At 39.9% G+C, this 134177-nt stretch overlaps 6 protein-coding genes across 6 annotated transcripts; 4 read left to right on the top strand and 2 right to left on the bottom strand.

The window, feature by feature from the left end:
* The first annotated feature begins 9548 nt into the window (after positions 1-9548).
* On the top strand, positions 9549-29997 carry LOC118816842 (chitin synthase chs-2-like). Its single transcript, XM_036583435.1, is given in 18 exon segments — positions 9549-9580; positions 10352-10493; positions 12570-13618; positions 14182-14274; positions 14354-14506; positions 16878-17052; positions 18010-18065; positions 18136-18371; positions 20386-20586; positions 21171-21455; positions 23287-23475; positions 25332-25758; positions 25853-25875; positions 26687-26751; positions 29206-29316; positions 29463-29674; positions 29788-29887; positions 29986-29997. Coding segments are annotated over 18 exon segments (3561 nt in total).
* A 21817-nt stretch (positions 29998-51814) lies between these two features.
* On the top strand, positions 51815-55816 carry LOC118816841. The gene is made up of 5 exons (XM_036583434.1): positions 51815-51852; positions 52636-52777; positions 53564-53746; positions 55189-55731; positions 55790-55816. The coding sequence occupies exons 1-5, from the start codon at positions 51821-51823 to the stop codon at positions 55814-55816; spliced, it is 927 nt and encodes a 308-aa protein (XP_036439327.1). The 5' UTR covers positions 51815-51820.
* Positions 55817-55825: 9 nt separating this feature from the next.
* On the top strand, positions 55826-69916 carry LOC118816908 (chitin synthase chs-2-like). The gene is made up of 16 exons (XM_036583512.1): positions 55826-56237; positions 56787-56879; positions 56959-57111; positions 57672-57846; positions 58441-58545; positions 58661-58802; positions 60728-60928; positions 61914-62198; positions 64229-64417; positions 67168-67594; positions 67692-67714; positions 68514-68578; positions 68940-69050; positions 69197-69414; positions 69528-69627; positions 69726-69916. Exons 1-16 carry the CDS (start codon positions 55963-55965, stop codon positions 69735-69737), a joined length of 2574 nt encoding a protein of 857 aa, XP_036439405.1. The 5' UTR covers positions 55826-55962; the 3' UTR covers positions 69738-69916.
* A 6462-nt stretch (positions 69917-76378) lies between these two features.
* Positions 76379-100252, top strand: chs1 (chitin synthase 1). Its single transcript, XM_036583271.1, has 19 exons — positions 76379-76518; positions 79087-79222; positions 81675-81860; positions 82810-83879; positions 84824-84919; positions 85324-85488; positions 85693-85840; positions 86537-86602; positions 86723-86957; positions 87691-87891; positions 89044-89328; positions 91870-92049; positions 93755-94286; positions 94395-94522; positions 95759-96102; positions 97798-97908; positions 98000-98217; positions 98337-98403; positions 99309-100252. Exons 1-19 carry the CDS (start codon positions 76472-76474, stop codon positions 99375-99377), a joined length of 4284 nt encoding a protein of 1427 aa, XP_036439164.1. The 5' UTR covers positions 76379-76471; the 3' UTR covers positions 99378-100252.
* A 4386-nt stretch (positions 100253-104638) lies between these two features.
* Positions 104639-114278, bottom strand: mpc1 (mitochondrial pyruvate carrier 1). The gene is made up of 5 exons (XM_036583270.1): positions 114073-114278; positions 112583-112586; positions 108249-108345; positions 106526-106658; positions 104639-105107 (listed from the first exon to the last, which is right to left on the bottom strand). The coding sequence occupies exons 1-5, from the start codon at positions 114141-114143 to the stop codon at positions 105083-105085; spliced, it is 330 nt and encodes a 109-aa protein (XP_036439163.1). The 5' UTR covers positions 114144-114278; the 3' UTR covers positions 104639-105082.
* A 2951-nt stretch (positions 114279-117229) lies between these two features.
* LOC118816907 (sulfotransferase 6B1-like) lies at positions 117230-128150 on the bottom strand. The gene is made up of 7 exons (XM_036583511.1): positions 127869-128150; positions 124362-124474; positions 122530-122619; positions 121991-122117; positions 120521-120615; positions 120294-120450; positions 117230-117631 (listed from the first exon to the last, which is right to left on the bottom strand). Exons 1-7 carry the CDS (start codon positions 128146-128148, stop codon positions 117504-117506), a joined length of 990 nt encoding a protein of 329 aa, XP_036439404.1. The 5' UTR covers positions 128149-128150; the 3' UTR covers positions 117230-117503.
* Positions 128151-134177: the final 6027 nt, after the last annotated feature.

The raw sequence follows: 134177 nt of genomic DNA, 5'->3' as shown, positions 1-134177 counted from the left end.
GTTGCGCTACAGCTACAACATAAACAGAACATGACCTGCTCAGCAGATAGTTAATAGGCTAATAGGCCAATAGGCTTCTCCAGTTGAATTCAGAGACTGTCTGTTGAGCTCCTCATCAAAGAAGTCACTTTAAAAAATATAACAATAAGTACAGTAATTTTATTTACTATTTTCTCATGTTTGTATTTGTTTACTCAAGATCTTGAGCTGTTTATGCCATTATCTTGACATAAACAAAACAAACTTATCATGAGAAAACAGTGTTTGTTAACTTGTGATAATGACAGAAATAGCTCAAGATCTTGCAAAAACAAAATAGAATCCAGCAAAGGAGAAAAAAAATTGGATTCCTGACCAGGTAAACTGTGGCCAGGGTTTCCATGTGTTTTGAGTATCATGGCCTCACATTTCAGGAAAACATTTTGATTTTGTGATCTCAAATTATGTGTATATTTTGAGAAAACTTGAAAATATATTCCATTGTCTTCAGAAGACAATGACAATTTTATTATGTTATGAGAATGGCATATGAAGTGATATTGCCTTTTTATATGAGGACCAGTGAACCCACCCATGTCTTTGAGTTCTTACATGTATTGTTGATGACAAATAAAATAGTAAAATACTGGTAAATCAAAAAAAACAACAACAAAAAAAGTTTTCTTCTGGTACTGTTTTGCCTTGTTGTGTGTACTTCTTTGCCATTAATTGGTAATCCAATGGCATCACAGTCGCATGGCCACCATTTCGGTGGACAACATCACGTTTATTCAGTAGTGCTTTGACATTTTGTAATGAGATCAAGCTATAAACGATCCAGCAAAGGCAGTAAAATAATTTTTTTTTAATAACTTTTTAAATCTCACTTTTAACGCGTATTAACTGATATATTTGAGTGTATTACCTTGATTTTATTTGATTTGTTGCTGTAGTGATAGCTGAAATCTAAACAGCTGATATTTCCTGCTGCGTTTCTGGCGCCGTCCCAAACCGCATACGAGCACACTAAATAGAGTGTAAAAATAGCGCATATACCATCAGGAGTGCCCTCATTAGTGTAGTGGGTGAAGTACAGAAGTGTGTGGTTTGGGATGCAACGTTAGATCAGCCAGAGATTCATCTCAGTACCTTTAGTAAGGGAACATAACTGTGCCATAATCCACTGAAATCATATTTTCTAAGCTGTACTGACTCCACACACCCCGTCTCGTCTCCAGGCTTTTATTTTATTGTTCTGTTTTAAAACATTTGGTTATGAAAAGGTACAAATATGAACTTTTCACCTGGAAAAACATATTTAAGGTGCACAATTGGACCTTTAAACCACTGTTGTACCTTTGAGGGAACAGTTAAATTGTTTGTACCTTGATGAATGAAAAATGTACCTGCACAGAACCTTTATTTCTGAAGGTGTAGTAGTTTTTCTGAACTGATAAACCTGAGCTCCAAAGACCATCATGGTGAGAATAAGAAAACCATCAAATGCATCCAAACTAAATGTTTTAGCGTGAGATTATTCTTTGACACAAAAATAATATTATGCTTTGAAAACTATAGAAAAATGAAGACTTAATCCTCTATTGCACGATGTTGCCTCAGGGCAACAAACTCATTTTCCTCACTCTATTATAACATTAAACATATGTAAAGATAAAAATAGGATAAACAATAAAAGGAAGAGTTTGAATAAGTCAATAAAAAGCATGTACTTGGTCATATTATGTCTTAGTGGGCACTTTTAAGCTTCTTTTTAACATTCAGTGTAATTTTTTTTGTTATGAGAATTTGCAGAAATATGTTTGTTGCCTAGAAGCAACAATGTGCGACAGTGGAATGGATTTAGCCAGTCATGAGCCAGGTCTCACCATTTCTGGGAACACGGCTTCATATCATCTCTTTCTATTGTCACACAATGTTGCCTCAAGGCAACATGCCCCAAAAGGACCCCTGCACATATGCATTTTTTTCAGTGGTTTTGAATGTAATAATCAGGTCCATTTTATGCCAGAAAAGTGAATCAAATATTTTTTTTAAATTGCTCTCATAATGCATGCAGTAGAGGGTTAATTAACAGAAACCAATTAAACTGCTCAAAATACTGGGAAGCTTTTTGGCTAAGAGACTCTTCAGTCAGCAGGACTTATACAAATTCACCGATCTTAACTCAATTTCCTTAAGTTACTAAAGCATCTTACAAGAAGTAGCACTAGATTTGCATTAGTAAGTTTAACAGATGAGCAAAGTAAAAAAAAAAAAAGGTTTAAAAAATTGCAGTATAAAATGAAAAAAGAAATAGTGGAATTTATAGAAATATTGAAATAATGAAAACATTGATTTTATTTAGTAGAAATGACATGAGTTTATTGACAGCTATATTTTGATTTGAATCCCAAAGTTAAGGAATGCTATCTAACTAATATGAAGTAGATACAGAACTGTGTCCAGATGTGGGTTGGGTTGGTTGGCACATGGTCATCTTGCATAAGTGTGTGGCTATTGTTACAAATGTCATCGCTGCTGGAACAAAACCGTGCATTTCCAACATGGTAACTTTACAGAACAAGGCAAAAACACTTAACTTTTAATGTACATCAGTATAACCAGACTTTTTTTCCAAGTAATTTGGACCATTTTCGTTTTTATACCTAGTGTAAAAAACAGCTGGCAAGTTTTAAAAATTAAAAATTAAAAATGGAAATATAAAGTTTAGTTCAGAGTGTCTTGTTTTGTATTAAATGCTGTATACATACCAATTAATATCAAATAACATCAAATAACACAACTAGAATGTATTAATAATAATTGTACTCAAATTTTTAAACTAGTTGTTTTTGTCTCAGGAGGAAAATAACACAACTTTGACCTCAAACTGCTTATGTGAGAAATATCAAATACAAATACAAAACTTTAAGTATTATTTTATGAAGGGTTTCTCTACTTTCACTCAAGTACAGAGGTTTTTTACCTTGTCTACCAAAGTTCAGTATAAGCCACTGATAAAACAAATTAAACATTCCTGACATTTAATTGATTCAAAAATATTATTTTGCCATTTAGTATTCATATTCATGGTTTGGGTTATATTAAGAGCTCTGATTATTTAATTGTTGCTCACTTTCTTGAAGTCATAGTTCTTTCAATGTTGTGCCAACCATCCCTATAACATGTTCCAACCAACTCCATGTTGGGGCTGGTTGGCACAAGTGCCCAACATGCATTAAGTCATGAAAGCTTTAATTCCGGGAGATATTTTCTGACAGTGAAATTGTCTGTTTTTAGCTTAGATATTTAACTTATATTTAAAGGTAGTTAACATAATGTATGGGATATTCCAGGGATATTTGGCAGAGAATGCTAACTGCCAGTCAACCCCTTTAAATGCTCTCCCCTAAATGTTTATGAATTAATATTATTATTATCTGGGTAAATCAAATTTGACCTGATAGCAGAGTAAGGATGTGCTTGCCTAACACGCTCCAGGACTCCATTTCCCAGAATCCCAATCCTCATGACGTCACCCCTTCCACCAATCACAGGCCTCTGCCTCATTCTCAGTCACCCGACTACTAATTCAACACACCTGTATCCGTTTGTCTTAGACTTTAAAAGGATCCTGGTTTATTCTCCTCTTTGTGAGGTATTTCCACTCTACTGGTTTACGGAGCATTTCTCTTCTGATTTCATGACCTGTGTACTGAACCCATTGCCTGTTTTTCGATTGTTACTCTTTTAGATTTGCCCTTTTGCTCTGGTTGCCTGTGTTTTTGTATTTTCTGTTTTTTTTACTTTTGCCTGTCTTTGGATACTGATTTTGGATTTGCCTTGACTCTGTTCTCTCATCAAACCAACTTTCGTTTTTAAGATCTGCGAGCGTCTTTCTGTGCTTGTTCAGCGTTACAGAATACCTCGCTACAACCAAAGATGGCGGATGTGAAAGAACTCCACAGCACCATCAGCAATGAAGGCCAGTTGTTGGCACAACATAATCGGCTGTTTGAGTCGATGTCTGGGACTGTGGGTAAGCTTACTCATCAGCAATTGGAACAACACAATCAGCTTCTGCAGATCTCCTCAGATATTAAATCCCTTTCCTCCCAGTTAAGTCAGTTAGTGCTAACCCATCTCTTTGAAAAGCAGAGCTTTAGGGCTGTTTTTGATCATCCCAATAAAGGATGCTCCCAAGGTGAATTGTTATCGCATATCCAGGGTTCACGTTCTGTAGCGGGTTACTCCCTGGAGTTCTGAACTTTAGCAGCCGGAAGTGGCTGGAGTGAACCCGCTCTCATAGTGACTTTTCATAAGAAATTCTGTCTGAACTTGCTTGTAAGGATGACGGACTGTCTTTGGACGATCTCATTGCCCTCGCTTTTCGTTTGGATCAGTTAAAACAGAGTTCCAAACCTACCACCTTGCTACACTCCACACTACACAGCGGACCTTTTCTTCACCCAAACCAGTGAAACCTGATGTCCCTGTTGCTGAGCCTATGCAGGTGGACAATTCCCGTCTATCCAAGGAGGAGCGCTTACATAGGCTATATAGGGGTCTGTGCTTGTACTGCGGAGAAGTGGGTCATGTGTTACGTGATTGTCGCCTCCGCCCGAACAGACCTCAGGCGCCTCTCCCAGGAAATGTGGTGAGTGGTCATCAAACTACTAATTAGTAAATCCTTTCTGATTCCTGTTACCTCGTTCTGCCAAGATTCTTCTATTGTCGTTTCATCCAGGCTAATCTGATGAACCAGTTGGGGATTGAGAAAGAACCGCTGCCCACACCTTTGCGACTGTCAGCCGTGGATGGGGGACCCATTGGATTAGGGAGAGTGACTCATAAAACACGTCTAGTGAAAATGAATGTTAGTGCTCTCCATGTTGAGGATATCTGTTTTTTTCTTACTTGAAACCACTGACTATGCTGTAATTTTAGGTCTCTCCTGGCTGAAGACACATGATCCTAAAATCTCCTGGTCCCGCAAGGAGATCCTGTCATGGTCCCCATATTGTTTTGAAAACTGTTTACAAACCCCTACTATTTGTGCTAACTCCACGTTCGTGGAGAGTCCAGCTGTGCACACGCAGTTTAATATTCCCCCTGAATATGCTGATCTGGCTGAGGTCTTTGACAAGGTTAATGCTACAAAATAGCCCCCTCATAGAGAATATGACTGTTCTGTTGAACTATTAGACAACGAATTACCTCCCAATTCTCATATTTATCCCCTCAATCAGGCAGTGGAGGTTGCCATGGAGGAGTACGTGCAGGAGGCCTTGGATCAAGAATTCATTCGTCCATCCACATATCCGGCAGCTGCAGGGTTCTTTGTGCAGAAGAAAGATGGAGGACTTCGTCCGTGCATAGACTGTGGGGGGTTGAATAACATCACCAAAGCCTATCCTTTCGTGCCAGTTGCTCTGGAGCAGTTACGTGGGGCTAAGGTTTTCACTAAACTTGACTTACGTAGTGCCTACAATTTGATTAGGATTAAAGAAGGTGATGAATGGAAGACTGCGTTTCTCACCACTAGGGGGCACTGTGAGTACCTTGTTATGCCTTTTGGGCTCCGAAACGCCCCCTCAGTGTTCCAATCATTCATTAATGATGTGCTCCGGGATATGTTGGGGAGTTTTGTCATCGCCTATATTGATGACATTTTGATTTACTCACCTGACCTTCCTACCCATGTTAAACAGGTTCGCCAGGTCCTGTCCCGTTTGTCGGATAACCAATTGTTTGTGAAAGGGGAGAAATGTGAATTTCATTTGTCTGAGACCCCTTTCCTAGGCTATGTCATAAGTGCTGATGGTGTTTTCATGGATGATAAAGTGTCTGCAGTGGTTAACTGGCCTGTGACTACTACTGTGAAGGAGCGGCAACGATTTCTTGGTTTTGCTATCTTTTACCGCAGGTTCATCCTCTCACTGCTTTGTTGAAGGGGGGGAGCTAAAAGATTGATGTGGAATAACCAGGCTGAGATTGCTTTTCAGTGCCTTAAGGACACGTTGACCTCAGCTCCCCTGCTAAAACACCCTGATCCCTCTAAACCTTTCATTGTTGAAGTTGATGCTTCTAATGTGGGGGTTGGAGCTGTCCTGTCTCAACACCTTGGTGAACCTGCTGAACTGTATCCTGTTACTTTCCCACAAGTTGTCACCGGCAGAACAGAATTATGGTATAGGAGACCGTGAATTGCTGGCTATGAAATTAGCCTTTGAAGAATGGCGGCATTGGCTGGAGGATGCTCAGCATCCGTTTCTGGTTTTGACTGATCATAAAAACCTTGAATATCTGTGTTCCGTAAAATGACTAAACTCACGACAAGCTTGTTGGTCTCTGTTCTTCTCGAGATTTCAGTTTACCATCACTTATCGTCCGGGTTCACGTAATACAAAAGCTGATGCGTTATCTCGTATCTTTGACAATGAGGGTATAGAGTCTGGTGCACCAGAAACAGTCTTAGAACCCAAACTAATACTCGCGCCTGTTCATTGGGAAACAGATTCGGAAATCGGCGAACATAATAATCGCAATATGCCGCCCTCCTTGTGTCCCAGGGACAAGAAATTCGTGCCCGGTGCATTTCGTGACCGTCTCATTACCTGGGCCCTCTCTTCCCTTACCTCGGGCCACCAGGGAGAAACCCGCACTCACCAGTTGCTGTCGTCGAAATGTTGGTGGGAGAGCATGGTCGCTGATATCCATCGGTTTGTAGCATCGTGTTCGACCTGCTTTCAATGTAACACTTCCTGCACGCTACCTGTTGGCAAACTAATGCCATTACCCATACCTTCTCCTCCCTGGTCTCATATCGCAGTAGATTTTGTCACTGACTTGTCTATATCAGAAGGTTACACTGTTGTTTTGACAATGGTTGACCGATTTTCCAAAGGTGTACACTTCATTCCTTTCTCTCACCTACCTAATGCTCTAGAAACTACTGAATGCCTGTTTAATCATGTATTTCGTCTGTTTGGTATCCCAGAGGATATCGTGTCTGATAGAGGCACTCAGTTCACATCACAAGTTTGGAGAACGTTCATGGAAAGATTAGGAATCTCAGTTAGTTTGACATCTGGTTACCATCCCCAATCTAATGGTCAATGTGAGAGAGCAAACCAGGAACTAGGCAAATTAAGACTTTATTGTCATAACAACCAACATGACTGGCACAGATACTTACCATGGGCAGAGAGAGCTCAGAACTCTCTCACTAGTTCCACTACTAATCTGACTCCGTTCCAGTGTATGTATGGTTATCAGCCCCCTCTTATGCCATGGACAGCCACTCCCTCTGAAGTTCCTGCTGTTGAGTCCTGGATGTCTTGCAGTGAACAGGCATGGGAGGAGACCCATCAGCGGATCGAAGCGGTACTCCGGAGACAGAAACGGCAAGCTGATCGGCGACGTGGTGACACCCCTTCCTACTCCTACTCCCAGTAGAATAACCAGTACAGTTTTTATGAAGACCCAAATAGTTAATTTAAACCAAATATTCTACAGAATGCAGATGTAATACTTATACATGCAGATCAGAGCAACTCTAAGTGACAGGAATTGAAGAATGGAATGGAGACATAGTGCCATTGTAATCTGAATGATATTGATCTCGAAGTACCAAAAACTTATCAAAAAATACATGACATTATTGATCCTATCCACCGATTTTTCAAACATTCTGCATAATTAAACCAAAAAATGTAAACAAAGCTGTACAGAATGCCTTAAAGTTAAATTTCCTCATTTTAGAGAAACTTACAGAGTCAGATTTTCATAGTGTAAGTTTATACCGTTCAACATGGCGGAGCAGAAACTGGAATGCAGAGGAGACGAAGTTTATGCTCTGATCTTTAAAAGATGGCAGTGGGATGGATGTCCAGCTTATGTGTCTCAGAACACGACGTCTTCCTCTCGGCCTTCTTTAATAAGGACATGTGAAGGACGTTTTCCTGAGTCTGACATTGTTTTAAAGCAATTAAAAACACAAGCACTGCTCACTGCTGCTCGTCTCACTCTGACTGGACTCACGTGATGCTCGTTGTCATGGTAACGTCTACACTAAGCGGTTCTCTACGCATGTGCATCATTTTGGATCGGATTACTTGTAGTGAGCATGTAAACATGTAGTGCACATGAGATTTTAATCAGATTGTTGAGTAGAGTGAGAATTTAAACACCTCAGTCTTCATCTATAATCGGAATGTATTTAATAAGATTGGCAAAAATCTTTGCATGTAAACACAGCCAATGTAGAAAGAGCACAGTTGTTGCTAATGTGGTAGTTTCCTACTCAGGGGCGAAGCCACAGATATCACAGGCCTACCAAATCAGAAATAAGAATTAAGAATTGAGGAGTGAAAGTTGTATTATGTTTCCTCTTCATAGCATACCAACAGCATGAGGAAGTTTGGTGTTAGCTTGCTAATTGATGGCATGTAACATAATTATGAAACCATCATGCGTTAGGCTGTATTGCGTTTGGTTAATTGTACATACCTTCCTGTTTGATGGGGTTTAGTAGAGACAGATTTTTATAACGTACACTTGCTGAGCACTTCATTAGATACCTTGTTTCTACACTCACTGTCCGTTTTATCAGTTCCACTGACCGTATAGTTTCACTCTGTAGTTCTGCAGTTACAGACTGTAGTTCATCTGTTTCTCTGCATACTCTGTTACTCTTTTCTTCAATGGTCAGGACCCCCACAGAGCAGGTACTATTTGGGTGGTGGGTCATTCTCAGCACTGCAGTAACACTGATGTGGTGGGTGTGTTGCGCTGGTGCGAGTTTTTAAACACTGTTTTCCCATCATTATCATTCCATATAAACACACTAATGTAGGTTCATCGGTGGTTTTCTATAGTAAATAAAATGTCTATATTGGTGACCCCTGGTTCCTTTCACCACCACTGTAAAGAAATCTGAACCATTTCACACCAAACCACTCTGAAACACTCTGTTTACAGTCTCAATGATTGAATGGCATTACCTTTAAAAAACACAGTTTATTGTTTTCACGGTGTTTTAATAAAGCATAAGATATCATGATAGTAATTGCGAGTGCACATTATTCTACAACATTTGTCAGACCATTTTCTACCTAGATTTATAGGGAGAATAACCACAATGCTCAAAACAACAACTGTAATGTTTTAATGAAAGGTTTTAATCATTTTCAGTTAAGAAACGAATGTCGTCTCAGTGTTACAGCCAGGCTCAGACATTGGCTGCTATTCACAAAGCAAGAGATCTCAGAGCTAAGAGCCCATCAGCAGTTTCGTGTAAATGTTGATTGTCATCTGTGACACTGAGAGAATTCAGTCCATTATAATGCAGATATGACTGTCATATAAAACTTAATTATACCCTTAGATGCATATCATTATGGACCAAACTTTTATGAGGTGAATCTTCACAAAAGAATATCTGTCTCCTCACCAAACAAAACACATACCTGTATGTAAAGTCCCAAATAGCTCATTATATATGGGTAAACACCTGCTATATATTTTTGATTCGCTGCGTTGCCTTGTCACTTTGACACAGCGCAAGCATGCATGACAAGGAGATGCAGAAGGAGCTCAGGTAGGCTTCTGTTTCAGTCTTTGCTTGTGTTGATTTTGCCATAACTTGTTTAATGATGATCAAAAGCCGCATCTTGCGTTGTCAGAAGTTATGTAATTTTTAAAAAATCTATTTGTTTATTAGGTAATGTAGAACAGTGTTGTGAATTGTATATTTCATAAATATAATCATAAACAGAAATCTCACCTTTTTTTCAAAATGTTTGCATAACTAAGTTATGGAGATGTAAACAATATAATTCAGAGTGGTTTGGTGTGAAATGGTTCAGATTTCTTTACAGTGGTGGTGATAGGAACCAGGGGTCATCATGACTACAACACAAATATAGACATTTTATTTGCTATGAAAACCACCAGTGAACCTAAACTTCTCTTCTGAGTGTTTATATGTAAAGTTGATGATGGTAAATCTGGAAAAAAAAGTTTTTTAAGAACTAGTTTCTCCGAATGATCCTTCACAAAGAATGGAGTTTTATCATAAAAACAATGTTATCAGGCAATGTATTCATAACCATTTTATGTAATAGCTTTCTGTAAGGGAGCTTTTAGAGGTGGACATCTGGTTCCTATCACCTCCACTGTGAACAATTCTGACTGTAAGTTTCTCTGGAACGGAGCATTTCACACAAAACCACTCTGAACGACTCTTTTTGCGTTGTTGCCTTTTAATGATGCAGAAATCTTGAAAACATTTGGTGGATTTCCCACTTAAACATAGATGTGGCTAGACTACAGTTTAAAACGGTTAAGAACTCCGTGTGGTGTCTTGTAGGCGCAGGCAAGCCTGGGATGTTGCTAAGGAGGTGCCCATCATTCAGGATGAGCAGAAAGTTCGGAAGAGCTTGAGTATCATCCAGTTCGTCACCTGTACCTTTGTAGGAATCTTAGTATTTGCACTGGCCTTCTTCAGCAAAGTGAGTCTTTAAGCATGTTTATGATAATGCTGACCACATGTTAAAGTCACCGATCAGTGATAACATTATGTCCACCTCCTTGTTTCTACACTCAGGACCCCCACAGAGCAGGTCAAATTTGGGTGATGGGTCATTCTCAGCACTGCAGTAACACTGACGTGGTGGTGGTGTGTTAGTGTGTGTTGTGCTGGTATGAGTGGATCAGACACAGCAGTGCTGCTGGAGTTTTTAAACACTGTCCACTCACTGTCCACTCTACTAGACACTCCTACCTTTTCAGTCCACCTTGTGATGTGAAGTCAGAGACAATAGCTCATCTGCTGCTGTACAGTTTGTGTTGGTCATCCTCTAGTCCTTAATCAGTGGTCACAGGACACTGTTGGCTGGATATTTTTGGTTGGTGGACTATTCTCAGTCCAGCACTGACACTGAGGTGTTTAAAAACTCCAGTTGTACTGCTGTGTTTGATCCACTTGTACCAGCACAACACACGCTAACACACCACCACCACATCAGTGTCACTGCAGTGCTGAGAATGATCCACCACCCAAATAATACCTGCCCTGTGGTGGTCCTGACCACTGAAGAACAGGGTAACAAAGTATGCAGAGAAACAGATGGACTACAGTCTGTAATTGTAGAACTACTGAGTGAAACTTTATGGTTAGTGGAGCTGATAAAGTGGACAGTGAGTGTAGAAATAAGGAGGTGATTTTAATGTTATGGCTCACTGTAGTATATGCATTGCTTAAAGGACTATACCAATGGTAATATGTATCTTTACATTTATTTATCATTTCTCATCTCTCTGATTATAGACATCCCTGTTGTTACTAATAAGCCTCTCCAACAAAGCCTCAAAAACCATAAACAACAAACCATATGCCCTGCTTTTCATCGGGTGCCTTTTAATTGCTCCAAGTGTTTTAACACTGATGAAGAGCGTATGGAAGATTACGTTTAAGGACTCAAAAACGGCATCGAAACAAACTCTCATATGGGTGAGTAGCAAATTTTTTCAGCAGGAGTGAGTTATTTTAAGTTGGTGCACCCATCTAAGAGCTGGTCCTATGGATGGGAGACCGTCAGTTAGATCCCAGTGATCCCGCAGCCAACCGTGGCTGGGAGACCAAAAGAGCATAATTAGCCTCGCTCCGTCTAGATGAGTAGCATGCTGAGTCAACGCTTTCCTCCTGTTTATTTTATTTTTACAGCTTCTTATTATTTAATATGATTATTAATATCATTATCACTGCTTTTGAAAAAAAAAACTTGCATCTCCACAATGCTAACTTTGCAGGAGAAGGACAAAACATACTTTACTTTTGATGCAAGTCAATGGAACCAGACGTTTTTCCAAGTTATTTTGTGCCATTTATTTTGGTCCATTCAGCATGAAATTTACACAAAATGTAAAGGATAATAAACATTTTTTAATTATGTCAGAACCTGCAAAATGCTAAAAATGGAGATAGAAGGTTTTGTTCTGACAGCAGTGATACATTTGTGTGAAGTTGCACAGAACTAGCACATTAGAATCATGTACTACGCATACACACCCATCACACTCGGGACTCTGCAGTAAACATTGACCACTAACATTCATTTATACCACCTCCTGCTCAGTTGCACAGCATTATGTTGCTCTTTCACTTTGCACATTTTGCACATTGCACTTTACTTCCAACAATGCCATGTGTACATTGCACATTTCATATCTTCATTGTGTTTATAGTGTATATTTCATAGATGGATATTTTGTTGGATATATTTTCTGTGATATTGTTCTTCTATTTGACTACTGTTCTTATTACCTTATTGCTTTATGTGAGCGGGCAGTTATCCAAGCATTTTACTGTTGGTTGTTCCGTGTATGACTATGTATGTGACAAATAAAACTTTGAAACTTGTTACACACGTATATGCCACTATACTGATTTTTTATTTTTGGCATCAATGCCAAACTTGGGTAACTACTGAGTGAAACTGGCAATGATTACATAGTCTCAGTTGCCTGTTTGGCAAGTGGTCCATGTTTCTAATTACTTATCCCTGTGTCTGACCTTCTCTCTGCAGGTTGTCTTGGTGGAATCTTTGGTTGCTCTGGGCTCAGCTGTCCTCACCCTGGTCTGCATGCCGAATTTCGACATTCTGACTAACGTGATGCTTCTGAGCGGCATTGCCACATCATCGGCTGTCCTGCAGGTGGTTGCAAATATGGTTGCGCATGGAAGGAGGCAATTTATAGGAACCTCTTCGCTCTCTGTAGTCCTCCTGATCGCCGGCTTCACCTTCTTCGCCGTAAACTACCTTAGAGAGGGGAGCAGAAGGCAGGAGATGGCTCTGTTTGTGGGGTTGGCAATAGGAAGCACTTTCCTGGTCTCTCTGAGCTGGTGGGAGAACTACGCCATGCTTTTCCAGATTACCTTCTTCAAGAACACCATCCGGGACATCAAAAGGTCACGGAATCTGGTCGGCATCGTGTCCAGTGTGGTGCGAATTGCCGTGATCTCCAGCGTCCTGGGAGCATTTGTGAAGCTCTCAAAACAGGAATGGTCATCAGTCCTGTTGATCGATTCATCCACCAAGACTGTGGTCCTGAGTCTCTTCGCAATCCAGGTCCTGTCGTCAGCCCTGTGCCGCTGGGTGGCTGTGTTGGCCTGCAAAATGCACGCGGTCCGCCGCAGTTTCGTCCTTCCACTGATCTTTGTATCTCCGGCTGCCCTGGCTGCCTTCATTCTGGCCGTCTGGATACCCTATCTGCAGTTTAATGATGGTGATCCTTCCAATGGCACATTTGCCGAATACTGTAGCGTCTTTGTTCAGGTCAACGGATCAGGGCTAGGCATCATGAAGCAGATGGTGACAGATTTGACCCTCAGAGTCTGCGGCCAGACTGTCTACTCGGAGGGATCGGTGGTGGGCTACGCTCTGCTGGGCAGCTCCTTGGTCAGCTGGTGGGTTGGACTGGTGCTCTGCACACTCTACATCTGGTTCCTGGGCACGAATCGCATTGAGAGGACAAAAGATCTGTTTGTGCGCAGCCTGTACGAGGCAGCGTTCATTGACCAGTCTATGCTGCTCAACACCAGGTTTGAGGTGGTGCACCAACTAAGGCATAACAGGTACTGTATTTAGGCCGTGTTCACATTACCGGGTTGAAGTGGAAGAAATCCTATTTTTTGCCCTAATGTGACTCAGATCTGATCTTTTCAAATCTGACCTGAGCCACTTTCATATGTGGTCCTAGATCGGACACGTATCTAGTATGTGAGCAAAATATCGGATTCGAGCAATGAGGCTTGTAATATGAACGTAGCCTTAGATGTGGGTGCCTAAAAGCTGAATTATATTTCTGCATTTGTGCAGACGTAATTTTAACTTGAATACATATCGCGTTTAACCCGAATGTACAAAAATCGAAGCAAAAACTTAGAAAGAGAAGCTCTGAAAGTTGCTCAGTCATGGAATTATAGGTGATGATTAATTGCCAAATATATAATATATAACATAAACAGACCTACTGTTCTGAAATACTTTGGGCATGTAAATGATATGGCAGTGGGTCTGTGTCATATTTGTATATTGATGTTCTTAATTATGTATCGCACTTTGGTAAAATGTTTTAAATGTGCTTTATAAATAAATTTGCTGACATTATTTATTTATGGCCTTGTCTTTTCAACAGTAAAGAGAAGGAGAAGATGGCCATCTACCTCTGCGCAACCATGTGGCATGAGACCTATGACGAAATGATGAAGATGATCATCTCGATGTTCCGGTAATAATAACACAGGGGAGATTGTTGTTGTGTTCAAAACACAAAGAACCAGAGGTCAGAGGTTTTCTTTGTCTTCCAGGCTGGATAAATTTAGACCGAAGAAAAACCAATTCAGTGATGTTGCCTTCGAGTCTCATATCTACTTCGACGATGCCTTCAAACAAAAAGATGGCGAGCGGCACGTAAACGAGTATGCAGAGACTCTGGCGGAGGTCATCAGAGAGGTTTATATGTAAGTGCTCAGGACATTATGTAGATGTCTTAAAGTGTACAACCAAATGGTTCCGTCAAAGAATAGGTTGGTTTGAAATGCCTATATGGTTATAGATAAACCTGACTTGGATTTCTGTGCAGTGGTGATGAGATCATGAGATCAGGATATCTGTAACACAAATATGGTCTTTTTATTTATCATCAAGAACCACCAGTGAACCCAGAGAGTTTTTGGTGTATTTTTTGTTTATACAGGATGGCAAAATCTTGAAAATATAAGTTTTCTTTGTGGACTATTTTTCCTCAAACACAACGTTCACTCTCTTCCATGAACAGATTTAAAAAATAAAAACATTTTAGGCCCAAACCTGTAAAAACTCTAATCTCAAAACTATCATAAAGCAATCAGGCAACATGTTTATGACCATTTTCATCTAATAATTTTCTGACTCGGTAAGTTTCTCTAGAACGGAGCATTTCCCACCAAACCACTCTGAATGGCTGTTTACATCTTAACCTTTTAATTATGCAGAAATACTGATTTTTTTTTAACATACCAGCAAAATGTCACATATGCCAATGTGGCCTGGATGGATACTTAATTAAATTTTCCAATAAATAAATAAGTAAATAAATAAATAGCAGTAATCCCCTGAAATCAAGACTTAAATTTAAATATAAGGCTGCATGTCATTAAACATAAACAGATTTTTTGGAAGGAATTATAATGTGCTGCTATTGCATAGGAAGTAACGATAAATCATAGACCTTTATTTTAGAGTAGCATTACATTTATGTTTTTTTTATTTTTAATAGTAATGTGGTATCACAGTGCTCGGTACAATACTTGATACAAAATAATATGCAAATAAGAGCAAGTAACATGCAAATAAGAGCAAGTAAAATGCAAATAAAACCAAGTAAAATTCAGTGTTATACCTGGTGTTAGCTCATTTAAAATTTAAATTCAAATAAAGAATTGAAAGTATGTAAAGTTGCAGGGCAGCTCTTGAGCAGTAAACAGTGCTGCATGTGCTACCTGTAACAGTTTTACTTTGTGTGCTCAGGACATTATGTACATGCCTTAAAGTGTACAACCAAATGGTTCAGTGGCAGGAATAGATCAACGCATGAGTTATAATAGAATTAAAGGGATACACCCCATTCTGGAATTTGAAAGAGAGATTTCATTGTTAAAGGGAAATTCCACCAATTTTTCAAAACTTTTGCAAAATGTAAAACAAGTCAAAGAATAGGTTGGTTAGAAATGCTTGGTTATAGATAAACCTGACTTGGATTTCTGTGCAGTGGTGATGAGATCATGAGATCAGGATGTCTGTAACACAAATATGGTCTTTTTATTTATCATCCAGAACCACCAGTGAACCCAGTGACTTTTTGGTATATTTTTTGTTTATATAGGATGGCAAAATCTGAAAATATAAGTTTTCTTTGGGGACTATTTTTCCTCAAACACAACGTTCACTCTCTTCCTTGAACAGATTTAAAAAAATAAAAACATTTTAGGCCCAAACCTGTAAAAACTCTAATCTCAAAACGGTCATAAAGCAGTCAGGCAACATGTTTATGACCATTTTCATCTAATAATTTTCTGACACTGTAAGTTTCTCTAGAACAGAGCATTTCCCACCAAACCACTCTGAACGACTCTGTTTGCATTGTTGCCTTTTAATGATGCAGAAATCTTGAAAACATTTGGTGGATTTCCCACTTAAACATAGATGTGGCTAGACTAATTTTCTGACTCGGTAAGTTTCTCTAGAACGGAGCATTTCCCACCAAACCACTCTGAATGGCTGTTTACATCTTAACCTTTTAATTATGCAGAAATACTGATTTTTTTTTAACATACCAGCAAAACGTCACATATGCCAACGTGGCTTGGATGGATACTTAATTAAATTTTCCAATAAATAAATAAGTAAATAAATAAATAGCAGTAATCCCCTGAAATCAAGACTTAAATGTAAATAAATTTAAATTTAAATAAATTTAAAGGCTGCATGTCATTAAACATAAACAGATTTTTTGGAAGGAATTATAATGTACTGCTGTTGTATAGGAAACAATGATAAATCATAGACCTTTTATTTTAGAGTAGCATTACAATTATACTGTTTTTTTATTTTTAATAGTAATGTGGTATCACAGTGCTCGATACAATACTTGATACAAAATAATATGCAAATAAGAGCAAGTAAAATGCAAATAAAACCAAGTAAAATTCAGTGTTATACCTGGTGTTAGCTCATTTAAAATTTAAATTTAAATGAAGAACTGAAAGTATGTAAAGTTGCAGGGCAGCTCTTGAGCAGTAAACAGTGCTGCATGTGCTACCTGTAACAGTTTTACTTTGTGTCCACATACAGCATATTCAGTGACGAGGGCAAAGGCAGTTTCAGGGAGAGAAAACCTCTCCCTGAGCAGAAGCTCATCCAGACGCCGTACGGCTGTCGCCTGCAGTACACGCTTCCCCATGGGAACACGCTGATTGTTCATTTTAAGGATAAGCACCGAATTCGCCACAAAAAGAGATGGTCTCAGGTGAGCTCATGTAGTTGCCTTCGCCAACACTGAACACTAGGGGCAGTACAGTCACTAAAGATCCTAAAGACCTGCATTACTGTGAAAAAGTCTTAGGCCACTCAGGTGAGACCACCTACGAGTGTTAGGTCACCAGGAGCAGGGCTGCGTACTGTTGCTAACAAAAATCAGCTTGATTATAGATGTTAAAAGAGACGCTTTAAAAAAAAAAGATGGTTCTTCAAGGGTTCTTTAGTAAAGGCAGTGGTTCTATGTAGAACCTTACAGAACACATTCTCCATCAATCTGAAGAATGATTTCACCATACTACATGCCATTTAAGCATGAAATGGTTCTATACAGAACTCATGGTTCTAAACAGTGAGCGTCCTACAGCGGTCATCTCTGGAGCGAGATTTACTGGTATTGAGATTTCTGATGATGTATTTTGAAGGTGGGTGGAAACTACAGCTGTTTTGGGTTGGATTTTAATGGGTGGGCTGATTTTTGTTTATTTATTTATTTATTTATTCCACAAGCTATCAGTTCCAAAAGGAAAAGTCAGCTAGCTGACATTACTGTTACCAGCTGAAAGCTAATGTTAGCAAGCGATCTAGATACCTTCACTCAGTTTGGCTTGTTTTCCATGAAAGGGTAAAACAAAAAAATTGCCTTTGGCATAAATTTAGTTTGCCAAAAGATGCAATAAGAGTGGCTAGCAGTCAAGATAATTCTAATAATGTTTCTATGATATATTTCCAAAATGCATGCTGGGTATTGTAGTGAGAGAACGTTGCTGAAGAACAACATAAAAGTGATACAAAATCGTGAATTGAGCCGATGAGGCTGAGGGATGTGAAGATGAGCTACAGAATACTGCATAACACACCACATAGTTTTAAAGCCCCTTTAAGTCTTTTTTTTGTCATGACGTTTCCTTATAGGCGTTTGATTTACACTCTGGTTTTCCCCCTACAGATTATGTACCTGTACTACCTGCTAGGATGGAAACTGAATAGGCCACACTTTCAGATGTATGAGGAAGGGGAGGAGGAATTAGCAAGCGTTGTACAGCGCCTGAGGGTACGGGCAGCTTTACTTCAGGAAATCGGCGCACAGTGCACATCACTGCATAAATCACTTTCATAAGCCTGAACTTTGTGACTGATTGTGCTAGATCTTTATGTCTTCTGTCCAGAAAGCCAAAGAGAACACCTACATTCTGGCACTAGATGGCGACACTGATTTCCAGCCTTCTGCTGTCATGCTCCTGGTGGACCGACTCAGGATGTACCCGGAGGTGGGCGCCGCCTCTGGCAGGATTCACCCCACTGGCACTGGTAAGAGACATACTGTGTTAAGCATGAGCAACCATATAAACTTTTTAAGACTGTACAAAGGTCTCATGCCACACTTGCTACTTTAAGCTGCACTTAATGCCGACACAGGCATTCAATTATAATTGAACAGCCTGTAGTCTCCATAGAAAAGCGTTGCCAGCTGGATGCTCTGGAGCAGCCACACACGAACTTAAGGTCAGAGCTGGTTTATGAGGAGCCTGGTCTCTTCCTATTTCCCCCGTTATATCAAAAACAGGACTGCTGAACAGCAGAGGGCGCCCGCGAGGGAGTCCTCAATGAATGGGAGTCCTCAATGAATGGGAGTAAATGGAGCTAAACAGCTAAAAACGATCTAATCACTCGCCCAGAACTTTCCTTTAATTGTAGGAAGTAGATGGATGTATTTCACTAAAAAGCGAAGAAAACATACCGGTTTGTTTCCTTTTTTCTACATGAAACGTATTTCAAGCAGCAGGGCACTAACATTGCTGCTACTGAGTGCTGATTGGTTGGCGAGCGGAGCAGCTCATTGGCTGTTTGCGCTCACCGACATCATGGACGTACATGAGGCGCTGTTTTAAACTCCTTTAACTTGAGTTTAAAAGCTCTTAAAAATATAACAGTGGTGTTAAAATGTTTTATGCTGTTCTGTGTTCAGGAAACGAATGTAGTCTTTTACATTAAAAATGTTTAATCATTTATAAACTATGATTTTGTTCATATACTATATTAAACCATTCATTTTGGACTCGCTTGGGAGCGCCCTCTAGCGTTTGAGAAACCCTGAAGACATTACAGAGTGGTAATTCTCCTCTCTACAAGTTCTCTGCCTAAGGTCACAATGCTCACTGCCAAGCGTGACCTAGAGGGGCATAAAGCCCCCCAGCTTTGGTCTGTGGAGCTGCATTCTCTGGAGTGATGGAGCTCCATCCAGTACCTTTGGGATGAGTTGGAGTGATCCAGAACTGACCATCCAACATCAGTACCTGACCTCACTAATGCTCAATCAAATCCTCACAGCAATGCAGCAATGTCCTCCTATATCTAAGCCTTCTCAGAAGAGCTGTTACTGCAGCAAATGAGGCATAAAGTTAGCTTAACCCTTAGCAAATATCATCTTGAGGCAGCCCAGTCTTTGTAGCTGCCGTCCGGTACCTGGTTCAGCTAATCAGTCCTTTGTTAAATTAAATCAGGTGTGCTGGATGGAATTTAACAAATCCATGCAATGGCTGGAATGCATTGAGTAGAAGGGGAAGCAAAGCTGTTCTTCTGACTACCTAAGTTCTTTATACTGACTGTGCTTGGTGTAGTGTAGTGGATAATGCCGCTGCCATCCACAGAGCAGACTGGGGATAGATTGGCCACACAATGCTATACCAATAAGAGTCCTTGGGCAAGACTCCCAAAGCCCCCATCTGTAACGTGACGACACTGTGCGTCGCTCTGGGTAAGTGTGCATAAATACACAGTCGAGTCATATTATTATGACCCCCAGCTAATATCCAGAGTAACCGCCGTGTGCAGCACGGACAGCAGCTAGACGGGCTGGGTGTGACTCAATAAGGTCCTGGTAGGTTGTCACATGGAGCCATGCTGACTACAGTGTATCCCACAGCTGCTGGAGGGGGCGTGGGGGAGGATCCATGAATGATCGAGGTGGTCCCACAGATGCTCAATTTGGTTCAAGTCTGGGGAATTAGGGGGCCAGGGTAGTACTCTGAAGTCTTGATCATGCTCTTCCCACCAATGTCGGACATTTTTAACCATGTGACGTGTCGCATTGTCTTGCTGGAAGATCCCATCTGCCCCAGGGAAGACGATCAACATGTATGGGTGTACATGATCTGCAAGGATGGATTCAGAGTCCCTTCCACATGGATGAGTGGGCCCAGAGAATACCACAAAAACATTCCCCAGACCAGAATGCTGCCACACCACCTTGTGGACATGAAGTGGTCATTATAATGTGACTCGACTGTGTATAAATGTAATACTTGTTTTACTCGTGCTGCAGGGCCGATGGTGTGGTATCAGAAGTTCGAGTATGCTGTCGGTCACTGGCTCCAGAAGACGGCGGAGCACGTGTTCGGGTGTGTGCTGTGCAGTCCCGGCTGCTTCAGCCTGTTCCGGGCTGCAGCGCTCATGGATGACAACGTGATGAAGAGATACACAACCAAACCGACTGAGGCTGCACACTACGTACAGTATGACCAGGGTAAGCATGGAAGCTTACCTGCGTAAACCTTTTGAGCAGGTAGTGTTGGTGCAGGTAGTCTTGTAGTGTATACTGTAATAATATTTATTAGTATTTTATAATTTTTATGGGTATTTTATTTAGTATCTCATTCAGTTGCAAATTTAAGAAGGCTAACATAATTTTTGCTCAAAACACACCCCTGAATCTTACATCCAAAGATATTATGCATTTTCATGTAATATTTAAGTTTAATTACATTATTAAACAAGCAATTATGTAAGTAGTTACACAAAAAAATTACATTTACGTTTGATTTACATTCAGTATAAACAGGTTTGAGTTTGTACTTCCAATTTTTTTTGTTTTTCTCGTCCGAAAAAAACAACAAAATGTGGCAAAAATGTAAAGGATGCATAACTTTTCATCCTGTTAAAATCATAGTTCAATATCTCCTCTTATACTGAGTGCGGTCAACTGTAAATTTAGCTTTTGACACAGTTGTGCTGTGAGTGATTATTATACGATTATAAAATGCTTTTGTTAACTGACCCTCTGAGGGAGCCTGTTTGTTCGTTTGCACGCTGACTGTTCACTCTGTGAAGGTGAGGACCGCTGGCTGTGCACGCTGCTCCTGCAGCAGGGCTGGAGAGTGGAGTACAACGCGGCGTCGGACTCCTACACCAACGCTCCTCAGGAGTTCAAGGAGTTCTACAACCAGAGACGCCGCTGGGGTCCATCTACCATGGCCAACACTCTGGACCTCCTGTCCAGCGGCGGCCTGACCGCCGAGAAGAACAAGTCCATATCCAGACTCTACATGCTGTACCAGACCATCACCATGGCTGCCTCCATTCTGGCCCCGGCTACGGTCTGCCTCATGATTGCAGGTGAGAATACTGGACTTCATCATTGTCATTTGGAAGCCGTAAGTGATGGCCTGATATTATGTTGGCTTTACTTCAACTAACTGGCCTTATAAGCTATTATAATTTTTGACGTGCACATGCACCAAAACCATTACATTAGGTGGTTTGTAAGTGCGGCAGCAAACTGTCACTTGCCATATCTGTGGTTGCTTTATTCAGTAATAACTTACACACCATAGACTGAAAAACTGTGACCAGAAGATATTTTATTATGATGTTTTCTTCAACATTTCATAATAAATGATAAGCAATGTATTGGCTGACACTTTACTTGGAGAGCCCACTGTAGATGCTTTGTTAATGCTTCTGATTAGATTTTTTCCCTCACCTTAACTCTGGTCCTACACCTAGCCCTGGTACTAATCCTGACCCTAATACTGTTCCCAATCTCAGCACATGTTTTCTTAATGATTGTAATCTTCGTTTTGTGAAATGTACAGAATTAATTTTTTCCACAATAATTCAGAATCCCCACAGGGGGCGCTCAAGTAACATTTTTGTGCAGTATTTAAAGCGCTCCACAAAATATTTGAATGGCACATTCAACAATAATGTTGCAGCACATTCATTATTATTTAAAAATTATATATACTATATATATATATATACTCTGGTCCTACACCTAGCCCTGGTACTAATCCTGACCCTAATACTGTTCCTAGTCTCAGCACATGTGTTCTTAATGATTGTAATCTTCGTTTTGTGAAATGTACAGAATTAATTTTCTCCACAATAATTCAGAATCCCCACAGGGGGCGCTCAAGTAACATTTTTGTGCAGTATTTAAAGCGCTCCACAAAATATTTGAATGGCACATTCAACAATAATGTTGCAGCACATTCATTATTATTAAAAAATTATAAATATATATATATATATATATATATATATATATATATATATATGAGTATCATTTCAATAGTAGCAGTATACACTCATAATTTATTTGTTAGTATTAGTATCAAAATTTTATTAATATTTTATTTTATTTAATATCTTATTCAGTGGCAAATTTAAAAATGGTTAATATAATTTTTGCTCAATGTAACATCATAATTAAATAATTAGTTATGCAAAGAATTACATTTACACTTGATTACAATTCAGTTTCAACAGGTTGATTCTGCACTTCCAACATTTTCAGTTTGTTTCAATATTGTGTTAATAATTCTCAAAAAGTAATCTGCCTCAAGATTTGATCACCTCTTTTCAAATCTGAGGCATTCTACTCATTATATTACATATAATATAGTCAACTTGGTTATGAGCTTCATTTTTTTTTTCCAACTTTTCCTCATTTTTTATAGCTTCTTACAACAAAATGCACAAAACTGGAGTCATATTAATGAAAACATTGAACCCAAATTGTTAAATAGTAATAGAAATAAAGGTATATTTACAATGTTATGAGCAACTTGTGGCCAGAGGCTTATTTTACTCATTTTATATGACAAGTTTGTCAAATGAGGAACCACAAAAGCAATCTGCAGTGGTGAATGCGGTCCCAGCTCTTCAAACATACATGAAAACATAGATATGGACAAAGAACATGTTGCAGAGTTTATCCAAAGTTGTAGACTTTTGCAATAATAACATTCATTTCCACAGATGAGAAAATCTTGGAAGTGTGTATAAGCACTAAGCACAAGGGCCGCAAACCGGCTTTGGATAATGTACAAAAAGCTAACTAACCAGATTATCTGAAATATTTATAATATATAAATCTAATGTATATGCAAATTTGTAATGTGCTTGTTGATACAATGTCTTTTGTCTTGTTTATGTTTTATAGGAAGCTTTAAATTCGTCCTGAAGATAGATGCCAATTTCGCCCTTGTGCTGGCCATTGTTCCTCCTGTTATCTACATGATCATCTGCTTCTACCTGGGCCACACGAAATCGGACACACAAATCACCATCGCCGCCATCATGAGCGTTATCTACGCTTTTCTGATGACTGCAACTCTGCTGTCTATTATAGGTGGGTTTTTGTTGTGAACTAGTGTAATACTGTAACAGCGTTCATGCTGTTTGTATGTTGTGTGATGTAATGGTGCGTTTGGATTGGAGTAATCGTGCACATCCTCGGCCTCCTAGGTGTAAATGTGTTAAAGCAGTAGTTCATATAGTTTTTAATGGAATATTTTAGACCCTGGACCAAAGTAGGACACTGTTTTTCACTGTAAGCTTAAATGCATCTGCAGTACATAAAATCCAAATGTAGATATCAAAACATTTAAACACATTTGACTGATTTAATAGCAATTATGAACTGAAGTGGCTTATTATCTTTAAAAACAAGAGATGAAGAGAGGACTTTAGCACGGTCCCCGCTCTCAGTAACCACGTACCACTTTTTATTACATCATCTCTCCACTGATTGGGGGTGGCCAGTGCCACCTTGCCATGAAGCCACTCTTCTGACCACCGGAGTGAAATAAAGTGAAACGGTCAGCTATCATCCAAGAATCTGTCACCACAGAAAAATTCTACCACTTTGTTTGAACAGTTTTATGGTGAAAATCTGCCATTAGGACAGTTACCAATCAGTTATGATTGGACGCTACACTCGATAATCAATGCATCTCACAGGCCAGCGAACGCTGCTCAAAACCTCAATGTTCTTCCTTTTCTTTTGGCTTAACGAAGCAGTTAATATTGGCTTTCTACATCAGGGAAACATTCCAAGCACCTAAATCTGTGGGTCACAGTATTTTTGTTACACATTGTGATACTCTAACATTAACGTTACTGTAACTGAAGATTTTAACAGTGTTCAGCAGGGAGTAGAAATAAATCAGGGAACAGAACATTCCGTAACGTAAAGAAAAAACAGGATAAAATCACTTTCAGTTTTTCTAAAAGTTAAAAATGTCATTAACCTGTTATTAATACTGGTATTTTGTTGATGTTAATATAACCACAGTAATAATTTGCCCAGTACACTTCAGCAGTGCTGCCCTGTGAGCTACATTATATGAAGTTCACACTTAATAGACATGGTCCTTCAACGGTTCTTTAGTAAAGAAAATGGTTCCATGTATGACCATGAACACTCAAATAACCCTTTGTATGTTTATAGGGTTCTAAACATTGAAAATGGGGACCTCAGACCCCAACACCACTCAAGGGTTAAGTGCTTCACATGGAGAAAAAACAGTAAATAATTCTCAAAAAAATAAAACAACTATAAAAATAAATAATTGATAACTGTACAGTAAGTGAAACTAAGAACTTAAGCTCAGAAAATAAACTTTTAAAAATAGAAAATACAGTAAATAATTATTTATAAAGTGTCCAGTAATACAAGACATATAAAAACTAGACTAAAACTGAAGTGAAAAGAAACTTTTACATTTGATAACTGTGGATCCCCCTTCTTTCGTGTTTTCTTCTTGGAACAGAAATTAATCCTGGATCTGATGATCTTAGATGTAGCTGTGGAGCATGTTCATGTACTAGTTCACTAAAATCTAATTTACACAGTTTCCCGCTTACCTCAGATGCAGTCGTTCAACCAAGATGGGCAGTCCTGCAGCCCAAAATCCGTTTGCTGAAGAAAAAAGGAAACTTTTCTAGGGAAATACAGTGAAATACATCCTTCTACTTTTCAAAATTAAAGGAAAGTTCTGGGCGAGTGATTAGAAACTATCTTCATGTTTTGTTTTTAATTGTTTATCTACATTCACACCCATTCATTGAGGACTTGCTCGCAGGTGTTTTCCAGTCATGTGTTTGATATAATGAGGGAAATAGGAAGGGGCCAGATTCCTCATAAACCAGCTCTGGTATTGACAAGAAGTTAAAGAATATAGTTGTTTATCTGTGTTTGTTCAGGGGACATGGTGGATCAGAACACCTTCATGATACCAAGTGGCTTGTTTTTCATCGGCATCACGGCCATGTACGTCTTCACCGCTCTTCTTCATCCTCACGAGTTCCACCTCATCATCTACGGCCTCCTCTACGTCATCTGCATTCCCAGCGGCTACCTCCTGTTGATCATCTACTCCATGGTCAACATGAACAACGTGTCCTGGGGCACTCGGGAGTCCGGCGCTCAGGCCGTCGCGGCGCCCACCAAGACGAACCAGAAGAACGTCAAGTGCCAGAAGCTGCTGAAGGTCTGCGGCTACAGCCTGCAGATTCAGGTCAGCGAAGAAGTGAAGGTGGTGAGCACTGTACCTCTGAACAACGTCTCGCAGGTCACAGGTGGAAGTGCCCCTGAAGCAGCTACTGAAGTGCCCACCCAGCAGGAAGAAAAGTACATTTCTATAGCTAACCTGTTTTTCCATATCTTTTCTGCTGCAATGCTATGGTTTAAGAGAAAAATAACGTATACCGTCTTGCTTTTTCAGAGGAACACCTGTCATTACGAACTGTGAGTATCTCTCTCTCTCTCTCTCTCTCTCTCTCTCTCTCTCTCTCTCTTTTGGCTTAAACTCTTTGGTTTAATGCATTTAATAAGGACAGACATTCCACAAATGAACACTTAGTAATTATGGATGACAATATTGTAGTTGAACTTTTTCTAACCCCAAGGATGATTATTTCTGGCCAAACATATAACTGTAGTATAAATATATAAATATATATTTTTTTAAAGAAGAATTCCGCTGATTTTTTTCAACATTTCTACATAATTCAGTATTTGACTTAAATACTGTCATAAATATAGTCATCTGTGATTTCTTTTTACAGTGGTGGTGATAGGAACCAAAGGTCCCAGTGTCTATAATGCAAATAGAGGCATTTTATTTACTATCCAAAACCACCAGCAAACCTACACGTGCCTTCTGAGTCTTTATATAACGTTAATGATGATAAAATAGTTGTAAATCTCAAAAATAACTCTTTTTCTGTGGTACTGTTTTACCTTATAACACCCTGCATCTACACCCCCACCATGAATGCACTTTAAAAATACATTTTAGTCCAAAATCTTCTCTCAAATACAGTGTTTTGGGCGTCAGGCAGCCTTTTCATAACCATCACATGTAGTAACTTTCTGTGAGGGAGCTTTTAGAGGTGGACATCTGGTTCCTGTCACCACCACTGTGAATGGTTCCGACTCTAGAACGGAGAGTTTCACACCAAATCACTCTGTTTACATCTTAACCACTTAATTATGCTGAAATTTGTAGAATTGCTCTTTAAGCATGTATAACCACCAATTTTTAAAATAAAAATAGGCTTCATCACACAGCTGAAGGAAAGCTCTGGTGAACTGCCCCTCAAGGAGGACTGTCTTAATGAGGTGGGTTTTTAAATATGCATGCATATTAGTTATCTGATGAGGGACAACATACTGTCGAGAGTTAAAGGCTGCCTACTGGTGTAACAACACCAGTCTAACTAGCAGTATAAGTTTTATACAGCAAACAGGATTTGGTTAGATTTAATGGGTTAACTACAAGATAACAGTTCTCTTGTCCCTAGAGTGATGAAAAAATGTGATTTTAAATCATTTCTGTCCTGATAACAATCTCAGTGTCTTCCAAAATGATGCTGACCTGACCCACAGGACTCATTTATTCAAGTGCTTCTGTCATTTTGGACATTCCTTTATGGGAGTTCAATAAAACAGTTCAGCAAAATGGGTTACTTTAAAAAAGCACTTAGTGGTGGGTGATATTGCACGCATATATCACCACAATACTTAAAGATATTGTCATGATACACAACATGCTTTATGATATTAAATTTTTCTGACGTTTGACAAGTTGGAACAAACAGAATGAGCCAGTAAACCACACTTACCCTCAAAATACTATCGAAAACTACAAATATAATTTTTTTTTTTAACATTATTTTTTATTTGTGGGTCTATGCAGATACAAGATTACAGACACTTGTATACATTCCACATTTTACATCATAACATGAACTAAAACAATATTAGAAAAAAAGGAATGAATAAATATATATTCATATAGTAATGATTAGGTCAGGAAGTACTGGTACCTTGTACATTATTTGACTATTAATTATCTTGGGAAGAAAACAAACAGATACAGAATACAAATAGGATCATGTTACTGTACCTATAGATATTGAGATTGTAGTTATTTAAGCTAAAGAGTAACAAGAGGAGGGGGGTGCTAGTTAGTGGGGAGGCATTTCAGCTTCTCGAAATATGCAGTCATGGGATCTCAAGTTCTATGGAATGTTACAGACGCCTTTCTAGATGAAAACGTAATCTTTTCTAATTTAAGGAGGAACATAAGATTGCAGAGCCACTGTGAGATCTTTGGTGGATACAGTGATTTCCAATTAATCAATATCTTCCTCCTTGCTAGAAGGGAAGCAAAGGCCAAGGCCCCCTTAATCCTATTTGGAATTGTTTGAATCTGTGTTAACCATCCCAAATAACCCAAATAAACATAATTCAAAACTTGGCACAATATGTAGATCAAATACTTCTGATAAACAGTAATTGCCAATCTTGACAAAAAATCTTGACTAAAATAATCATTTTTACTGAACATTTCACAAACCACACAGAACTAAACAGGACTATTTACATCTCTTTGAAATGAAACATGCAAGAACAACGGTCACTGTTCTTTAGATACTGTTGATATCAACGATATCAATGATATGCTCAAAAAAGCATACAGATACAGCTACAAACCATCACTATTACAGCTAAACCTTCAGTTAATAATAAAAGTCAAAACTCTGTCCAATTGGACACATTTCCACAATTTAACCAGTTTGTTGGTTTGTTGACTTAACAACAAAATATGAATACTAGTACTACAGTACAGCAGAGATTAAAAACAATAACAATGATGGTTATATTAAACAAAAATTAACAAAAAATTACAAGCTTTTTTTTTATTTCACAGGAATCATTAGGCCTTTTCTGAAGGGTAATCCTCAGTCGTGACATAAAGCGACAAAATTAATCACGAAAACAATAAATTCTGTGATATGGCCCACCTGTTTGGGCTTCAATGCTGGAAAGCAACATCTGCTCACAGACCAATCGGGACTGAGTATTTTGACAATGCTATCAAACAGGGGTGTCAAACTCAACCACTAAAAGGGCCATATTAAAAAATCTTAATAGTTCTGTGGGCCAGAGAACACGTTTTTATTTCATTTTAAATTAACATTGTACTATAAACCAAACTGACCATTGTTTATTCAAAATACACCAAATTGTCAACAACAAAATATAGGCACATGTGGTAGACCTTGAAATAAGACATGAATACTTGAAATATTCAAAATTTAAACATCCCCAGGAGCTCAGTCTTTAAAACCTACCTATTTGCTTAAACTAGACACCTGCCATCCTTTCTTTACTACAAGTTCATTAATACCTGGGCTCAGTTTCTGAGCTGCTGAGCTTACATTAAGTGTTTATGTTGGTTGAACTGCAGCTGAAATGCAGCTAGTGTGTTTGGTGATATCACTGGTGTGAAATTATATAGAACTGTGCAGAATTGTGGTGTAACCGCCATCCCATAGACTGTTACTGGGGGAATATTGCGTTGCAGTGCATGCTGGGGACTGCAGTGCAGCGTGTTGTGAAATAGATTAATATTAATAGAAAATTTAAACACTTTTGCTGGCCGGATAGGATTGTTTCATGGGCCTGATCTGCCCCGCGGGCCTTGTGTTTGACAGCTGTAGAATAACAGAATTTGTTTTGAAACATGAATGGCTTGCGAATAAAGTACCATTTTCTATTCCATTTTAGGAGGAAGAACAGTTTTGGGAGGACCTGATTGAGCAGTACCTGAAACCTCTAGATAGTGACAAAGCAAAGGAGGAGAAAATAAAAGTCGAACTGAAAGACCTGCGCAACAAGGTTAGTGTGTGTTAACAATCAGTTAATAAAAACAGGTCTGCGTTTAGACAGCGTAGATTCCTTTGGCTGTTCAGATCCCACATGCAATACAATGGAAAATGCTAATTAAACGTGCACCAGCGTAACTGCGTATGTCTCATTTTCAGACAACATTTGTGTTCTTCATCTGTAACGCCTTGTGGCTCGTTGCAACCTTCTTCCTGCAAGCCATTGGCACCACAGTGTGCATTAACATCCCGAAACTCTCTGTCAATGGAACTGATACCGGGAGGATCTTCATTGATCCCATTGGCCTGATGTTCCTCATTGGCTTTGCAGGCCTTCTGATCATCCAGTTTTTTGCTATGCTGTGGCACAGGTACCTGAACCATGACTGAACAGGTTTTGAATCATGTTCAGCATTATTAAGTACTTGTATATTGTGTCGTTAAGTACTAAACTGACTTGATTTGTGTATTTTTTTCTTTCCAGAATCCAAACTTTGATCCACTTCATTGCTTATAATGGGACTGAGGCTGTCGTTAACAGGAGAGCAATGAGACAAAATCAGAACATGCCTCTAGATATAAATGTAATGAATCTCCTTTATTTTCACTGTTAGCCTAAGTTGAATTTCAGTACTGTGACATTTAGTGAATGTTTGGTGACAATTTCCGTTCGTTTTTTCAGAACTTTCTGTAGAAAAATCATGGATTGATTGAAAGGTGCCAAGTGGATGTCCCAGAGGAGGAAAAACGTGACGGGGAACGTCTCTACGATGCGGCAAACCTAACATTTATTGTATTAATCACTAAATAGCTCTGAACAAATTAAGATAGAAAGGATTGTTACCAGTACAGACACATAACTTCATGGATATGTAGTGTCTGTGCTATTGCACTTTTCCGTTCAGCATTGTTTACTGTTGTTTTTTCCTTCCTGTCTGTCTTTATTTATCAATATTATTATTGTTAAAACTTTTCTTTCTTTCTATCAGTATATGAAATCATCATTCTTTGAAACTGCCCTGAATATAAACACTATTAAAGTTTCAAAATGTGCCTTTAACTGCCTGGTTCCTGTTTTTTAATTAATTGTTTTTGTGATGTCACAAAAATCCACACATTTACAAACATCTGCGTATTCAGCCAGAATGGCAGTTTGAAGTTAGGAGTGTTTTGTAACGTGACAGAACCACTCAGATGGTCGCAGATAAAAAGAACAAAAAAGGTTTTACTGTTTGAATCATCAATCAAAATCGTTGTCAAGAAACAGGCACAGGTCAAATCCAGAAAAGGCAGCAAGTGAAGACACACAAACATAACAGCAGGCAAACACAATCCAAAAGAGGTCAGGCAAAAAGGGGTCAAAACCAGAAAACACAACACAGGAAATAAATGCTCAGTAGCTCTAGAAAGAAGCAATACCTCGCACTGAACTGTTCTAAAAGCCTGGGCTTTATACTAAAGCTAATGAGAGCTCAACAGGTGTAACAGATCAGTACTCAGGAGAGAGATCTGTGATAGGAGCATGGTGGAAGGTCAGGAGTCATGTGATCTCCCAGAGGATTCTGGGAGATGGAGTCCAAGGAAACCTCTGAGCCATAGGGATGCGTGACATGTTTCAGTTTTGAATGAGGCACAATACAGGTCACCCAATCAGAACTGAGCTCATTTGCGTATGTCTTAAAGGCACAGTAACAACAGTCATTATTTTTGTGATGTCACAAAAACCCACACATTTACAAACATCTGCGTATTCAGCCAAACCAGCAGTTACAAGTTATAAGGAGTGTTTCAGTTTGGGCTGATTTTAGAATGAGGCACAATACAGGTCAGCCAATCCAAACTGAGCTCATTTGCATATATCAGTCTTGAAGGCACAGTAACAACAGTCATTGTTTTATTGTGATGTCACAAAAACCCACACATTCACAGACATTTCCCTTTACCTCTGAGGTTGTGCATCATTTGGTACCACTTTAAAATAGGACTACCCTTATAAAACGTTAATGAATGGTTTAAAATAAGTTTAAAGGTTATTAATGAGGTCTTAAAGACCTTAAAAGCATTAATAAGCATTTACAACACATAAATAAAAAGGGCAACAGTGACCTGTTGTTTGCCTAATAGTGAACCCACATTCATTCACACTATGAAAGCCCAGATTTTCTTACTTTGTTTTACTTTGGCTTCTTCATCAGTCAGCATCAAAACTATCAGCTTTATCACATTCATGTCCATCAACTCAACTCATTATAACTGCTTATTGCTGATTGATTGAGTGTTTATGACCTAATTAATAACCATTAACAAACTAATTTTGAACTATTCATTAAACCTTTATAAAGGTAGTCTTATTTTAGAGTGGTCCACGTCGTTTTATAGTTGATGTCATACCCAAAGAAACTCCAGCTCTCCAGCTAATTTTTCTACAAGAAAAATTAATTGCATTTTATCTGTTATGCATGAAAAAATGCCCCAGAACCAGTAAGTTTTGTCCTGTGTAAATGTCCCCCTGAGTCTTTGGATCATTTTAATTTCGAGGTTTTTAAGTAGTTGAACAGGGTTCGACTCCCCTTTCAGGAAATCTTTTTCCAGGATAATTCCTACAACTTCCATAACACCTCAGCACTTTAAAATTCCAGGACCTTCAATCAGTGGCTTCATTTTTTGCTAAATTAAGTGGATAGGTAGCTAAACCACAATGTACTGTAGTGAAGATTCAGCTTCAGAACCTAACCTCGGTTACTGTGTCATACTTGCACATACGCACACGTAACTTTAATTTTTCTTTCAACCATGCACATATAACTGTACTTCTTTACTTTTTTTTTACTATTGTTTGTAGTGTATTTCTACTTATTCTGTGTGTTTCATTTTTTTTTATATTTCTTTTTATATTTCGTTCCTTCATTCACCAAATTATAGGAACAACAAAGTAAGAATTTCATTGTACAGTGCATCACTCTTCAATCTTGAATCTTGAATCGTGTCGCAGAACTGCCTACTGCCAAAACACGTCACTAGCAGCGCACCTTTCCCAAACAAAAAAAAAAACAAAAACAAAAGTGTGCTTATGTTAAGGGTGATCTGAACTAGTCTTTCTTTGTGTACAAGCATTTTGATTGGATAAAAAGAAACAGTTTAAACATGACATGAGCAGCGCTAGTAGCCTGTTACTGAAGTAATGTTCTTTTTAATTTGAGGGTCCCATTTCGTATGGACGATTTCAACCACTACCCCTTTCTAACTCATTTCCAAGGAGCAAGGTGACACACAAAAACAAGGGGTAGAGATAAAAATAAGATGTGGGATTGGGCCTAAGTGTAAATGACCAACTTAAGTCTGGAAGTGAAGCATGGAGCTGAAATCATTCTTCCCAGTGGGCCATGTGTACAGTTATTTATGTTTCATATTTGACCAGCATTGGACTATTCTGTAGTAAACAATGTACTAAACGAGACACAATCCAAATTATGTTGTCATATTTTATTGTTTATCTGCCCAGACTGTCTATGCATTACAGAGGGGCTGCATTACAGAAACAAAAAGAATTTTCTGTAGTACAACCTCCAACTCCTATCTCTTTAGATGGGAAGAGACCTTTAACTCTCATGTTTCGAAAACAGGTTTGAAATCACTAGTAAATCTGAGAAAAACAGCCTAAATAGGTTGTAGTTTTTTTTCAGCTTGTTTTGGCTGCTGTGCATGCATGTATCTTCAAAAAGAGAAGAAATTTTTCCCACTTACGGCTTTATCAGCAAGCTGATTGGTTCATTTACTGTCTTACAAGCTTTTCCATTCTTTATTCAACCAGTAAACTGGTCTCCTTCTCCTTTATAATGTCTCTGGTAGAGTCCAGCAAAGTTGCTTAGGGCTCAGTGCACTGCCGGCCCGTAGCCCTCCCAGTCTACCAAGTACTGGACGCCACCCCGCACACGGCGGGAGTCCAGGAGGCGGCAGGCCGTGTAAGCCGGGGAGCCAGCAACAAGGAGGGAAGCACCGGCCTTCCACCATGCCCTCCGGCAAAGCTGCAAAAAACTGCTCTGCAGCAGGAACCCCAACCTCGCGCTCCTCCTCAATGAACATGGGCAGAGAAAACCCAAACTGGCATTCAAAGGGTGACATGCCCAGGGACGAATGCCGGAGAGTGTTATGGGCACATTCCGCCCAGGGTAGATACTCCGCCCAAGAGGAGGGGTTGGCGGAGGTCAAGGCGAGTCCAGGCAAGTTCTTTATTGACCCTCTCAGTTTGGCCATTGGACTCTGGGTGGAAGCCGGAGGACAGGCTCACAGAGGCTCCCATGAGCCGGCAGAAGGCCTTCCAAAAATGGCAAGCGAACTGGGGACCCCGGTCAGTCACCAGATCACTAGGCTTCCCATGAGCCCTGACCACGTGCTGTAACAGGAGCTCCGCTGTCTCCTTGGCAGGTGGAAGCTTGGGCAGTGCCACAAACTTACATGCCTTGGAGAAGTGGTCCACAAGGACCAGGATGACCGTGTTGCCTTTGGAGGGGGGGTAGGCCTGTGACAAAGTCCAGGGAGACGTGAGACCATGGACGTGCAGGGATGGGCAGCGGGTGGAGGAGACCTTGGGGCCATGACCAGGGTGCCTTGCAATGTGCACACGTCTCGCAATAAAGGCACGGACGTCTCTCTCCATGCTAGGCCATCAAAATCACCTACACAAAAAGTCCAGGGTCCTAGCCACCCCTGGGTGACCTGAAAATGGGGAGGCATGTCCTGATAGCAGCACTCGTTGCCGCACGGCAGTAGGCACGTACAGCTTACCGGGGGGACCGCCTCCAGGATCGGGCTCCTGCCATAAGGCCTCCCTGATGGCAGCCTCCAGCTCCCAACGGAGTTTGGCCAAGATCCGAGGAACGGGAATAATGGGTTCCGGGGAGGGGTCGGGCCCCAGAGGTGCCCACTGTCTGGACAGAGCATCAGGCTTGGTGTTCTTAGAGTCTGGCCTATAAGACAGCAGAAAATCAAAGCGGCTAAAAAACAGCGCCCAAAGCGTCGGAAGAAGTTGGCAAACCCCAGGAAACATTGGACCAACTGGAGGGAGGTAGGATGGGGCCAGTCCATCACTGCTCTGATCTTGGCCGGGTCCATGCGGAGGTTGCCCTTGGACACCACAAAGCCCAAAAAGGACACCGTAGACATGGAACACTGACTTCTCCAGCTTCACGTATAGGCAGTTCTCCAGCAAAAGTTGCAGGATCCGCCTGACATGCCCAACATGTTCCTCAAGGGACCGGCTGTAAATGAGTATGTCATCGAGGTAGACATACGCATAAAGACACAGGGCTTCTCTGAGGACTTCATTTATGAAGCGCTGGTAACTAGATTCAAGATGGCGCCGAGTATGGCTGCCGTGTTGCGAGCTCCCGCTTACTTTTGCAGTTTTTTGTTGTTTTTGTGTTTGTTTTTAACTCTTTTTGCACTAAATGTTACTGGTTTTATCACCTACGACCGACAAACACTTCTGGAAATCAGATCGTCGATCACTCACCGGAAACCGGACTTTGAGTTCCATAACGCCGATCCTTTGTTTACTAACACTGGAGAGGCGCCACTCATCTGGGCCGCCCGGCCACGCACCCGTCGAAGACGCCGGAAAAGAGGCAAGAGAGCCGGCGTGCTCGTCAGACTCAGACGCCGTGCCCATCGGCCGCCTCTTCCCACCATATTACTGGCTAACGTGCAGTCCTTGGAAAACAAGTTGTGTGAGCTTCATGCACGGGTCGCCTTCCAGCGAGAGATCCGGGACTGCAGCGTTCTCTGCCTCACAGAAACGTGGTTATCCGATGAGGTCCCTGATAATGCCATCGAACCCGCCGGGTTCTCTCTGCACCGCGCCGATAGAACCAAGCAGCTCTCCGGGAAAAGCAAAGGAGGAGGTGTATGTTTTCTGATCAATAACGCTTGGTGTGATCGGAGGAATGTACATTTCATCGAGTCTTTCTGCTCGCCGGATTTGGAATATCTCATCGTGTTTTGCCGGCCGGCGTGGCTGCCCCGTGAGATAATGGGACTCTGTTTGGCCGCGGTGTACATCCCCCCACAGGCGGACTCGGACCTCGCGCTCGGGAAGCTACACGAGGCTATCAGCAAGCACATGACCGCGCGCCCGGAGGCTGCACTTATTGTTGCGGGGGACTTTAATCGGAATAACCTGCGAACCTACTGTCCGACATTATTCCAGCACGTAACATGTTTCGCTCGGAAAGACAGGATTTTAGACCATGTTTACTCCAGCATCCGGAACTGTTACAAATCCCTCCCCCGACCCCCGTTCGGCAAATCAGATCACTCTTCCATCCTGCTCCTGCCCACCTATAGGCAGAAGCTGAAACGGGGGCCGGTCACTACCAGGGAGGTGCGCCGCTGGTCTGACCAATCAGACGCTATGCTGCAGGATTGTTTTGATCATGTGGACTGGGAAATGTTCCGTGATTCGTCGGGCAGCGTGGACGAGTACGCAGACACAGTCACCGCCTTCATACGCAAGTGTGTTGATGACGTAGTGCCCTGCAGACAAGTCCGCGTTTACCCCAATCAGAAGCCCTGGCTGAACTGTGAGGTTCGCTCCGCCCTCAGCGCACGCAGCGCTGCATTCAGAGCGGGAAATACGGAGGAGTACAAGCAATCCAACTACGCTCTCCGTAAATCCATCAGAGCAGCTAAACGTGCGTACAGAATGAAAGTGGAAGCACAGTTCAACACAGCCAACACACGAAGCTTATGGCAGGGGTTAAATACAATCTCTGACTATAAAACTGCCTCTCGCACTCTGCCCAGTACCAGCGCTGATCTGCCGGACGAGCTTAATAACTTCTACGCTCGCTTCGACGGAATTCCCGCAGCACCACTGGAGAGCGCCCCGCCCACCGCTGATCCCAGCGCCCCCTCCGTCTCCGTAGCTGATGTGTGCAAAGCCTTCAAGAGGGTGAACCCACGCAAGTCAGCAGGACCAGATGGCATTCCCGGGAGAGTGCTTAAAGCCTGCTACAGGGAACTAGCAGGAGTTTTTGCAGACATCTATAACACCTCACTGTCTCTCTCGGTCGTGCCAGCTAGTTTCAAACTAGCCACCATTGTGCCAGTTCCAAAGACAGCTAGTATTACCTGTCTGAACGACTGGCGACCTGTTGCCCTGACCTCCATCGTAAGCAAATGCTTTGAGAGGCTGGTCAGAGATATCATCTGTTCCTCACTGCCTGCCACCCTGGACCCACTGCAATTTGCATATAGGTGGAATAGATCCACCGACGATGCAATCGCCCTGACCCTGCACACTGCCCTCTCCCACCTGGAAAAGAAGGACACGTATGTGAGAATGCTGTTTGTAGACTACAGTTCAGCATTCAACACAATCGTTCCTTCGAGGCTCGACTGCAAGCTCCGGGATCTGGGTCTGAACAGCACACTGTGCAGCTGGATCCTGAACTTCCTGACGGACCGACGGCAGGTGGTAAGGATGGGAAGTATCACATCCTCCTCTTTGACCCTCAACATCGGAGCCCCCCAGGGTTGTGTGCTCAGCCCGCTCCTGTACTCCCTGTACACCCATGACTGCACTGCTAGACACAGCTCCAACGTCATCATAAAGTTTGCTGACGACACAACAGTTGTGGGCCTGATCTCCAACAACGATGAATCGGCCTACAGAGAGGAGGTTAAAATCCTGGAAAACTGGTGCCAGGAGAATAACCTCTCTCTAAACGTCAGTAAGACCAAGGAGCTGATCGTGGACTTCAGGAAGCAGGAGACAGTACACCCATCGATTTCCATCAATGGGACTGCGGTAGAGAGGGTCAGCAGCTTTAAGTTTCTCGGTGTTCACATCAGCGAGGACCTGACATGGGCAGTGCACACCTCACAGGTGGTGAAGAAGGCCCACCAGCGCCTCTACTTCCTCAGAAGGCTGAGGAGGTTTGGCCTGAACCCCAGCATCCTTAAGACCTTCTACACCTGCACTGTGGAAAGCATCCTGACGGGCAGCATCACCACCTGGTACGGGAACTGTACTGTTCGTGAGAGGAAATCTCTGCAGAGGGTGGTGCGGACAGCACAGTCCATCACCGGGGTTCAGCTCCCTAACCTATTGGATTTATACACCAGTCGCTGCCTGAGGAAATCCAGAAGGATTATGAAGGACCCCTCCCATCCTAGTCACTGTCTGTTCTCTCAGCTGCCGAGTGGTAGGAGGCTCAGAAGCTTAAAAGCCAGAACCAGTCGGCTCAAAGACAGCTTCTTCCCCCATGCAACCAGGCTATTGAACAGCCAGTAATCACTGCTCTGCCCAGCCCAACCCTTCCCATTACACGTACGTGCACCCACTGTACTCCCGCACTTTACTTGCATAGCTGGACTTTGAATACCTATCCAAAGACAATACTCTCCCCCTGCGCTTCCACTTAACTTCCTGTACCTTGCACTTTACTAAATACTCTGCCACCTACTGTACCATCTTCTACGTCCACACCTAGTGTGATTACTTGCACATCTACATAGCATTGTAATATCCATTACTATATATAGTATATAGTTGATTACACTCACTCTACATTCCCAGTGCAATATTATATGTCTCGGTGCAATATTATTATTTTTAAGTTATTGTGTAAGATTATATGTACATATTTTAGTTAAATTGGTTTTATCTATTCTTCTATCCTATCTATAGTTTTGTTTATCTATGTGTAAATACTGTTCTCTGCATAATTTGTGGAACTCGCACTCAAGTTTTTCACTCACCTGTGTCCCTGTACTCTTGTGATGTGACAATAAATCTGATTTGATTTGATTTGATTTGATTTGATTTTGATTTGATTTGGTAGACTCCCGGGATGTTCATTAGCCTGAAGGGCATTACCCGGTACTCATAATGGCCAGTGGGGGTGATGAACGCCATCTTCCATTCATCCTTCTGCTGAATGCAGATGAGGTTGTAGGCATTGCGCAAGTCCAGCTTAGTGAATACTGTGGCTTGCCACAGTGCCTCAAACGCTGTTGACATAAGGGGCAGGGGGTAGCGGTCTTTTACAGTGATGGCGTTAAGACCATGGTAGTGGTCTCTTCTTCCGACGAAGAAGAAGCCTGCTCCTGCAGGAGAGGAGTATGGGCGTATGTTGCCCAGCTCCAATGCTTCGCGAATGTATTCATCCATCGCAGCACGTTCTGGGGACGAGAGCACAAACAACTGGCCACGGGGTGGTGTGGCGCCTGGGAGCAGGTTGACGGCGCAGTTGAACTCCCTGTGGGGTGGTAGAACCTGGGGCTTCTCTTTACTGATGACCTCCTTGAGGTCCCAGTAGTCTCTGGGGACCCCTGAAAGGTCCGGCATAGTGGGATCCTTGAGGGAAGGCATCCCTCAGAGGGGGCCAGGGTAAACCAGGCAATGACCATTACACTGGGGGTCCCATGCACATATGGACTGTGTCAACCAGTCAATACAAGGGTTGTGCTACCTCAACCAAGGGAACCCCAACACTAGTTGCAAGTGGGGGGCTTGGGTGAGGTACTGCACAGTGCTCTCACTGTGCGGGCCCACTTCGAAGGTGACTGGCCCAGTGCGATGAGTGATGGGCCCAGACCCCAGAGACTGGCCGTCAATGGCCATAAGTCAAGTCAAGTCAAATTTATTTATATAGCGCCTTTTTACAACAGATGTTGTCACAAAGCAGCTTTACAAAGAATCCAGGTCCATGCTTCCAGTGAGCAAGCCTTGGCAACAGTGGCAAGGAAAAACTCTCTCAACAGGAGGAAGAAACCTTGAGAGGAACCAGACTCAAATAGGGGAACCCATCCTCCTCTGGTCAACACCGGATACGAGCACAGACGCAAAACAGTATAAATGGATACAGTTTTACACCACTGTGCAGTGCGCCGGCCGCATCAGTCACGTCAGACCCTCTTAGGACAGGCAGCCGCTCAGCTCAGGGAAAGAGAGGGGGAGAGGGAAAGAGGTGGGTAGAGGAGATAAGAGGGACATAGTTAGGAAAACAAATTAACCAAAGGCTCGACTAAACAGGAAAGTTTTTAGCCTGGACTTAAAGATGGAGGCTGGGTCTGAGTCCCTTATCGTTGATAAGGTCACTGAGGTACTGAGGAGCAAGGCCATTCAAAGCTTTATATGTCAGTAGAAGAATCTTGTACTCAATGCGGAATTTAACTGGCAACCAATGTAAGGTACGCAAAATTGGGCTAATGTGGTCAAATTTCCTGGTTTTGCTGAGAACTCTGGCTGCAGCGTTCTGGACTAACTGAAGCTTGTTAATGGCCATAACCGGTAGAGGATGCTCCAGGGGCTCAATGGGTAGGCCCAGCTCAGCAGCTAATGTGGCATCAAGAAAGCTTTCTGCTGCTCCTAAGTCAATGAAGGCCTGCAAGGTGGTGTGTTGACCAGGCCCCCATGAAAGTTTTATTTCCAAGAAGAGCCCTAAAGTGGGGGAAAAGAACGACTGGCCCCTCACCGGTCTCCCTGACTGGAGCGGGCCTGTGCGTTTCCCGATGGGCAACTGGTGTTGCCAGGGCGTCTGGCCTCGAAAGATTGAGCCCCAGGACCGCGATCAGGCAGCCCAGCACTACCCAGTTGCATGGCCTCGAGCAGGTCCCCACTAGGTGGTGGCCCAGCTGGAGAGGGGTGCCGGCGGGGATGGGAGACAGGAGTGCGGGAACCACCTCTCCGGTCCAAGTCTCTTTGACGCATGTGGGTATCCAGATGGATGCATACATCGTAGAGACCCTCTAACGTGGAGGGCAGCTCCCGAGTGGCTAGTTCATCCTTGAGCCTCCCGTTAAGTCCCCGATGGAAGACGGCAAATAGCGCCTCCTCATTCCAGCCACTTTCAGCGGCCAGGATACAGAACTCGATGGCATAATCTGCCACCGAATGGGCTCCTTGGGAGAGGGCCAGGAGGCGGGGCGCCGCCTCCCTACCCCCGATGGGGTTATGAAAGGTCGCCCGCATGGCCTTGACAAAACTCTTTCCCGATGCAGTGTCAGGAGAGTTCTCTGTGGGGAACTGGGAGGGTTGTTGCTCAAACACCAGAGAACACTACAAGAGAAACCCTCTACAGGTCTCTGGGTCCCCAGCATATCTCTCCGGATCGGCCACCAGAGCATCACCCCGGATAGGGTTCAGGTCAGCAGGGGGGGTGGAGTGGGAGCTAAGGCAGGAGCAGGGGCAGCAGCAGCAGCACTGGCAGGCTGAACCCCCTTGGACCTTTCTGTTACGGGACAGCAGGGAGGCAGACCCAAGTGCAGAAATGGAAAACGGAGAGAAAGGGGAAAAAGGAGTTTATTGGGACTCTGGATTGTGAGTTTGAAACATAAAGATGAGGTGACCCAAAGCCAGATTTGAACCGCTAATGTACTGATCAGCAGTCCATGGGGTTACTGCTGTGACACTGAGAAGCACAGGTGACTATGGGCAAAACACCTCAAGGAAGGGGAAAAAAACAGGCGGGACAACGGCAAACGGCAGACAGAAGAGACCCTGAAAGCAGCATGCTCAAACAAAGACTGAACTAGAAAGGCGAAACGAAAGATAACAGGAAAACAAAAAACACTTCCACTCCAAGAACGAAGGGAAGGCAGACTTTGCTTCATTGTTTGCTAACTGTAGCAAACACCTCTTCTATTTTCTTTGAGTCGATTGTAGCTCAAGAACTCTTTTTTTTTTGGCTTTAAGTAGCTTTGGGACAGTTTCTTTTCTCAGCCCTCTTTTCTTTTTAGTTTTGGGGCAATTTCTTTTCTCAGCCCTCTTTTCTTTTTCTTTTTAGTTTTGGGGCAGTTTCTTTTCTCAGTCCTCTTTTCTTTTCTTTTCTTTTCTTTTCTTTTCTGACACTCAGTACCGTACCGGTCACCCCTCTACAAAGGTGTGTGTTTGCCAGGACCTTAAGTAGAGGAGTCCGCAGATGTGTCACGTTGGGCCTAATCAGCACGCGGGCTTCTAGGAATTGGAGTTCCCTGAAGTCATGGCCCCGTGTCGCCGTCGCCCTCTGCTGGCAGCTGGCGTCGCAGGCTGGACACCCTGCCGCCGTCGCCCTCTGCTGGCAGCAGGCAGGGCCGACTGAACCCTTACGCTTTCCCAACATTTGTAGCTAGCTATAATTTAGCTACTTTTCTAGAAAAAGTAGTGGCTACTTTTTAGCTACTTTTTGTAAATAGCGCACTACTTTTTAGCTAGAATCTCCACCTGACACACCAAACAAGCCCAACTGACAGAGTGAACAAGGTACTGCATTTAGTCATGTGCCAGAAAGAAGCATACAACTGAAAAGCTGCAAATATACAAAAAGATCACCAAAAAGTGTAACCAACAATCAAACTTACACAACCAAAGGCGTGATATCCTACAAAAATTTAGACTAAAGGCAAAGTCAATCATTCCAGGTTTTTCTTTACAAAAAACAACAAAAATCACTGAATACAAACTGCACAACTTTGTGAAAAGAATTGTCAACTGTTGAAATAAAACTAAAACTAAAATCATTATAACACAGTTCTAACACCGTTTTCACAATAAATGGTCTTAAACGCTGGAGTTAATGTAGAACTGCTAATTCACCCTTTAACGCTGAAGACTGACGCAGAGACTGCTGGTCACACAGCAGTGCAGACAACCAAACGGCAAACAGAGAGATTTATGATATATTAGATGATAATAATCACTCGGCTGGTTTCCTGATATGTTTTATCTGCAACAGCTCACAAAGCTGAAGTCGCTTCTCATTCTCCTGCTTCTCGTTCGAATTTTTCCCATTCCACCTTAAAAGGGGCAGCAGTACAATCTGGCGCCTCAGGCACCCTTTAAGGTGGATCAGGAAAACATGTTGAACATTGAGAGACATTTTACAAGAAACTCACGGAAAAGTTTCCGGGGATGCGAGAGAAGTGGCTATAGCTGAGCTAAAGCTTAAAGCAAAGCAAAGTAAGTCTGTTGTGTTTATATTTTAGCCTGAACTAGGCTAAGTTCCAAAATCCTCGGCTATGTTCCAAAATCTTTTAAATTAGGTGTAATTAAACCCCTAATAAAGAAACCTAATCTTGACCCCTCTGAGTTGTCAAACTATAGACCTATTTCAAATCTTCCCTTTTTATCAAAAATTTTAGAGAAAGCCGTATAAATATAATATATCGCTGTTGTCAGAAGAAAACCTTGTATCTCGAAAATGGTAACTTTACAGGAAAAGGAAAAACCTGCTTCACTTTTAATGTAAGTCAAAGGAACCAGAATTTTTTCCAAGTCATTTTGAGTCGTTTCTTTTGGTTCATTCTTCATGAAATTTGCACATAATGTAAACAGTAACAGGCATTTTCAAATTATGCCAAAAACTGAAAAACAACAAAAATGGAGATACAAGGTTTTCTTCCGACAACAGTGATATATACCACTCATCTGCGATAAAATGCACTGTTAGGGTGACATAAGATCCAGTGGCAATAGATGACCATGCAGCATGTTACAGCCGCCCTACCCGTTTAATTCAGTGATTTTATGACTTTGGTTTTGGTCTCGTTGTAAGGGGGGGGGTCGTTGTGTCAGTAAAATATTTTTGAGACAGGACATGTGCAACATAGCGCAAAAGCCCTGTTTCGCAACATGCAAACTGCAGGTCACATAGCAACGATGCATCATTCGCATTTAAAAGCAGCGCAGTTGGTTTCCTGGTACGTTAAATCTGCAACGACAGACGGTCAAACACTCAAAAGTTGTGAAGATGAAGTCGCTTCTCTTTCTAATTTTTCACCTTAAACGGTGCCGCATTTACATTCGGTGCCTCAGTCAGAATTTAAGGTGGAACGGGAAAATTCGAACGAGAAGCCGGAGAATAAGAAGTGACTTCATCCTCGTCGAGAGACATTTTTAGAAGAAACTATTGAACTTATGAGGAAAAGTTTCCTGAGGGAAAGGGGAGGAAAGCAGCTATAAGCTAGCTAACTAAAGCTTAAAGCAGAGCAAAGTAAATTTGCGCTCTCTTTTATATTTTTAGCCTATACCAAGACATTATCACATACTGACACATACTGGACATTAAATGTTGCAGCTCCCAAGGTGGTTTGATTTTTGTTGAAAGGACAAAATGCCTCTTCTTATCATTTGGGTTGTGAACTAGGCTAGGCTAACCTGGCTTTTAATGCAGCGGGAGCCGGTCGGATTTCTCACTCATCCCGTTGTGTTTTTGTTATGTGCCATCACAGACTGTCTGGGCGCTGCACTGCCGCACTTCCAAGTTCCGCCCTTTGCGTTCCATCAACATTACGTTATAAATTAAATATTTAGAAAATCGATTTTTGACGTTTGTGAATCGATTCAGAATCGTTCACATCTGCATCGCAATGCATCTAAGGATCGATTTTTTCCCCCCACATATAATATATATATATATATATATATATATATATTATAACACTTTGGGAAAACACATAAAATGTGTTGTGCGCAGAGCTTATAACACATTTAATATGTTTTAATTTTGTCTGCCAAGTTAAACGCAGCAAATAACTGCCAATATAGCCATATTTAGGTTTGTTTATTGGAGGTTTCCTAACTTATTTTCACATAGAAAATCAACAGAACATCATTTGACCAGGGACAGCCAAAGTTTTGCATATGACTATGTATATATGTTTAGATATTGATTGCTCAAATGAATCAATCAGCCAACCTTTATTTAAATTTGTCCTTTATTAAAATGTGACCTTAATTTACAGTGTAAATCAGCCAATACAGAAATCAGGGATTGAAAAAATTAGATCATAGAAATGAGTGAGTGTGTTTGTGTGTGAAATGGGGTTGTCAAGCGGAAATTGGGTTATATATATATTTGTGTGTGTGTGTGTGTGTGTGTGTATAATTAGCAATACTGTGTTTTGTTCTGTCCTTACATACTATAATATAGCTTGAATTGCTTATATGAAACACTTTGCTTATGTTAAGTATTCCTCTCATATTTCATATGGACTTTAAATCTGACATCAAGCTGTCAGAGGATCCGTATCAAATCTCATTTACTTTCAGGCAAGCTGAGGTGGCTGGTTTACAGTAGCTCAGTCATGTGGGAGGAAGTTTGCAACATTATCTGCGTGTTATGGGGGAAAACCGTTGGAGGCGTAATCAGAGACGTTGTCCACTGGTGCCTGGACTTGCCCCTCACCTGTATGGATTGCCTGGTTAAAAATAAAAAGAAACATCTTTCAGTAGCAGGTTTTTTAGACACTACATGATCGGTAGCAGAAGTATGTAGTTCATAGACGTGGGATATCTATGAATAATTAGAAGCAGATATTTACAGTTGTTTGCAGAAGTTAAGGAGCTCATAATCAAATGACATGTTGATTTATTAAGTGAACACATCCTCTACAGAGAACACACCTATATATATATTTCAATGTGCAGTTACTGGTTAATTGCTAAATTTAGTGTATAAAACATAAACTGTAGCCTGTGCACATTATAGTTGTGGCATATTCATGTTTTATTTCATGTTATGTTTAAATTTGATTCCTGTAAAGGTACGTTAGCTTAATTTTACTCAGAAAATTTAACAAAATGTGTCATTTCACTGGGCATGTTCAAACTTTTGCATTACTGTAGATTCACTTTATGCACTTTTCAATTGATTAGCAGGTAGTATGTATCATGACTGTTATACAGTTTATAGCTAAACATACATAGTTTTATAGTACATATAGTTTTAGTTTGAGCTCAAGTGCAGTGGTTAATGCGTCACCTGCTTTCATAACTTTGACATGAAATTTACATACGAAAGAGTCAGTACGAGGAAATGACTTACCTCGCAGTGCTGCTGTCGTGCCGCTGAATGACAGTCAATCTCTGCCGCCTCTCTTAGTCGTGCATGTCTTTTCTTTCAAGCCGAGTACCTGCACCAACAGGTTTCTGCTGTTTCCATAAACCTGCTGGAGAATTTCTCTGGTACTGGATGACATATCTCTCCAACAAGAGTCCACGCCCCCACTTCAGTTCATTGGAACGTTTGACAGTTTTTTTTATTTTATTTTTAAGCATGTTACCATGACATTATTGTCTGTGAAACTGAGGTTAAAAGAGACCACCTGTGAGATTTTGCATGTAAAGTGGACCAACAACATTATGCTGTAGAGGACAACGCAACAATTGTTGAGACATTACTCACCAAATGAATTTTGTGATAACTTTGATTGAAAGCATTGTAGTCAGGATACGACACACCTACTTTAGAACGTTATCTGAAAAATAATATCCATACCATGTATGGAAAAAACAGTTTGTCATGTCTTCTGGCAAATTAATGTTACCAGAATTTTTTCCAAGAAATTTGAGCTGTTGTCTTTTATGTAATTTCTAATGAACATAGTCAATACAGAAGAACCTGAGACAGAAGAACCTGTTTTGTTCATGTGTTTGGGCTGTGTACTATAAAAAGTCTGGAGGGACAGTGGAGAGAGGAAAAGAGGGAGGGTGGGGGAGAGGGAGGGAAGGGGGGAGTGGTGGGCATGTTCCCACCACTTTTTGAATATAATAATAATATGTTTTCCTATCTTGAGTTGCGCTACAGCTACAACATGAACAGAACATGACCTGCTCAGCAGATAGTTAATAGGCTAATGGTCCAATAGGCTTCTCCAGTTAAATTCAGAGACTGTTTATGTTGAGCTCCTCATCAAAGAAGTCACTTTAAAAAATGTAAACAATAAGTACTATTTTATTTACTGTTTTCTCATGTTTGTATTTGTTTACTCAAGATCTTGAGCTGGTACTGTTTTGCCTTATTGTGTGTACTTCTTTGCCATTAATTGGTAATCCGATGGCATCACAGTCGCGTGGCCACCATTTTGGTGGACAGCATCACGTTTATTCAGCAGTGCTTTGACATTTTGTAATGACATCAAACTGTAAACGATCCAGCAAAGGCAGTAAAATAAGTTTTTTTTTTAATAACTTTTTAAATCTTACTTTTAACGCGTATTAACTGATATATTTGAATGTATTACCTTGATTTTATTTGATTTGTTGCTGTAGTGATAACAAATGAAAGCTGAAATCTAAACAGCTGAGATTTCCTGCTGCGTTTCTGGTGCCGTTCCCAAAACGCATACGTATGTAAAAATAGCACATATACCATCAGGAGTGCCCTCATTAGTGTAGTAGGTGAAGTACTGTAGTGTGTGGTTTGGGACACAACGTTAGATCAGCCAAAGATTCATCTCAGTACCTTTAGTCAGAGAACATAACTGTATCATAATCCACTGAAATGATATTGTCTAAGCTGTACTGACTCCACACACCCCGTCTCGTCTCCAGGCTTTTATTTTACTGTTCTGTTTTAAAACATTTGGTTATGAAAAGGTACAAATATGAACTTTTCACCTGGAAAAACATATTTAAGGTGCACAATTGGACCTTTAAACCACTGTTGTACCTTTGAGGGAACAGTTAAATTGTTTGTACCTTGATGAATGAAAAATGTACCTGCACAGAACCTTTATTTCTGAAGGTGTAGTAGTTTTTCTGAACTGAAAAACCTGAGCTCCAAAGACCATCATGGTGAGAATAAGAAAACCATCAAATGCATTTGTGGAGAATGGGGCGTGGCCGAGCGTCGAATGCGGGACGGAGAAACCGGTCTGGCTGAACCAGCGGGCTAAGTAGCGGGATAATGTTCACCTGTGCCTTGTTTCTGCCAGCCTACTTATATGCAATCTCTTCCTTCAGTAGGCAGCAGAGCCCGGAGAGAGAAAGAGACCACTGGAGGCGTGAGAGCTGAGCGAATCAGATAAAAAGTGGACAGAGAGGACTGAAAAGTCCCAGCGAGCGTCTTGTCTTTGTGGGCTGAAAAGCCGAGTATTTTTTTTTGCGTTGTGAATAAAAGAGCTCTCCGTCCTCACACCTGCCCCCGGCGTCTTTCCTCCTCCCACCACTAACACTTCCACAGTGGTGCCGAAACCCGGGAGGAGGATGCCAACGCACCAAGGGAGTCTCCACGGCAGAAGAAGAGGCCATCAAGACCCTGGTCCACCTGCACCTGGCCGGCTCCCACTGTAGCATGGCATGTGCTACCCCGGGCTCAATAAGGACGCTGGAGGCAGGGTTCAGGGTTGCAGCAGCCATATTTATTTACAAAAACACACAAAGCAAATAAGCAAACACCAAACAACTAGAACTATGCTGGCCACTTTTCAGTGGCTTAAGCTGGCTAGACTTTTCAGTCTTCTTCAAGCTTTTCAGCTCTTCAGTGCTACCACTACTACTACTACTACTACTACTATTGCTGCTGATGCTGCTGCTGCTCGGCCTCCTCTCTCTTATGCTGTTCCCTCTCAGCTCCTTCAAAAGGCGCTCATGCTGCCAGCCAGATCATCATCAGCTGGCTCTCATTAAGGGCAGCGTGAGCACCTGAGCCGAGAGGGAATGAGAGCTCGTGAATCAAAAAAGTGAATCAAATATTTTTTTTTAATTGCTCTCATAATGCATGCACTAGATGGTTAATTAACAGAAACCAATTAAACTGCTCAAAATACTGGGAAGCTTTTTGGCTAAGAGACTCTTCAGTCAGCAGGACTTATACAAATTCACTGATCTTAACTCAATTTCCTTAAGTTACTAAAGCATCTTACAAGAAGTAGCACTAGATTTGCATTAGTAAGTTTAACAGATGAGCAAAGCAAAAAAAAAAGGTTTAAAAAAATTGCAGTATAAAACGAAAAAAGAAATAGTGGAATTCATAGAAATATTGAAATAATGAAAACATTGATTTTATTTAGTAGAAATGACATGAGTTTATTGACAGCTATATTTTGATTTGAATCCCAAGGTTAAGGAATGTTATCTAACTAATATGAAGTAAATACAGAACTGTGTCCAGATGTGGGTTGGGTTGGTTGGCACACGGTCATCCTGCATAAGTGTGTGGCTATTGTTACAAACGTCATCGCTGCTGGAACAAAACCGTGCATTTCCAAAATGGTAACTTTACAGAACAAGGCAAAAACACTTAACTTTTAATGTACATCAGTATAACCAGACTTTTTTTCCAAGTAATTTGGACCATTTTCGTTTTTATACCCAGTGTAAAAAACAGCTGGCAAGTTTTAAAAATTTAAAATTAAAAATGGAAATATAAAGTTTAGTTCAGAGTATCTTGTTTTGTATTAAATGCTGTATACATACCAATTAATATCAAATAACATCAAATAACACAACTAGAATGTATTAATAATAATTTTACCTTAATTTTTAACCAGTTGTTTTTGTCTCAGGAGGAAAATAACACAACTTTGAACTCAAACTGCTTATGTGAGAAATATCAAATACAAATACAAAACTTTAAGTATTATTTTATGAAGGGTTTCTCTACTTTCACTCAAGTACAGAGGTTTTTTACCTCTGTCTACCAAAGTTCAGTATAAGCCACTGATAAAACAAATTAAACATTCCTGACATTTAGTTGATTCAAAAATATTATTTTGCCATTTAGTATTCATATTCATGGTTTGGGTTATATTAAGAGCTCTGATTATTTAATTGTTGCTCACTTTCTTGAAGTGATAGTTCTTCAATGTTGTGCCAACCATCCCTATAACATGTTCCAACCAACTCCATGTTGGGGCTGGTTGGCACAAGTGCCCAACATGCATTAAGTCATGAAAGCTTTAATTCCGGGAGATATTTTCTGACAGTGAAATTGTCTGTTTTTAGCTTAGATATTTAATTTATATTTAAAGGTAGTTAACATAATGTATGGGATATTCCAGGGATATTTGGCAGAGAATGCTAACTGCCAGTCAACCCCTTTAAATGCTCTCCCCTACATGTTTATGAATTAATATTATTATTATCTGGGTAAATCAAATTTGACCTGATAACAGAGTAAGAATGTGCTGTGCCCAGACTTTCTAAGATCATTGTTTCGAAACCTGTACAACTGTACAAATGTAGGTCTGTGTTGAGGCTTCTAAACAGTACAGCATTCACCTCATAAAGGAATAACCAGTACAGTTTTTATGAAGACCCAAATAGTTAATTTAAACCAAATATTCTGCCCACAGAATGCAGATGTAACTTATGTACTTATACATGCAGATCAGAGCAACTCTAAGTGACAGGAATTGAAGAATGGAATGGAGACATAGTGCCATTGTAACCTAAATGATATTGATCTCCAAGTACCAAAAACTTATCATATATGACATTATTGATCCTATCCACCGATTTTTCAAACATTCTGCATAATTAAACCATTTAGATGTAAACAAAGCTATGCAGAATGCCTTAAATTTCCTCATTTTAGAGAAACTTACAGAGTCAGAATTTTTCACAGTGGTGATGATGGGAACCAGATGCCTGGATTAATAAATTAATGTCTCTAAAAGTTAATACACAAAAAGGTTACAAATACCACGCCTGACACCTCCGATATTGTTTTATTATAGTTTTGAGTAAGGCTGTAACTACACCAAGGTCTGGACCTCGATAGTTTCAGCAGAGTTTTTTCATGTATCGCCATTCATGAGACTCATTAGCCACGTTTACATGCAGCCTAATTATCCATTAATAATCTGACTAATAGCTCAATGGGAATAGAATACGTCCATGTAAACACCTCAATCGGAATAGACTAGTATGATTGAGACCATTCAGAATACAGGTTCTATCTGATTGAATGAGGTGGGTAATCCTGTAAATAATCAGTTAAATAGAAGAATAATATCCATGTAAACGCCTGTATCTGATTACATTCCCTATCGGAAAGTTTAAGTCCGTTCTGATCATGTTCGTCATGTCATAGTGAAATTTTATACCGTTCAGCATGGCGGAGCAGAAACTGGTCTGCAGAGGAGACGAAGTTTATGCTCTGATCTTTAAAAGACGGCGGTGGGACGGACGTCCAGCTTATGTGTCTCAGAACACGACGTCTTCCTCTCGGCCTTCTTTAATAAGGACATGTGAAGGACGTTTTCCTGAGTCTGACATTGTTTTAAAGCAATTAAAAACACAAGCGCTGCTCACTGCTGCTCGTCTCACTCTGACTGGACTCACGTGATGCTCGTTGTCATGGTAACGTCTACACTAAGCGGTTCTCTACACATGTGCATCATTTTGGATCGGATTACTTGTAGTGAGCATGTAAACATGTAGTGCACATGAGATTTTAATCAGATTGTTGAGTAGAGTGAGAATTTAAACACCTCAGTCTTCATCTATAATCGGAATGTATTTAATAAGATTGGCAAAAATCTTTGCATGTGAACACAGCCAATGTAGAAAGAGCACAGTTGTTGCTAATGTGGTAGTTTCCTACTCAGGGGCGAAGCCACAGATATCACAGGCCTACCAAATCAGAAATAAGAATTAAGAATTGAAGAATGAAAGTTGTATGTTTCCTCTTCATAGCATACCAACAGCATGAGGAAGTTTGGTGTTAGCTTGCTAATTGATGGCATGTAACATAATTATGAAACCATCATGCGTTAGGCTGTATTGCTGTATTGCGTAACTGTACATACCTTCCTGTTTGATGGGGTTTAGTAGAGACAGATTTTTATAACGTACACTTGCTGAGCACTTCATTAGATACCTTGTTTCTACACTCACTGTCCGTTTTATCAGTTCCACTGACCGGATAGTTTCACTCTGTAGTTCTGCAGTTACAGACTGTAGTTCATCTGTTTCTCTGTGTACTCTGTTACTCTTTTCTTCAATGGTCAGGACCCCCACAGAGCAGGTACTATTTGGGTGGTGGGTCATTCTCAGCACTGCAGTAACACTGATGTGGTGGTGGTGTGTTAGTGTGTGTTGCGTAAATTTTTAAACACTATTTTCCCATCATTATCATTCCATATAAACACACTAATGTAGGTTCATCGGTGGTTTTCGATAGTAAATAAAATGTCTATATTTGTGTTGTAGTCATGGTGACCCCTGGTTCCTTTCACCACCACTGTAAAGAAATCTGAACCATTTCACACCAAACCACTCTGAAACACTCTGTTTACAGTCTCAATGATTGAATGGCATTACCTTTAAAAAACACAGTTTATTGTTTTTACGATGTGTTTTAATAAAGCATTAGATAACATGATGTCGTCTCAGTGTCACAGCAAGGCTCAGACATTGGCTGCTATTCACAAAGCAAGAGATCTCAGAGATAAGAGCCCATCAGCAGTTTCATACAAATGCTGATTGTCATCTGTGACACTGAGAGAATTCAGTTCATTATTATGCAGGTATGACTTTCTTATGAAACCTAATTATACCCTTAGATGCATATCATTATGGACTTCCTTGTAAAAAAATAGCCCTACATCTGGTGACCAGGATGAACCTTGTAAGGAGTGGCACTTCCACATAAATTTTCATGAGGTGAATCTTCACAAAAGAATGTCTCCTCACCAAACAAAACACATACCTGAATGTAAAGTCCCAAATAGCTCATTATATATGGGTAACCACCCACTATATATTTTTGATTCGCTGCGTTGCCTTGTCACTTTGACACAGCGCAAGCATGCATGACAAGGAGAGGCAGAAGGAGCTCAGGTAGGCTTCTGTTTCAGTCTTTGCTTGTGTTGATTTTGCCATAACTTGTTTAATGATGATCAAAAGCCACATCTTGCTTTGTCAGTTAGAAGTTATGCAATTTTTAAAAAATCTATTTGTTTATTAGGTAATGTAGAACAGTGTTGTGAATTGTATATTTCATAAATATAATCATAAATTAAACAGGAATTCTTTTTTTTCTAAATGTTTATAAATAGTTATTGAGATGTAAACAATGTAAACAATATAATTCAGAGTGGTTTGGTGTGAAATGGTTCAGATTTCTTTACAGTGGTGGTGATAGGAACCAGGGGTCACCATGACTACAACACAAATATAGACATTTTATTTGCTATGAAAACCACCAGTGAACCTAAACTTCTCTTCTGAGTGTTTATATGTAAAGTTGATGATGGTAAATCTGGAAAAAAAAGTTTTTTAAGAACTAGTTTCTCCGAATGATCCTTCACAAAGAATGGAGTTTTATCATAAAAACAATGTTATCAGGCAATGTATTCATAACCATTTTATGTAATAGCTTTCTGTAAGGGAGCTTTTAGAGGTGGACATCTGGTTCCTATCACCTCCACTGTGAACAATTCTGACTGTAAGTTTCTCTGGAACGGAGCATTTCACACAAAACCACTCTGAACGACTCTGTTTGCATTGTTGCCTTTTAATGATGCAGAAATCTTGAAAACATTTGGTGGATTTCTCACTTAAACATAGATGTGGCTAGACTACAGTTTAAAACGGTTAAGAACTCCGTGTGGTGTCTTGTAGGCTCAGGCAAGCCTGGGATGCTGCTAAGGAGGTGCCCATCATTCAGGATGAGCAGAAAGTTCGGAAGCGCTTGAGTATCATCCAGTTCGTCACCTGTACCTTTGTAGGAATCTTAGTATTTGCACTGGCCTTCTTCAGCAAAGTGAGTCTTTAAGCATGTTTATGATAATGCTGACCACATGTTAAAGTCACCGATCAGTGATAACATTATGTCCACCTCCTTGTTTCTACACTCAGGACCCCCACAGAGCAGGTCAAATTTGGGTGGTGGGTCATTCTCAGCACTGCAGTAACACTGACGTGGTGATAGTGTGTTGGTGTGTGTTGTGCTGGTACGAGTGGATCAGACACAGCAGTGCTGCTGGAGTTTTTAAAACACTGTGTCCACTCACTGTCCACTCTATTAGACACTCCTACCTCGTCAGTCCACCTTGTGATGTGAAGTCAGAGGCGATAGCTCATCTGCTGCTGCACAGTTTGTGTTGGTCATCCTCCAGTACTTCATCTGTGGTCGCAGGACACTGCCCACAGGACGCTGTTGGCTGGATATTTTTGGTTCTCAGTCCAGCAGCACTGCTGTGTCTGATCCACTCGTACCAGCGCAACACACACTAACCCACCACCACCACATCAGTGTCACTGCAGTGCTGAGAATGATCCACCACCCAAATAGTACCTGCTCTGTGGTGGTCCTGACCACTGAAGAACAGGGTAACAAAGTATGCAGAGAAACAGATGGACTACAGTCTGTAATTGTAGAACTACTGAGTGAACCTTTATGGTCAGTGGAGCTGATAAAGTGGACAGTGAGTATAGAAACAAGGAGGTGATTTTAATGTTATGGCTCACTGTAGTATATGCATTGCTTAAAGGACTATACCAATGGTAATATGTATCTATTTATCATTTCTCATCTCTCTGATTATAGACATCTCTATTGTTACTAATAAGCCTCTCCAACAAAGCCTCAAAAACCATAAACAACAAACCATATGCCCTGCTTTTCATCGGGTGCCTTTTAATTGCTCCAAGTGTTTTAACACTGATGAAGAGCGTATGGAAGATTACGTTTAAGGACTCAAAAACGCCATCGAAACAAACTCTCATATGGGTGAGTAGCAAATTCAATCACTTTATGTTTTTTAATGTTATATGACAGATTGTTATACATCAATTTTTTCAGCAGGAGTGAGTTATTTTAAGATGTAACTTTTTTTACAGCTTAGAGACTTTCTGATTATAGTAATGATCTCTAATGTAATATAAAAGATTGCACTGTTTGTGGCTCCCAAATTGGTGCACCCATCTAAGAGCTGGTCCTATTGCTGGGAGACCGTCAGTTACATCCCAGTGATCCCGCAGCCAACCATGGCTGGGAGACCAAAAGAGCATAATTAGCCTCGCTCCGTCTAGATTAGTAGCACGGTCAACGCTTTCCTCCCGTTAATGAAAGGAAATCCAGTTTTTCAAGGATAAATAATATACTGCATCTATTTATGCATAATATAATCTAATATATCTATTTATGTATGGATTTTTTCAAATCATTCACCTTGAGTGGTGATTTTCACATTGTCACAATTGTAATACAAAGCATTATGGATATTAATTCCATGCAATCATTTTCAAATCATTTGTAACGCTGTTTATCACTCCGGGCACATTGCTTTATTTTATTTTTACAGCTTCTTATTATTTAATATGATTATTTATATCATTATCGCTGCTTTTGAAAAAGAAACTTGCATCTCCACAATGCTAACTTTGCAGGAGAAGGAAAAAACATACTTTACTTTTAATGTAAGTCAATGGAACCAGATGTTTTTCCAAGTCATTTTGTGCCATTTATTTTGGTCCATTCAGCATGAAATTTACACAAAATGTAAAGGATAATAAACATTTTTTAATTATGTCAGAACCTGCAAAATGATAAAAATGGAGATAGAAGGTTTTGTTCTGACAGCAGTGATACATTTGTGTGAAGTTGCACAGAACTAGCACATTAGAATCATGTACTACGCATACACACCCATCACACTCGGGACTCTGCAGTAAACATTGACCACTAACATTCATTTATACCACCTCCTGCTCAGTTGCACAGCGTTATGTTGCTCTTTCACTTTGCACATTTTGCACATTGCACTTTACTTCCAACAATGCCATGTGTACATTGCACATTTCATATCTTCATTGTGTTTATAGTGTATATTTCATAGATGGATATTTTGTTGGATATATTTTCTGTGATATTGTTCTTCTATTTGACTACTGTTCTTATTACCTTATTGCTTTATGTGAGCGGGCAGTTATCCAAGCATTTTACTGTTGGTTGTTCCGGGTATGACTATGTATGTAACAAATAAAACTTTGAAACTTGTTACACACTTATATGCCACTATACTGATTTTTTATTTTTGGCATCAATGCCAAACTTGGGTAACTACTGAGTGAAACTGGCAATGATTACATAGTCTCAGTGGCCTGTTTGGCAAGTGGTCCATTTTTTCAGTTTCTAATTACTTATCCCTGTGTCTGACCTTCTCTCTGCAGGTTGTCTTGGTGGAATCTTTGGTTGCTCTGGGCTCAGCTGTCCTCACCCTGGTCTGCATGCCGAATTTCGACATTCTGACTAACGTGATGCTTCTGAGCGGCATTGCCACATCATCAGCTGTCCTGCAGGTGATTGCAAATATGGTTGCGCATGGAAGGAGGCAATTTATAGGAACCTCTTCGCTCTCTGTAGTCCTCCTGATCGCCGGCTTCACCTTCTTCGCCGTAAACTACCTTAGAGAGGGGAGCAGAAGGCAGGAGATGGCTCTGTTTGTGGGACTGGCAATAGGAAGCACTTTCCTGGTCTCTCTGAGCTGGTGGGAGAACTACGCCATGCTTTTCCAGATTACCTTCTTCAAGAACACCATCCGGGACATCAAAAGGTCACGGAATCTGGTCGGCATCGTGTCCAGTGTGGTGCGAATTGCCGTGATCTCCAGCGTCCTGGGAGCATACGTGAAACTCTCAGGACAAGAATGGTCATCAGTCCTGTCGATCAGTTCATCCACCAAGATTGTCGTCCTCAGCCTCTTCGCAATCCAGGTCCTGTCGTCAGCCCTGTGCCGCTGGGTGGCTGTGTTGGCCTGCAAAATGCACGCAGTCCGTCGCAGTTTCGTCCTTCCACTGATCTTTGTATCTCCGGCTGCCCTGGCTGCCTTCACTCTGGCCGTCTGGATACCCTATCTGCAGTTTAATGATGGTGATCCTTCCAATGGCACATTTGCCAAATACTGTAGCGTCTTTGTTCATGTCAAAGGATCAGGGCTAGGCATCATGAGGCAGATGGTGACAGATTTGACCCTCAGAGTCTGCGGCCAGACTGTCTACTCGGAGGGATCGGTGGTAGGCTACGCTCTGCTGGGCAGCTCCTTGGTCAGCTGGTGGGTTGGACTGGTGCTCTGCACACTCTACATCTGGTTCCTGGGCACGAATCGCATTGAGAGGACAAAAGATCTGTTTGTGCGCAGCCTGTACGAGGCAGCGTTCATTGACCAGTCTATGCTGCTCAACACCAGGTTTGAGGTGGTGCACCAACTAAGGCATAACAGGTACTGTATTTAGGCCGCGTTCACATTACTAGGTTGAAGTGGAACAAATCAGATTTTTTGCCCTAATGTGATTCAGATCTGATCTCTTCAAATCCAACCTGAGGCACTTTCATATGTGGTCCTAGATCGGACACTATCTAGTATGTGAGCAAAAAATTGGATTTGGCTTGTAATATGAATGTAGCCTTAGATATGGGTGAAGCTGAATTATATTATATTTTAATATATATAATATATTTTAACTTGAATATGTATCGCGTTTAACCCAAATGTACAAAAATCAAAGCAGAAACCTAGAAAGAGAAGCTCTGAAAGTTGCTCAGTCATGGAATTATAGGTGATGATTAATTGCCAAATATATAATATATAATATAAACAGACCTACTGTTCTGAAATACTTTGGGCATGTAAATGATGTGGCCGTGGATCTTTGTCATATCTGTATATTGATGTTCTTAATTATGTATCGCACTTTGGTAAAATGTTTTAAATGTGCTTTATAAATAAATTTGCTGACATTATTTATTTATGGCCTTGTCTTTTCAACAGTAAAGAGAAGGAGAAGATGACCATCTACCTCTGCGCAACCATGTGGCATGAGACCTATGACGAAATGATGAAGATGATCATCTCGATGTTCCGGTAATAATAACACAGGGGAGATTGTTGTTGTGTTCAAAACACAAAGAACCAGAGGTCAGAGGTTTTCTTTGTCTTCCAGGCTGGATAAATTTAGACCGAAGAAAAACCAATTCAGTGATGTTGCCTTCGAGTCTCATATCTACTTCGACGATGCCTTCAAGCAAAAAGATGGCGAGCGGCACGTAAACGAGTATGCAGAGACTCTGGCGGAGGTCATCAGAGAGGTTTATATGTAAGTGCTCAGGACATTATGTAGATGTCTTAAAGTGTACAACCAAATGGTTCCGTCAAAGAATAGGTTGGTTTGAAATGCTTGGTTATAGATAAACCTGATTTGGATTTCTGTGCAGTGGTGATGAGATCATGAGATCAGGATATCTGTAACACAAATATGGTCTTTTTATTTATCATCCAGAACCACCAGTGAACCCAGTGAGGCCCAAACCTGTAAAAACTCTAATCTCAAAACTATCATAAAGCAATCAGGCAACATGTTTATGACCAATTTCATCTATCCATTTTGGTGGTGGTATCACAACTTGATACAATACTTCATAGAAAACGATTTGCAAATAAAAGCAAGTGAAATGCAAATAAAAGCAAGTAAAATGCAAATTAAAGCAAGTGAAATGTAAATTAAAGTAGGTAAATTGCAGTGTTATACCTGGTGTTAGCTTATTTAAAATTTAAATTTAAATGAAGAACTGAAAGTATGTAAAGTTGCAGGGCAGCTCTTGAGCAGTAAACAGTGCTGCATGTGCTACCTGTAACAGTTTTACTTTGTGTCCACAGCATATTCAGTGACGAGGGCAAAGGCAGTTTCAGGGAGAGAAAACCTCTCCCTGAGCAGAAGCTCATCCAGACGCCGTACGGCTGTCGCCTGCAGTACACGCTTCCCCATGGGAACACGCTGATTGTTCATTTTAAGGATAAGCACCGAATTCGCCACAAAAAGAGATGGTCTCAGGTGAGCTCATGTAGTTGTCTTCGCCAACACTGAACACTAGGGGCAGTACAGTCACTCCTCCTGGAACACTAAAGATCCTAAAGACCTACAGTACTGTGAGAAAAGTCTGAGACCACTCAGGTGAGACCACCTACGAGTGTTAGGTCACCAGGAGCAGGGCTGCGTACTGTTGCTAGCAAAAATCTTCTTGATTATAGATGTTTCTGATGATGTGTTTTGAAGGTGGGTGGAAACTTTTAAAACTAAAGCTGTTTTGGGGTGGATTTTAATTTTTTTTTTCCACTAGCTATCAGTTCCAAAAGGAAAAGTCAGCTAGCTGACATTACTGTTACCAGCTGAAAGCTAATGTTAGCAAGCGATCTAGATACCTTCACTCAGTATGGCTTGTTTTCCGTGAAAGGGTAAAACATTGCTGAACAACAACATTAAAGTGATACAAAATCGTGAATTGAGCCGATGAGGCTGAGGGATGTGAAGATGAGCTACAGAATACTGCATAACACACCACACAGTTTTAAAGCCCCTTTAAGTCTTTTTTTTGTCATGATATTTCCTTATAGGCATTTGATTTACACTCTGGTTTTCCCCCTACAGATTATGTACCTGTACTACCTCCTGGGTTGGAGACTGAATAGGCCACACTTTCAGATGAATGAGGAAGGGGAGGAGGAATTGGCGAGCATTGAAGAGCGCCTGAGGGTACGGGCAGCTTTACTTCAGGAAATCGGTGCACAGTGCACATCATTGCATAAATCACTTTCATAAGCCTGAACTTTGTGACTGATTGTGCTAGATCTTTATGTTTTCTGTCCAGAAAGCCAAAGAGAACACCTACATTCTGGCACTAGATGGCGACACTGATTTCCAGCCTTCTGCTGTCATGCTCCTGGTGGACCGACTCAGGATGTACCCGGAGGTGGGCGCCGCCTGTGGCAGGATTCACCCCACTGGCACTGGTAAGAAACATACTGTGTTAAGCATGAGCAACCATATAAACTGTTTAAGACTGTACAAAGGTCTCATGCCACACTTGCTACTTTAAGCTGCACTTAATGCCGACACAGGCATTCAATTATAATTGAACAGCCTGTAGTCTCCATAGAAAAGCGTTGCCAGCTGGATGCTCTGGAGCAGCCACACACGAAGGTCAGAGCTGGTTTATAAGGAGCCTGGTCTCTTCCTATTTCCCCCGTTATATCAAAAACAGGACTGCTAAACAGCAGAGGGCGCCCGCGAGGGAGTCCTCAATGAATGGTTGTGAATGGAGCCAAACAGCTAAAAGTGAAATGTTAAAATAGTATCTAATCATTTGCCCAGAACTTTCCTTTAATTTCCTTTAAACACACCGGTTTGTTTCCTTTTTTCTACATGAAATGTATTTCAGGCAGCAGGATGCTAACATTACTGCTACTGTGCTGATTGGTGGGCAAGTGGTGCAGCTCATTGGCTGTTCAGGTTCACCGACATCATGCACGTACATGTACGCTGTTTTAAACTCCTTTAACTTTAAGAGTTTAAAAGCTCTTAAAAATATAACAGTGGTGTTAAAATGTTTTATGCTGTTCTGTATTCAGGAAATGAATGCAGTCTTTTACAATAAAAATGTTGAAGCATTTATAAACTATGATTTTGTTCAAATAATATATTAACCCATTCATTTTGGACTTGCTCAGGAGTGCCCTCTAGTGTTTGAGAAACCTGGAAGACATTACAGAGTGGTAATTCTCCCCTCTACAAGATCTCTGCCTAAGGTCACAATGCTCAATGCCAAGCGTGACCTAGAGGGGCATAAAGCCCCCCAGCTTTAGGCTGGGATGAGCTGGAGTAACCCAGAACTGACCATCCAACATCAGTACCTGACCTCACTAATACTCCATCAAATCCTCACAGCAATGCAGCAATGTTCTCCTATATCTAAGCCTTCTCAGAAGAGCTGTTACGGCAGCAAAAGAGGCATAAAGTTAGCTTAACCCTTAGCAGATATCATCTCGAGGCAGCCCAGTCTTTGTAGCTGCCGTCCGGTACCTGGTTCAGCTAATCAGTCCTTTGTTAAATTAAATCAGGTGTGCTGGATGGAATTTAACAAATCCATGCAATGGCTGGAATGCATTGAGTAGAAGGGGAAGCAAAGCTGTTCTTCTGACTACCTAAGTTCTTTATACTGACTGTGCTTGGTGTAGTGTAGTGGACAATGCCGCTGCCATCCACAGAGCAGACTGGGGATAGATTGGCCACACAATGCTATACCAATAAGAGTCCTTGGGCAAGACTCCCAAAGCCCCCATCTGTAACGTGACGACACTGTGCGTCACTCTGGATAAGTGTGCATAAATACACAGTCGAGTCATATTATTATGACCCCCAGCTAATATCCAGAGTAACCGCCGTGTGCAGCACGGACAGCAGCTAGACGGGCTGGGTGTGACTCAATAAGGTCCTGGTAGGTTGTCACATGGAGCCATGCTGACTACAGTGTATCCCACAGCTGCTGGAGGGGGCGTGGGGGAGGATCCGTAGACGATCGAGGTGGTCCCACAGATGCTCAACTTGGTTCTCTGGGGAATTAGGGGGCCAGGGTAGTACTCTGAAGTCTTGGTCATGCTCTTCCAACCAATGTCGGACATTTTTAACCATGTGACGTGTCGCATTATCTTGCTGGAAGATCCCATCTGCCCCAGGGAAGACGATCAACATGTATGGGTGTACTTGATCTGCAAGGATGGATTCAGAGTCCCTTCCACATGGATGAGTGGGCCCAGAGAATACCACAAAAACATTCCCCAGACCAGAACGCTGCCACACCACCTTGTGGACATGAAGTGGTCATTATAATGTGACTCGACTGTGTATAAATGTAATACTTGTTTTACTCGTGCTGCAGGGCCGATGGTGTGGTATCAGAAGTTCGAGTATGCTGTCGGTCACTGGCTCCAGAAGACGGCGGAGCACGTGTTCGGGTGTGTGCTGTGCAGTCCCGGCTGCTTCAGCCTGTTCCGGGCTGCAGCGCTCATGGATGACAACGTGATGAAGAGATACACAACCAAACCGTCTGAGGCTGCACACTACGTACAGTATGACCAGGGTAAGCATGGAAGCTTACCTACGTAAACCTTTTGAGCATGTAGCACTGGTGCTGGAAGGTCTACAAGTCTTGTAGCCCAAATTGCAGAATTGTAGCACCGAATTACAAACTACATAATTAATCTATAAAGCAGTGAATGAATGGTGTATCATTATAACTGTGAAAAAAAATAGGAGCAGCAAGTAAAATTGTTCAATTTATGAAATGTACAAAGCTCATTTTCTTCACAACAATTCAGAATTCCACAAGGGGGTGCTCAAGTAACATTTTTAGAATAAAATATTTGAATGGAGATAAATTTGTACACCATACATAAAGTTGTTGACTTTACCATTATTTACAAAATTATAGATATTTTCATTATGGTTATCATTATTAACAGCACATAAAATGACTTTGTATCACTGCATATATAATTGAGTGTAATTTTATTATTATAATAGTGCACACTGATTATTAATTAATTATCCTTATACAAGTTACCAATAATATTTATTGGTATTTTATCATTTTTATGGGTATTTTATTTAGTATCTCATTCAGTGGCAAATTTAAGAAGGCTAACATAATTTTTGCTTAAAACACACCCCTGAATCTTACATCCAAAGATATTATGCTGTTTTCGTGCAATATTTAAGTTTAATTACATTATTAAACAAGCAATTAGTAAGTACTTAAAAATTACATTTACGTTTGATTTACATTGAGTATCAACAGGTTTGAGTTTGTACGTCCAATGTTTTTTGTTTTTCTGGTCTGAAAAACAACAAAAATGTGGCAAAAATGTAAAGGATGCATAACTTTTCATCCTGTTAAAATCATAGTTCAATATCTCCTCTTATACTGAGTGCGGTCAACTGTAAATTTAGCTTTTGACACAGTTGTGCTGTGAGTGATTATTATACGATTATAAAATGCTTTTGTTAACTGACCCTCTGAGGGAGCCTGTTTGTTCGTTTGCACGCTGACTGTTCACTCTGTGAAGGTGAGGACCGCTGGCTGTGCACGCTGCTCCTGCAGCAGGGCTGGAGAGTGGAGTACAACGCGGCGTCGGACTCCTACACCAACGCTCCTCAGGAGTTCAAGGAGTTCTACAACCAGAGACGCCGCTGGGGTCCCTCTACCATGGCCAACACTCTGGATCTCCTGTCCAGTGGCGGCCTGACTGCCGAGAAGAACAAGTCCATATCCAGACTCTACATGCTGTACCAGACCATCACCATGGCTGCCTCCATTCTGGGCCCGGCTACGGTCTGCCTCATGATTGCAGGTGAGAATACTGGACTTTCTGTCATTCGGAAGCCGTAAGTGATGGAGATGGATCTGTTAGAGCGGCAGTCTGTGCTTTATTTCTTCAACAGGCACAACCTCAGACTCGTCCTCGTTTTTATCATGAACTGATATTGTCTTTAACAGCCTGAAATCTGTTCATTTTAACATTTTCACCTTTTTCAGTGTTTGTAGTGCTCTGCCATGAGAATTCGCAACTTTTCAGGCATAGAGAAAAAATCACGTTACACGACTGAAACTCCTTGGCCTGATATTATGTTGGCTTTACTTTAACTAGCTGGCCTTATAAGATATTATTAATTAAAAACTAATTTTTGACATGCACATGCACCAAAACACCCGCACAAATGCTCGAACCATTACATTAGGTGGTTGGTAAGTGCGGCACCAAACCGTCACTTGCCATATTTATGGTTGCTTTATTCAGTAATAACTTAGACACCGTAGACTGAAAAACTGTGACCAGAAGATATTTTATTATGATGTTTTCTTCAACATTTCATAATAAACGATAAGCAAGATATTGGCTGACACTTTACTTGGAGAGCCCACTGTAGATGCTTTGTTAATGCTTCTGATTAGATTCTTTACCCTCACCCTAACTCTGGTCCTACACCTAGCCCTGGGACTAATCCTGACCCTAATACTGTTCACAATTGACTGAGTCTCAGCAGATGTTTTCTTAATAACAGTAACATTCATTTTGTGAAATGTACAGAATTAATTTTCTCCACAATAACTCAGGGGGCGCTCAAGTAGCATTTTTGTGCAGTATTTAAAGAGCTCCAGAAAATATGTATATGTATACCACACATAAATACACAGCGTTAATTTCTCCCAGCACATTCAACAATATTGTTGCTTTGACTTCACTGTTATTCAAAAATTATTATTAATGATTATTATTAAGTGAATAAATGACTCATTTAGTGATTTAATATTACTAAATAGATAATTGAGTATCATTTTATATATAGCAGAATTATGTTATTATATAGCAGAATACATTGATAATTTATTCATTATTATTATTATTATTATTATTAGTGGTAGTATTTTATCTTATTCAGTGGCAAATTTAAGAAAGCTAATATCACTTTTGCTCAAAACAGACCCCTTAATCCAGCATCTGGAGACGTTATGTTGATTTGCTATTTAAATTTAATATCATAATTAAAAACTTAGTTATGTGTAGATTTACATTCACACTTGATTAACATTCAGTTTCAACAGGTTGATTCTGCACTTTTTCCATTTGTTTCAAAAATTTTTTTAAATAATTTGAACATCTGTAGATAACCTGTTACAGATTGTCCAATTATATGCTGTAATTTTCTTTTTTTAGTCATTTCTTGATAAGTAATCTGCCTCGAGATCCAATCACCTCTCAAATCTGAGGCATTTAACATATTAATTATATTACATATACTATATTCAGCTTTATGTTATACATGTGTGTCGGTCATTTTGGAATCACCTACGGCTCTGTTCTCCATTTTTTTCCAACCTTTCTTCATTGTTTACAGCTTCTTACAAAAAATGCACAAAACTGGACTCAAAGTCATGAAAACATTGATTCCAAATTGTTGAATGGAAATAGAAATAAAGGTATATTTACAATGTTATGACCAACGTGTGGCCTAAAGCTTAGTTGACGCTTTTGACATGACAAGTTTGTCAAATGAGGAACCACAAAAGCAGTCTGCAGTGGTGAATGCGGTCCCGGCTCTTCAAACATACATGAAAACATAGATATGGACAAAGAACATGTTGCAGAGTTTATCCAAAGTTGTAGACTTTTGCAATAATAACATTCATTTCCACAGATGAGAAAATCTTGGAAGTGTGTATAAGCACTAAGCACAAGGGCCGCAAACCGGCTTTGGATAATATACAAAAAGCTAACTAACCAGATTATCTGAAATATTTATAATATATAAATCTAATGTATATGCAAATTTGTAATGTGCTTGTTGATACAATGTCTTTTGTCTTGTTTATTTTTTATAGGAAGCTTTAAATTCGTCCTGAAGATAGATGCCAATTTCGCCCTTGTGCTGGCCATTGTTCCTCCTGTTATCTACATGATCATCTGCTTCTACCTGGGCCACACGAAATCGGACACACAAATCACCATCGCCGCCATCATGAGCGTTATCTACGCTTTTCTGATGACTGCAACTCTGCTGTCTATTATAGGTGGGTTTTTGTTGTGAACTAGTGTAATACTGTAACAGCGTTCATGCTGTTTGTATGTTGTGTGATGTAATGGTGCGTTTGGATTGGAGTAATCGTGCACATCCTCGGCCTCCTAGGTGTAAATGTGTTAAAGCAGTAGTTCATATAGTTTTTAATGGAATATTTTAGACCCTGGACCAAAGTAGGACACTGTTTTTCACTGTAAGCTTAAATGCATCTGCAGTACATAAAATCCAAATGTAGATATCAAAACATTTAAACACATTTGACTGAATTAATAGCAATTATGAACTGAAGTGGCTTATTATCTTTAAAAACAAGAGATGAAGAGAGGACTTTAGCACGGTCCCCGCTCTCAGTAACCACGTACCACTTTTTATTACATCATCTCTCCACTGATTGGGGGTGGCCAGTGCCACCTTGCCATGAAGCCACTCTTCTGACCACCGGAGTGAAATAAAGTGAAACGGTCAGCTATCATCCAAGAATCTGTCACCACAGAAAAATTCTACCACTTTGTATGAACAGTTTTATGGTGAAAAGGGTTCTTTAGTAAAGAAAATGGTTCTATGGAGGATCATGAACACTCAAAGAACACTTTTATATGTATAATTAAAGGGTTCTTTGCTATAGATATAGGAAAATTGTGATATAGAAGGTTGTATATAGCACCCAAAAGGGTTCTTCGATTGTTACAGACATGACATCGTAAGAATAAAAGAATCCTTTTTGGTGCTATATAGAACCCTTTTCAAAAAGGTTCTATATAGAACCATGAAAAAAACACATTCTCCATCAATCTGAAAAACGCTTTCACGACGCAAAGCACCTTTTAATCACTCAAAGCGTTCTTTGGGTGTTCATAGTTCTATATAAAATCACTGTCTTTATCAAAGAACCCTTGAAGAACCATCTTTTTTAAGCGTGTTGACTATACGATGGTAAGATGAGGTTACAACAAAAATTCATACTAACATTTACTATCATATAGTCATAACTGTCATTTATCATGTTATTTAACCCCTTAAAATCCCAGGCTTATTACATACTAAGGCTTATTATAACTACAGACACGTCAGTGCAAACTGGCTGAGCTGTTCTCAGGTTATAGAAGTGTGTAATAAAACTTCCGGCCCACCCGTGGACCCTGACCATTAGAGGGGTTAAATACTCTTTACAGCTGAGTGTTTGATGATGCAGGCTAGATTTCATCAGAAGCGAATACGCACATGATTAAGCCTATTATTAAAAAACAGGTTGAAATTCGTTGCTAACTGGTACGTTGCCATGGTGGCCATGAAGTTAGGTTGAAAATTAATAATCATAACAAACCACAGTGGCTTTAAAAGTTGCTACATGGCATTCACTGCAGCAAGTTATTTAAAAAATAAATAATTAACAAGCATTAATGGTGTTCTCTTGTTTAATGTGTAGGTTTATTTTTTAATTTAGATGATAATTATAGTATAAGAAGTTTTCACCTAAACATGTAACAATGTCCTGGATACAGTTACAAGAATTCTGTATTCCAAATCCCAACCCCGGTGAAGCGTCACTAATAACATAAAACTTGCCCAAGTTTATCACTAGAATTTATGACTTGGATTGCAGCTTCCTTACGGTAAAAAAAATTGTGAGTGATAATAAAAACATAATAAACCTGACTTACGCAGCACCTCACATCCACTTAAAGCGTGGCTTTAACCCTTGTGTGGTGTTGATGTGTTTGTAACTCAGTGGTCTGCTGGACCCACCACATTATTGTTTTTCTAAATGAATACAGCCATAACAATTTCTGTAAAAGTATCACAAGTGGCCAGCGTAGGGTTCTCCTTTAGCAGCTGTAGCCAGTCAGCAGCCTGTCCATGTTCCACCCTAACACACATACACATATACAAACACACACACACACACACACACACACACACTAACAGCAGGCCATGTAGGAGGAGAACAGAGTGAAGGACACAGCACCTCCACACTTTTATTCCTCGCGGGTTCACCCAACACCACATGTGTAATATAAATGTGTGGGGGGTGAACAGAGTGAAGACACTGAAAATGGGTTAGTTTATATGTTCTTCACAGAAGATGAGCAAAGACCAACGAATCTGAGGTTGAAATAATAATAAATCACATCATTTTTTATTTTGGTAAACATTGAAAATGGGTCCCACAGACCCCAACACCACTCAAGGGTTAAGTGCTTCACATGGAGAAAAAACAGGAAATAATTCTCAAAAGAATAAAATAACTATAAACATAAATAATTGATAACTGTACAGTAAGTGAAACAAAGAACTTAAGCTCAGAAGATAAACTTTTAAAAATAGAAAATACAGTAAATAATTATTTATAAAGTGTCCAGTAATACAGTAAATATAAAAACTAGACTAAAGCTGTGGAGCATGTTCATGTACTAGTTCACTAAAATCTAATTTACACAGTTTCCCGCTTACCTTAGATGCAGTCGTTCAACCAAGATGGGCAGTCCTGCAGCCCAAAATCCGTTTGCTGAAGAAAAAAGGAAACGTTTCTAGGGAAATACAGTGAAATACATCCTTCTACTTTTCAAAATTAAAGGAAAGTTCTGGGCGAGTGATTAGAAACTATCTTCATGTTTTGTTTTTAATTGTTTATCTACTATTTTGATATAATGAGGGAAATAGGAAGAGGCCAGATTCCTCATAAACCAGCTCTGGTATTGACAAGAAGTTAAAGAATATAGTTGTTTATCTGTGTTTGTTCAGGGGACATGGTGAATCAGGACACCTTTGTGACACCAAGTGGCTTGTTTTTCATCGGCATCACGGCCATGTACGTCTTCACCGCTCTTCTTCATCCTCACGAGTTCCACCTCATCATCTACGGCTTCCTCTACGTCATCTGCATTCCCAGCGGCTACCTCCTGCTGATCATCTACTCCATGGTCAACATGAACAACGTGTCCTGGGGCACTCGGGAGTCCGGCGCTCAGGCCGCCGCGGCGCCCGCCAAGACGAACCAGAAGAACGTCAAGTGCCAGAAGCTGCTGAAGGTCTGCGGCTACAGCCTGGAGATTCAGGTCAGCGAAGAAGTGAAGGTGGTGAGCACTGTACCTCTGAACAACGTCTCGCAGGTCACAGGTGGAAGTGCCCCTGAAGCAGCTACTGAAGTGCCCACCCAGCAGGAAGAAAAGTACATTTCTATAGCTAACCTGTTTTTCCATATCTTTTCTGCTGCAATGCTATGGTTTAAGAGAAAGGTTCTAATGTATACCGTCTTGCTTTTTCAGAGGAACACCTGTCATTACGAACTGTGAGTATCTCTCTCTCTCTCTCTCTCTCTCTCTCTCTCTTTTGGCTTAAACTCTTTGGTTTAATGCATTTAATAAGGACAGACATTCCACAAATGAACACTTAGTAATTATGGATGACAATATTGTAGTTGAACTTTTTCTAACCCCAAGGATGATTATTTCTGGCCAAACATATAACTGTAGTATAAATATATAAGTATGTTTTTATGTAAAGAAGAATTCCACTGATTTTTTTTCCAAAATCTGTGCATAATTCAGTATTTGACTTGTAAATATAGTTATCTGTGATTTCCTTTTACAGTGGTGGTGATAGGAACCAGAGGTCCCAGCGTCCATAATGCAAATATATCAATTTATATACATTAAACCAAAACCACCAGTAAACCTACGTGTGCCTTCCGAGTGTTTATTTACACTGTTAATGATGATAAAATAGTTGTAAATCTCAAAAATACCTTTTTTTCTGGTACTATTTTCTGTTATAACACCCTGCATCTACCCCTCCACCAAAAATACGCTTTAGGCCAAAATCTTCTCTCAAATACAGTGTTTTGGGCGTCAGGCAGCCTTTTCATAACCATCACATGTAATGACTTTCTGTGAGGGAGCTTTTAGAGGTGGACGTCTGGTTCCTGTCACCACCACTGTGAACGGTTCAAACTCTAGTTTCTCTAGAACAGAGAGTTTCACACCAAATCACTCTGTTTACATCTCAACCACTTAATTATGCAGAAATTTGTAGAATTGCTCTTTAAACATGTATAACAACCAATTTTTAAAATAAATGTTCTTCAATAGGCTTCATCACACAGCTGAAGGAAAGCTCTGGTGAACTGCCCCTCAAGGAGGACTGTCTTAATGAGGTGGGTTTTTTAAATATGCATGCATATTAGTTATCTGATGAGGGACAACATACTGTCGAGAGTTAAAGGCTGCCTTCTGGTGTAACAACACCAGTCTAACTAGCAGTATAAGTTTTCCGAGTGTAGGAAGATCTACATGGGGGAATATTGCGTTGCAGTGCATGCTGGGGACTGCAGTGCAGCGTGTTGTGAAATAGATTAATATTAATAGAAAATTTAAACACTTTTGCTGGCCGGATAGGATTGTTTCATGGGCCTGATCTGCCCCGCGGGCCTTGTGTTTGACAGCTGTAGAATAACAGAATTTGTTTTGAAACATGAATGGCTTGCGAATAAAGTACCATTTTCTTTGCCATTTTAGGAGGAAGAACAGTTTTGGGAGGACCTGATTAAGCAGTACCTGAAACCTCTAGAGAGTGACAAAGCAAAGGAGGAGAAAATAAAAGTCGAACTGAAAGACCTGCGCAACAAGGTTAGTGTGTGTTAACAATCAGTTAATAAAAACAGGTCTGCGTTTAGACAGCGTAGATTCCTTTGGCTGTTCAGATCCCACATGCAATACAATGGAAAATGCTAATTAAACGTGCACCAGCGTAACTGCGTATGTCTCATTTTCAGACAACATTTGTGTTCTTCATCTGTAACGCCTTGTGGCTCGTTGCAACCTTCTTCCTGCAAGCCATTGGCAGCTCGGTGAGCATTAACATCCCGAAAGTCTTGATCAATGGAACCGTTGATAAGAACGGGAGGATCTTCATTGATCCCATTGGCCTGATGTTCCTCATTGGCTTTGCAACCCTTCTGGTCGTCCAGTTTTTTGCTATGCTGTGGCACAGGTACCTGAAACATGACTGAACAGGTTTTGAATCATGTTCAACATTATTAAAGACTTGTATATTGTGTCGTTAAGTACTAAACTGACTTGATTTGTGTATTTTTTTCTTTCCAGAATCCAAACTTTGATCCACTTCATTGCTTATAATGGGACTGAGGCTGTCGCTAACAGGAGAGCAATGAGACAAAGTCAGGAAATTCCTCTAGATATAAATGTAATGAATCTCCTTTATTTTCACTGTTAGCCTAAGTTGAATTTCAGTACTGTGACATTTAGTGAATGTTTGGTGACAATTTCTGTTCGTTTTTTCAGAACTTTCTGTAGAAAAATCATGGATTGACTGAAAGCTGCTAAGTGGATGTCCCAGAGGAGGAAAAACGTGACGGGGAACGTCTCTACGATGCGGCAAACCTGACATTTATTGTATTAATCACTAAATAGCTCTGAATAAATTAAGATAGAAAGGATTGTTACCAGTGTTTCACAACAGACACATAACTTCATGGATATGTAGTGTCTGTGCTATTGCACTTTTCTGTTCAGCATTGTTTACTGTTGTTTTTTCCTTCATGTCTGTCTTTATTTATTAATATTATTATTGTTAAAACTTTTCGTTCTTTATATCAATATATGAAGTCATCATTCTTTGAAACTACCCTGAATATAAACACTATTAAAGTTTCAAAATGTGCCTTTAACTGCCTGGTTCCTGTTTTTTAATTAATTGTTTTTGTGATGTCACAAAAATCCACACATTTACAAACATCTGCGCATTAAGCCAGAATAGCAGTTTGAAGTTATTAGGAGTGTTTCAGTCTGGGCTGTTTTTTGAACAAGGCGCAGTACAGGTCAGCCAATCCGACCTGAGCTCATTTGCATATATCAGTCTTAAAGGCACAGTAACAACAGTCATTGTTTTATTGTGAAGTCACAAAAACCCACACATTCACAGACATTTCCTGTTAACCTCTGAGGTTGTGCATCATTTGGTAGTGCTTTAAAATACGACTACCCTTATAAAATGTTAATGAATGGTTTAAAATGAGTTTAATGGTTTTTAATGAGGTCTTAAAGACCTTAAAAGCATTAATAAGCATTTACAACACATAAATAAAAAGGGCAACAGTGACCTGTTGTTTGCCTAATAGTGAACCCACGTTCATTCACACTATGAAAGCCCAGATTTTGATGTTTACTGGTCTTACTTTGTCTTCTTCATCAGTCAGCATCAAAACTATCAGCTTTATCACATTCATGTCCATCAACTCAACTCATTATACCTGCTTATTGCTGATTGATTGAGTGTTTATGACCTAATTAATAACCATCAACAAAATAATTTTGAACCATTCATTAACCTTTATAAAGGTTGTCTTATTTTAGAGTGGTCCACGTCGTTTTGTAGTTGACGTCATACCAAAATAAGAAACTCCAGCTCTCCAGCTAATTTTTCTACAAGAAAAATTAATTGCATTTTATCTGTTATGCATGAAAAAATGCCCCAGAACCAGTAAGTTTTGTCCTGTGTAAATGTCCCCCTGAGTCTCTGGATCATTTTAATTTAGAGGTTTTTAAGTAGTTGAACAGGGTTCGACTCCCCTTTCAGGAAATCTTTTTCCAGGACAATTCCTACAACTTCCATAACACCTCAGCACTTTAAAATTCCAGGACCTTCAATCAGTGGCTTCATTTTTTGCTAAATTAAGTCGATGGGTAGAAGGTCAACCACTACCCTTTGTAACTCAGTTCCAAGGGACTAGGGGTAAGAAGTGGGATTGGGTCTAAGTGGAAATGACCAACTTAAGTCTGTAAGTGAAGCATGGAGCAGTCCAAATTATATTGTCATATTTTATTGTTTATCTGTCTATGTAAATTATTATTGTGTATTTTGTAACAAGCCTCTGCTGGTAAACAGGAAGAAGACTCTTATGGCTCATCCTGCACGTGGCCGTATCACAGGTGAAGTGAACTGAATTGCTCATACTACCCTTTAGACTTTGCTAATATAAAAGGCTATTCGTGTATGTAATAAAAGACTGTGACCATGTTAGCCTCATTTACAGCATGTAGTCTCTCTCTCTCTCTCTCTCTCTCTAACTAAAAAAACAACAAACTGAAAAAAAGTCTTTCTTGGAATTATGTTTCCTTCCGTGTTTGAGAGAAAGAACGCTTAAAACTAAAACACTGATTTCAACTACATGTTGCTAATCAATCTTGCTAATCCACCACACCCAATAATATGACTTTGATCATGCAGTCACACACTGGTCTCAAAAACTGAAACAAGTGGACAGTGATATGGAAACTTAAGCTCGTTATGAAATTGAAACTTTTTTTAATTGATAATAATAATATGCCACACTGGGGGCGAAGCCATGCAGATTGGTCACAGGCCTACCTGAAAGAATATTTATTACAGCAATTTTTGTATTACTTGCAATGCTCTTTTACTAAAAAGGCTGAAATGGGCTTTGTGAAAATGTCAAAGCAAATGTCTATTGTTACATCAGTGAATCGAGTCATCAAAGGTAAGACATAAATGGACCATGAACCTCTTTCATGCCGATTTTATCTGTACGCTTTAGCCTTTGGTTATTAAGTTTAGATTTTTGGTTTTGCTGTGTTGTTTTTCCTTGTCTTTGTACATCTCAGCAGCCTTATTTTAACAATCTGTTTGCCCAATGAAATTTTTCATCTACGGGACAGCTTTTATGCCACTTGAGAAATATAATACAGGTCTAAGAAAGTTTGCAGCAGCTCCAGTATGTTTAGATGTAAGGCACCAAAGTAATTCATATATATATATATATATATATATATATATATATATATATATATATATATACATTATTATACATTTTTGAGTTTCTATAGCAAAATGAGCCATCAAGCGAACTATAAAAGAGCTTGGACTTTTTTCCTCTTTAAAGTTAATACATTATCTCTTAAAGATGCTCTTCTTAATGGTTCTTTATGTCACCTTAAGAAGCAAACCTTTCTATAACCTCCCTTTAAAAAGTTTGTTTTTAACAGGTTTCTAACTTGTAGTATTTGGTGAGTTTAGAGTCGTACAATTTTGTTCTTTATGTTGTGACACCTGATGGTTTACAAAGACAGGATTTAGTGTAAGGATTTGCATAATAGACCAGGGGCTGTATTACAGAAAAGTCTGCTTCAGTTAAGACTGAAGTTAGGACAGAAGCTATTACAGAACAACAGTTCCCAAGTCCAAAATCTTATCTTATTTCCAGATAAGAAAACAGTATTACAGAAACATCCTAAGTTGCCAAAATATCCTAAATATTTTCTTAACTTTAAGATGAACCCCAGAGGTGTCTTAACTTCTGCTTTAACTGTCTGTTCCTATTGTTTTATACAGTGTCAGGCAGCACGGTTCACTATAACCAGTATAATGACGTTACATTAATCTACACTGAAAACGCTGCTTTGACTCATATGTTTTTTTTTCTTACAGTGTTTTAAAAATCAAAAATCTCAGACGCTGCATACTCGATCTCCACCGTCCCTCTGATTACCTTCGTGTGTTAATGTTGATGATGAAATATTACAGTGATGGTGGTGAATAATGAGGAGACGGAGCTGAACGTGTGTCTGTTTATTAGGAGGAATAACGTTAGTTCGCTCGGCTAAAGTGTTTGGGAAATGGAGACTGAAACTGTGGAGCGGCAACGCTCTGATAAACAGCACATAGCGCTGACACAATATTCTCAACTCGCGTTTTAGTATTGTTTGACCTTTTTACATCAGTAATGGTAGCTAACATTAGCTGTCTGGCTAAGTAACTTGTTTACGTGTTTACAGCTGTGCACATATGGTCGGTTGCTCGGTAACAGACACGACAGTCGGTTGTCGACTTTAATCAAGTAAGTTAAGATTTCCTAACTTGAGATTAGAAGCTGTAAGATAAGACAAGATTCTTTAATGAAGATCAGATTTGCTTCTGTAATATGAAATTGTGAAAAATCTTATCTTGACCTGTCAGATCTTAAGTTAGGACAAAAAGATTTTTGGGGCCGCTGTAATACGACCTCAGACTCCTACCTCTTTAGATGGGAAAAGACCTTTAACTCTCATGTTTCGAAAACAGGTTTGAAATCACTGGTAAAATCTGACAAAAACAGCCTAAATAGTTTGTAGCATTTTTTTCAGCTTGTTCTGGCTGCTGTGCATGCACATATCTCCACAAAGAGGAGGAACTTTTCCCACTTATGGCTTTATCAGCAAGCTAATTGGTTCATATACTGTTTTGCAAGCTTTTCCATTCTTTATTCATCCAGCAAACTGGTCTCCTCCTCCTTTATAATGTCTCTGGTAGAGTCCAGTAAAGTTGCTTAGGGCTCAGTGCAGAGCAATCTTAAAGTAATGATTAAACGAAAGATCAAATAGACACAATCAACCCCTTACCCCACCTTAATGTATTCAGTCAGACAAAAAGTGGTCATTGTCCAAAGCTGCAAAGCCGATGTAATAGAAGCCTAAGTAACCCCAAAGATTCTCCCTTAACTAAAACTAAAGAAGACAACACCAAGCATGTCTTCATCAGTCGATTAAGTGTGGGGTAAAATGATTTTTCCTTCTACCATTTCTTGCCACTGAACTCCACATGTGTAGCACATCTTTTTACTCTTTTCTTTCAGGTGCAGGATGGTCAGGTGTTCGCTGCTATTCCTGAACTTCATAAAGCCCCTATATTTACTCTCCAACCAGTGTCAGGTGAGTCCATTCGACACTACTCACCTTTAAAGCAAAGGTTCAGCCAAAAATCTAATTTACATAATTAACAAACAGTACAGTACTGTGCATCATCAGAGATGTAGCCAAGGGGTGGCTGGAGGTGGTCAGTGCCACCCTAGAATGAAGCATGGCTTCCCTTCTAGCCAAATGAGACCATAAGTGAGACAGTCAGCCATCAATCCACATGGAAAAAATATATATGGACATGTATTTTTATATATTTGAAACACATTTCAAATACACTGAAATACATTCCAAACACTAGAATGTGTTTCAGAGTAAACTGCAGTGTTAACCAAATATATTTCAAAATACGTTTATATTTATTTACGCATACAAATGTACCAAACCAAAATAAAACTATGTTCACATTACAAGCCTCGTTGCTCAAATCCAATTTTTTGCTCACATCCGATCTTTCTAAACGATGGTTCACACTTGTTTAGGTAAGTGATTCAAATCTGTCATTAATGTGACGAACCGGCGTCCTGAAACGACCCTCATGAGCTCATCCTACTCAGTAACGTCACGTGAATGAATCACCTGCATCATCAGCACAAACTAACAAGCAGAACGAGCTTCGCTGAGAAGATAATTAACTCTGATCAGCTCTCAGCTTCATTATTAGAGCGAGACGGAGGTCTGAGCATCACATTAAGGTCGCACGGCCACGAATCGGATACATATCTGATCTAGTACCACATATGAAAATGACTCAGATTGGATTTGAAATGATCAGATTTGCGTGTCCACACAGCCCTGAAAACATCAGATCCGAGACACATTAGGGCAAAAAAATCGGATTTGTGCCACTTCAGCCTGGTAATGTGAACGTGGCCTAAATGTGTGTGAAATGTATCGATTAACTGAATCGAGGTATTGTTACTCTGTGAAAATGCAGTATGACTGATACAGTCATACTGCATCATACAAAACAAAAGTCAGTACCATCCATTCAGTTATGTATACACTCATGTATGTTTAATCATATTTCTTAGCTTTGTTAAAATGACATACAATTAAAAAAAATAACAAATAGAAATAAATGCATTTCAAAAATGTATATATATATTTTTTCATGCATTGCAACCATACATTTTATAAACATGTTTGAAATATATATTTTTTCCATATGGGAAAGCATCAGTAATGCCTATGGTGAAATCTGCCATCAGGGTAGCCAGTCAGTTATGAGAGTTATACCTCTTGTAGAGTCCAATGACACTGTATTGTGTGGTGTTCAGGTCTGTGGGATTCATTTTCAATGTTTACCAAAAGACAAAATTATGTGATATATTATTATTTCAACCTCAGATTCTTTGGCCTTTGCTCATTTTCTGTAAAGAACATATAAAATAACCCATTTTCAATTGTTATGACTGTATTGATTTAACTGAGCTAACTATCAAAAATTAGTTGCCTGTAATTGATTATCGTGCTAACTAATAACTCTTAAGTTCTTTCTATTTTAAATGTTTTTCCTAATGTTAAGTGTATTGATGTAATATTCATGTGGACAGGTTTAATTATGTACCAACTCACCTCAGCTGCCTCGCAGATTTCTTTCCCATGAGCATCTAAAATGGCTAAAGGAGATATTTCTGAGAATAGACGTAAGATGATCTACTTGAATGAGGAAGGAAAAAGTCAAAGGACAATAAATAAAAACAAAACAAAACAGGTGTTCAAAATATGAATATTAAATGAAGCTGCAAACTTGCTTCAGATCTGAAAAAATCCACAGGCGTTTCTTCCACTATGAGAAGGCCACTCAGTGCTGTGGGTCTGAAAGGATGTGTAGCTGTCAGGTTGAGTAATTTTGTGAGATTTGTGGCCAAAGCATTGCTTTAAATATGACAAAAAGATGTTTTTTTTGGAGAATTGTTATAAAGAGAGTCCTAAAATCAGTGCTCATGACTACAGCAGGTACTTTTCAGTTACTTCCATCACTGACTGGCATTTATGTCTTTGACTCACGTCCATATTTTCACTCTATTTCCTCACTGCTCACCATAAAACTGCATACTTATTATACATTAAAGCTCTCATAGTCCCCTGTTTTACCATTTCGTTGGTAACATCATGAGATATTATTAGTTTTGGCTCAATTTCCAAGCCTACCATTTCCCGGTGAAGCCTCGGCGGGACAGTACGCCCAGGTGATCCTTGTACCCGTTTATGGCCTTATGTACTGTAAATGGGGCAGGACTAAAGGTGCAATGATAACTCAAGGCATCTGACTTAAGGGAACTCATCTCTGAACGTTACTTCATACGTGATTGTTCATGGAATAGCAGGACGTCATGGAGGAGTTGAGGAACAGAGGTCAAAAGAGAGAAAACAGGCACAGGTGCAGTCAAATCAAACTTCTGAGCTTTGTAATGAATATTGCATTATATGGCTTAACATTGGTGAACTTGTAAAGACATGAACAGTACTTACTTTCTGTATATTTTCAGATACAGATTGATCCTAGTTTTTTGTTTTAATTAGACTTGTAATGTCTATCCTGTAAAGTCTATAATGAAAGACACTCCAGCGTTTCTCATCCTCATCTCTATCTGCCGTGTATGTAGCGTATAGTCAGTTACCATAGACCATGTTTCCCTGTACATAGTAACAGAACAGAAGATCTGTTGATTCGAAACGCTGTTATAAGAAAAGCCAGTGGGCCAAAGTGTCATCACCTGTCCTTTAGCTTCTACTATGAGTGTATTTTGAGTGAATAACTGTTGATTTTAGGTCCACTCGCATTATTTTAAGTGGTAGCCAAGTGTATATTACAGATGTAGCCTGACAAACACTGAATTATACCTTTAATCTTAACGCGGGACTGTAAATTGGAGGGTATTTTTTGGTGGTATTTATTGGTTATGAATCAATTGGGTCAGTGAGGGCCGATAGAGGGCAATATATTCTGCCGATACTGCAGTGCAGTTTGTTAGCTTGACAAAAAAAGTTTTACTTGTTATCGCAATGATACTGCAGTGGATTTTTATTAAGTCCCAATTAAGACATAAAACTTTTTAAGACATAAATATATATATAAATATATATCTGTTGTTGGAGGAAACCTTGTATTTTCAAAATGATAACTTTACAGGAGAAGGAAAAAACATACTTTACTTTCAATGTAAGTCAATGGAACCAGACGTCTTTCCAAGCAATTTTGGGTCATTTCCTTTAGTCTACACATCATGAAATTTACATACAATGTGAAGAGCAACAGTCATTTTCAAATTATGTCAAAAACTGAAAAACGATAAAAATGGAGTCACAAGGTTTTCTTCTGAGAAAATATGTTATACAATATATAAATGGCATTTTGACTCTAACTTACTCGGTAGTCTATAAGACTGATTCATTTACAATTCAGCTAATTTTATGCAATATTTATTAAGTTAGTAAATATACCAATAATATTATAAGCTTTTTTTTATCTCTACTAATGTTTACAATAAACATATCATTTGATATAACCAGATTTATATAACTCAGTGCTGTGACAGCCATTCCAGCCTGTTTTGTTCTTGGATCCAAAGGCAAAGAAAAGAATCCGTGTGTAAGTGTGTGAAACGATGCTGAAATAGTTAATATACAGTGCTATAATTTATGAATTTATAATCTTGATCAGATGTTCATAGTCATGCCAGGTGAAAGGTCTTTTTCTGACCCAGTAGAAAATAACTCACCACTGACTGTTCCAATCGGTCCTCGACCTTAAATGACAACACTGATGATTTTTCAGTCGTATTTATTACAGTGAGTTACAGAAGCTGCTTGTAAGGACAATGAACAAGTGTACACATTTACACCAAAATAGACCAGAAAAAAGATGAAAAAGTACATAGTTTAAAGTGTCATTTTGTAGGTTTACACTGCGTTCTGTCTCAGTTAAACCTTATCAGTTATGTTATAAATCAGGTAATCTAACAAATATTTTGATATTAAATTTCCAATAAGGCCTACGTAAAACTCTCTCAGGCATTTTGATGAATAATCAAGAGTTTAGAAAGGACTTAACAGAACCATATAAACCATACAGCCTTTCAAAGATTCCAGAATTCTTTCTTGGACAAGAATAAACTATGACGCCTTTAAAAGAGCTTAAATATGTACAGTAATCTGCAAAAGCCTAAGGCTGCCATGAACGCTGTTCACAGTAATTTGTCTTAGCCAGAAACGAACACTAATATTTATTCCAATAAATACAAATAAACATGAATACAGTAGAAGGGTTTTTAGAAAGTTATTATTGTTTGTTAGAAGGTTGCAGTTCGAAGGACACGGGTTTGGTTCCTGACGTCTCACTGAACTCCAGCCATCGCATGGATTTGTTCAGTTCCATCAGCAGCACCTGATTTAACTCAAGCAGAGCTCGGAACTGGTGAAGCTACTACAGACATCAAATCAAAATGTGTTTGTTTTATTTTGTTTTGCCTGTGTGAGCTTTATACATCATTTTCTTAAAGGCTTAAGACTTGCAGGCAGTACTGTACACAGTCATAGGCAAAAGTTTGAACACTGCTGGTCAAATTATGTTTTGTTGATTAAAAATAAGCACGTCCTCTACAGGAAACAATGTTTAGTGTAATGGAAAGAAATAAAGTATAAAAACGGACACATTTTTTTTCAGCAAATAAACTTATTTTCACCAACAAAACGTGTAATTAGACCATTTTGCAGACGACTATAAGCCCCATGTGGTGGAAATGCATATAACAGGGTGTGTCTATCAGGCTCTGGTCCTCACTGTAAGAGAGACCAGCAGGAGAATTTAAAACATTTTAATGTTCAAACTGACGATTCGTCCGTAAGGTACATTTTAATTGAATATTTTGTTTTAATCAGGTAATCGTGACAGGCCTGATCAGTACTCAGCATCTAACCATGGATGATGTGCTAATGTCTTTTACAGGGACACATGGGATCCCTTTCAGCTGAATCCCGTCGGGGCGGAGAAAGAAACGAAAAGAACATGTTTTCGGATAATGCAGTCCTTCATGGCCGTGCTGGTGGGCCTGCTGGTCTTGACCAGCGCCGTCATCAGCAAGGTGAGTGATTTTAATAACTAGAAGGGGAAAGTTTCTGAACAGACTTTCAGTTGGCTCGACAAAGCTGGTGCTGAGCTATCCTAGGTGGTTGCCAAGGTGTTTCTAGGCCGTTAGTGTGCTATCCCAGGGGGTTGTTGGCCCGTTAGTGTGCTTTCCCAGGGGGTTGTTGGCCCTTTAGTGTGCTATCCCAGGGGGTTGTTGGCCCGTTAGTGTGCTATCCTGGGGGGTTGTTGGCCCGTTAGTGTGCTATTCCAGGGGGATGCTGGGCCATTAGTGTGGTATCCCAGGTGGTTGCTGGGCCATTAATGTGGTATCCCAGGTGGCTGCTGAGGTGTTGCTAGGCCATTGCTGTGGTTATCCCAGGTGGTTGCTAAGGTGTTGCTAGGTCATTGCTGTGGTTATCCCAGGTGGTTGCTAAGGTGTTGCTAGGCCATTGCTGTGGTTATCCCAGGTGGTTGCTAAGGTGTGGCTAGGCCATTGCTAAGGGGTTGATCTATATCCTTTTTATAACATAAACTCCTGTCATCTTTCTCTCATGTTGTGTAATTCATAGGTTCTTCCCTGTTTACTGAACAGAGCAGAAACCCTTCTTTACAACAGCCTGTTTCTGTTTATTCAAATCAAGTTATCCAAGCCCTGATATGGAGACGTTTGTCTCCACAGAAACGTACAAGGGTTAAGGGAGGGATTTATGAGGGGACTGAGCTGCGGGTACTTTGTCCTCTGTTATCTTCGGTGTCTTCCTGAATGTTCTCAAACACAAAACCCGAAGGTCTATGATAGATTGAAGGAGAACTCCATATAGAGTTCATAACGTGTTGCATGGTGCTTAGATAAGGTTAAGGTAATCACTTAACAACTTTGAATAAGGAAGTAACTGTAAGAAGATAAAGATCATATGCAGCATATAAAAATGATGCATCATCTTATCTCTTGTGGTTTGACATATGTCTGTGACAGTAATGTAGTCCCAAGAATACGTATATATATATATATATATATATATATATATACACACACACACACACATACATATGTATACATATATATACATATATATATATATATATATATATATATATATATATATATATATATATATATAAAACATTCATCAAATATACCCCCTTAAGCACCTTTCAGTTGATAGTTCTTTAAAAACTCAATAAAACCACTTAACTGAAAGGTTCTTTAGGGGACCATCAGTGTTTTTGTCTGTTGCATTCCTCCAAAGAACCCATTTTGGAACCTGTATAATTTAAAGGGTATAATAAAATTACTTTTTTTTCATTTTTGCTTGAGGTTAATAGTTAATAAAATGTTATAGTTAATAAATAGTTAACAAACCTCACAATGAAAATCTTATATTACATTTTTGAATTATGTGTAAAATAATAATTTACACATACATTCTGTTCAGTACGTTTGACTTCAAAGGGGGAGAAAATGTCTGTGTATGTCAATTTAAATCACTGAGATGTAAATAGTTATTCATAGTAGTTTGATGTAAAATCGTGCGTTGTAGAGAAAATTTCTTGTATTTCTTTATAGTGGTGGTGATAGGAACCAGGGGTCACAATGTATATGATCCATTATATGTAACGTTGATGATGGTAAAATAGTGACAAACCTGGACAAACTTGCATTTTCTTTGGGTCTTATTTTGCCTTACAACACTCTCCATGTACTTTTAGTAAAATAACAATCCACAAAAAAAAGAGTCATTAAACTCTTCAACGTCTGGTTCCTATCACCACCACTGTGAACAAATCAGACTCTGTAAGTTTCTCTAGAACGAAGCATTTCACACCAAACTGTTTTTATATTTTAAACTGCTTTAATAATGGAGGATTTCCACGAATTCTTATTTAACCTCTTATTCTCCAGGGTATATTTTGGTTTGTCCATCTGAATTTAAATGACCAAAACGTAAGGCAAATTATTCAGTAACAGAATTAAATAAATGTACATTTTTATTTATTTATTTATTTTTTTAAAAGCTCCCCTCAAATTAACAGAATGTGTTTTATGATCACACATATTTCTATATGCTTAGAATTTACTGCTGAAAGCAAAAAATCTTAGACGCTCTTTGTATTATTTTATAAAAATAATTTGTACAGAGCAGATCACTAAGAGACGCCATCTGTTTATAGTTTATAGCCCAGATTTGTGAAAAAATGGGTCGACTTTCAGTAGAAAAAAATTGTGTGTTCAGCTTCTTTTATTATAAGGGTTTAAAATTACATCACCCATCTATTTGACTAGAAAGAAGACAGTTACAGCTCTCATATGACCCCCACCTTTTGAATGTAGCTTATGAAATATGAAAGTTATGAAGAATATGACAAAGTGCGTTTCGGAACCACCGGTGGTCTCAAGGATTTGAAAAGGTTAATGCAGTGAGTTTTTTGCAGTTTAAAACAACCTAACTCACCTGATCATGTTGCAGGGTTCGATGCTGACCCTCGTCACGCTGTCCAGCCCATATTCACTGAGGAGCTCTACAGACAGGCAGTTCTACGCGCTTCTGCTGATGTGTATCGTGGTGACACCCAACCTGCTGGTGTTCCTCAAGTGTCTGTGGAAATGCACCTTCAAAAGTTATGTCGCACCCAACATGAAGACCATGGGCATTGTGAGTTGAACTCATTTTAAATGGATTCAACACATGCAACCATAACTGTTATATGTTGATTTAGAATGCATATACAGGCTGAGTGACCACATCTAGAGTGATGAATGCCATTTTTTGCCTTTCTTTAATTCTGGTAGTTGTAGATTGTATACACCTCCTTGTTTCTACACTTATTGTCCACTTTATCATCTCTACTGACCACACAGGAGCTCTTTGTAGTTCTACAATTACAGACTATAGCCCATCTGTTTCTCTGCATACTCTGTTACCCCGTTCTACAAAGGTCGGGAACCTCACAGGACCCCCTCAGAACAGGTTTATTTGGGTGGTGGATCATTCTCAGCACTGCAGTAACACTGACATGGTGGTGGTGTGTTAGCGTGTGTTGCGCTGTTCTGAGTGGATCAGACACAGCAGTGCTGCTGGAGTTTTTAAACACTGTGTCCACTCACTGTCCACTCTATTAGACACTCTTACTTTGTCAGTCCACCCTGTAGATGTAAAGTCATTCTCCAGTCCTTCATCAGTGGTCACAGGGCGCTGCCCACAGGACACTGTTGGCTGGATATTTTTGGTTGGTGGACTATTCTCAGTCCAGCAGTGACACTGAGGTGTTTAAACACTCCAGCAGCACTGCTGTGTCTGATCCACTCAGACCAGCACAGCACACACTAACACACCACCACCACTTCAGTGTTACTGCAGTGCTGAGAATGATCCACCACCCAAATAGTACCTGCTCTGTGAGGGTCCATGGGGGTCCTGCCCACTGAAGAACAGGGTAAAAGGGGGCTAACAAAGTATGCAGAGAAACAGATGGACTACAGTCTGTAACTGTAGAACTATAAAGTGAAACTATATGGTCAGTGGAGCTGATTCAATGGACAATGAGGTGGTTTTAATGTTAATGTCGCGGCTGATCACTGTATGTTGATCATTTGTTACTAAGATGGCGGTGATCGAGGTCCTGGTTGCCGTGGGGACGGCGGTGCTGGTTCTCATCGTGATGCCTCAGTTCGATGTGCTCACCAACCTCTTCATTTGTGGAGGCGTCTGCATTCTCACCTCCATCCTGCAGATAGTCTTCCGACTCCCTCAGGAGCGCTGGATGATCATCTTTCCCGTTTGCTCCCTGATTCTGGTGCTCATCGGCTACACCCTGCTGGCCGTCGACTACTACGTGCGGATATCGTCTCACGTCGTGGACCAAGACGAAAATAGTTACATGTACGTGGGCATCGCCATATTCACCTCTCTGCTCATCTCTCTTAATTGGTGGGAGAACTCTCTGCAGGCCAGCAACAACATTCAGGAGATGCTGAGCGAGCTAGACGGCTTCAGAGACTTTGTGTTTATGATTACCAGCCTGCTGAGGATCGCCGTCACTGTCGGCATCTACTTCCTCTATTACGGCCTGATTGCTAATCCCCGCATCGACTTTGCGGAGTACTCACACATAAAAGACGAGGCCCTTCAGGTAGGCCTCGGCCTGTTTTTCCTGCAAGCCTTCTGCTCAGCCGCCTGCCATTGGTTCGGAGTGGTGGCCTGCAAGATCCACGCGGTCAGGATGAGCTTTGCCTTTCCCGTCTCCTTGACAGGCCCAGTCACTCTGATCATAGGCCTTGCGCTTTTCTTGACCAAAGCAGGCAACTTAGATGTGGGCACCCATATCATCTACGCCAACTACACGCCGATCGACAACCCCTTCTTGGACTTTTGCGCTGGTCTGAAGAAGCTGCAGAATAGCAACACCACGTCGGTGGTCCTACTGGAGCTCTCCAACAGCATCTGCAGGACCTCGCTGAACAGCCACTACGCCCTTTGGCCTTTCTCCATGCTTGTGCTGGAGGGATTCTGCATGTGGCTCGGGCTCATCGCGTGCACTTACTACGTCTGGAGCATGAAGGTGCCACGGATCGAGCGAACCTCTCAGCTCTTCGTGCGCCGCCTCTACGAGTCGGCCTTCATTAACCAGTCTCTGCTGCTGAACATCAAGATGAAAGTGAAGTACCCAGACAGGTAACTCGTCTGACTTTACTTCGTTTGAACAGCGCTATGATCTTGAAAAGTAGCCCTTTTCGAACTGGGTTAAGGTTAAATGAGGACCGACCAGATCCACGACGCGAAGCCAGTATAAATCAGCAATTTGTAAACAGGAAAAATTGGAATTGGATTTTTGCGCCACACATTTTTGCTCCATTACAGCAGTTTTAATAATGTGAGCCAAGTAAGGTCACTCACACTGTATTACTATACTGCTGCTGCATCTACACCAAAATAGCCAATTGTCTTTCATTTTACATTTTATTTAAATAGGCAACTGATTTTCCATTTGCAAATTTAAAACAGCAGTTTGGCCCATTAAAAAACTAATATTGTTATTTATTTATTATTGTCATTTTGGCTAATGGCATGTATTGAGCATTTGTGATTCATTTAACCCACATAGTGTACGTTTCTAATTGAAAAGCTACTAAAAATCAGCCAAAAAATCATCAATTGGCCAATTTAACTGTAAAGAAATTGGAAGTTCATGATCAGTGCATCCCAAGTATTTACAAATCTGATAATGATTCCAGAGTGAATTGTCCTGTAATTTACTAATGTCTTGTCATTCAGGTGTAAAAATGAATATCAGTAAAGCTTTAACAGCACTGACCATAACAGCACTGACAAACAAAAATTTCTGAAATATCGTCCACTGCCACTTTAATTTCAAAGTCACATTGTATGTAGAACTTTACAAATATTGCATTCATATTTAATTTTTTTTTTATTTTAAAATGAACATGTTTTCTAAGTAACACCTAAGCTGTTTCAATAGTTTGGGGACATTGGGGAAATGACACCCATACTTTATCCCATGTGAATCAGCCGACCAACCTAAACCTCTTACAATAAAAGTAATCAGAGTTGAATTTTGTTTTAGGTGAAATTTATATGTTCCTTTTCATTTATTTCAGCATTGATGAAGCAGAAAACTGTGTGATTTATCTGTGTGCGACAATGTGGCACGAAACGTACGATGAGATGCTTAAGATCCTCACTTCAATGTTCAGGTATTTCTGTCTTCATTTGCTTATTGTTAGTGTTTATGTTGTTTGTGTAGAGAACGTGGGTCTGTTTTGTGTGTGTTGTAGGTAAAAGTTTGATTAAATATTTTGTTGATTTTCTAAGTGAAAATAAGTCAGCACATCCTGTACAACTTAAAATGTCATTTTCCTGCTAATTTTATATACACGAGTTATATTTATTTGTTTAAGATATTGCAAAAAACTGAAACATAAAAAAATGCATTTACGTTTTTTTTTTTCCCCCAATATGTTAAACTCAGCCAATAAACAGTAATTGTGCATTAAAACATGTCACTTAAAAAAATCAACAAAAACATGGAATTTGTCCAGCGGCGCCCAAACGTTCGCATACAACTGTATATCTAAATCACTTTCTGCTTTGTTTTCAGACTGGACAGGTACAGAGGTGACCCAAAACACGAGCACCAGAATGCTTTTGACTTCGAGTGCCATATTTACGTTGATGACGCCTTCGAGCAAGATGACAAAACTGGAAAGAGGCTTGTTAATTCATATGTGGATGATCTAATACACGTTGTCACGGAAGTGTACAGGTGATAAAATCCTGTCTTTATGTTTGCGTCACATAAACATTGATAACTTCTTTACTTCGTTGTGTGTCTATAGGCTGTCAAAATGCCTGAGTGTTTTAATGGCTACTGCATGACTTTTGATCAATTGTTTTTATAAATGAAATACTTTGAGTTTTAACTGCTTTTAATGAGAACTATTACTGCTGCCTTACTCTCTTTCTTCAGAGTGTTCACTAATAAAGAGCCGGACGAGGTCTCCATCATTGAAACTCCGTACGGCGGCCGGCTTGTGTTCGTCCTGCCGGAGGGAAATATGTTGTACGTCCATCTCAAGGACAAGCAGCTGATCCGAAACAAGAAGAGATGGTCACAGGTGAAGTATTAGGGCTGTGAAGATACACAATATTCACAACACGGTCTGATTTTTGTACCACATTACTACTGTAACATCCTGTTTTTCTCTGTTTCGGCCTTTGTCTTGTTATCTGTCTCACCTGTCTCTTGTCTGTAGCTCTGCCCTCTCATTACTCCCAGGTGTTTCTAGTCTGGTCCATGTCTATTTAAACCCCTGCTTGTGTGCTTTTTGTTAGCTTGGTGTTTGGTTCTCTCAGGCCCTGTATTGGTTATCTCTTTGTTTGTTTTCTAGTTTCTTTGTGTCTCTGTTTTTTGTTTTCTTTATTTTGTTTAGTAATGTTCTATCTTCGTTTCGTCATCTTTGAGGATACCTTTGTGTCATTGGTTTGTATGAAAACCAATTGCCAAACCGAGATAATACCTAGTAAAAGTCGAATTAACATAAATAAGCACTTTTCTTAGAAGGCTAATAAATTTAAGCAAACACAAAATACAACATATAGTATGAGCAAACAGAAGTAAATAGCATGTTGCTTCCACATGTGTATTTTAGGTTATTACTTATATTTGTAATGCAATTCGGGTACTTCTATCACTTGTATTATTAATGTAATCAGTAAGTTCTACATTCTGAGCAATTGCTCATATATATAATGCAATTCAGTAGCTTTTACTTTCTTGTATTACTTGTGTTTAAATGCTATTTTCTTTGCAGATAATGTACATGTACTATCTGCTGGGCTGGAAAGGATATATAGTCAAAAATCCCCAAAAAATAACTGTAAGTTCACTCCTGTGGTGTCCTCTACTGGTACCACATTTCAATACTTAGGCGTAAATTATACAATAAGCAAAAAACATAGTTTTTCATGGTGATTCTTCTCCGGTTTGTCACTAACAGAGGCAGAACAATCCATGCCGCGCTAGTCTCGTATCGCTGGACGGACAGGCTTTCCTCCTGCCGAATTATGACAATGACAGTAAAAGAAAATACATATCAGATGACAACACCTACATCTTGGCGTTGGATGGAGACACAGACTTCCACCCCTCCGCTGTGATCTTATTGGTTGACCGACTTCGAATGTATGCCAGTGTGGGCGCTGCTTGTGGAAGGATTCATCCAACTGGAATGGGTAAGAACTAGTTTTGCGTAATGTACTGAAGGTTTAGTGCTTTTTCAGTACTATAATACAGCATTTTCAATTCTTTATTTCCATACGTTAACACTACGCTGACTTGTTCTGTATATCAGTGCTGTCAGAACAAAATCTTGAATCTCCAAAATGGTAACTTTACAGGAGAAGGAAAAAACATACTTTACTTTTAATGTAAGTCAATGGAACCAAACATTTTTTCAAGTAATTTTGGATTATTTCTTTTGGTCCATTCATCATGAAATTCACACACAATGTGAAGGGCAACAGGCATTTTCAATTTAGGTCAAAAAATGGAGATGCGAAGTTTTGCTCTGATAACAGCGATATGTGACTCACAAACAATACATGCTAATTTGACTCAGATAGGCAGACACTCTCATTAGAATATGTAAAACAGCTCATTAGCATATGGGATGGTGTGTGACCTTGCGCCCTTAGAAGGTATAGCCCATTTAACCTATGTGTGATGAATGTCCGGCTACATCTTATGTCCTTCTCTCGCTGAATATGAAAATCAGAGATGTTAATTAATCTATAACAGTTGGAATATTTCTACGTGTTCAGTCAAGTAAACATTGAGCGTTCACATGATGAGGCATTGAAAATATTTTGCCGTAGATTTTTTCAAGCATTTTGATAGCACACTTGGTATTAGTATAGAAATTTTTTTTTGGCAAAGCTCTCCTGACTAGCTTACATGTGACTGCAGGGCCGATGGTGTGGTATCAGAAGTTCGAGTATGCTGTGGGTCACTGGCTCCAGAAGACAGCAGAGCACGTCTTTGGCTGTGTGCTTTGCAGCCCTGGATGCTTCAGCTTGTTCAGAGGATCTGCTCTGATGGATGACAATGTCCTGAAGCGATATACCACCAAGTCCACCAGAGCTTCTGAGTACGTCCAGTATGATCAAGGTAATCTGCCCTCCTTATCGTTTCACCAGGATGTGTCATGAACAAATTAGCATAGACATGTCATTAACTTATGATTGTGGTATGGGGGAATTTTTTACGCTATTTAGGACTTTATACTGGGGGTGCAACCTTGTTGTGCCTGATACCAGCATCAGAAACCATTGAAAACCATACATGAAGTGAGCAAAACACAGGTGCAAAATCTGAAGACTATCAGGCCTTCAGTTGGGGCCATAGATGGATGGATGGATGGATGGATGGATAGATGGATGGATGGATGGATGGATGGATGGATGGATGGATAGATAGATAGATAGTATTCAAAGCTTGCAACAAACAGTTTTATTTTATAGTTTTATGGCGACTCTTTCTGTTAGGACCAATGGGAGAGCTTGCTTGGCTAAACCCTGATTGGACAATTTTCTGTTTGCCATTTCAAGATCTTAACCCTTTTGTTTCCATCCAAAACTTTACAATACAATAACAGTACTACTGCTTATAAAAAACGTTAAAAATAACGCGCATGGGTCCTTTTGGAGTATGTTGCCTTGTGGCAACATTGTGCGACAATGAGAAGAAATGATGTAGAGCCGTGTTCCCTGAAGTGGTGAGACCTGGCTTGTGAGTGGCTAAATCCAATCCACTGTCACACAATGTTTCTTCTGGGCAACAAACATATTTTTGCAAATTCTCATAACAAAAACTGTTGATACTGAATGTTAAAAAAGAGGTTTAAATGTGCCCACTAAGAGATAGTATGACCTAATACATGCTTTTTATTGACTTACTCTTCTGAACTCTTCCTTTTATTGTTAATCATATTGTTGTCTTTAAATATGTATAATATTATTATTAACAGAGGAAAATTAGTTTGTTGCCCTGAGGCAACATCGTGCAAAAGAGGATTAAAGTTATCGGCTAAATGAAATCTAAAGCATTATAGATGACACTGAAAGCAGTGAAGGAAGAAATGAAATATGTGACCATGTTTGAAAAGAATGGATGGGTATAATGTATGGGAAAGAAAGGTATCAAATGAGGCCAAGATGTTATCTAATAAGTGTAGTTATATTCATATGAGCCCCACCATCCCTGCACCATCGACACTGACCCATGGAATATATGGTCACCCTATTTACATTGCATTTTCAGGTGAGGACCGTTGGCTTTGCACACTGCTCCTCCAGCAGGGTTGGAGAGTGGAGTACAACGCTGCCTCAGATGCCTTCACCAACGCTCCCCAGGAGTTTAAAGAGTTCTACAACCAGAGACGGCGCTGGGGTCCCTCCACCCTCGCCAACACTCTAGATCTCCTACACAGTGGAAAAGAGACTGTGAAGAGGAACACCTCCATATCTATGCTCTACATCTTCTACCAGATCTTCACCGTGGCTTCCTCCATTCTCGGACCTGCCTCAGTCACCCTGATGGTCGCAGGTCAGTATAACCGTGCATTGCGGACCAATTACTGTGGTAAAAGTGATATTAAAGGAACCTTGAAATGCTTTAAAAGGTATTAGGTGGTTTTTCAGTGGTTAAAGGAGCCAAGAGACTAAACAGAACAAGTGTGGAGGACTCAAACCAGCAATAACATTGCTGCAATAACATCATCTGTCAGCTGTTGGCCTTCAGATGAAGGCTTTAAACCATATAATGCAAGAAGAGGATAAAAAAAAATAAATGTCCTAAAGGGCTCTTGGCTTGGATGTACAGTTTTAGAAACAACGTTGTGTGGAGGTTCTTTCAATTTAAAAAGCTTTGTCTTACATCTTCATACAAAAATGATTCTGTAAAGAACCATCCATTTAAACCCATCCATATTTTAGGAAACCACAAGTTGTTCTTCTATTTGTTACAACCCGGTCTGGACACAGGACACCACTGAAACCAGAAAATGGCAGGTTTATTTTCTTCAAAAGTTCAGACACAAGATGGAGTGATGGCTTCAGGGATGAGCGTATGCCAAAATAACAAAAACTATAGGTGGAGTAACTGGCGAGGAAGGATTTGGCAAAACAAAACAAAGGATTTGAAAGCAATACAAAACAAAAATACAAAAAGCTGACCGATCTCCCTGTTTTAAAACCAGGAGAAAAGATGATGGAAAAATCAAACGGCACTCGTCTTCTACTTCCCAAACGTTCACGGAGAATTCCAAAGAATCTGACAAAGATTTCGTGAAATTTACAAGCAACGTGAAACGAAGAGTGTTTTGAAGAGTGCAGGCTGGTCTGGACAGGTGTTCTTCCAGGTCCTGTCAAAGGGAAGAGAGCCCTGAACATTTTCTGTTACGGCCTGGTCTAGGGTTTGGGGGCTCGTCCGGGATATGAACCCGGGACCTCTCGCTTGATTATGTCTGTTTGTGCTTCGAAGTCCTACACAATGGTCGGTAGTTGTGTCTCGATTGAATAGTATTTTGCCAAATCCTTCCACGCCAGTTACTCCACCTATAGAGAGACAGAGAGGGAGGTATAGTACACAAGCGGAGAGGAGAAAAGAGAGAAAACACACAGGCATGTTGACGGCATATGGCAGGGGTCACCAACCTTCCTTCTGGAGATCCGCTCATCAAATCCAGCCTAACAAGGACTTCTGAAGACCTTAATAAACTTCAGCAGTTGTGACAGATCGTAGTTGCAACCAGACTCTCCAGAAAAGTAGATCTCCAGGACCAGGGTTGAGCCGAGATGCTGTGGATATTGATTCGTTAGTTGGCTGGGCTCCAAGCTAAAGTAATCACCATTCCTCATCTACATTTTATGGCTTCTTTACTTACAGATAGTTCCTTATGTTGTTGAAGTATGGGGGTGAAAGGTTTCTGTAGACAAGTCACATTTCTTGCCATGAGGTTTAAGAGACTCGGCCGTCTTTATCTGCCTAATCCCACGTTGTTCAGTCATTCACAATCAGTCACAATCACTATGTGGATGCTCTTCACGTTTATAAAGGTTCTTTGCACTCAAAGCTCTCATTTATAAAATTCCTGAACTACTGAAAGGTTCTTTAGGAAGCCAAACATGCTTTTTTTACTACTGCATCCCTCCAAGGAACCAATTTTGTCACCTCAGACTACGTTTACGCAATACACAGTATCACAATGTGTAGTTTTTCTAAGATTTGGGACAATCCCATTTCTTATTTTTACCCCTACCCCTTGTTTTCCAGTGTCTGTCACCTTGCCTGTTGGAACTGAGTTACAAGGGGCAGTGGTTAAAGTCTTTCCTATAAAATGGGACCCTCAAATAAAAAGAGCATCACTTCATTAACAGCTACCAGCGCTGCTCTGTAGGCGACCCTGCCAGTCTGCAGTGACAGCAGAGGAGGGTAAAGTTCAGCTCCTCACTGCTGGGCTTTAGTTACATTTAGGGAATCACATGCCTTCAAAGAGGGGGCAATTATTTATTATCGCTTACCCCTAATTCTTTGGTGACACAAAGCTGAAGTCAGATATTCACCAGCTTCTTGTTCGAATTTTCCCGTTCCACCTTAAATGGAGCAGAAAACACCCTACCCCTCTATCTAAACTAAAATCGGGACACCGTACCTCTAGGCATGAATGCACAAAACGGAGGGGTAGGGCTAAGTAGTAAGGCGAGGGATGAAATGGGATTGGGCCTTGGTCATCTGGAACAGATGATGCACCAGCACTGACACTTCATTCAAGGAAACAAAAAAGACTCACATTTGGTTGTTGTAATTTGGCTGGGTTCGAGACTGAGTAATAAACACATTTCACCATTCGTCATCTACATTTTATGGTTTCCTTACTTCAAATAGTTCCTTATGTTGGTGGGGTGTGAGGATAAAAGGTTTCTGTAGACAAGTCATGTTTCTTGCCATGAGGTTTTAAGGGACTCAGCCATCTTTATCAGCCTAATACCGCATTGTTAAATCATCCACAGGTATTACAGCAGCAGCTGGACTACATAATCTGATCTATAATCTTGCTAAGAGGTTTGTTCCTTCTTCTCTTTTTAGGGGCTTTCCAGTTTGTGTTCGCTATCTCAGGCACTTTGTCCATCATCATCGCTGTCATACCTCCAATCGTTTATATGCTCATTTGTTTCGTGACAAAAGCCAACTTCCAGCTCACCATAGCGTCCATTCTGAGTGTCCTGTATGCGTTTCTGATGACAGCATCCTTCTTCGCCATTATTGGTAAGTATGTTCAGACTTTTATTTGTCTTGATGTCAGAGTGTTGGTTGAGTGCTGGCTAAGTGTTCATAAATCAATTCTGAAAAAATTTGGACAGCATGTCCAATCTAAGTTGACCTGCATTCAAAGAAAAACAGTACCAAGACATTTAAAGGCTCGTGACATTGCCAAAATATGCATCAGCAAACAATCCAGAAGTTAAAGAGCAGCGTTCCTCAACATGTGCAAGAATATAAGGTACTTCACCTTCTGTGGTGCATAATGTCGTCAAAAGATTCAGGGAACCCACAGAAATCTCTGTGCTTAAAAGGCAAAGCCATTAACCAAAAACTGAATGCCCATGACCTTCAACCACTCAGATGGCACTGCATGAAAAACCGGCATGCTAAATTTACCTTTAGCATGTTGTATCCTGGGGTTTCAGTCATGTGATTTTTCTGTTGCGGCCACCATATTTGGGACCGAATCCCACTTAAACTGACGGAAAGCCACCACATTTGTGTTCTCCTGATATATTTATCTCATACACAGTCCCTCTCCCTATTCTAGAGAGTCTCTCAGAGCATTTAAAAGCACAGAAGCCCACTGGCTTTTTACGTCAGGGTGGGTAAAGGATCCCATGGTGTTCATAAAGAGGAGAAACACTCTGTCATCATAGGAGGAACGACATCAGCTAATTAACACAGATGTGATCAATACTGACCTTTAGATAACTTTAGCTAATGTTATCAGCCAAGAGATAAACAGTCGTCCCCCTAACGGAGCTGCAGACAGCCGGTATAACTTTACTCTCTGTGTCTGGAGATTTAAATGATGTCTGAATGGAGAAACATAAACATTAAATATCAGACTGAATGTTGTGGGTCAGAAAACGACGTCGTGTTTCGACAGACGTGATTCTGTAAGTTTGCTAGTGCAGTTAATTCAGAGTTCAGCTCCAGTCCTGAAACCTCTGCACTGCATAACTGTGAAAACACTGAATTAAAGGTCTTTCGTCGTTCTCGGCTTCTGAGGCGTCTTGCAGGTGAATCAGTCACAGAGCACAGCAAAGTGAAGGCATCATGCAGCGCAGTCACTCCCTCATTCGTCCTTAAAATGGCGGCGACTATACAGTGTGAGGTATATGATGCAAGAATAGATGGTGTGTTGTTGGAGGGTTTGTTTGTTCCCTTTTTTATTGTCTAAAAACAATAAAAAGACCCTGGTTTAAAAATGCTTTGCTTTCAAGATGGATATCACTGTATGTAATACTTTATCAAACTATTGTCAATAAGCAACTGTTTGTCACTGCTTCCACAAAATGTAAGTTAAGGCTGCACTGTGCACAGTGGAAGCTGAATGTCAACAATGTCCAGAACTGCCAACAACTTCTTTGGACTCGAGCTCATCTAAAGTGGACTGATGCACAGTGGAAACGTGTGTTGTGGTCTGATAAGTCAACCTTTCAGACTGTCTGTCGAAATAATGGATATTGTGTTCTCCAAAGAAGAAAAAGACCTTCCAGATTGTTACCAGTATAAAGTTCAAAATCCACCGTCTGTCCTGGCATAGTGGTGTGTTAGTGCCCGCAGCAGGGGTGACATGTTTTGGGTTTTTGTTTACAGGAAGAGCTGTCTGAAATTGTTGCCCATGCAAATTAGTGGTTTGATATGGCAGACGCTGGACTGTGCCTTTGATATACCTGTAACATTCTCACTGTGTCCACAGGTGACATGATAAAGGAAGAAACATTCATCACACCTACCGGGATATTCCTGATCTCCATGACTGTCCTGTACCTGATCACAGCAATACTGCACCCCATGGAGTTCGGCTTGATCATCTACGGCCTCATGTACTTCATCTGCATTCCCAGCGGCTACCTCCTTCTGACCATCTACTCCCTGGTGAACATGAACATCGTCTCCTGGGGCACTCGAGAGTCTAACAAGGACAAAGCGGAGAAGAAGCACAGAGGAGTCCTGTGCGACCGCAACTGCAAACTCTGCTGCTGGGACGTGAGCATCCAGGTCACCCAAGAAACGGAAAATTTAGTCCTCCAGCAAATCCAGCAAGCGGTTAATACGAACGCTCCAGCTGCCCAGACAGAGATGAAGGAGATGACCACGCAAGAAAGTCAAAAACACTCTGAAATTGACAAGAACGCTGCTGAAAACAACAAAAATGTAGCCAAGAAGACAGAAGACACCAAGAAACCTCTCTCCAAACACAAGGACCTGGATTCAGATTCTGAGAAAAGGTAAAAAATATTTACTGAAATGAATCTGAAGCAAGTATAATTCACCTTTTTTTTGTTGTGCACATAAACTTTTGCTCCCAATTAATGGCAGAATGCAACAATTCTTAGTTACAGCGAGGGTGAAAGCAGCATTGAGAAAAAAGACATCGTTGATGACGATGAGGATGACAGCGATAGCGACAACTTCACGTATGACGATCAGGAGGAGGAGGAGAAGGAGGTTGTCCCTGAGAGTGGTGAGTCCAACAAAACCTTAAAATCTGTACATTAGATTAGTATATGGGTACTTGGACTGCACTGACTTGCCAATTTATTAGAAACACCTACACTGTATCTACACTCCAAGAAACACCTACCATATAAGTGCACTTTGTAGGTTTATGAGTACTAAGTGTAGCTTATCTGTTGCTGTTCACTTAATTTATCCCTCCTTGCAAAAAAATGGGACCACCGTAGGACCACTGATTACATACTTGAGTGGTAACTCAGCAATCCCACCAGCATGTTAGCCTGTGTTGGTCTGGAACATGTTTACAGGTCAAGCAGCATCACTGCTGGGTCAAGAATAGACCACCAACCAAATATACCCATTCAACAGCATGCTGTGGTCAGGGCTCCACTCTTAAAAAAGAGAATTTTTTAATAAAGAAAATGGTTCTATATGGAACCTTAAACACTTTAAGAACCTATTGCATGATTAAAGGGTTCTTTGCAATCGTGAAAGGGTTCTACAGATTGATGGAGAACGTGCTGTAGGTGGTTCTTTATAGAACCTTTTTGAAAAGGGATCTGTATAGCGTTAGGGTTCTTCTGCTGTGACAAGCTTGACATTGTAACAATAGAAGAACCCTTTCTGGTGCTATATAGAGCCGTCTCTATCAATCTGAGGAACACTTTCATGATACAAAGAACCCTTTAATCATGCAATAGGTTCTTTGATTGTTTCTGGTTTTGTATGGAACCATTTTCTTTACAAAGGAACCCTGGAAGAACTATCCTTTTTAAGAGTGTAGATTTAAAATTTTCATTATTTTTTGTTTTTTATTTTTTATTTAGCTTTTAAGTTCTGTTTTCAATTCCAGCGTATTATCAGTTAGTTTTAAAAGTTCAATTTTAGTTGAATTTTGATTTTGTTTCAGTTTTTGTTTTGTTTTTTCAGTATTATGGTGAATATTGGGTCAGAAATTGACCGTGTTTCCTTCTGAAGAGTTTTGCAATGCTAAATTTACACAACAGTAGTCCACACTTAGCTAGATTGTTCAAAGACATTGCCAAAGACAAATTGGAATAAATTGGAAACAGCAGAGGACAGTATAGTTTTAATATTTTTGACAGGTATATTTTACTATAATAACCTTGACACCAACAAGGTAGATGTTTCTATAATAAAGTGGTCAGTAAATGTTTATCAGACCGTTTAATTTTACAAATGCATCACATGTTTGACTCTCACTGTTCATTTCACTCGACAGACTGGGTTCGGCCGGTGAAAGATGAATTTCTGAAGAAGCTCACCTATGCAAACCTGAAGAGGAACCTCCAGGAGCAGATTAAGTACACCCTCAGGAACAAGAACGAGGAAGACCTGTGTGAGGAGCTGGTGCAGATGCTGTCGGACACCGTCAACGAGGAGCTGAAGGACAAGGTGGGCCCGGAGGACATCCTTTCTGACAGCCAACTGGAGGAACTGCAGGATGCCCTGAACGAGTCGGCCAGGCGGATCCTGAAGACCAACCGTAAGAAGAGGCTGGAGGCGAGGGTCAAACGAGCTATTGAGAGAACCCTGGTGGCCCCTCAGGTTGAGAAACTCAGTGAGGTAATGATAGCATTGCTGTAATGGTATAATGTGATTACTCAGTTAAGGTAGATTAGTTGATTAAAAAAAATCATAGACTAAAATGGATCTTCTCGACAAATTGGCAGTGGTTAGTTAGCTGTTTGAGTGATAATGCATATTTTAAAAGGCTGATTTCCACACAAGGTTATATGCTTCCAGAGGCAGTTTGGAACGCCGTAGTGACTGATGCAACCTAAAAATAGGCAATTTTATATGCGGTATGGTCCTCAGCAATTGGCGCCCCCGCTCTGTGAGTTTGTGTGGTCTACTGCTTCGTGGTTGAACTGTTGTTGCTCCTAGATACTTCTGCTTGAAATTAAATGAACCTTTTAGCCAACTTTGTCTGAACACATCGGAATTAGACCTCCACATTTAACCCACCCGTGCAGTGAAACACCACATAGACACTAGGGGGCAGTGAGCACACTTGCCCGGAGCGGTGGGCAGCTCTATCCACAGCGCCCAGGGAGCAGTTGGGGGTTAGGTGTCTTGCTCAAGGGCACTTCAGTCACATACTGTCAGCTGTGGGGATCGAACCGGCGACCTTTCCGGTCACAAGGTTGGTTCCCAAACCTCCAGCCCACGACAATAGTATCACTTACAGTTGTCTGGGGCAGATCTAGCAGGGCAAATTTCACAAACTGGCTTGTGGAAAAGGTGGCATCCTATGTCAGTGCCATGTTTCAAGTCACTGAGCTCTTCAGTACAACCCACTGTTTGTCTATCAAGACTGCAAGGCTATGTGCTTGATTTTATACACCTGTCAGCAATGGGCGTGGCTGAAACACCTCAACACAATACTTAGTAGGAGTGTCCACATACTTTAGAATGTTGGCATGATCAGCAATTGTTAAGCCATGATTTATTATATTTCTGTCTTGTTTTTTTTATTCAAATGCAGGATGTTTAATCCAACATTCAAAAAACATTTTTAATATTTTACTCTGACTTTAAAAAACTAATTGGTGATGCCACAGCCATCCGTGAGTGAACATAATTAGTCTTAGCCGTAATTAGCCTCGCTCTTTCTGGGTGGAAACATTGGCAGTTAGCGCACTCTTCCAAGAGCGTTGACCTGTCCAGTGATGTTGTTTTAGCAGCAGTTTGAAAAAGTGAGATGGCTGGCCTGTCGGAGAAAGCTCACGTAAGCCTCGTGTGATAGAAGGAAACCTAATTGGAGGTGGGGTTTGTTTAATTTGGTTAAAATAGTGACTCAATCACTTGTCAAAATAGATTATAGATTACTGTCTAAAGCTAAAATAAGCCCTACACTCTCAGAAAAAAGGTACAACACTGTCCCTGGGGTGGGACCCTCAAGGGTACATCTCAGTACCTGTAGTCAGGGAACATAACTGAACCATAATCCACTGAAATGATATGTTCTAAGCTGTACTGACTCCACACACCCCGTCTCGTCTCCAGGCCTTTATTTTACTGTTCTGTTTTAAAACATTCAGTTATGAAAAGGTACAAATACGAACTTTTAATCTGGAAAAACTTATTTAAGGTTCACAATCAGACCTTAAAACCACTGTTGTACCTTTGAGGGAACATTTACATTGTTTGTACCTTGATGAATGAAAAATGTACCTGCACAGAACCTTTATTTCTAACAGAGTAGTGTAATTGCACTTAATATTTTTGTTGCCATTTCTGTTCCCCATACTCGACCAGGATGAGAACGATTTCTGGAAAAAACTGATCGAGCGCTACCTAGAACCCATTAATGATCCAAAAGGTCATAAGGAGGAAGTGGAGAGGGAGCTGAAGTCCCTAAGGAACAAGGTAGGACAGCTAATAAACAGCATTTCTCAAGCCCAGATCTAACATATGCGGTTCCTGGTGGACCTTTCACGAAACCACGTTTCTCTTCCAGGCCGTATTTCTGTACTTCATTGTGAACGTCCTGTGGGTTGTGGCCACGTTTATCCTTGAAGCCATTGGCAGCGACTTAATTACCATCAAGATCCCTAAATATTTACCCAACGGCTCTTTGTCTGATGAACCGCTGAAGGTGGAGCCCCTGAGTTTAATGTTCCTGCTGTCTTTTGCTGTTCTTCTGATCGTACAGTTCCTGGCTATGCTCTACCACAGGTACGACAGAACTCCACACTACAGATGTGCCTTGAATGACTTTCGCTGTTTTTAATGCTGGTTAGTGAACTTCTCTTATGGAGCTGTTTGCTGAGTCTCATGTCTGTCTTCTGTAACAGAGTGTACACCCTCATCCATGTGTTGGCCTACAGAGGCTCAGAGAAGGACTACAAGGAAAAGGATGAGGTGGGTAACCTCCCTGTGCTTCTAGTTCTTGTTCATTAACATAAGTAGGTTAATGGTAGGTATTTTGGTACTTTGGTACTTTACAGTACTTTGGTATAGACCTACGTGTTAACCAGGGTAAACTGTATGTAGTCTGGTACTTTGGTACTTTACTGTACTTTGGTATTGACCCAAGTCTTAACCAGCATAAATAGTATGTATTTGGGTTCTTTGGTACTTTACAGTACTTTGGTATTGACCCAAGTCTTAACCAGCATAAATAGTATGTATTTGGGTTCTTTGGTACTTTACAGTACTTTGGTATAGACCCAAGTCTTAACCAGCGTAAATAGTATGTATTTCAGTACTTTGTGTAGATCCAAGCCTTAACCATAGTAAACAGTATGTATTGTGGTACTTTGGTGTTTAGTACTCTCTTATACACCCAAAAGTATCAAGGATAGCAACACTAGATAAAGGGAAAGCTTAAAAGAATGTTTTGGCAAAAAATCTAGTTTACCCAACTTTCCACTTATCCGAAATGTAGTTGATCAGTCAAGACATGTTTGGCGTCCAAATTTCGCTACATTAGTTTAGCGCTGGAGCTACAAGGCTAACAGTAGATGCCAATAATCACCCAAATCTCTGTAAATACACCCCAAACCACATCCAGGCCTTCATTAAGGTTACATAAACATGAGAATGTGGTTTAGGACACAGTAGGACTGAGGAATTTGACCTCACATTCACACTTATCACGCGGACTATAGACTGCGTTTGCGATTTGGGTGTCTGTTGACTTCTGGTGTTTGTTAGCAACATTATCGTCATAGCTTTTGGTTTGGCTGACTGACTACAGTGGAAAATTACACCACTTTGCTTCTTTTTCGCCAACCTGTTAACTCTGAGCATTCACTCCTGTTCAGGACGATGAGATGATGATCCTGGAGAATCGGCTTGCAGATGGCGTCGTCATCTCCGGTGAAGACTTTTGACGAAGGACTGAGAAAACGTTCTGTGGATCTTCCACGTTTGCATGTTTACTTACATTTGCACTTTTGGACGTCAGTCTTTCACAAGGGCTTACACTTTTATCGTACAAGTTTTATTGTACTACCACTTACATGGACACATTCTAATCCAATCCAGTTAAAAGTTAGTCAAAAATGTGAAAAATGGGGAAATAAAACGTATTGTAAGGGTCAGAGGAATACTTAAAACAGATTTTTTGATGCTAAAGGCAGATTTTAAGCCAAACTTTACATTCACTGTACTTGAATTTGTCATGTTTAACACATTAGGATTTGACAGTCATGTAGCTATTCTTTTCTATTAAAACAAAAGGGTGGAAAATATTTGATTAACAAGTCAAACAGACCTCGGTGAAAGGAGGATAAGCAATCGCTGGTCATATAATCATTTGCAGGCAGGCGCTGGCTGGTATGTTTATGACTGGGCTTCAGTTATCTGAGGTGTAAACCGTTAACCTAAATCACAGCTCACTGAATGTGTTGTGTCATCGTTATAAAGGTACAAAGTCACCAGGCTCTGTTAGATAAGACGGGCTGGGTTGGTTACTTTCAAAACAAGTCCCTTCAGTGGTGTCTGCTGTTTACTTTCTTAAATTTTTTTTAATTGCTAGCCAGACACTGAAGTACAACATGTTATGATAACTATATTTCCAGCCGGTAAAAGTCTGGCTGCCAAAGATCAGCAACTGTATAACATTGCTTTTAATTCAATGTTTGTTTTTTGATGGAGTGTGTAGATAATGGAGTTTACAGACACACAGTGGTGTGAACGACAAAGTTGCAGAATTTTAGCTGTGCATAACTGTATTTTTATGTCAATAAAATTCATCATGAACATTTTTTTTTGCAAATATTTGTTTTTAATAAACATATAACCAAGTGCAATGTACAAAGCAATAGTGGGGAAAAATGTTTTATATATATATATATATATATATATATATATGAAACATCACAGCCATTCATGTGAGAAAAAAATGACAAGAATCCATATGTTGTGATATTGCTAACTGAAGCCACTCATTGGTCAGTGCAGCAGCCAGGTGTGGCAACATACAGGCTGTTTGCATAGTTTGACGGCTCCGGAAAAGTCCAGTCATGTAATCGCAGAAAGATTTTGCTTACAGAAAAAAGCATAATCAAGAAGACATTACATTATAAAGAACAGCACTGCAATTTTAGCACCGCTGCAAAATTGCAAGAATCATACCTACACTTAACGTCCATCGAGCATGTATTTGGTTTCAGTGTCGCTCCCAAAGTGTTGTGATGCATCTCGCGGGCGCTGCGTTACACTCTGCTTGCTGTTTCTGGGACAGCATTCTGTTTTCACACAAGCGCAGACTGAGCGAAAGGAAAGAAATCAGAGTAAGAGTTTACATGCATTGAAAACCCATTTTGATCTATTATTGCCAGATTTCTAGACTTTAATCTGATCTAAGAAATCAGTATGCCTTTTACATGACTACTTAAAAGTCTGATAATGATCGGATTATTAAGTGCATATAAACACACTCAATGTGAACTAGCCAGGCTAAAGTAGAGCCTCCACAAGGTGTGTGGGTGGGTGAGTGGGTGTGTCTGGATGAGTTCTAACAGTCAACTTTTTGGAACTTTTTATTTGCAGGTTTGACAAAAACATGCTGTAGATGTCAAATATAGTAATATATTACAGTTTATTGTGCTGTCTGCTGATCTACTTAGTGGACTAAAATAGTTATGTTTGACAGCCTCTTTTTACTAATCATATTTGTATTAATGCAAGTATTTTATGTATTTAGATTGGAAAGCTCTTCTGGCTCATACAACATAGAACTGTATCTTATTAAGTGTATTTTGCATTAATTCACCAGACTTTTTAGCGACTGTTACAACCAGTCCCATCCGTCTGTGACAATGAACCCCGTTTATAAGGGTTAGTTTGTGTTCTCATAATTTTTGGCTGAATTGTTCACAAACAGTGAGTGTTGGAAACAAAGCTCAGGTTTTCATTTGTGGTAGAGATGTCTAGGTTGCTTGAGAAAAAAGTTAATAGTTAATTAATCTTTTTATTATTTAGCAAAAACTATGTTACGTTGTGCCCCAATCTCCTCTGCTTCTGAATGTGGCTATACACTACATATCCCAGCAGTCCACACTCTGAATTCTATCGCTGAGGGGAAGTATTTGAATACTCCAGTGTGGCTGCCTCCTGCCGACATACTTGGCAGTTTCCCAGTCAAATGTTTGACCTGTAAATGAGTTTTATGAATGTTACATAAATATATGTAACATTGGTCAACACTGGTCACCCAGTGGGCCAGTTTACTTAATTATAGACGAACTATGTCCGGTTAATTTCAGTAGCTTTTATGGGGCCTTTGTGTCGGTGGTCTCCACCCCTGGTCCTGGAGATCCGCCTTCCTTTAGAATCTATTTCCAACCACAATCTGCCACACCTGCTCCAGCTAATCAGCTGCTACAGATGTCCGTGATTGGCTGGATCAGCTGTTTTAGTGCTGGGTAAGAAGGAGTTCAGATGCAGGTTGGAACTAAACTCAGATGTACTGCAGTGATCCTGGTCCTGGAGTTTTCTACAGTGTCTCGTAAAGGGGAACTCCACCATTTCTACAAATTTTCTGTGTAATTCACTGGTTGAGACGTAAGCAGAGTCATTCAGAGTGGTTTGGTCTGAAATGGTTCAGATTTCTTTACAGTGATGGTGATGGGTCGCCATGACTACAACACAAATATAGACACTTTATTTACTACCAGGGAGCCCACTCGTGTCTTCCAAACCACTCTGAACAACTTTGTTCACATCTCAACCATTTAGTTATGGAGAAATTTTGAATAATTGGTGGAGTTCCCCTTTAATCCTGCTCCTGATGACCCACTGCACTGTTTCAGGGACTCCTTGATTCAACACACCTGATCCAGCTTGTGAGTCGATTATCGAGCCTTTCATGAGCTGAATCAGGTGGGTTGTATCAAGGAATACTTAAAGGGCAAATCCACCAATTTTTCAAAATATCTGAATAATCTGTCCTTGAGATACAAACAGTTGTTTGATGTGAAATAGTTCACTGTAGATGAACTTGCAGACTCAGATGTCTTTACAGTAGTGGTGATAGGAACCAGGGGTCACCATGACTACAACACAAATATAGACATTTTATTTACTATCCAGAACCACCAGTGAACCTACATGAGTCTTGAGTTTATATGGAATGTTGTTGATGGTTGAAGTTATAAATCTGAAAAAATAATTTTTCTTTGGTAACTATTTTGCCTTAGAACAACCTGCATGTATCCATCCACCATGAATGGATTGAAATAAATGGATTAAAATACATTCTTAAGCAAAACTTTATCACAAAACTATCATAAAACAGTGTCTCAGTCATCAGGCAGCGCATTAACAACCATTTAATGTAGTAACTTTCTGTGAGGGAGCTTTTAGAGGGGGACGTCTGGTTCCTATCACCACCACTGTGAACAGTTCTGACTCGGTAAGTTTCTCTAGAACAGAGCGTTTCACACCAAACCACTCTGAACGACTCTGTTTACATCTCAACCACTTAATAATGTAAAATTTTTGAAAAGTTGGTGGAGTTCCCCTTTATGTCTGCGCAGTTCTGTGGGTGACCAGGAGCAGGATTAAGCTTCTGTATTTTTCCTGCTCTATCAAAGCAGTTCTCAACAACACTGGAAACCTACAGCCCTGCTGGTTCATGTATTCCCTCCCCAGCACACCTGATCCAACTCAGTACCGGACGATTGAGCCCATCATGAGCTCCATCAGGTGCATCAAGGTGGGGAGAGTTTAAACCACTTCTGCTTTCAAGTGCTTTTTCAAGGGTGGCAGTTTTCTACAGGCAGAAACTGAGGTGCGTTGATCTTTGATCTGTCTGCTTTCCTTGATTTGGTCTGATCTAGTAGTCATATGAAATGAAATGAAGAGTGTTAATAGTGAGTCTGTGCTGCAGTAACAGCCTCTACTCTTCTAGGAAGGCTTTACACTCGATGTTGAACATTGCTGTGAGGATTTGATTGAGAATTAGTGAGGTCAGGTACTGATGTTGGATGCTCAGTTCTGAATAACTCCAACTCATCCCAAAGGTACTGGATGGAGCTCCATCACTCCAGAGAACACAGTTCCACTGCTCCACATCCCAATGCTGGGGGGCTTTATACCCCTCTAGCCCACTCTTGGCATTGGGCATGGTGGCATCAGACCTCAAAACCTTCTATCTCCATTTTTGTCGTTTTTCAGTTTTAAAAAAAGCCTGTTGCCCTTAATATTGTGTGTAAATTTCATGATGAATGAACCAAAAGAAACGGCCCAAAATGACTTGGAAAGACATCTGGTTCCATCGACTTACATTAAAAGTAAAGTAGGTCTTTTCCTTCTCCTGTAAAGTTACCATTTTGGAGAGTTTTGTTTTGACAACAGCGAAATGGTCAAATATTGTAAAATGAACACTTTGTTATTCATCAATTTCATCTCTGCCATCTCTATACAATCAAACCTGTGTCTGGTAGTAGTTTGTAAACTTGAGTGAATAGTTTAAACAGCCTGAAACAAAATCTTGCTTTGTGGTTAACTAACCAGAACTATTATCAGTGTAACCTAGAATACCAATAATAATAATAAAAACAGAACAAAAACAGTAATACTGTGCACATGGCAGCCCGGTAAAAAGAGGATGTACTTATCTTGCAACTATTATCCTGTTCTACTTAAGATATAATACACTAAGCTTTTGTTTTAAACTACTGACTCCGCCCATAAATGAACCAATACAAAGCTCAACTAGTGTCAGACACTGCAACAATACAGTGTTTAAATATAATATTTTAGGAAAATAAATCACACTCCACACAATTACATCATTCTACCATCTTGTTTTGTCAATTTTAACACTATAAAGTTTGGTCAGTAGGGGGAGCTGTGCGCTCACCCCTCAAACTCAGCCATTGGCTCATGAGTCGTTCAGTGCTGTAGTTTTATAGGCTACTGAAACATTGCATGAATTAGCGTGGGCTTTATGGTAAAGATATGTAAATGAGGTGCTGGTAGGCTGGCGCTTGATTTCACGCACCGAAGCCGATTCATCATCTGTGCTCAAATCTCCACTCATTTCCATGTCGAACTAAAGATTCATGGATCGGACATACAGCAGTTACGTCATTAAAGTCATTAAAGGTGGTCAAGGCAGTAAATACAACTCAGTAAGAAGAGCTACAGGCCAGTGTGGACAACTTTTATTCACTGTATGATCTGAAGTCAATTTGATACTCGCTGCACAAACACGGTTTGGAATAAATTACTTAAATGACAATTACATACACCGTTCCCTTGATGTGTACCATTTAAAAATAAAACAAAAATTAGGTCAAATGTGCATAACAGTCCTCTAAAAATTGACACCGTTAATTTTATGTACACTCCATTTCCAATTTTCCAATTTTCCCATCCTGTCTGATAGCCTGTGCTGAATACCCTGAATCAGTTCATTATTCATTTAGTATGAGATCAACTGTTTAAGTATTTCCATCATTAATCAGTAAAACATTGTGTTGTGTTGTCTGAATAATCCATGTTGAGTTAAAACAGTGCGTCAGAGAGCTGCGATCTGAATGGAGCCTGTTAATCCCAGAAATCCTCCGCGCTCTATGGCTGCTCATCATTTGGCCTCCTTTTTCCCCATGCTGCGGAAAGAAAAGGACAGAATCAGAAAGAGTGAAGACAAACGCACTGTTGTTCAAGAGTTTCACAATGTAAAACCAAATTAATTGTAAAAAATGTATAAAATGATCCTAATGTGTTGTCATGTTCAACTGCATAGGCTTCAGATAGTTAATAAGACACTAAGAAGCTGTAAACATAAATAAAGAAATGTTAGATGCGTCCAGAATGATGAACAGAGCTGTGGAAATTATGAAAGATTCATTAAAAAATGTATCATGAATCAAATCACAACTGATAACGAGACCAAAAAATAATGTCTGATAATTAGCGTATTATTTATGAATTAATAAGATAACATAATCCTTTTTCTCAGTGTTACAGCAGCAAAAAGAGAGCAAGGAACTCAAGAAAAAGAAAATAAGTAACAAGAAGAGAATCAACAAGCAAGTAATTAACTTTAAGTACTTAAGGTTTTATACAGTTTGTTAAAATGTATGAAATACCTAACGAATTAAACATCTAAACTACCTTTTGGAGAAGAGCCTGCGATATAAATTTAAATGTAATTACATCCACACTGTATAAAATATTGTATATAAAATCATTAAGATGGCAAGTGATTCCAAACTTTTGAACGGTGCTACTTTAGACTTTCCCAACAGGTCTAAGACCTAAAATATCATTTTAAATATTCACTTTGTCTGCAGTTAGAATAGGATTTCAAAATTTTCTGGTAAAAGGAAACTAAAAAACAAGATTCATGTCCTGTTAATCCCTTAAAATCCCAGACTTATTACATACTAGGCTTATTATTCAGTAACTACAGGGACTTCAGTGCAAACAGGCTGACCTTAGTGTATAGAAGTGAGTAATAAAACTCTGGGTCTGGCTGCAGGCACTGACCACATAAGGGGTTAACTCAGTCAGGAAAATGTGAAAATTGATCCAATGTCCTGTAAATTGGGCCTAGTAAAAGGCCTGTATTACATAACATCATGTAAAAATGAATTAGGACTATTTTTGGTATAAACCCAGAGAAATATTGTAAGTGGATGTTACGCTGGACGCTATAATATGCAATCTGTGTGGCTTAGATGGCCCACATGCAGGATGCGGCCCATTTAAGCCACTGAGATCTGTGCTTTGGTGTGCTGTCATGTCATTGATGCACATGTGAACTTTACTGGAGCGTTCAATGTTCTCAAATCTCAAACGCTAATTCTTTGAAACGTTCTGTGAGTCAGTCAGTAGTTTAGCAGCTGTACTGTTGATGTAAATGTTGAGGATGTTGTCAGATGTGAGTCACGTACACAAGTCGTGGAAATGTTTTAGAAAAATCCGGGAAAGTGATTTCCGAAGCAGAGCGGCGCTCCTGTAAGGCAGCTGAGCTCTGAGAGAAAACGATGGGGTTGTAACGTTTAAATGTGCAGCATCTTACTTGTACTTGATGAGTCTCCCTCCCTGGATGAGCTGTGCCGTTTCGTTGGTGAGGTGACAGGCGAACAGGAGCCAGTTCCTTGGCTGCACTTTGTAGGCGAACCTCATGAACAGCAGCGAGTAGCAGACGAGAGCTGGAGGAACACGGGAACAAGAACCAAGAGTCAAACGCTGTGGAAACCACAATAAAGGAGCCGCCAGCTTCCCCCAAACACGCTGTCTAACGTGAATGAGGGCTAAAGGGTACTGAGTAGAGTGGGATCATCAGTGATTCGCTAACACTCATTGGCTTTCATCCCTCATTAGCATTTATAATAATTATTATTACTTCTACAAGATTTTAGGTGGAACATTAACACATTTACAGTAACTAACACTCAACTACAACTGAAAGCAATAAAATAAAAAAATGCATAGCTTATTTTCATCAAACTCACTTTTAAAAATTGCATAATTATGTAATTCATGTACATTTACGTTTTAAGCTCTGTCTATTTTATCTGTTACTATTATTTTTCCCATCTGAATTGTTCCATGAGATTGTGTTTCTCTGCTGTATTAGAGCTGCTTTCTCTGAAAAAGCCTCCACTGTAGGTTTCCGCCACATTATCCGGTGTCGATAAAGTAATATTTTGGCTAAAGTTGAATAACAGAAGGCCTTTAACTAATATTTTAAAATTTATCATGAAAAATAAACAAATTCATAAAAATATTACTGACAATTTCCATAGCCTACACCGACTTTTTGAAGCATATTTTTTTGCAAAAAACATTTTTAGATGGAAAATTAGCTTTTGTTACAAGCAGAGGTGGGAAATATGGCAAAAATTTTATATCGTGATACTTCAGAAATTTTCACAATATACGATATGTCACAATATTTACTTTTTCAGACATCTGATCAGCTGGAACAGAGAAAACATACTATCAAGAACTGTGAACATGATTTTTATTTAATATTTTGCATACTGTGCTGCACTAAATCCAGTTAAACGGGACTAATTTTGCTCTCTTCATAATGAAACAGCTGGTCAGTGCTCAAGTATTGACGGTATTCACGATGTTCAGAAAAGCATATTGTGACATAATTCATCACAATAACGATGTATACTGTAATATCGCCCAGCCCTAAATACTGGCATTGATAAAGTGCAGGTACTAATACACGAGTACAGATGGATTAAATGCATAATATACATGATTAAACCTGTTTTCTTCCTCTGTATCACTAATCTTTAGCTGATGTTTATGAATTTATGTTCTTTTCACATTATTACAGAGCAAAGTGACTGAGACTGAGAGTTCTGTACAGTCCAGAGAGAAAACTCAGCCTCTTCTTTAGTGCACTGGGAGCAGTGAGCTCTGCCAATGCCATAATTTTCACCCTGACGTCAGATGATTTAAGTCTGTTTTATGGCTGCGAAGGCGTCAAAATGACTGTTTGGGTTGAAGAAAAGAAGCAATGCAAGACTGAGGAGGTGCTAACAGTCGCTCCTGATTGGAGCTGAGACGGGAGTTGTCTGAGCTTCTGCTATATTTGGTTTCAGAGAAATGACAGAGGGCTCGTTCAACACCTCCCGCTGGCTGACGGCTGAAACCCTCCACAGCAGAAGGGGGGCAACAGCGTCAGATATCACGCTTCTCTGTAAACGCTGTTGTTTAAGCAATTCAGCCATAAAAAGTAGTTTTTGTACAACTTGGACTTTAGTTAGTGTCTCACTTACCGAAGGTCATTCTTCCACTGATAATCTCCGGACTCTTCTTCATGTCAGAGATCGCAGCAATGGGCAGCCCCCAGTTCGCTACCGGACCCCAGAAATGCTGAAAACAATAACAGTAACATGTGAAGCAGAAAGTCGTGGACAAGTTTGACGTTGAGTTAAACTCATCCTCTCCACACAGAAGACACTTAAATATGGCTTTTTTTCTTATTTTCTTCATTTTTGTAATAGGAACAAATATGACATTGCATATAAAATGTGCCATAACTTTTGCACAGGCCTCATTTTATTTCACTTTTTTTTACTATCATGAATTAATGAAGAGTATCTGGACATTTTTGAAGTACTTAAATGTCTATGGCTAAAAAATTAATCTAATTAAAAAAAAAAAAGTATTTATTTTTATATTGAAATCGCAATTTGAGTCCATTTTCAAATCGCAGGAGCCGCGATTATTAATTACAAAGTACATTATCAAAAACGTCTCAAGTTTTAAGAGGTAAAATTTAATCTTTAAAAAAAAATATTTAAATTTTGATCACTTAAACTGCAAAAATTTAGAAAAATAATCATAATTCAATGAAATTGTTCAGGTTTATTTTTAATTATTCAATTTAATTATTTAATTATCAAAAGAAAAAGAAGAAAACATTCAAGTTTGTCATTTTAGTCCCCTTATTTGTTGTGTCCTTGAGAATAATCCAGCAGACCTGCGCTGTTTATTGTTTATCTGCAAATAAACAGTAATTGTGCAGGAAAACGTGCTGAAGTCACTTAAATTCAGTAAACCATCTCGTTTGACTGGAGCACGACTGTATATCCTTTAGTCACGTATCACGATCCTTTTAATCATAAATGTCTATGAATGCACCCAAACTTAACCATCTTAAGTTAAATACTTCTAATTTAACTTATATTAATTTATAGTACAGTGGCCCTAAAGAGTATCTGGACATTTTTGATGTAATTCAATGTTTTAATCTTTAAACTGCGTTGGAGAACTAAGTATCAACTACGGCTGAAAGATTAATTAAGAACGTCTCAAGTTTTAAGAGGTAAAATTTCACGTAATAACTCAGAGCTGTATATTGTCTGTAGAGATAGACCAATCAGAGGCAACCAAACCTCCATGTGTTGTGACATCACAACCATAACTTAATGGCAGTCTGGCTCACTACATTCAGGGGTCAAACCTCAAGCCAGAAAAGTGGATATTCTGGCCTTCTGGGTTCAAAAAAATAGATCTGAACCTCAATTAATAGAAAATAACAGCAATTTAAATCACAATATTAGTCAGAAAAATCATAATTAGATATTTTCCCCAAATCGTTCAGCCCGAATGTCGACCCAAGTGGTACTGATTTTAAACAGACCACTCCTAGACTCCTGTTTTGGGCAGTACAGTCTTTCAAAAGGTCTCTGATGTTCTTGTTTGAGCAGTTTCCTTTACAGACGTCTGCAGGTTTGCATCGTGAACACCTTCTGAGCTCATTATCCTAACAATGAACTGAGAGCACTGTGAGAAAAACAGGCCCAGACTTTCACATTTCTGCCTCTTTACAGCAGCCTTAGTGCAGCCTTAATGTTTACCACTGGTTAAAGCTGTCCAAATACTTTTGGGCCCGCTGTATATCAGCAGTGTGCTGTTGCATAACCAGTACGCTGATTTTAGGTGTGCGTTTGGTCACTACGAGGCTTCAAAGTCTCATCCGTCAACCTTTCACACACTTTTCGCTCTGAGCCGTTTGGGTACGGAGAACAAAACCTCCTGTTTGTGGTTAATAGATCAAACAAACCACACGCAGGTTTAAAATACACATATAAATCCAAGCCTGCAATGTTTCTGTACCCCTTTATAACCACACTACAATCACAATTAGCTACTGATTCTAAGATCTGGCTGCCTCAACTCTGACCAAAGCCACTGTGAAATCAGTGTGTACCACTACTCAGTGTGTACACGACTGACCACATTCTGGGTCATTCTCACGCAACAGCCTTGAACTATGTCCATAAATATCTGAGTGTCATAATGAGCATGCAGATACACAACAATCATATTGTTCAACAGACCAATTGGAGCTCTATATATGGTACAGCCAAATGCTAAATTCTGTATTTTCTATTTTACACTAATTCTCATTACCGCATACCTGCTTCTCATTACCGTTATTTATCTTTTTTTTGCTTTTTTAACTAAGAAAACATGAGTTTGTACCACATTTACCTGTTAAAGAACATAAATGTACCCCATTAAAGAACAAGATGTTACATGGCACAGTGGAAAAAAAAATGTGTTACGGTAATGACATAAAAAAAATTGCAAAATACAATATTTTAGAAAATATATATGCGTGTGGCTGCAACTATGGGCAGGTTTGGCTGACCAAATTTTTAGAAAAACAGTGAAAATGGCTTTACAGCACAGTGTTGAGTGTTGCGGTAAGGACATGTTGTGGTAAAGACTCTTTCACTGTTTTAAAGTACAGCATGTCTTGCAATATTAGCTTCGGCAGGCAACTTTGAATATATTTGAATTGCGGTATTGAGAATTTGGTCAATTAAATTACGTCCAGAAATATTTGGGTGTCATAATGATCACGCAAATAAACAAAACTGATATTGTTTAGTAGACCAAGTGGAGCTTATTACGATACAGCAAAAAGTTAACCTTTTTTTAATATTAAATCTCATTACCGTTACTCATTTTTGCTTTTTTTTAAATGAGAAAACATGAGTTTTACTATGTTTGCCTGTTAAATAACTTGAAATGTTCCCCATTACAGAACAAGACAGCACAAGTGAATATAAAAAACTCATGGTTACAGTAATGACAAAAATTGCAAAATACAATATTTTAGAAAATATATATGCGTGTGGCTGCAACTATGGCCAGTTTTGCCTGACCAAATTTTTAGAAAAAACAGTAAAAATGACTTTACAGCAGAGGGTTAAGTGTTGCGGTAAGGACATGTTGTGGTAAAGACTCTTTCACTGTCACTTTGGCAGACAATAAATATATTTGAATTGCGGAGTGGAGAATTTGGTCAATTAAACGGTAAAACGTTACTAAAATAAATTGAATTCAGTGAAACTGTACAAGTTTATTTTTATTATTTCACCAGACATCACTGTATATGAAAAGAAAACAGAAGAAAAGTTTATTTGTTTAAGTTGGGTCCCAGTATTTGTCGTGTCCTTGAGAATAATCCAACAGATCTGTGCTGTTTACTGAATAATCTTTGTTGCTTAGCGATCACAGCTTACTATAAACAAACCAGTGTTTATACTGTAGTAACTGTTTACTGTTAAATCCAACAACTTACTGCATGTGGGTTTACTAGATCACTGTGTCTTGTTACTGTTTTATAAAGCTTTACTCTACTATAGTGAAGCTCAAAGTGAATGAAGAGCAAACAAAAGGTTTTAGCATATACAGGGAAAAAGCAAACAGCAATCACTCCTAATCCACTAAGCTCTTCTATTAGATTTCAAAGCTTTTAATGGTTCGGCATTTTGTTCCAAACCTTATTATAGGGGATTCTTCTAAATGTCTGCATAATTAAAAGGTTGAGATGTAAACAGAGTCGTTCAGAGTGGTTTGGTGTGAAACGCTCTGTTCTAGAGAAACTTACAGAGTCAGAGCTGTTCACAGTGGTGGTGATAGGAACCAGACGTCCACCTCTAAAAGCTCCCTCACTGATAGTCACTACATTAAATGGTTATATAATGCACTGCCTGATGGCTGAGACACTGTTTTACGATAGTTTTGCCAACATTTTGCCCTAAAACCTATTTTGTCCAATACAATTATGGATGAGGGATACATGCCGGGCGTTGTGAGGCAAAGTAGTCCCCAAATAAAACTTATTATTTCAGATTTTCCACTAATTTACCATCATCATCATCCATATAAACACTCGGAAGACTCGTGTTGGTTCACTGGTGGTTCTGGATAGTAAATAAAATGCCTATATTTGTGTTGTAGTCATGGCGACCCCTGGTTCCTATCACCACCACTGTAAAGAAATCTGAACCATTTCACACCAAACCCACTCTGAATCACTCTGTTTACACGTCAGCGAAAGAATTATTGAAAAACTGGTGGGATTCTCCTTTAAGGTCATTCAAGGACCATCTGCTGACAGTTTCAAAACAAATGAAAATTTCTTTATGAATGATAAACCTTTAAAAATATATATCCTGTGTTTAAGTTCATTTTGACCTTGACACAGTTAGCTTAAGTCTTTATTCCCCAATCTAAAGAGCACAAAGTGAAAAGGTACATCATGATAAGAGTCAGAAAACCAAACCAGCTTAGTAAAGAAAATACTTACCGTGCTGAGGCCGGCGAAGCGCCCAGAGGCAGGACGAAGGAGGACGGCCATGGAAAAATATCAAAATACACATGTTAAGTTTAGCACAGGAAAATCCACATCTGCTCTGTATGTTCTCTGAGTGTGTCTCAGCCCAAATCAGAGGACCTTTTTTTTGTTTCAGGTCATTTCTTTCAGAAATTCAATTCCATTTCAGCCACTTAAAACAAAAATACTCACCATGTAATTATTATTTTTATTAAGTGGATTTCTATGACATTATTTTGAAATTTAGTCATTAATTTGAGGACCTTTCCTTATTTTGAGATATATTATTGTCATTATTTCAGGAGGTCTTATGCTTTTGAGATGTGTGTGTGTGTGTGTTATATATATATATATGTATATATATGTATGTATGTATGTATGTATGTATGTATATATATATATATATATATATATATATATATATATATATATATATATATATATATATAAAACACACACACACACACACACACATACGTCTCTGATATAAATATTTCTGACAATAACTCCAAATTATGAGAAAGCATATCTAATTAATATGTAATTATAAATGTAACTGCTATATTGAGGGTGTCTCAGTGTCCAGTGTACTCAGTGAGATAGTATTTCAAATTAATGACTCAGTATTGTAAAATACAATAAATAAACCAGTTCACCTAATAATGAAAAAAGTCCTAAATAAACAAGAATAAACAATCTTCTTAACTTGAGCCAAATGTACAAATATGCGCATTTTCTTATCTTGATGCACTGACGCCAAGCGAACCTGCTGTTCCTACTAAAGCTTTTGAAGGGCAACTCCACCGATTTGTAAAAAAAATAAAAAATCTGTATAATAACATTATTAATATGGTGGTTTTGTATAGTAAATAAAGTGGCTATATTTGTGCTGTAGTCGTGGCGACCCCTGGTTCCCATCACCACCACTGTAAAGACATTCCAAGTCTCAACAATACTAACAAACCACTCTGATTACATCTCAGTGACTGGATCACTCAGATGTTTTGAAAAGCCGTTTCACCTTAAATGAAGGCAGGAGTGCGACCCCTGCAGGCGGGTACGCGGAATATCACCCAGAGACATGCCCTTCAGTTCGGTTAAAGACTCGGTTAAACGGTTTCTAAAATCACACTTGTACTCGAGGTTGAAGTTGGCTTCTTATTCGAATTTCCCCGGTCCACCTTAAATGGTGCAGCAGTTATATTCTGGAGCCTCAGGCGTCTGAATGCAACTGCTGGTCCATTTAAGGTAGAACGGGGAAATTCGAATAAGAGGCTGGTGAATAGAAAGCCAACTTTAGCCTCGTTGTCTTTAACATTATATGGGAAGTCTTGTGTGTTTACTAGAGAGTCCTGGAGCAGAGACACACGGTACTAGATAACTTAACCTCAGCTGAGTTCTACTGTTCCCCGCGGACGGGCAGTTTTCGGTTAGCACGCCGCTGCTAACCGAGCTGAACTCACCTCATCAGATATTCCCGGAACTCCCTGCTGCGGAGATGATCCACAGCCTTGCGGGCTAAAGTACCAGCCATCGTTTAAAGCGGACAGGACCCGAACTGAGAGGAAAAACAGCCGCCGAGGCCGACAGTCCTGCACTGGAGGGTGACAGCAAAATAGAGGACAAACCCGTTCCGCCTTTCGTGACACCAACAAACCGGGCCACATCCTTGGTGTGTCAAAATAAGAGTCACTCTTACCGCCACGAGGCCTTGCTGAAAAAAGACACATCAGTAAAAACTTGAGGGGTTTGCTTTCTAATAGGAATTGCCTTATTATGCACTGTTTGAGGGCTGGATTAATCATATTAAGACACAACATAGGGAACCGTTTGAGATTTATCATTAAATAAAAACTGGAACCCGAGAGATCATTAATAATGAGTTGAGAGAAAATATTCTCAATATATGTTATTTTCTCTTATGTTATTTTCTTAAGGTCTAAACCATGTTCATTGTAGAGTTTAAGCAAATGGCAGAAAGGTGAAACTGGTCGCACTCTCATCTTGCCCGATCACTTCTTTGTTTGTATTTAAATGACCCTTTGTCTCACGACCTTAAGGTGATACAATCAACCCCCCTTTATCTCTACCCCCTACATCTCTATACATATCCCCCGTCTACAACCCCTCCTCAAAGTCCTTTTGTTCCTCCTTCCCCCTCCTTAGTTTTTCAATGTATATAAGGTCCTTCCAAAATATTCTTGTTAGACTGGACTGCAGACTGGACTAGACTAGACTGGTGACCAGACCAGACTGGTGACACACTGATGACCAAGCTGTGCCCGTGCATGACTGTCTGCATGTACGTGAATAAGACTAGACTTCTGATCCTGCTGATTGACTGCTGATCGACCACGCTGTACCCATACTCTGTATGTGGAAATAAACTCCAGTCAACGCTGAAGCTCCAGTCTCCTGACTCTTCTTGCCGAATTTCTAACATAGTAATGATTCACACCTGAGTGAAATAAATAAATATGTATATATACACACAAATATATATGTCTGACACATTGTTTTATGATAGTTTTTTGAAAAGGTTTTGGCTCAAAGTGTATTTTTTATACTTTATGCTAACAATGTTTGCTATCCGGTGTCGACCAGAGGAGGATGGGTTCCTCTTCTGAGTCTTGGTTCCTCTCAGGGTTTCTTAGGCAGTTTTTCATTGCTTGGACCCGTAATTTTCTTTTTTCTTTAATGCTCATTTTTCTGTAAAGCTGCTTTGGGACAACACCTGTTGTAAAAAGCGCTTTGTAAATAAATTTTGCTTGCTTGCTTTTTAATGAGAGGGATACATGCAGGGTGTTGTAAGACAAAGGAGTCCCCAAAGAAAACTTTTTCTCAGACTATTTTTTTTTTTAACTCAGATTTATGACTATTTTACCATCTTCAACGTCACATGTAAACAGTTAGAAGACACCTGTAGGTTCACTGGTGGTTTTGGATAGTAGATAAAATGGCTATAGTTGTTTTGTAGACATGGTGACTCCTGGTTCCCATCACCACCAGTCAGTAAGTTTCTCTACAGTGAACCGCTTCACATCAAACCACTCTTAATGACTATGTTTACATTTCAAGGGCTAAATTATTTAGATAATCTTGAAAAATTGGTGGAATTGCTCTTCAATAGCAGCCCGCAGCAACCAAATATACTATAGTACTGAAAGAACCAAAAATGTTACTATAAATACAAATATTTTCTCTGTAAAAAAATGCTTTTTTATCATCTATTAAGAATAATGTAGTAGAAGTTCAACCTGTTTGTTTACTGTCACACTCATGGGAGCTGAAAGTGCGCCTGCAGTTCCTAAACAGAGGGGACAGAGGGGAGGAAAGGTTGCCTCTGAAGTTAGCCAGAGAATATGAAGAGAGGGGCACTGCCACTTAGTAATGATTTCTGGGTTTATCTGATGCTAGAGGGCGCTCCCGAGCTAGTCCAAAATGAGTGGGTTAATATAGAGCATTTGAGCAAAATCATAGTTTGTAAATGCTGTCGGAAGAAAACTTGTATCTCCAAAATGGTGACTTTACAGGAGAAGGAAAAAACATACTTTACTTTTAATGTAAGTCAATGGAACCAGAATTTTACACACAATGTAAAGGACATGCTTTTGAACTCATTATAGAACTTTATGTACGTCCATGGAGTCAGAGAGTGCAAACTGCTTCACTCAGCCAATGATCTATTCCGCTCACCAACCAATGAGCACTATGTAGCAGTAATGCAAATGAAATATATATACATATTTATATTGTGTGTGTGTATAGAGATATATTTGTAAAGTATATGTTGTTAGTGACAATATATTGCATATTTATACTGTCTTTCTTGATTTTCTTATTGGAAATAGGTTAACACATTTTCTGCAAAGGATACACTTCTGTACATTTTAATGCAATTACAATTAATATGTACACTTTTAACGTATTGGGAAAAAATGTAATGTGGCATGTGCCTAAACTTTTGCACGGGCCACATCTTAAGTTTTAATTTGTCCCCGTATTTTAAAGTCTGCAAATAAACAATTATGAAGCCGCCATAGATGTATAACTTATTTTCAACAGATATGTAATGTGAACAGGGGTGCCCAAACTTTTGCATAAGACTGTACTTTGCATTTATATCATCCAGTAGTAAATGGTGTGGTGCAGTGGCGTTACTTGGCTTTACCTCGTATGGGTTTTATTGAATAGCTTCTGACCTTGGGTTGCCAGCTATTCAGAATTAACGGACATTCATAAAACCATTCATATTCGTTTCTACAGCCTGCGATCAAACCCGTTTGGCGGCTGCCAAATGTAGCCCAGAAATACACACTCCACAACTGCATTTTAAATCTGGATTAATTTAGAGGGAAAACTGTGAACCTGGCAACCCTGCAGATGACAATGTAGAGCGAATAGATGGGAGAATAGTCCACTGTGGAAAGAAAGTGGGGGATAGTAAAATAACATTGTAATAATGCAAATAACACGTGTATAACAATCAAGGCATTTGTGCACAATTTATTCCTTTTAATATTCTCATTTATCACTCAGTTATTTATGCTTTATTTCATGTTTGATAAATGCTTTTCTCATGTCTACCTCCCACCCCCACCCCCCGACATGTAGGCTGTAACTACACATTTACCAAAAAGCCACTACTGGCTTGCTGTCGTCCTCGGGCGCCTTTACTGTCCTGTCTTAATCCTCGACAAACCGGTTTCAGTCTTGAGCTTGCGGCTTTGGCCTGTGGTTGAATAGTGTGACGTCTTACACTGACACTCCGTCTCTGCGAGAGGAAAGACCTCTTCTTCGTTTACTGTCTCAATGTACGTGAACCTCTCCTGTTCTCTGGTGTCTTCTATGTGTTCTTCTCTGTTCTCGGCCTTCTGCTCATCACGGGTTCTCGTCACTTGCAGTAGACGTCGTACTTAAGTCTGGTGCCGAGTCTCGTCCCCTCAAGATGCTTCTTGAACGCAGCGTCCATTTGTTCGCTCTGGGCCTGGCTGAAGTGGTTTCTCCAATCTCCGACTTCACCTGAGGGGAGAATATCCATAATAAGAGTCAGCGGTTCAGAAAAAAAGGAAACCGGCTCTGGGGCAGGACCCCTCTTGTCACTGGGGTGGGACCCTCAAGGCTACATCTCAGTACCTTTTAGTCAGGGAACATAACTGTACCATAATCCACTGAAATGATATTTTCTAAGCTGTACTGACTCCACACACCCCGTCTCGTCTCCAGGACTTTATTTTACTGTTCTGTTTTAAAACTGTTACATTATAAAAAAGGTACAAAAACACCCCTTTCCCCTGGGACAAAACTTATTTAAGGTTCACAATTAGACCTTAGAACCACTGTTGTACCTTTGAGGGAACATTTACATTGTTTGTACCTTGATGAACAAAAAATGTACAGAACCTTTATTTCTATGTGGTGGCAGTGTCGAGCAACTCCGCCAATCACAATCTTTTTAGTCCTACAGTTAAGATGGACAGTTATCTATCTTGTCTCATAAATGATGTTAATCTCTGATAGGAGGACCCAGCAGCAGGTGGCTAATGCATGTAGGAAGCATTGTGTAGCTACGCTATAAACAACATAACAAGCAGGTTAACACATTCAGAAAAGCTTAAATAACTCGCTGGGAGTTTTGTCTGGGACTCAGTCGCAATGTGAGGTGGAGTAATGAGAGGAGCTGACATTTACATGCTGCTAACTCTGATTGGTACTTTAGCAGATCTGACATCACCTGCACCAAATTTAGTCCCACCAACTCAAATCAAACTGAAGAAAACAGAAAAGACCAACAGCACTCGTTCTCAGCCAGTTTATAGTAAAAACAGCATGAAAACTGCAGAAAACAGCTACAAGAAAATCATGAAAATGAGCAGATGGGGGGCTTTAAATACTGTTTATCTGATGAGGGTAGTGTGGGCTACCAGGTCTTGCAAGGTTGTTAGGAGTCCCAATTTTTCTACGTCTTTTCTGTATCTTGATACATTTTGACCTTTTAGTTTTGGAAACTCCTGTTTTTTCACTTATTTTGTTCGACTTTTGTCATGCCTCTCTTCGGCCTGGCTGAAACTACAGCCAACAGGACTCCAACCCCCAGAACTCCTTGCTGCATCACATGACTCAGGACCCTCACCAATCCACCTATCAGTTGTCCGGAGATGAAGAGCGCTGATTACACTCACACCTGTTCCTTATTTCCTTTGTTTGTTAGTTTAGTATACAAGCCCAGGCTTTAGCTTAGGTTATTTAGAAGTATCGTCACACCTATGTGCATACAGAGCGGTTCTTCTGTGTTCCTGACTGCTTTCCTGTGTATGACCCTGATTCTAGTTGTGCCCTTTTGTTCTGTGTTGGTTTTCTGTTTTTTTCTTTCTGCTTTTGTTTACTGACTGTGATTTTGGACAACTCCATGGGCATTAAAGATCTTAACTCAAGCCTCTGCTGCGGGCGTCTGGTTCCATCTGGCACCGTTACAACTTTCTTCTTCCTTATCCAAGTGGATTACCTTCTGTTTAATCGTGCAAATTGACTGCAAATTAATTATTAGTGGTCCCTGATCTTTGCACAATACAATGGTATATTTCATCAAAAGGTACGTCATCTCAATCTTCCTCCTGTTTTTAAAAAAAAACATGAAGTTTCTCTCGGAAACTCCGCCAAACTGGAACTTTGGCTACAAGCGAAGAGCATCTCAAACATCTGTCTTAACGTAGGAGTCACTTTGATGTGGAGACGATCGTAAACTCATTTTTGGGGGTACAGCAAGCTTCCCCACTATGTGACCTTAATTCTTAAAAAAGGTGGTTCTTCAAGGGTTCTTCAGCAAAACCAGTGGTTCTATATATAGAACCTTGATCACTCAAAGAACAATTCACATGCTCTAATGGTTCTTTGCATGGTGAAATCATGCTTCAAATTGGTGAAAAATGTGTTGTATATGGTTCTACATAGAACCTTTTTGAAAAGGGTTCTACATAGCACCAGAAAGGGTTCTTCTATTGTTACAAGCTTGACATCGTCACAGTAGAAGAACCCTACAGCACATCCTCCATCAATCTGAAGAACCCTTTCATGATGCGAATAACACTTTAATCATGCCAGTGGTTCTTTAAGTGTTCATGGCCCTATATAGAACCACTTTCCTTACTAAAGAACCCTTGCAGAACCATCTATTTTAAGAGTTTAGGGTTCAAGTTAAAATATAATGGTACAGGTGTAAGTGCATAAATACTTCTGCCTCTTTGAAAATGGTTCTGTGTAGCACCAGAGAGGGTTCTTCTATTGTATACAAGCTTGACATTGTAACAGTAGCGGAACCCTTTTTGGTGCCATTTATGGTTCTATGTAGAACCATTTACAACACATTCTCCATCAATCTGAAGAGCTATTTTACCATGCAAAGACCCATTTAAGCATGCAAATGGTTCTTCGAGTGTTCTTGGTTCTATATTCATTGTCTTTACAAAGAACCCTTGAAGAACCATCTTTTTTAAGAGTCTATATTTATCAAAGGCCAATATGTGTTCATCTTAAATCACTATAATTCTTTGATGGATGAAAAGACCTACACAGTTCACATCTAGAACATGGATTGAGCAACAACATTAGCTAAATCTCAGATGTTACACATAACTGAGCCAGTTCTCGTGGCTGGATTACGAATCTTTCTGGAAGGATGACCCACCTTTCCTGAAAAAGACGTTGCCCATCTGGCCATGAGAATCTTTGGCGCCTTCTTTCATGGCATTGAAGGTGCTCTCCTCAGCGATGGTCTGGACCTGATCATCGGTTAAGCTGAAACCTAAGAAGTCTGCCACCCTCTGGACACCTCCGCTCAGGTGCTAATGGGTTAATAGAGATCAGTCACTCCAAAGCCTCACATACGTGGAGTAAATGAGAGGAAGTTCATACCTGCTTGAGTTCCTCGAACGTGATGATCATCACGTTTGGGTCGTCGATACGTTTCTCCCAGGCGAGTGCGTGGTTAAAGTAGGAGCCCCAGGGAACTGAGGAGAGACATGATATGTAAGACCAGTGTGGTGATAGTATAGCTGAGCAGTCAGAGAACCTCCAGCTCGAGGTACTTAACTACAACCTCCACTGAGGAACCGGATGATCCCCAGAGGATCCAAAATGAATGGGTTCCAATGGAGCTTTTGTGCAAAATCATGGTAGCAGTATTGATTACCAATCAGTGCGTAGTAGCAGTAATGCTAACCAATCAGTACTCAGTAGCAGTAATGCTAACCAATCAGCACTCAGTAGCAGTAATGATAAACAATTAGCACTCAGTAGCAGTAATGCCAACCAATCAGCACTCTGTAGTAGTATTGATTACCAATCAGTGCGTAGTAGCAGTAATGCTAACCAATCAGTACTCAGTAGCAGTAATGCTAATCAATCTTTGCTCAGTAGCAGTAATGGTAACCAGTTAGCACTCAGTAGCAGTAATGCTAACCAATCAGTGCTCAGTATCAGTAATGCTAACCAATCAGCGCTCAGTAGCAGTAATGCCAACCAATCAGCGCTCAACAGCAGTAATGATTAGTTATCAGTACTCAGTAGCAGTAATGCTAACCAATCAGCACTCAGTAGCAGTAATGCTAACCAATCAGCGCTCAGTAGAAGTAATGCCAACCAATCAGCACTCAGTATCAGTAATGCTAACCGATCAGCACTCAGTATCAGTAATGCTAAACAATCAGCGCTGTGTTAGTAATGCTAACCAAGCAGCACTCAGTAGCAGTAATGCTAACCAATCAGCACTCAGTAGCAGTAATGCTAACCAATCAGCACTCAGTAGCAGTAATGCTAACCAATCAGCTCTCAGTAACAGTAATGCCATCCAATCAGTACTCAGTGTCAGTAATGCTAACCAATCAGCACTCAGTATCAGTAATGCTAACCAATCAGCACTCAGTATCAGTAATGCTATTGGGTTCTTTAGTAAATAAAATTGTTCTATCAGAACCATGAATGCTCAAAGAGCCCTTTGCATGATTAAATGGTTATTAGCATCATGAAAGGGATCTTCAGATTGATGGAGAACATGTAGTGGCTGGTTCTTTATAAAAGCTTTTCGAAAAGAGTTCTGCATAGCACCCAAAAGGGTTCTTCTATTGTGTCGATGTCAAGCTTGTAACAATAAAAGAACCGTTTCCAAATATATATAGCACCCTAATCCAAGTCTCTAAAGCACCCAAAAAGGTTCTTCTGTTACGACGTCAAGTTTGCAACAATAGAAGAACCCTTTTGGGTGCTATATAGAACCCTTTTCTAAAAGGTTCTATACAGAACCATCTACAGCACAATCTGCATCGATCTTAAGGGGCTGAAATGTGACGGTATAGGTGTTAGTGCGTAATCCCTCTGCCTTTGTACCTTCACCGCTCATAAAATCAGCGTAAAAGCGATCCCAGGACTCCGCGGTCGGCAACACTGGATTCTTATTGGAGAAGTGATAAAACGAGACCATTGTGTCCTTCGGGTTGCGGAAAACAACCAGCATCTAGAACGAAGAACAAGAGTGGATTAGTTGAGCAAGAGCGCAGAGAAATAATAGGCCTTCTTTTAAAGGAACTAGAAGTACCAAAAAGCTGCGTTCACAGTCTGTTCTAATGCAAAAGACTTGCAGTTTTATTGAACGCAAACCTTCGAACACCATTTAACTACCATAACATGTGCTGTTCTGTATGTTCCATGCAAAACAACTACAGCGTCATCACCCCAGGCAAGGTGGGCTTGCAAGCTGTACAGGAAATGATTGCCGTCTTACATAACATGCTCCGCTTATTGCTTTTACTACGGGAAGTCAGTATGGAAATTCTTTGAGCTTGGATGAGAAGTAGTCCAGGGTTTACTGGAACACTGTGCCGTTGATTGCCTCAGCTTTCACCTAGAACTCTTGTACAAGCACAAACCTTGGTCTTCTTTTGGTAGAAGGAGGCTGGAATGTTGTCAGGATGCATATGGGTCCCCAGTAATCTCGGAGATGGGGCCTTCTGGAGGCACTGCGAAGGCACAGCAGACACAAATAATGAGTGGGAGGGGAAGAGGAGTAACCGTACCCTCAAACCATACTTCACAGCATGGACAGCTGGGGTTCAATGTTTAGAGTTCAAGCGCATACGTGACCAGGAGATGGTCACAGGTTCAAGCCGCGCTGACATAAAACAAGGCCGTAACCCGGTTTGAAAGCTTTTTTACGATTTATTACACAAATTTGCTAGCTTGGAAGAAGAGCTGTAAAGGCCTAATGTACCTTTTTCCCACCTATCACAACCTTTCATTACGGTTTTATGGACGAATCGCACCACAAGGCTTCGTGACAGAACCTTTAATGACAGTTAAGCCTGAGAGAATTTACAGAAACTGGCTAACAACATGATTGGAGCACCAGCAGTCTCTCATGTAATGTACACTTTGAAATGGAAAGAAATGATGGTTTGAGACGTGTGGTTCTAGGAGAAGCCTTTAACTGGTATAGAACCTCTACATTTTGTGGAAGTTCTTCAAACTTTAACCCCTTAAATGCTCAGTTTTTTACTGTCCATTTGGATTGGAAACCATGTCACAAAGGTTTCAGGGCTTAAAAAGATGCTTAAAATATTAGGATCAGCTCCAAAAGTCAGTACGTACATTTACACAGTTGAGCTAATACTAAATAACACTTTTCCTTTATGATTTCTCGGATTTTCCTTTATTTATCCTGTTTCATAGTTGCTCTGCATCTGTAAAACAGCTGATTTGAGAAACAATTTTTAATATAAAACCATATTTTTAAGACGTTTAACTAAGGAATTTGTATAAAACAGATACATGTTTACCTTTTATATCATTAACGTTGTACTACATTTAAAATGATGTATTTTATTTTAAAAAATCATTTATCACAGAGATTGTGGTCACTGCTGTTATCAGGACTCTTATTTTACATTTTAACACAGTATTTTCAGCTCTATTAAACTGCTTCTTTGGGTCGAGGCTCATCAGAGAGGAAGTATCTCAAATCATGAGAAGGCGAGTCACACTCGCTCACTATATTTCATTAATTTATTAACAATTTTGTTTATCAGGCCGCAAATAATTTCTATTTGTCACCTGTGTTTTGTGCTTTTATGGCTGGATTATTAAAATTTTGTCAAAATAATGTCAAATATATAATTTGTATTACTGATTGCAAATACACAAGGTCACCTGACCACTAATGAGTCAGCCAGTTTACAGAATCCTTAGTTTTAACCAGAATGTGAGTAGAGTCACCGTTACTGGTGTTACACCATATTCATACAACACCAGTGACTATAAAATATGTTTGGAATGAAGCTCTCCTTTCTGCATATATGATAATAGGAGATGTTAATGGACGTACTAACATTACTAAGTTTTGGGATGAAAGAAATCCACCTGAATTCCCACTCCAAATGGAGAATGACCCAAATATATTTCTATAACCTAATAATACCTCAGACAGTTTGCACGGAAGTCCCTGTGGTTACTGAATAATAAGCCTTAGTATGTAATAAGCCTGAGATTTCAAGGCGTTAAACAGGTTTAGAAAAATAAGAGCCTTGTAATAAAGTTCCTTGTGAAGTTTTATGCTTCCCCCTCAATTTTGTGCCATCTGGTGTTGGGCAAAGCCAGTAAATCGTCAGTTGCGACATCCAGTATGATTCGGCAGAGGCGCTTACAGGCTTGCGCACTCAATCTGTCGCCATAATGGGGAAAAACACTTTAGTCACATCTTTCTTACCTGCAGCATCTCTGGGCCGAAGAATTCTATCAGAGGAGGCATCTTGGATTCCACTTTTACTCCGGTGGCGGCGGACATGATTTTACGCAGCACTGCCACCATCCAGTTGAAACCTGTGGTAGAGAACCATCACCACATTCATCCTCACCATCATTTCTTGTATGTTAGATACTAAGCTAGCATCACCATATAAAAACCAATACGTAGTAGCAATAGCGTTTTTTGGAAGGGGGGGGGCATCAACATTTATGTTCTCGCCATCATTTCTTGTCTTGCTAAACAGCTAGCAAAGCTAGCATCCAAACAGAAATCTGCCGTGAAAGTTTGAATAATAATACAACCATTTTCTTTCCACAGTGAACTGTTCATGGTACAAATGGTGTTTTTAGAAGGGGTGAAGGCTGATAAAAGGAGCTTGACGTCAACATTTACATTCCCGCCATCATTTCTTGTCTTGCTACACAGTAAGCAAAGCTAGCATCCAAACAGAAATCTGCCTTGTGTTTCAATAACAATAAAAACCACTGTGTTTCCACAGTGAACTGTTCAAGGTAGGAGTGGTGTTTTTTGGGGGTGGGTTTTGATAAAAAAGAGCATAATTTTCATTCTCATTTCTCATCTTGCTAGATATTTAGCAAAGCTAGCATCACCACAGAAAATTGCCTGTAAATAATAATGAAAAACACAGGCCACTGACATTCATCCTCCGCAGTCGTGTTATTTGAAAGGGTGGGGGCAGAGAAAGAGAGCTTCATATCAACATTTACATTCACACCATTATTTCTTGGCTTGCTAGATAGTTAGCATAGCATCCCCACACAAAAAAAGGGCCACTGCCATTTACTGTCCACATTCAACTACGTAGTAGCTATAGTGTTTTTTGGCAGGGGTAGGGACTGATAAAAAGAGCTTGACGTCAACATTTACATACTTGCTTTCATCTTTTGTCTTGTTAAACAGTTAGCAAAGCTAGCATCCAAATAGAAATTTGCCTTATTCGAATAACAATAAAAAAAAATCCTTTCTGCAGTGAACTGTGCAAGGTAGCAGTAGTGTTTTTTTGGGGGTGGGTTTTGATAAAAAACCCGAGCATCATTTTCATTCTCATTTAGCAAATCTAGCATAATCACAGAAAATTGCCGGTAAATAATAAGGAAAAACACAGGCCACTGACATTTATCCTCTGCAGTCGTGTTTTTGGGAGGGTGGGGGGCTGATTGACGTCCATTATTTACATTACTACCATTTCTTGTCTTGCTAGATAGTTAGCAAAGCTAGCATCCTCACATAAACATGCCACTGCCCTTTACTCTTCGCAGTCACTCAGTATTGTTTTATTTGATGGTGGGTAGGATTCCAATAAAAAAAGATCACATCATCTTCATTCTCAACATCATTTCTTGTCTTACTACATAGTTAGCAAAGCTAGCAACCCCACATATTCAAAACCACAGGCCATTGCTATTTACTCTCCAGTCAACTGTACATGTTGGGGAGATGGAGAGGTGCTGAGCTTGACATCATTATTTACATGCTAAATACATTTGCTATATATTTAGCAGAGCTAGCAAGCCCACAGATATTTGCCTTGTGTTAAAAAACAGGGCTTTGCTATCCTCCACAGTCAGCTGTACCAAGATCTGGGGTCTTTTTTGTTTTTTTTGTTTTTTTTGGGGGGGGGAGGTGTTGGGCTGATAAAAAGAGTTTGAGATCATCATTTATTTTTTCCGGTCTTGCTAGATAGATAGCAAAGCTAGCATCCCTACAGAAACCTTCCTTGCTTGAATAATAATAAAAAAAAACACATGCTGTTGCCATTTACCATCCTCCACAGTCAACTGTGCATAGTATCAACAGTGTTCTTGGGGGGTGGGTGCCCATAAAAAAGGGTTGACATCTGTTACAGTTAAAGCGAGTGCGTGTCTGTACCACAGCGGGCCCCCATCTTCCAGTGGAGGTCAAACAGCTCTGCATCCCCCAGGCGGGCCCCACGTGTGAGGGGCCCACTCTGGACCGCCAGTGCCGGGAGGCCCCATGTTTAATTTGACATTCCCCACTGGCTCTTATCTGTCATCTCCGCACTGTGAGCTAGTCGCAGTCAGCGACCCTAGCATACGGATCACATTCCTCAAACTTATAGACTAGACGCACAAAAACACACATTAGGAGGATCTGAAGATCTAAGAATATGTAATAGTAGTCTTTGTTTAGTAGCTTAAAGACCAATAAAACATAGCTTTTCTCACGATTTACCATCCATGCTTCTTTAAATATAATAGATATTATGCTTTTACAAATAAACCTTGGTAAGTAGACTTGAGGGTGTGGTAAATTAAGGTAAATGTAAATTATAATTGCTAATTGCTTGGTGGTTTGACAATCTTGCATTAGTTTTCAGATGAAAATACATATATTTAACTATATAGCTTGGTTGTGGCTAATTTCTATGGTGGTTTCTCTGGTGCTGCTGGCTGATTGCTAGGGTGTTGCTGTGTGGTTGCTAGGTGGTTGCTATGGTCTTGCTAAGTGGATGCTAGGTGGTGGCTATGATATCCCAGGGGGTTGTTATGGTGTTCCTTTGTGGTTGCTAGTTGGTTGCTATTAAGATGCTAGGTTGGTGCTATGCTATCACAAGTGGTTGCAATGGTGTTGCTGAGTTGGTGGTCCACTGCCATCTTAAATTTCCTGCTACCTTAACTTCGCTGCTACCTTAAGTCTCCTGCTACCTTAAATCCACTACCACCTTAAATCCACTACCACCTTAAGTACACTGCTACCTAAAATCTCCTGCTATCTTAAAAGCGTGTGTGTGTGCGCTTGTGTGGTGTGTGTGTGTGTTTGGTGTGTTATGTGTAGTGTGTTCAGTGTGTGTGTGTGTGTGTGTGTGTGTGTGTGTGTGTGTGTTAGTGTATTTGTATTATCGAGACACAAGAAAGGTGGCAAGACTTTTGCACTCCATTCATTCCTATGGGAAAAAAATCTGCAAATCCGTCAGAAAAATAAGAATAAAAGAGAAGAAGAATATAAAACGAAGAACAATATAGTTGCGCGTGGCTTTGCAATGAACAACCATTACAATAGTCACATTATAAATGTACTTAATTCATTGACGTGATTCAAATAAATCATTTCCATGTTTATTTGCCAAAGGTAAACAAATGTGAAAATGATGTACTTGGTTTAATCAAGGCCAATGTTTGCGGCATGCCTTGGCTACCAGCACTGAATTCTCTGAAATGTATTAATAGGTCTTTCTTTATGACATTTCAGGTCAGGTGATGATAATTGGACGTCATATACACACTAAATTCCCCTGATGTAAAAAGAGCTTCATGTCTTATAATGTAGCAGGCATTTCTCTCAGCAGTGAAACCATTCAACATTCCTGGGTTAGAGCAAATCACCGCTTCAATAGATTGTTTCATCCCATGTCAAAAACCATTTCCCAGTGACTTCTTACAGAGGTTCACAGCCTGTCCCAAATCAGCCAGCATGCTTTTCACTCACCGCATTTTGGATAGGCCACCAGCATTATGTCATCGGCTCTGGCCTCTACAGTCTCCAGAGCTTTGAGGTTCTCCTCTGGGCTCATGATCGCTGGATACAGGACCCCATTATACCTGTAGAGCTTCTCCTCCTCCTTCATTTTCTTGGCCACCTCCATCCTGGACTGGATCCTGGCTTGCAAAGTGGAGTTCATGCTTGCGTCCTGTCCCGAGGCTCCCGTAGCCCTCTGAGCCTGCGTCCCCGGCCCCTGGTCCATCTGTTTATGCAGCTGGATTTCCATGAACTGCGCTTTCTCAAAGTGGGTGTGTGAGAGGAGCATGGCATGTGCTAGTGGGTGTGCGGTAGGAGGAGGAGGAAGAAGAAAGTAGATCCCTCCTACCCCACATGGAATTAGCGTGAGAAGCGGGTGGTTCCCGGTTGCCAGTGGAGACGTGCGGACGAGCTTGTTTCCTGCCCGTGATGGTGATTAATTGACTGCCAAAATGTTTACAAGCTGGTGCACATAATGCTTATGTGTGTACATTCTTGGAAATATAGCCTATTTGGGCAGTTCTTTAGGGTGCTGCCATACAGGAACCACTGTTGGTTCCCAATGTATGGTTCTGTAAGGGGACATTTTTGCAAATAAGCAGTGCTGAGGGCAGTGCGGTACAAAGTAATGCTTTACATTAACCCTTTATATGACCAGGGCCCATCGGCAGGCCCCAAGTTTTATTACACACTTCTATAACCTAAGAATAGCTCAGTCAGTTTGCATTGATGTCCCTGTAGTTACTGAATAATAAGCCTTAGTATGTAACAAGCCTGGATTTTAGGGGGTTTATATAATTACTTCTTCCTGTTATGAAGTGGTGTAACACATTACAGCTTAAGTTCTTGTAATCACAACATAAGCACTGACTTAATAAGAGTTTCATTACTTGAGAGAACGAGTGAAACACAAAGCATTTCACATGTGAATTTTGCAAATTGCTGGAAATCTCCAAAATGATAACTTTACAGGAGAAGGAAAAACATATGTTACCTTTAATGTAAGTCAATGGAATCAGACGTTTTTCCTTGCCATTTTGGGCCATTTAATTTGTTCCATTCATCATGAAATTTACACACAATATAAAGAGCAACATGAACTTTCAGAGTATGCCAAAAAATGAAAAATGACAAATATAGAGCTTCCATGTTATACTGAATTGTGCATGACCACTTGGCGGTCTCACTCTTCCAATGATCGACCAGGCGTGCTCCTGCTTTGTTGGTATGAGAACCTCCAGCCATTCCAGCCTTTTGTGGGTAAGACTGGACACTCCAATCTAACCACACTATAGAACTGATGGATAAAATCCCCCCCTGTCCTGAGGAAGAGATAAATTCCCTGACCCCAGATAACAAAGCCATTGTTGTGAAATCAACTTTTTCTTAACTGAGTCCAAATTGATTGTTTTTCAACTCAAACTTTCAGACACTCCTGTTACTGCACTAAAAGCTGTCCTGCTTCATCTACTGTAAGGATTTCTTACACAGTCAGCCGGCTTGTTGAACCTGAAATGTAGATTCCAAACGGAACTGACGGGACCTGATGGGCTTAACCGCTGCATAATTATCACAACAAAGGTCCAGGCCATGGGAGGTCCAAGTTGGGGGAACAAATGGTGTATCTACATATCTTTTTGTCTTTTTCGAGGTCTGCTCTGTTTTGCTTGTTTTTTTATCTACCTTCAGGGCTGTATCTGCAGTAGCTGTAGATTTACGCCCATAGTTTCACTCCAGACTGACACCTTGTTAACAAAGTCCTTGTAGGAAAATTGAGCATTACGAGCGTCACATTCATGTCTCAACCAGTGGCCGGTCTCCTTATTTATAACGTCTCTGATGTGAACAGTGACGGTCTGTGCTGGCTGTATGTGTCGCCATGCATATTACCATTCAGAAAGGAATTCCGTTCCTAATATATGAAATTATGATTTTGATGAAAAATCAACAGTAGATCAGTGTCACTCTGCTATTCCGGGCCTCAACTAAACAGGCCGAACTTGGTTCCTTCAGGACCAGCTCTGAAAACTTTACATTTCACTCAGAGAGATTTTACTCACCGGTTTCTATTGGCTAGTTTCCGGCTATTCAGGACTGCAGTGAAGCGTAACTGTCCATGTCAGCATAGTTGCATGTATGTTAAATGTTGTTTTCTGTGGTTATTTATTCTCAAATAAAGTACTGGGTTCGTTCTCCATTTGGAGGGGAAACTGTGTCACAAAGGTTTCAGGGCTTAAAAAAATGCTTAAAATATTCGGCACAGCTCCAAAAGTCCACATAAGCTGTATATAATACAACATTAACCCAGCGTAAATTCATTACAAATTTACTGGAAACTCATCAAAAACGACTGAAAGGTTGATTAGCCCAAAACTCGCTAAGAAAACCCAAACAAGTGTCGGCACACGCGCTGAATGCCACTGGCTTTAACCTGATGGTGTGAAACTGTGGCCCTGCAGACGGATATTATTATGACGACATGATTCCTAATGGCGTAATTGAGCACTATGAATCAGCAACTTAGCAAAATCCTTTGCACAACATAATGGAACTTACGAAGGATTCTGTGAGGTCATGACAACATACTGACCACGTTGTGGGCAAGAAAACAGTAGGTGGTCACAAAGTTCCCACAATGAGCGCAATAAACGACGAGTACATAGTTCATTTCCACTAGTTAGCAGATGGGGATGGTTTTTCCACCGTAACAACCGTGGGGGAGGGTGGGGCACATTTTGTTTTTTGTTGAATAACCTTAAAAATATTCAAGTTGAAATAATCCTGTTTTTATACAAGCAACATCTACATCTCTGCTACAAACGAACACTTGAACTTTGTTACTAGCACCTGCCGTTCATGTACAATTCCACCCAAAATGCTGGGAAGTGCAGTGTTCCAGTTCAGCCCATGGGTGGGTTCAGTGTAACAGACGGAGGGTCAGTTTAACACCTGAGAGAAAAGTCTGATCAAGTTAATTCAATATAATTCTATGGTGTAAGCAACAAATGTATTTTCTAACCAAACTGCAATTTATATTGTATAAGACAGACAGACAGATCAACTGATACACACACACACGTCAAATTATATGTGAACACATATAATTTCTTAATAACTACAGCTTTACCAGCTGTTAACATCAATTTCATTAATATAGTAAAACACTGACATCTGAGAGACACTAATAAAGCCAAAGGAAATCCCTGTTTTCAGATGTTTTCACTTTTTCAGCTTAAAATCTGTGTAAACAAATGGAATAAAAAGACTAAATTGACTTTCTTTGTCTTAGTTTACCGTTCATCCAACACAACGTTACAGTCTCGACCAAAATTATGATTTAGATGAAAAATCAACAGTAGATCAGTGTCACTGTGCTATTCGGGGCCTCAACTAAAAAGGCCGAACTTGGATCCTTCAGGACCAGCTCTGAAAACTTTACATTTCACTCAGAGAGATTTTATTTCACCGGTTTCTATTGGCTAGTTTCCGGCTATTCAGGACTGCAGTGAAGCGTAACTGTCCATGTCAGCATAGTTGCATGTATGTTAAATGTTTTCTGTGGTTATTTATTCTCAAATAAAGTACTGGGTTCGTTCTCCATTTGGAGGGGAAACTGTGTCACAAAGGTTTCAGGGCTTAAAAAGATGCTTAAAATATCAGGCTCAGCTCTAAAAGTCAGTGTGTACATTTACACAGTTGATCAAGATTAAATAACACTTTTCCCTTATGATTCTCTGATTTGTCTTTTTTATCCATAGTCGCTCTGCATCTGTAAAACAGCTCATCACAAAACCAATTTTCAAACCATTTTTAATATAAAACAATATTTTTAAGAGATTTAACTGAGGAATTTGTATAAAAAGATTAATGTGTACTTTTTATATCATTAATGCTATACTACGTTTAAAAAAATGTATCTTATTTAAAAAACTAATTTGTCACAGAGATTTTGTTCACTGCTGTTATCAGGACTCTTATTTTACATTTTAACAGTATTTTCAGCTCTGTTAAACTGCTTCTTTGGGTCGAGGCTTATCAGAGAGAAAGCGTCTCAAGGCATGAGAAGGCGAGTCACACTCGCTCACTATATTTCATTAATTTATTAATCATTTTGGCAGCTCAGAACCTCGATGTGTCACTGCTGTTTTGTGCTTTAATGGCTGGGTGATTAAAATTTTTTTCAAAATAATGTCAAATATATCATTTTTATTACTGACTTTAAATACACAAGGTCACCTGATCAACCAATGAGTCAGCCAGTTTACAGAATCCTCAGTTTTACCCAGAATGTCACTGGAGTCACCGTTACTGGTGTTACACCATATTCATACAACACCAGTGACTGTATCGTATGTTTGGAGTTAAGCTCTCCTTTCTGCATATATAGTAATAGGAGATGTTAAGTTAGGAGATTATGTAGTTTTAGGATGAAAGAAACTGATTTTTTCTAAATGTATCCACCTGAATTCCCACTCCACATGGAGAATGATCCACTGAAAGAATGCTGGGGGGTTTTTCTCGTAACTACACTGTAAATGAGATGTCAGAATGTGAATAACCTCATCACCTTGTGCAAACTAGGAGCGTCCAAAGTCTGACCACAGGGCCAAATGTGGTCTGCGGACTGATTGTAATCAGCCCTCCTATATGTTGCAATTGTTCTTTTCACTTGACAGGGCAGCAGTACTGTAAACATACACTTCATTTACCTTTCATTTACTACTAATCTTTAATTTACTGAATTTAATCATGATACACACAACCGCCGGCAATTTAAACAGTGATCGAACACTTATTGATCGAGGCGTGTAACAATTTAGTGTTAAAAGACGTTACGAAAACCAGCATCACAATAAATATTCAGGGGGACGAGAAGGCAAAACAACTAAAGCAGCTTTTTATCACAACAAATTCAGTAGTTTGTACAATAAAGATTTCTTGTTCCGTACGTTTGTGTTTTCCGTTTGTCAAAAACAGAACATTTAAAATAAATTATGGATAATATTCTGGCAAATAATGTATTTTGATAGGGTCCAGTCTGGCCCCCTTTGAAAAACCTCATGTAAAGGGTCCTTTTTCTGATTTTCCTATGCAAGAATCGATTTCTACCTCATTTAATAGTGGAGATATCTTTGCAGTGCTAACCAGCAGCGAGTATTAGCTTCATTTATTGACAAGCAAAGACAGTCTTCAAATTAAAAACTGAATAATGAGCCTTCAATAAGCTGTACAGTATACCAATTTGGTCATACAGCTCGAAACGTTGCTATAGTGCTAATATCAATCTGCAGCTTCCTCTTTTGTGCTATTTATGTTAGAGGCAATGACGCGAGTAGCTCCATGCGGTTACTAGGGACGAAAAGCACCATTCAAAGTCAGTAACCCCCCATCGCAGTTTCTCAATGTCACTTGCTGAACAGTTGTGCGACAATGTGACCATTCATGACTATAGAAATGGCATAGACATCCTTCTCTCTGTCCTGACTCGCCTCCATTTGGTATGGAAACACATGCCGTGCAACATAAAGCACAGTTTTGTGGACCGCAGACCTTCCTGGGCCCTCATTTACAGCCAGTATATCTCCGACGCTCTCCTTTTTCCTCGTGGTTTGCTTTATTTTGACACAGCCAGCACAGATTCTGATGGAACAGCGAGGGTTTGCTGAGTTTTTGTAGCTGCACCACAAGGCTTAGCAGTGAAAGACAGCACGCTGCAAGATGGTGACATGATGTGATGTGTTTTGACTGGAGCTATTCGGCAGGCTCTCATTGGAAAATGGTGTCCATGTATTCGGGGGTTTATCTGTGAGCTGCTGTTACAAGACTTCCCTACAAACGTCCCGTCAAACGTCCTGTTTTCAATGTACTTTGTTGAATTTTGTAGATTATCAGAGAACCATGGCTCACAAAGAGTGACTTTTGCAGCTTTACAGCTCATTTGCAAGTAGTTTGAACCTTGATCTGGATTGAAATATGTGGTCAAACTACTTTGAATAACATCTAGTTTGATCATATTTTAATCAAATGGACTCATTCTAGCTGAAAACGAGCGTCAGCATAGTCACATGACTGCCTCATGTTAAAGCACTGAAGTTGGAAGTATCTTAATTCTGACAACAGAGACACCTAGTGGTAGCAACGAATATAACCATTGTAAAGAGAAACTACCAGCTGTTGTTGAGTAACAGTTTAGTTTACCTTAGTTTGTCTTTTCTAGGAAACATGACAAAGACTACAGTATGTAGATATCAACAGCAACTACGCATGCTTTAAACTGTG

The sequence above is a fragment of the Colossoma macropomum genome, unplaced genomic scaffold (genome assembly GCF_904425465.1).
Source record: "Colossoma macropomum unplaced genomic scaffold, Colossoma_macropomum, whole genome shotgun sequence".
NCBI lineage: Eukaryota > Metazoa > Chordata > Actinopteri > Characiformes > Serrasalmidae > Colossoma > Colossoma macropomum.
Note: the sequence above shows the minus strand (reverse complement) of the source record. Positions and strands in the feature narration are given on the sequence as shown.

Bases quoted from the DNA above. Each gene is read 5' to 3' on its own strand.
- mpc1 (XM_036583270.1), bottom strand. From the start codon at position 114,143: ATGGCTGGTACTTTAGCCCGCAAGGCTGTGGATCATCTCCGCAGCAGG. The intron at 106,659-108,248 runs GTAAGTGAGACA...GTGTTCCTCCAG, and splicing joins CAGTGGAAGAATGACCTTCG to CTCTCGTCTGCTACTCGCTG. The intron at 105,108-106,525 runs GTAAGATGCTGC...TTCTTTCCGCAG, and splicing joins GGGAGACTCATCAAGTACAA to CATGGGGAAAAAGGAGGCCA.
- LOC118816907 (XM_036583511.1), bottom strand. From the start codon at position 128,148: ATGGAAATCCAGCTGCATAAACAGATGGACCAGGGGCCGGGGACGCAG. The intron at 122,118-122,529 runs GTTTGTGCTTGT...TCTTCGTTCTAG, and splicing joins TCTACCAAAAGAAGACCAAG to ATGCTGGTTGTTTTCCGCAA. The intron at 120,451-120,520 runs GTATGAACTTCC...TTAACCCATTAG, and splicing joins CGTTCGAGGAACTCAAGCAG to CACCTGAGCGGAGGTGTCCA.
- LOC118816908 (XM_036583512.1), top strand. From the start codon at position 55,963: ATGAGGCAGATGGTGACAGATTTGACCCTCAGAGTCTGCGGCCAGACT. The intron at 58,546-58,660 runs GTACGGGCAGCT...TTTTCTGTCCAG, and splicing joins GCATTGAAGAGCGCCTGAGG to AAAGCCAAAGAGAACACCTA. The intron at 58,803-60,727 runs GTAAGAAACATA...CTCGTGCTGCAG, and splicing joins GATTCACCCCACTGGCACTG to GGCCGATGGTGTGGTATCAG.
- chs1 (XM_036583271.1), top strand. From the start codon at position 76,472: ATGGAGGAGTTGAGGAACAGAGGTCAAAAGAGAGAAAACAGGCACAG. The intron at 86,603-86,722 runs GTAAGTTCACTC...TGTCACTAACAG, and splicing joins AAAATCCCCAAAAAATAACT to AGGCAGAACAATCCATGCCG. The intron at 87,892-89,043 runs GTAATCTGCCCT...TTGCATTTTCAG, and splicing joins GTACGTCCAGTATGATCAAG to GTGAGGACCGTTGGCTTTGC.
- LOC118816841 (XM_036583434.1), top strand. From the start codon at position 51,821: ATGCATGACAAGGAGAGGCAGAAGGAGCTCAG. The intron at 53,747-55,188 runs GTGAGTAGCAAA...TTCTCTCTGCAG, and splicing joins CGAAACAAACTCTCATATGG to GTTGTCTTGGTGGAATCTTT. The intron at 55,732-55,789 runs GTCCTGTCGTCA...AAATGCACGCAG, and splicing joins TCAGCCTCTTCGCAATCCAG to TCCGTCGCAGTTTCGTCCTT.